This window comes from Durio zibethinus, chromosome 22 (genome assembly GCF_047325235.1).
Source record: "Durio zibethinus cultivar Kanyao isolate XHJ-2024 chromosome 22, ASM4732523v1, whole genome shotgun sequence".
In the NCBI taxonomy this organism is placed as follows: domain Eukaryota; kingdom Viridiplantae; phylum Streptophyta; class Magnoliopsida; order Malvales; family Malvaceae; genus Durio; species Durio zibethinus.
This window is the reverse complement of record NC_143183.1, coordinates 5,457,957-5,565,482: the sequence shown is the minus strand read 5'-3', so window position 1 is coordinate 5,565,482 and position 107,526 is coordinate 5,457,957. Positions and strand designations below refer to the sequence as shown.

The 107,526-nt window shown below is 29.9% G+C and overlaps 7 protein-coding genes and 2 pseudogenes across 13 annotated transcripts; 6 read left to right on the top strand and 3 right to left on the bottom strand.

Moving 5' to 3' along the window:
- Positions 1–17,891: 17,891 nt before the first annotated feature.
- LOC111307841 (uncharacterized) lies at positions 17,892–22,931 on the top strand. 2 transcript variants are annotated; one of them, XM_022906129.2, is made up of 7 exons: positions 17,892–17,926; positions 18,355–18,899; positions 19,294–19,734; positions 19,863–20,376; positions 20,838–22,012; positions 22,130–22,324; positions 22,416–22,931. In XM_022906129.2, exons 2-7 carry the CDS (start codon positions 18,368–18,370, stop codon positions 22,448–22,450), a joined length of 2,892 nt encoding a protein of 963 aa, XP_022761864.2. In that variant the 5' UTR covers positions 17,892–17,926; positions 18,355–18,367; the 3' UTR covers positions 22,451–22,931. The 2 variants fall into 2 exon arrangements, with proteins under 2 accessions (XP_022761864.2, XP_022761862.2); XM_022906127.2 differs by having other exon boundaries at positions 20,838–22,324.
- LOC149512506 (uncharacterized) lies at positions 22,463–23,877 on the top strand (annotated as a pseudogene). The gene is made up of 4 exons (XR_016331902.1): positions 22,463–22,513; positions 22,642–22,859; positions 23,305–23,380; positions 23,627–23,877. The product of XR_016331902.1 is annotated as an uncharacterized LOC149512506 (transcript).
- LOC111307840 (chaperone protein dnaJ 20, chloroplastic-like) lies at positions 23,642–29,083 on the top strand. Its single transcript, XM_022906126.2, has 3 exons — positions 23,642–23,752; positions 26,979–27,441; positions 28,695–29,083. The coding sequence occupies exons 2-3, from the start codon at positions 27,022–27,024 to the stop codon at positions 28,842–28,844; spliced, it is 570 nt and encodes a 189-aa protein (XP_022761861.2). The 5' UTR covers positions 23,642–23,752; positions 26,979–27,021; the 3' UTR covers positions 28,845–29,083.
- Positions 29,084–30,665: 1,582 nt separating this feature from the next.
- LOC111307057 (receptor-like protein 33) lies at positions 30,666–32,811 on the top strand. The gene is made up of 2 exons (XM_089751741.1): positions 30,666–32,207; positions 32,400–32,811. Exons 1-2 carry the CDS (start codon positions 30,760–30,762, stop codon positions 32,515–32,517), a joined length of 1,566 nt encoding a protein of 521 aa, XP_089607867.1. The 5' UTR covers positions 30,666–30,759; the 3' UTR covers positions 32,518–32,811.
- A 747-nt stretch (positions 32,812–33,558) lies between these two features.
- Positions 33,559–36,502, bottom strand: LOC111307285 (protein ECERIFERUM 26-like). The gene is made up of 2 exons (XM_022905303.2): positions 35,901–36,502; positions 33,559–34,622 (listed from the first exon to the last, which is right to left on the bottom strand). The coding sequence occupies exons 1-2, from the start codon at positions 36,426–36,428 to the stop codon at positions 33,726–33,728; spliced, it is 1,425 nt and encodes a 474-aa protein (XP_022761038.2). The 5' UTR covers positions 36,429–36,502; the 3' UTR covers positions 33,559–33,725.
- An 18,126-nt stretch (positions 36,503–54,628) lies between these two features.
- LOC111307839 (uncharacterized) lies at positions 54,629–64,107 on the bottom strand. Its single transcript, XM_022906124.2, has 4 exons — positions 63,790–64,107; positions 62,553–63,486; positions 55,872–56,925; positions 54,629–55,617 (listed from the first exon to the last, which is right to left on the bottom strand). Exons 2-4 carry the CDS (start codon positions 62,628–62,630, stop codon positions 55,136–55,138), a joined length of 1,614 nt encoding a protein of 537 aa, XP_022761859.1. The 5' UTR covers positions 62,631–63,486; positions 63,790–64,107; the 3' UTR covers positions 54,629–55,135.
- Positions 64,108–67,659: 3,552 nt separating this feature from the next.
- Positions 67,660–70,249, top strand: LOC111307838 (glycine-rich RNA-binding protein 2, mitochondrial-like). Of its 2 annotated transcripts, none has more exons than XM_089751765.1 (5): positions 67,660–67,798; positions 68,868–69,003; positions 69,088–69,156; positions 69,741–69,847; positions 69,925–70,249. In XM_089751765.1, exons 2-5 carry the CDS (start codon positions 68,886–68,888, stop codon positions 70,057–70,059), a joined length of 429 nt encoding a protein of 142 aa, XP_089607891.1. In that variant the 5' UTR covers positions 67,660–67,798; positions 68,868–68,885; the 3' UTR covers positions 70,060–70,249. The 2 variants fall into 2 exon arrangements, with proteins under 2 accessions (XP_089607891.1, XP_022761856.1); XM_022906121.2 differs by having other exon boundaries at positions 67,666–67,798; positions 68,874–69,003.
- Positions 70,250–71,774: 1,525 nt separating this feature from the next.
- LOC111307837 (methylenetetrahydrofolate reductase (NADH) 2-like) lies at positions 71,775–77,988 on the top strand. 3 transcript variants are annotated; one of them, XM_022906119.2, is made up of 12 exons: positions 71,775–71,809; positions 72,249–72,659; positions 72,747–72,807; positions 72,917–72,999; positions 73,111–73,284; positions 73,939–74,112; positions 74,599–74,699; positions 74,815–74,926; positions 76,351–76,431; positions 76,528–76,705; positions 77,237–77,571; positions 77,698–77,988. In XM_022906119.2, exons 2-12 carry the CDS (start codon positions 72,255–72,257, stop codon positions 77,779–77,781), a joined length of 1,788 nt encoding a protein of 595 aa, XP_022761854.2. In that variant the 5' UTR covers positions 71,775–71,809; positions 72,249–72,254; the 3' UTR covers positions 77,782–77,988. The 3 variants fall into 3 exon arrangements, with proteins under 3 accessions (XP_022761854.2, XP_022761853.2, XP_022761855.2); XM_022906118.2 differs by having other exon boundaries at positions 72,243–72,659; XM_022906120.2 differs by having other exon boundaries at positions 72,206–72,659.
- Positions 77,989–81,291: 3,303 nt separating this feature from the next.
- LOC111307836 (UDP-glucuronate 4-epimerase 6 pseudogene) lies at positions 81,292–83,281 on the bottom strand (annotated as a pseudogene). Its single transcript, XR_016331977.1, has one exon. The product of XR_016331977.1 is annotated as a UDP-glucuronate 4-epimerase 6 pseudogene (transcript).
- Positions 83,282–107,526: the final 24,245 nt, after the last annotated feature.

The window sequence follows — 107,526 nt, the reverse complement described above, 5'->3', positions numbered from 1 at the left end:
CTCTTAAAGGATTTAAAATGCTAACTTTGGAGATATATGACGGTACTTTTGATCCCTTTGATAATTTAGAACTTTATAGAACTAATATAATAATGTAGAGGCAGATAAGGCTCTAATGTGCAAAGTTCTAGCCATTACATTAAAAGGCATAGCTTGATCTTGGTACAGTAGCCTAAACTGAGGTGAGAAAAGTCCATCCCCTCTCTTCGACGATCAAGGTGAGAAGGCTCATTCCCCCTCCTCAATCGCAAAAAAGGCAAGGATTTTTACGATCTTTCCCTAAGAAGGAAACGATATAGAGCTAGAAGCCTCAGTGGAAAAAGAAGCTACACTACACCGAATACCTCTAGTGAGAGGATTTTGATGCAAATTAAAAGAAATCCTAACCTTAAATGGCCTAAGCCACTAAAACAAAACATAAGAAGGGATCTAACAAAAAAATGTGCCTTGTATAGGGACATTGGCTATAATATCGAAGATTGTGTCGATCTAAAAAATAAGATTGAAGGTCTAATAAAATGAGGTCAGTTGAAGATATTTATGGGACAGATAAGCCAAGACCAACTTAGAATAGACTACAGATAATACCACATATCATCTATCCGGGGTAGAAAGGAAAGAGCAAAGCAAGAAAAAAAAGATGCTCGAAAAGAAGAGCCGAATCAAGAAGAGGGTTGAGTTGACAATAGTAAGCCAATTGTCAGGGTGATTAACATGATTACAAGAGGTAGCTCCACCTCGATGAAAAAGAAGTTTAACTCGAGCATGGTAATGGCAGTAAGTACCTTGGTAAAAAAAAAAAACTAAAGACACGAGCCAATCCCATTTTTTTTTAAAGATCTGAAAAGAATCCAATACCCATATGACGATACCATAATGATCACAACCTTAGTGTATAATTATATGGTCAAAAGAATCTTATTTGATAATGAAAATTCGATCGACATCATTTATTACGACTATTTGAAAAAAATAAGGATTGATGAAGATTAGTTGAATTCGATCACCACTACATTAGTGGGGTTTAGGAATGAGCATGTGCTTGTAAAAAGAACTATTAAGCTTTCAATCTCTTTAAGAATTGAACCAAAGACAATTACCTTGATTATAGAATTTATAGTGGTGGATGTCCTATCTACCTATAACATGATATTAGGTTGACCTAGCCAATATGTTATATAGCTTATAGGCTAAGTTCTCCATTTGAAAGTGAAATTCCCAACACTTAGAGAGGTTGAAAAAGTTCGAGGAGATCAGTCTACGACATGACAATATTACGTCACAACAATGAAAGGTAGGATTGGGAAGCAAACAGGTAGCTTAATTGATATCGAGGTCAAAAGCAAAGAAGAACCAATATAGGGAACCGATAAGAAGTAGGAAATCACCAATAAAAGCATAAAACGTAAAACTAACTTAAGAGAAGCTTGCTCTTAAGTTGCTTTGAGCTTTTAAGCTCTGAAAAAGTTTAATTTTGTTCTATTTCTTGAATTTTTTAGACAACATTAGAAATAACCAAGCTCCTAAGCCAGTGTGAACAATTTGACATTACTTGGAAAAGGCTAACACGCGAGCAAAATACAACATGAAATGAAAAATATTCTTCACTTTTACTAATACGTTCAACAAGTTTTTTAATATACTAATCATCATGTTGGGATCTATTTTTGTAAAAAATGATCCCGATCTAATTGAACAAAAAAAGATAATTGATTAAAAATTAGACTCGAATGTAAACCAACTTGAGCCGATTGAAGACTTTATAACAATTTCATTCTAGAATAACATTCCTAAAAAATACATGCAGATCGAAGCCAAGCTTAAACATAAAGATCAATTAATTCAACTCATAAAAGATTATGCCAACTTATTTGCTTGGACACTGTTCGATATGCCTGAAATTGATATTGAAGTGATGGTCCATAGACTACACACTAATCTTGAGGTAAAATCAGTTTGATAAAAGAAAAGAATTTTTATCCCCGAAACACAACAATCCATTGAGAAAAAAGTTGACAAATTATTACAAGTTGACTTATCAAAGATATCTACTACTCTTAGTGGAAAGCCAATGTGGTCATGGTAAAAAAGCATAGCAAAAAATGAAGAATATTTGTAAACTTTACCAACCTGAATAAAGCTATAGTGTCAGTTGGGATTAGCTTGCCGAGCTTAAGAATTGAATTGGCGTTGAAAGAATAAAAATGAAGAGGCATTTAGGGCTGACGTCGACCTCGTCAAAAAATAAAAAGACATAGCCCTAACACAAATTGTAGTATACCAATAAAATGTAGCTAACTATTATAATAAGAGGGTCCGGTATAAGTGCATCAAGAAGGGTGACTTGGTACTTAAACAGGTTGAAGCTTTAGGGATAAATGATCGAGGTGACAAATTGGCTCCGACATGGGAATGATCATATATTGTTAAGGAGGTTGTTCACAATGCGACTTACAAATTACAAGATCTAAACAGAGATGTCATCCTAAAGACATGAAACGCAAACAACTTAAAGATTTATTATTAGTAGCTCAGCATAAACTAAGTTCACACCTGCATTATTTTGTGAAAGGCACTGTCATCCCAAGGATGTGAAATGCCAATCAAGTTTATTACCAGTTGATCGATTTAAATCAAGCTCTCACTTATATTATTTTGATTATAAACACATGAATTAAATTATCTTCAATGAGCTTATGTTTAAGTGATTTGAATAAATCTGACCTAAAACTTGTAATTATGTTCATCTAATCTAAGTAATTATGTAAGTTTTCAATTTAATTATCTGCTTTTAAATCGGTTAACCATTCTTAAACTCGTGCAAATAAAAAAGAAATGATGGTAAATCCAAGCTAAAACTTGAAAAAATTTTCCTTTCTATTTCATTGTAACAAAATACATCAATTAAGGTATATGAGGTCATTATAAAAAGTTAAACTCATACAAAAAATTTTTATAAAGTAAAAAATAAAAAAATTATAGAATTTATTTATCAGTAGCATAGCGGTAGGGGGAGCACTCTCATTAGTAGAAACAAGAGGGATAACCTCACATTCGATGACCTCCATAATTTCTTTTTCAATCCCTAAGGCAACCTCTAGCTCACCCTTTAAGGCTTTATCTTTATCATTTTCTTCCTCTTCCTTACCTTCTTAAGACTGATTTGGACAAGCCCTCGATATGATATTGTTGATGTTAATATTAGAGAGGTTAAAGTTAAGAGAGAAAATTTTAAATTTTACTTTATCCTTGATCAGCTAGAAAGCACTATGTATGTTTTTTCTTAAAAATTCTATCTTTACTTAAATACAATTATTAGAGGCTTTGTACTTTTCCATAACCTTTACCTTCAGCTCCTCTTCCTTTTTATCTCAAGCCTCTAGCTCGGATCTTAGCATTGTGATTTTGGCCTGAGCATCATTAAGCTTCAGCTCAGCTTATTTCTTTATAGATTTAGATAAAGCCTTGTCAATTAAGAAGGCTTCTAGCTTCGTTATTAGCTTATCCATTTTTTTCTCAAGTCGACTTCCTTCTTGTAGGATACAGTGAAGCTTGACCTAACATTACTTAATGCCTTTGAGCTCTTCTTATGCTTCCTGACAAGGATAGCCATATCTTTCTCAACCTTTAACATAAGTCCTATGGCAAGATAAGCATGGTAGAGGGCTTGACTACTGTTCTTCATAAGCTGAAATGGGAATTTCTTTTAAACTGCGTGAAAAAACCTTAAACTTAAAAAAATAAAACAATAGCAAGAAATTAAGTTGTAGTCAGGAGATACTCATCAAAAAGAGAAATTACAACCTTGTAAAACCTCCTAGCTAAGTTGAAGTTGGAGATAGGATAATCTGTTAGAGTATACTTCAATCCCATAGATATTCTCTCTGAGCTGGGCCTTAGCACCTAGCTTTAGGATTCTCAGGAACAAAGAAAGAGGTTTCACCCAAGATTTTTTGGCTAAAAAGGGTGGTGTTAGTGTCAATGTAAAGGACAAGTCTCGACCTACCCTAGCTTTCAACTTTCGACCTGCGAGAGAGTGAAGCACAGAGGTGTTGACCATTTTATCTCCATTATAAGATAAGACCCCAAGCTGGATCTTTTTTAACCCCTTTTGAGCCTTGAGGTGTGTTGGTACAACAAGATGTTAAAGTCATTGTTATCGGCCATTTTTGCAAAACTGAGCTAACAATTAGATAAAAAATTAATTTAAAATAAAATCCTATGAGGTTACCTCAAACCTACCCCAATACTTTGTCTTATTTATTACTTTTAGATAAGTCAGCTCATGAGCATCAATGATGAGCTCTCCCTAAATGTAAAATTCAAAATCTTATCTTGATTTGATAGATTAAGGATAAAAAAGGCTATTAGTACATCCACAAAAGAGTTGGGTGTACTCTTTATTTTTCAGGCCTCAACTTCAGTCTCACCATTTTTATTTGCTTTTTGCTTCTCAAGGTATAGAAATAGTAACTTTCAATTCTTTATTAAGCTCAGATAATCGATAAGAAGTCTTTTATATGGTTGAATTATGATATAAATCACATGCTAGTACTGAGATATTTTTTAAAAGAGAAAAACTCCCTAAATATATGGAAAGATGGAAGAATGTTTAATTGTTAACAAAGAATAATAAAAACGATTATTACTGAATAAAATTCGGGGTGAATTGAGTAATGGTCAAATTGTAAGAATTAAAATTTGAAATGAATAAAGAATGAAGTGAAAACTTCAAACCGACCATAAATAAATCCTAATATACATAGAGCCGATATGGCTCTAGTCTATTTATAACCTGATCTAAAGAGTTTGACGTTATTATAGTGTACCTTTATCTGAAAAAAAAAAAGAACATGATACACAGAGCACGAATGTGATGTGCCAAGCACATGTTATGACTATCTTTTGGATTTATCCTGCCCTTTAGCTTACCATCACATATTTGAAAATCATGCTAAGGTCACACAGATTATATATAAAGATTTTGATAAGTTCTTCATACACCACAAAACTCTTTCTTTCACCATCATTTTCTTTGATCAAAGTGTTCCCTTCTTCTTGCTAGGGATGGCAACAGGTCGGTTTGAGACGAGTTTTTGTTCGTCCCGAACCCGAACCCGAACCCGACCCGACTTTAAACATGCAAAACTCGAACCTGATTTGATCCAATAATTTTTTATTATTTTTAACCCACACTCGATATTGTATAAAATCGTATCCGACCCGACCCGATCCTAAATTAATAAAATATTATTTTTAATATAAATATAAAAATAAATATATAAATATATATAAATAATTATAAAATTAAATAAATAATTAAAAAAATTATTTATATATATATCGGGTCGGGTTTGCCTAAAACCTGACCCCAACCTGACCTTAATTTTTTTTATGTCACCCGACTCAACCTGATCCGATACCCAATTTTCAAAAAAAAAAAATCGACCGTAAAATGTTGGGTCGGGTCGAAACCCATTGATTTTGGGTTTTTTTACCTTTTTTACTTCTTGTTTTTTATCGAAACTTTTTTTATTAAAAGAATCTAACTTTTGAGTAGGAAACAGATCCTAAAAAAGAGTAATGAAAGAAAGCAACTCTATCTCAGAGAAAGAAAGATGAGGTAAAAATCTCTCAGAAGAAGATAAGATGTCCAAAAAAACTAATTAAAGGGGAAGAGTAAAAGTGGCAGGAGGTGGAAAAGATCAAACTTCAAAAGAGAAAACAATCGAAAAAGAAGAAAAGTCGACCATAGAAGATGAACCGACCTAAAAGATAGAAAAAAATATGTAGATGTTAAAGTTAGAAGTTGATTTAAGTACACAGCTCTTTCGTGCTCAAAACTTACTTATTTTTTGCCTGAGCATTCTCTTTATTATGTCATTACCCTTCCTCAGACATTGGGTTAAACCAATAAGCCATCTTTGCATAGTTACGGTAGGTTGTCATCTTACTACCTTCGCTGATCTCTCCTTAGCTTTACTCTATAACTCTCAGCCTCTCCAAAACTCGTACTAAAGGATATGGTTAGAAATTTTTAACCTAAATGTGTGCGAAAAAAACTTTGAAAGCTAAAAAGCTGTTGAGATAAAAAATTTTAGGTCAGATGAAGAGTAAAGAAAGCAAAAGGTAAAAAATTAAAAATTTACCAGTCCTTTATATAGACGTGTTGTAGACCAAATAGATGACATGTTCCACACCTGTGTCAAAGCATGGGTGAGAAGACGTATTTTCATCTTTTTACTTTAAATTTTTTAGTTCAACTCACTTCTCTCTTTATTTAATGTTATCAGATCGACCTAACTAGATGAATCTTAGGTCAAACCATCTAAATTGAATAATCGTTAGGGATAAATTGAGAGCCTGATTCACCTTTAAGGTCCAAAATAGGGGTTCAAATCTAAATTTTTGAAAGAAAATACAAGTTTCACCATGGTCAAATAAACTCCAGCACTAATCTAAAATCACCTCAGACAATTATCACTTCAGCAACCTTTAAATCAATTATGCACTTAATCCAGTATACATACATAATATCATATAACCGTCAGGTTAAATTGTGGCTTATAGCTAGTCATCGTCCAAAATCAATCTCCCCCTGTAACATTGGCTTTTAAGGAACTATGCAGCCAATCTGTCTCATATTAGGGACATTGATAATAAATTTGGTGATCTGATACTCAAATTGCCTGATAGAGAGATAGAGTATTAGGGGTATTTGATAGTCAAAAAGTTATAGTAATTTTTTTCTCTCTCAAAACCTTTAGTAAATAATCAAGGTTATCTTTATCATTTGTGTTGACTTGACATATGTCAGGATATTTAACTATCCTAATTATCCTCTTATGATCCCTCTTAGCTTACTAATAAATATAAAGACTTAGGTATCATGAAGGCAGGTTGATCCCATTTATTTTTCTCTCCCTTTCTTACTTTCTTATCGAGCTGATCTTTACAGATTTGCACATCAGAGTGCAAAAATAGAGAACACCTCTTGCTTTTGCCTCTAATCATCTTTTTTTTCTACATTCAAAGGAATACCTTTAGGTTAGAGCTCAACACTAACAATAGCTCTCTTATTATTTTTTATCTTTACTATTAATATAGGTAATTATTCCTACTTATTACCTATATTTATTTTTTTCTTTTGTAGGTTTACTCATGATTAATAGTTTCTATGAATACAAAGCTAAACATGTAGAGCCTAAAATTAATGGAGTGGTTAATTTTCTTACTACATGATTTAGTGAAAGTCATGTTAAAGATCTTAAATTAGTTTGCCTTATGGATTTCGATGTATCAGAAGGTTAAATTTGTAGAGTTCCTACAAATTAGAAGGAATTCATCAAATGAAACCAAATTTCTAAGACTATTTTGAATTCTAGGAAAGCAAAAATATTGTCAATATGTGTTTTGTGGATCGTTCCACCTATTAAACTATGAATTTTGGTATTAGCTTGGCTGATGTAGTGATAATGTTGTGGATACATTGTAACACTCATTGTTGCTTGAAGCACTTGTTTATTTTATGGTAATAAGAAAAACATGCTAGTTTGATTAGATTGCCTCTACTTTATTGTTGTTTGGATTCCAAGCAATCCCTATGTTATCTCTTATTTTATCATATATGTGAAATGAATGTAGCATGGGTTATTTAGGAGATGGGCATGTGTCTTAAGTCTAAAAAAAATGGAGGAAACATGTGAAGCATGGTTCTGTCTAGCATCCATCAACCATGACTCTACTGCTTTCTCAATCTCTATTTTCAACATTTTTGCAAATAAGTTAAATATCTAGTAAATACTAATATAGAGTACGTTTTATTATTTGGCCTACTTAACTGTTTTGTCTTTAGATTCTTGGTTAAGATGCAATTTTTCATTTCAGTTTTGGATGCAAGAGTTCATTTTTAGGATCAACACAATTTCATTGGTTATCTATGGGACATGATCTTTGCTTTTCAAAAGTTTCAGTTGTCTCAAATTATTCTGATTATGGTTTTGATTCATCTAGTTATGCAACTAACCAAAGTTATCACCCTTTTCAAGAATTGTAAGTTTGCAAAAGGATCCAAGAAACAAAACTATCATTAGTTGAATATCAAACTCCCATAACATAAACATAACTAGTTTTTCCCCTATAACAAGAATTCTTAGTCACATTTTTCCAATTTTACTTAAGCTAACAACATTACTTTGCTAGTCTTTCCTATGATAGTATATTCTAAATCTCATGAACATATTTCATGGGTTAAATTTTAATATGTTGTTGATGATTATGGAGGTAAGTTGATGGAGGCCTTCTTTTCAATCTTTTAGGCTTATTAAGCTTTGTTTTTATTAGTATTTTATTTATGAATTTTTAACTTTTATTTATAAATTATAATTTTTTCTTTTTTCTGAATTGTTTATTTCCATTGAGGCTTCTGTTGTCTCTATGTACATTTTGGTCTGCTTAATATATTCTTCTTTTAGAATATCGAATACTAAAATTAGTGTTTCTCTCTCTCTTTTTTCTTCCCTTTTTTTTTTCTTTTCTTCCCTTCTTGTTTTTATTTTCTTCCCATTTCTCTTGGTTTATCACTTTTATCTCTCTCCTTACACTTATTTCTTATACACATATTGGAGCAAACACTGAAAATATGGAATTACTACTTTTGGTAAATCTGAAATTTTGAGAAAAGGCTCCAAGATGTGTAACAATGCCACTTTCTTTAAGATTTTATTTGTCCCACCATATTATTTACTTAGTACGTGTGAAAAGGATTACAATCAATAAACCTTAAAGATATAATGAAGCCTAATGACTGATTGTGTTTTGCACTAGCGAAATCAATCACCGAGTAATCACTGGTGTGTCACAAGATCATTGAACTTCTATAAAGATTTTCTATGGCAAAACTTTTATAAAAAAAATTTGAAATTTGAAGAAAAAAAGAAAGTTCCAAAACTTGTTTTTGTGTATTTTTCAAAAAATCAGAGGAGCCTTTTATAAATAGATAAGTATCATTTCCTATATACATGAATATCTATTTTGAATAAAGAAAAACTATCTATTTTTAAACAATTAAAACTATTCATTTTAAACATACCTATTTATCTATTTTGATCAAACTTAACTATCTATCTTTATGATTTTTTTTCTAATGTGGGATTATTTCTTATAATTTATTTTTAAAATATCTAACAATCCCTTATCATTTTTAAAATAATCCAAATTTATGATGATCTCGAAAATTAATTGCATAAATTAAGGTATCTTTCAATTTGAACCTTCACTTAGTGAAAACAAGTTAAAGTTAATTGAAAATCATATGGTAGATTATGCTTTGAATCAGTTATTCTATTTGATTAACTGAACTTGTCTCACATAATGATTTCAACACCTAATGAATGCTTAGTATCCGATGACACATTTATGGTCATGTGTTTGCATCATCTTTTCATGAATGCTGTTAGAGCCAAGCTCTTAAGCTCCTAAAAAAGGCTACACTTCACAGTTATATAGGTAGCTCCTATCAAGAGTGTTCCTGTAACTATAATACTCTAACATATTTATGTTATAGGTTTATTAAGAGTATACTACTCATCCTTCCTTTACCATTACAGATACCTAGCACTTTACTTGGGATGGCATTAAAATAGTCACATACAGATGATATATTTTGACTTATTGAACTCAAGACTTAAGGTTATACCAAGCATGAGTCGAGTTTCCATCATGAATAACTTTACTTCATGAACTTGAGCCCTATCTCTATTGAGATTTTTTTACCAAGTCTTTAGTAAGACTTTTTGATAAAAGATCCACCAAGTTTTCACTTAACCTCACATAATTTATAGTGATCACTTCATCTGAAATTAATTATCGAACATAACTATATCTTAATCCAATATGTCTAAACTTTCCATTATATACTGTATATCTTTGCTAGAGTTGCTTCACTATCATATCGGATAGAAATTAGAAATTTTGGTTTAGGCCATAAAGGTACTTCATATAATAAATTTTTTAGCCATTTAGCTTATTTAGCTATTGCAACTAATGCAATAAACTCAACTGTCATGGTGGAATCTGTTATGTATGTTTGTTTTTTGAAACCCCAAGAAATGGCAACTTCTACCAATTACAATGATCCACCTATTTGTAGAAGCATAATCTTCTATATTAGTAATCCAACTAGCATCAGAATATCCTTATATAACTGAAAGATATTCACTGTAACACAATCCATAATTGATTATTTTCTTAAAATATCGAAGTACTCTTTTAACTGTTTGTCAATGCAAGTTACTTAGATTGCTTGTATACTTACTTAACATTTCAATAGCAAATACTATGTTTGGTTTTGTATAAGTCATTACATACATCAGATAACCAATTACTCTTGCATATTATAATTGATCAATTATTCTACCAGTATTAAATTATATTTTTAGTTGAAAATCCATAGGTGTAGACATTGGATTACAATTGAAAAGATCAAACTTTTTAAATACTTTTTCAATATAATGCGATTGTGACAAGGTTATGCCACTATCATTCTGGATTATTCTAATTTCAAGAATAACACATGTTGCACCCATATCTTTTATTGAAAAGTTATTTGATAAAAAGTTTTTTGTTTCCTTAGCTTATTCTGAATCAATGCCAAATATTAGCATATCATCTACATATAAACAAATTATGACTCCTTTGCCATTTTCAAATTTGTTATATATGCATTTATCTGACTCAGTAATCTAAAACCATTAGCAAGAAGGATTTCATCAAACTTTTGATCCATTGTTTTGATGCTTGCTTAAGTCCATACAAGGATTTTACAAGCTTATAAACTTTATGCTATTGACCTAGAACGATAAATCCTTTCGGTTGTTCTATATAAACTTTCACTTCTAATTCACCATTTAAAAATGCCATCTTTACATCCATTTGATGTATAATCAAATTATAAATCGAGGCTAGTGAAATTAGAAGCCTAATTGTAGCAATTATAGCTACTAGAGCATAAGTATCGAAGTAGTCTATCCCTTACTTTTGTGTAAAGCCCTTGGCTACCAACCTTGCTTTAAATCTATCTATGGTTCCATCCACTTTCATTTTCATTTTAAAAATCTATTTACAGCCTATTAGATTAGAACTTGGTGGAAGGTCAACCAAAATCTAAATGTTATTTTTTATTATTGAGTCTATTTCATCATTTATTTGCTTCTCTCTAAAAAGTAAAATTTTGAGACTTCATTGCCTCTTCATATGTAACAGGATCAAACTTCGCATTAAAATAATAAGGACTTTTATTGTTTATGCTTTCATTGGTCCCTTCCATAAAAAACATAAAAAAATCTGGTTCAAAATCTTTTAGCTTTTTAACCCTTTTACTTGTCCTTATTTCTTGACAAGATTCATCATTAATTTTAGTTTGTTCCAATGGATTTGGAATAATTTTTCACTTATAGGATGAATTGCTTGTAATTGTCTTGAAATATATTTAAATATATTTTCATAAAAAATTACATCTTTTGATTCAATAACAGAGTTAATTGAAATTGAATCATTTGGTTCAATTACCATGAACTTATATACTTTACTATTTTATACATATCCTATAAATATATATTCTATTCCTCTTTCACCTAACCTTTTACTTTTGAGTTTTGGAATTTTAACTACAGCTTTACATCCCCAAACTTTTAAATAATTAAGATTTGGCTTTCTTTTCTTCCATTGCTTATATGGGTTATTTTTGTTTTTTTGTTAAGAATTCTATTTAATAAGCTATTAATAAAGGTTTCACTCCAAAATCCTTATCCAAGACTAGAATATGATAACATTACATCTACCATTTCTATTAAGAACCTATTTTTCCTTTTAGCTACATCATTCTATTGTGGTGTATAAAGAGTAGTAACTTGGTAGATTATTTCGGTGGATTCAAAGTAACTTAGATTATAATATTCTCCACCCTTATCCAACATCAAGCAATTGATAAAAGATTTACTAAAGTTCAACTTTAGATTTATATAGTTTAAACTTATCAAGTACTTGATTTTTGGAATATAATAGATTAACTTAATAATATCTAGTACAATCTTCTATAAATATGACAAAATATTTCTTTTCAAATAATGTAGGGGTGCTATGCATATCACAAACATCATTGTGAATTAACTCAATTAACTGTATTTATTTTAACCTTAGGAAAATGATTTATGGTAAGCTTAGTCAACATGTATGTATTATATTTATTAATATCTTGATTAAATTCAGGAATTAACAGAAACTTACTCATATCATATAATTTTTTATAATTTAAATAACCTAATCTATAATACCATAAATATGAAGATTCAACCATGTAAGTAGAAACAATATTCTTATTTTTATTAATAATATGGAGTTTAGACATTCTCTCATACATATATCATTTCCCAACAAAAATTCAAAATAAATTTATCTGTCTCAAATACAAGTTTAAAACTAAACTTATTCAACAAACTTTTAGACACTAAGTTTTTTCTAGCTTTTAGTACATAATAAACATCATTCAAAGTTAGAGTCTTTTTCAAAAGTGAATTTAAAGTCAATAGTTCATTTGCCTTTGATTGTTGTTGTAGAAGAATTTTTCATGTAGAGGACACTTCCATATTCACTTGGTTTAAATGTTGTGAACATGCTTTTGTTCTTACACACATGTTTTGTTGCCTCATAAACTACCCATCAAGATTCATCATTTTTAAACATGTTGATATAAAAAATCATGGCAATAAAATTTTCATAAATATCTTCTTTTGAGGAATCATTTTTCTTTTATAACAACTAATATTCTTTTTTGAAATATCTTGGCTTACTACAATAGTAACCTGAGCTTTTCTTATTCTTTTTGAATTTAGGCTCATTAGTAATTTGCTTGAACTTGAACTTTTTTTTGTCAAGCTTTGTAATTTGTATTTCCTCCAAAACATGAACTTTGGCATCACCAGAACTGAAATTATGTTCTTGCTTTCTGTATTGTTTTTTAATTCGAAGATGATTAGCCAAAGCCTAAAGAGTGATTTTTTGTTTGTTTATGTTTCAAAATTCTTTTTGAAGTTTTTCCATAATGAAGGAAGTTTGCTTATTATAAAGGACACAATAATTGTTTCATGCATGCTTATATTATATTGTTTAAATTGATTAAGCATTACTTCAATTTTATGCAATCGTTTAATCATAGAACGTTTATCAACCATATGATAATTATTGAAAAGATTAACGAGAAATTTTTTACTTATTGCATTCTCAATCATATACCTAGTCTATAATTTATCCCATAGCCCTTTTATAGTAACCTCGTTTTGGTATGTATCAAACAAGTTATCGGACAGATCATTCAGAATATGACCTTTACATATGTAGTCTGTATTATCACATTTTTATCTTTCTCTTGTTGCAATAACATATTCTTCTATTTTATTTTCTTCTAGCTTGGGAGTAATCAGAACATATACAACCTTCAAGGTTGAAAGCAAAAAATGCATCTTTTTTTATTTTCTTAAAAAATTACAAACATAAAAATAATCCAATTTGACAAAACTAAACGCCAATTCCCTGAGCGTTCTTCAATAGCCATTGTTGAATCGAATAAAACATTAAAATTATTAGAGCAAACACTGAAATCTAGAATTACTGCTTCTAGTAAATCTAAAATTTTGAGGAAAGACTCTAACGCGTGTAACGGTACCACTTTCCTTATGGTTTTATTTTTTCTCACTATATTATTTACTTAGTAAGTGTACAAAAAAGTTGTAGGCAATAAACCTTAAAGATATAATGAAGCCCAATAACTGATTACATTTTGCACTGATAAAATTAGTCCACCGAGCACTCACTAGTGTATCACAAGATTGTTGAACTTTTATAAAGGTTTTTTGTAGTAAAACTTTTATAAAAGAAATCTAAAGTTTGAAGAAAGAATGAGAGTTTTAAGAATTGTTTTTGTGTATATTTTAGAAAACCAGAGGAATCTTTTATAAACAATTAAGTGTCATTTCCTATAAACATGATTGTCTCTTTTAAATAAACAAAAATTATCTTTTTTGAATAGTTAAAACTATTCATTTTGAACAAACTTATCTGTTTATTTTAAATAGACTTAGTTATCTATTTTTATTTTTTTTTTCAAATGTGGGATTATTTCTTATATTTTATTTTGAAAATTTAGAACAACACACACACACATACATACATACATACATTTATATTTCTCTATCTTAAATCATCAATTCTCCTCTTTCATGCATAAAGCATGCTATTATGTATTAACTTAATTTATGTATTACATTTTTTTGTTTAAAATTTAGATATTTTCTTTAAAATTATTTATGATGAAAACATAGCAAGTAACCTTGTGGTGATGATATGATTGCTTCTCAAATGTCGTTTTCATGTTGTAGCTTAAAGTAAGTTTGACACCATTGTATATTTATCACAAATTTAGGTGTCATTAAATTATCATTTAGAAGTCATTAGCCTATCAATTGCTATGTCTTTGAATGTAATAGTTAATATGTAGCTGATGAATGTGTTAACAATGACGTATAGTTTTTAGATTTTGATATTAAAGGTTCTAAAGCTACTGATGGATTTTGATAAGCCTTTCATCAATCTATAACTAAAGACTAAATGGCTTTTGAAATTACAAAAATTAGTAATAAATTGCAAATGTTGTAATAGGGCTTTGGAAATGTAAAAAATGTAACCATGCTAAATGTTATTTTGTGCTTAAGGATGGTATGTTTCAATGTCTTCTGAATAGAGCTTATGGTAAAAAAGAGAACTAGTTGGAGAAATTAAAAAACTTTACCAGTCATTAATATAACTATATTGAATGAGAATCTAACAAAATGATGATTAGTTATTCTTTTTAAGATATTATTATAATAATGGTTCATAATGGAAATGATAACAATAAAAAGATTGATGAAAATGATAACAGTTTACATTTTGTTATGATTTCATTTCTTTTAAAATGCGTTGATTGGGATAGACATCCCCATACATGAGAATAATAGGGTAGTTAGTGACTATAATATTTCAGACATTAGAAACGGTGATGAAATTCCTTTTGATAATGATTCTTTTGAAGTTAGAAACCATTGATTGTCGATTTTTAAAAGTGAATTTCAAATATTCTTTTTCATTAGTTTGGCTATTGAACTCACATTTGCATTAAATAAGTCATGAATTCTGAATTATCTGAGTGAGACTTTCGTTAATTGAGGGATGCCAGATACTACCACTACCATTTTGGTTCATCTTATTTATTTTACGAAGTGCTTGACAAATATGATGACAACTCACTTTCCTATAACTGCAAGTTGTATATAATTGAAGTTGCTCACAATGGTTTCTCATTAGAACTTGGATTAAGATCATATGCACTAGTGATTTCTGGATGATCACTACTAAAAATTGACCTATTTACATTTTAATATTTTAATTTTATTCCATGAGAGTTTTGTTCTGTATAACTCTTTAAAAGCCATTGAGAAATTAGTTGTTCAATGAATTGGTTCATAAGTTTAATAAATCAAGTCTTCATTGAATAAAAAGCTTTTCATGAGTGATGGGTAGATGTACCTTACCTTTTTTATTTTTATAGGTATCTTTGTTACACTTAGTTTCTGCATTCTTGTAGGCTGTTCATGTAAAACATGACAAAAAAATAAACCATCCCTCAAATGGTGTTTCAATTATGGTTGGCCTTAGAACAACTTTTACTGATGAAGAATCATATCTAAGAAGGCTATTCCATTTTGAAGATAATGATAATACACCTCAACCTCAAAACGTTTCTTATATTTACACACTAAATACATAGTCAACATAGTAGACCTCTTTATCCTTGAGTCAAATCACTATGAATGATAGGGGTTACCAAACCAAATAGGTAGTGCCAGAAATTTGTTTGTTGTTGGTGTGAAAATAAATGCATATGCATGTGTTTTCTACAACCTTTAATCAAATTTGTTGATAGTATTAGGCAAAAAATCCCAATCAATTGAATATTTACGCTAGTGGAAGCGAAATTAAAAAAATCAAATAATCACACAAGAAATAATATAACATGGTTCAGTTCAATTAGTTTACATTCACAAATGAGAAAAAAGATCTATTAGTTATAGAGAATTACAAACAAACAAATCATATCAATTCGTACTTACAATCAATACCCATATACCCTTTTTTTTTCTAGTCCTATGAAATATTCTCAATCCAAATAAACACATATCCATGTGCATCTATACTTATGTGAACCATTTCAATCTTCTCTAATTCATCTAAACAAAAATAATCATTATACTTATGTGGACCATTTCAGTTTCATTATTTTACACACAAACATTCAAATATACGTATCCATAAAGACACTCTCAATCTTCTCTACCCAATAAAACCTTATAATTCTCTTACATTTTTTTTTCATATCTAACTCTATGAGACTTTACTTATTTATAAGTATATTAATTTGTTTATTAAGAATTCTTTTTCTATAGGCTTTATTGTTCATCAAACAATATCTAATCACTCCTTTTTGAAATAAATCTCTATTCAGATCTCTAATAGGATTTAAGTCAATCCTAATAGATAGAGCTATTCTCGAAATGGGTATTTGAAGATTTAATCTCTCAACATGACTTTTATAACTTTGGTACAAACTAGAAATGATATTTCTTACATTTAAAACTTCTTCGAGCTATTTTAAGAGCTCCTTAGCTATCTTTTTGTAGCATTTGGAAGCTTGTGAATAATGAGATTTGGGGTTTCTTTTTATTTTTTTTGTCATAGCATTTAGGTCCAAGAATTAGTTCATTAGACATCATATGAAGTTGTCATAAATCTTTTTTAAATATATGTGATTCGTCATTTAAGTTAATTTATCCATTATAAAAAAATCCTAAACTTAATTAAGGATCTTTAACAGAATTAGTTCTAATAACTAAACAGAATTGGATATGAGAATTCGATTATATGTAAAAAAATATTATAGCACCAAAAAATACCCATAAATTGATACCAATTAATTTTAAATTATCTTTTTAGCCTTAATTAATATGATCATAACTTTTTTCTATTTTTTTACTTTTATTAATTAATATTTAAATATTAAAAATATTTTAAAGTTTTATCCAATATTGTGGTCAAGCTCCTCAAAATACTTCTCATCTAAAAAATATTCAAATAACATTCTTGTTTATTCGAAAAGACTACATCATTAGATTTAATAAATATTTAATGAAATTGAGTTAATTTAAATAAACAAAATAAAATACACAATCCTATTCATAAAATACAATAATCAAAATATAAAATTTACTTCATACAATCATAATTTATCCAATAATTAGTCATTCAATTAAATCACCATAATTTATTCAAATTTTATTTCTTCAAATTAAAAATGAAAAAGAATTTTTATATCAAAACTAATTTTTAAATCTTCTTACACCTTAATCGAATTTTAAAAAAAAATTCTCATTATAAATTTTTGAAAAAAATTACACACCAATAATTTTCTTAAAATTCTATTATTGAAATTTTTTTTTTATATATCTCTAATTATTTTACAAATTAAATGAATAAAAAATTTTAAAATTAAAATAAATAACTTAATTAACATAAATTAACCAAATATAATAAAGGAAAAAAAACAACTTACCAAAAATTTAAGGATAATTAAATAATTTAAACTGCACAAAAATTTGATAAAAAAAAGTAGGATATGAAGAGAAAAAAAATATAGGGTCCGAAACGAATTAAACTATTTTTCACTTAAAAAATTGTGAGTAAAATCCCGGTTTTGCCCCCCGACCCCGCCTCAAATACGTTGTTCTCCCGATTCTTACCCTATCAACCCCATCTTCGCCGTCGGATACCAAATTTACAGGTAACGCCTCTTTCCTCTTTCAACGTCCTAAATTACAAGAAAGCTTTTTAATCTACAAATCTAAACTTTTTCTTATGTTTTCTTTCCTTTTCCTTCAGTTTCTTTATAAACCAACCAAAGTCCAACGGACCCCAAATATTATCAAACTATGAAAAATAAGATTTTAAATGATGCTTAATATCTAACTTTTCTTTTTTCTTTAGTTCCGAATTTGAGGTTTTACTTTACTAATTTGTTAGGTTTTCTTTCTAGGGTTGCATTAGTTTTAGTCAATTGGAATTTGAATATTTTTTAAGTCTGGAATTTGAGCTAGGTTTATTGGAGCACATTTGATGGATGCTTTTTTTTTTAATAACTGAAATTATTATTTTTTGTTGTTAAATTTGCTTTTAGCATCTGGGTTATTGCTAATTTTTCTAGAAATTTAGGTGTTTTGATTTGATGGCGGATCGAAGCTCAACTGCTTCAAAGCCTATATGGATGAAACAGGCGGAGGAGGCCAAACTGAAAAGTGAGGCTGAAAAAGCTGCTGCTGCTAAAGCAGCTTTCGAAGCCACATTTAAGGATGTCGATAAGAACCATAACAAGGATGTGGTGGCTGCTTCATCGGATAGTGAGTCTGAGGACACCAGTGACTTGGCGGACAAGCCAATTGGTCCTGTGGATCCTGCCAAATGCATGGCTGCGGGACCAGGAATAGCGGGTGGCACTGCCTGTGCAGCCTCCACGTTTATGGTGGTAACAAAGGATGCAGATGGGAGGAAAGTACAGAGTGGGGGTGCACAGATTAAGGTGAAGGTTTCGCCAGGTGTGGGTGTTGGGGGGTCGGAACAGGAGGGCATTGTAAAGGACATGGGAGATGGGACTTACACGGTGACTTATGTGGTGCCTAAGAGAGGGAACTATATGGTTAACATTGAGTGCAATGGGAAACCCATCATGGGTAGCCCTTTCCCGGTGTTCTTTAGTGCAGGTAACGTTGTTAAAGCTACGTCTTAAATTTTAACTGCATGTTTTGTTGTCACTTGTCATGCAAAATTTTGTACTATGTTTTTTTGGCCCTATTTGATTGTCTTATGTAATATGTGAATTTTTTAATGTTCAAATCTTTGGTGTAGCTTTGGCTTTTCATATGAAACTAAATTGTATATTATTTTTCTTGTTCTATGTGAAGAAGGCTTATGACTGGGAATGAGAAAAGTTCCCGATGTAACCTACATACACATAATTTTGCTTCACTGGCCATCTAAATTGCTGTTGAATTTCTGTTCTTACTTATTGTTGGTATGTTAGGCTTCATTTTTGGGCATTGTTCTTGGCTGCAGTCTAGTGCTTATGGTGTAGATGTTGAATTTTTTGTCATGCAGGTTCTTCTACTGGAGGGCTACTAGGGGTGGCTCCTGCATCCACATATCCAAATCTAGTAAACCAGACCATGCCCAACATGCCAAACTACACAGGATCTGTTTCTGGAGCTTTCCCTGGCTTATTGGGAATGATCCCAGGCATTGTTTCCGGTGCTTCGGGTGGTGCTATTTTACCGGGAATGGGGGCATCTCTTGGGGAAGTTTGTCGAGAATACCTCAATGGCCGTTGTGCTAAAACTGATTGCAAATTGAACCATCCTCCTCACAATTTGCTGATGACTGCTTTGGCTGCAACAACCAGCATGGGTACTCTCAGTCAGGTTCCTATGGCACCTTCTGCTGCTGCGATGGCTGCAGCTCAGGCTATTGTTGCTGCTCAGGCCCTTCAAGCTCATGCTGCTCAAGTGCAAGCACAAGCTCAGTCAACCAAAGATTCAGCTGGTATTCTTTACACTATCTTGTTGTCCCCTCTCCTTTTTTCTTTAATTTATTTTCTAAGTTCTATTTATTTTATTGTTATTTCCTTTTTAGTCAAGGGCCCAACCTAACAGTTGTCTGCTTCTTGTCAGATTCTCCTGACAAAGCTGGGAAGGCTGATGCTTTGAAAAAAACCCTACAAGTTAGCAATCTTAGCCCGCTTCTCACTGCAGAGCAGTTGAAGCAGCTTTTTAGCTTCTGTGGTACAGTTGTTGAGTGTACAATCACTGATTCAAAGCATTTTGCTTACATAGAATATTCAAAACCTGAGGAAGCAACAGCTGCTTTGGCATTGAACAATATGGATATTGGTGGTCGACCATTAAATGTGGAGATGGCCAAAGCGCTTCCTCAGAAACCAGCTATTTCATCATTGACTTCTTCATCTCTGCCTATGATGATGCAGCAAGCTGTTGCCATGCAACAGATGCAATTTCAACAGGCTTTGCTTATGCAACAAACCTTGACTGCTCAGCAGGCAGCTAACCGAGCTGCAAGCATGAAGTCTGCAACAGAGTTAGCCGCAGCAAGAGCTGCAGAAATAAGTAAGAAGCTGAAAGCTGATGGACTTGTTACCGAAGAGAAGGAAACTAACAGTAAATCTAGGTATATCTCCTCATCAGGTCAAGTTAATTTCCTTTCATACATGTATTGTTTCTTAAGGCTTATTGTTAAAGAATGGACATGTGTTCTCCTTTACTTTCCCTTAAAAGCTGTTATTATTAGCCTACATATGATTTGCAAGCAGAGCTTCATGGTTTGGTATGATATGCAGAACATCTATGTTTGGTCCTTTAGATTTATGGGGATAGGATAGACTGCTGCAACATTGTTTTTCAATAGATAATGATTATGATGTGCTATTTAATCATGAGCAGAACAGTATAACAGCTATCTATTTGTAACGATTCTCTCATGTCAAATCTTGCTTTTTTCTTTCCAGATGATATTTTAACTTATTGAGAACCAATGCAGATCAAAGTGTTCCCTTGTTTGTCTGTCTGTTTGACTTCAAATTTCCTTAAAAATAAATCAGAGTTCTGCTAATTCATAACTCCTGTTTATAGGTCACCATCAACTCCTCGTGCAAGGTCAAGATCCAAATCAAAATCACCCATTAGTTATCGGAGAAGATCAAGATCAAAGTCTAGGTCACCTATCAGTTATCGGCGAAGGTCAAGGTCCAAGTCAAGGTCACCAATAAGTTATAGGCGAAGAAGGAGGTCTCGCTCTTATTCACCTCTGCCTCGTTTCCGGCGAGAGCGTAGGTCCAGGTCACCTGTGCGATCTCATCATCGTTCAAGGTATGATAGTGAACGGCGTTCATATAGAGATAGGGATGACAGTGACAGGAGTAGGAGACGAGATCTGGAGAGATCACGCGATCATCATTCATCTATTTCAAGGAGAAATAGGAGTAGGAGTGCTAGTCCTCGAACAAGAAAATCACCTGTGGATTCAGACTCCCCAAAACATAGCAGAGAAAGTTCACCAAAGGTAAGGAAATCATCCCATCCTGGTTCAAGATCACCAAGGCATCATAGAAGAAGTAGGTCATCCCCAAAGAATGGTGATGAAAGAAAATTGAAACACAGAAAACGCTCTAGGTCAAAATCTGTTGATTCTGATAACATAAAGGATGAAATCCCAGATGAAAAATCAAAGCAACGTGGCAGAAGGCGACCCAGGTCATTATCTTCAGAAGGTAAGGATCAAGTAAGAAGCAGATCTTCTGCAAGTTCAGATGAAAACAAATCAAAACATAGAAGGCAGTCCAGATCTGTTTCTGTGGAAGGCAAGGTTCACTGCAACAGTAAAATTGATGAAAGGAGAAAAGATGACTCAAGACATAGTGATAGAAGGCGGTCCCGGTCAGGATCTGCCGAAGGTAGGCATTACACCAAAGAGAAGAGTGATAGAAGTAGAGATAAGAAGTCTAAGCATCGAGATAGAAGGCGGTCAAGGTCAAGATCTGCTGATGTTAAGCATCACAGAGGAAGCAAGCTGTCCCCCAGAAATTCAGATGAAAATAGATCAAAACTCCAATGGCGCTCCAGGTCAAAGTCTACTGATGGCAAGTATCGTTCCACTGATAAAATAGATGACAGATCAAAACGTCGTGACAAAAAGCATTTATTATCTTCCGAAGGTAGGCCTCCTAGAGGAAGCAGATCTTCTCCAAGAAGTTCTGAAGACAACGATTCAAGACACAGAAGGCGTTCTAGGTCAAAGTCAACTGAAGGTAAGTGTTATTTGGATCATGACAATAAAAGTTCACCACATTTTGGCCAAAAAATAGGAAAGACTGGAGATGATAGTGGGCTGCTTACTTCCATTGTGAATGATTTAAAAAATACAGGGGATGATGGAATGTTGGTTTCAAAAGAGGAGGCTTATGACTCCAAAGTTTCAATGAATGGTGACCAGGAATTGAAGAGCAAATACTTATCAAGGTTTGGCAGTGATGAAGGACTCTCACCAAATAGCAGATTGGATGCAGATGAACAGAACAAACCTGAAAGATCAAATAGTAAGCAGTGGCTTGACAGTAATGGTAATATCGCCTATTCGTCAAAAATGAAATTATAATAATAGAATTGTACAGTTGGTTACTAATTGTAACTTCTATATGTTTTCCTTTTCAGGATCAGATCATTCCATTTCTCCTCAGCAGAAATGAGCTGTGGGCTTTATGTGGAACTGGACCTTGGGGGATTTTTGCGACCAAAAGCTGTTCCAAGCTGTCTGACTTCTGAGTCTCCAATTTAAGCTTGGTTCAGTTCAAGCTTGTTCGGATATAAACAACTTATTTAGAGTTTAATGAGCTTCTGGCTCCTAAATGAACAGCAGTTCACTTAAGAGATTGCTTAGTGTTTCTTTTGGTGTTTGGATTTTTCAGCCGTCTATTGGTTCTTCATAAATGTATGCCCTTTGTGCTCTTTTATCCTTTGCAGGCATGTGGAACAGATTGGAATTGAAGTCTCTGAGCTGACATTAACAATGGATAAAGTATTTCAAGCCATGTTCTGCTTTCTACTTCAATCAACCATGCAATGTTTGTAGCAAGCTTCTTTTACTACTTGATGTATGTTGGACCATTATCTTTATTACTGAACAGTGAATTTATCAAGTGTTTATTTGAAAGTTTGCATCCTTGTTTAGATTTATTCCCTCTACCTCTGTATTTAATTATTTATGTTTGTGTATGTACTAGCAAGAGTGTGCATCTACATTAAGTCTTAGGTCGTCCTCTCAACAGTTGATTGCAGAACTGAGACTTGTTATATTGTAGTCTAGAAAATAAAAATGCTCAAAATTGAGAAGTTAGATCTTACTGTAGTGCACTGTTTACTGAGTTTGTCTGTGATCTACCTTGTTTACTTCTGGTCTATATATTTTTCCACAGTCACCCTTGTCTTCTAGCAGTCTTGATGTCCTACAACTCTTGGCCTTTGATTGAGATGCTTGATCATAGGTTCCATTTTTATTTGCCTTTGATGGTCTGGATGGCCTGTTATATCCCACCTTATGCAGGTTATGTACTTGGTCTTCCTCTTGGAGCTGTCAGTGATCAGTTTGGAGGGTTGATTTTTACTTGATCTATGTGAAGGTATGCAGTCGGTTTGTAGCAGAGAGCTTATGCTATAAATTTTCTGTTAACATTTTTGAAATTTCTTTAGTGTTGATTGCTATAAATGTGGATGAATGCATTTCTCTGCTGCTGTCTGCAATACTTTATAACTTTTCTCCAATGTATTATAAAGCTGGTTCTTTACTCTTGTTCCATCTTTTTCACTTGCCCCGTATTGTTTTCTTTTTCTTTTTTTTTTTCTATTTGTTTTTCCCCTTTTCCAAGGAAAGTTCTTGGACAAAGCTACTTTAAGGTCCTGCATAACCAGATATCGCCAGGATGAATAGCGTCTCTATTTGAGCCCCATAGCTGATTGGTTGATCACTTAACTTAATTTCATGGTTTTCACAGGTAATCTTCCATGACACTGCTTGGCTGAGTTCTGTTTACGGTAGTAATTAGTAAGTTAGATTTGCTTGCATTTGTGCCCTAGATGTTAAATCTTTGGGTGTAGTGACTTGATTCTGGTTGATCACCAAAATTCTGTTGATCAACAGAAGCAATTGGAAACCTTTAAATTCTGCTTTGTCACGTGGTTCACTCCTGGAAAACTTCATCTAAAGATTTTCAGGTTTTCCCATTTTGGAATTTTAGACATTATTTGGTCTTTTCGTTGGGGCTAGGTTGGAGTCAAGAGTGAATTTTGTTTTAATCATTTGGAATTGGTAAGCAGTTCATTATGTGTCAACTTTGAAGACTAGATGCATTTGTTCTATTATTGATTGCATATGCATTTGCACTAGAGTAGAACTGTAACATTGTGATGTTAGTGTCTAGAACTTACTTAATTTTTTTTCCTCTTCCATCTTTTTTTTTTTTCCTCTTTTTCCAGGTCTTTTCCTTGCCCCCCCCCCCCCCCCCCCCCCTTTTTTTATTTTTTGTTTCTTTTTTAGGACGAGGAACGTATATGGTGGTGTAAGAGCTCAGCCTTGGTCTCAAACACTCTGGAAAAGTTGAGTGGCATGAAGCGGATTTCAAAATGTTCTTTCATTTACAATAATCCCCTCCCAACCCCAACCCCAATCCCACCCCATCTCTCTATCTCTCTCACTCGTTTCCCCCATTGCTGTAGTTTTGTTCTGTTTCTCTCGCAATTTTTTGCCAAATCTTCACTCCTTGGCGGCAAATAAGCTACTGGTTGCCAGGATTGACTGGTCTAACAAAGGGAATAGGTGATGAGCTAAGAACATTTTGATGTCTAGCTGTAGTTTCTTATTACTTTCTGCCACCTTCTAATTTAAATAGAAGCAGGAGTCAATATTTGCATAGAAATCCATCACCCTCTTACCCTACATTTGTCATGAAATTTATCGTCTCTATTGAATTTACCTTCAATCTCTCGGTATTTTGAAAATAAAAATATAATTGGACACGTCTTAGGACGGCAATAGTTGATACTAATGATAATTTGTGCACACACACATATATTTATATATATATGAAAATGTGAGGGATATGAGCGATTTTGGGTATCATGATATGAAAATAACAAGAATAATTTTCATGAAAAGAGATTGATAAGGATGAAGAATGAGGTCAATTATTTTATTCAATGTATTTGGTAGGATGTAGGTTTTATGAAACATTTTATAGTGAAATTCTTTGTGAAAATATGGTTTTTAATTAAAATCACGATAAAGCATGCAAAAATGCAGAAACAAAGTCCAGATTATTTCTGATGGCGTTTTCGTTGCTTCAAATGGTAGTATAATATAGTGTAATGTAGCTAAAAACGACGTCGCATGTGGTGGATTATTTAAGTAGTTAATGTTGCCTCTTGTTTTAATTTTGTATCCCACAGAAGTTTTTTTTTTTTTTTTTTGGCGGCGGATTTGCTCATTATCTTTTTGTTTTTGTTTTTTTTTGTTTTTTAATAAAAAGTTTAAGTAGGTTTTGTACGGTTAATAGATGACAATTTCATGTTGCGTAGTTCAAGATATATACTAGTTCATTTCAAGAAGCAGAGTTGGGATAAAGATAGTAAAAAATAATCCACAAAATATTTTATTTTTTGTATAACGATAATTTAAAATAAAAATAAAAAAATATGGAAGACAGTTAATTAAGAGGGTAGAATAAGTGGAAAATTTTTTATGCTCTTCAAGTAATTTCTTTGAAGCAACAATTTGTTTAATAAAATACGTCCAATACGAGTCTACAACTAATTTAAAGTATGTTTTTCATCTCTTAAATTTATTGGCGAAATAAAACCCATAAATTCTTCTTTTTCTTTTTTTTTTTTCAAGGTTGAATTTGAAACTTTCATAATAAACAAAGGTTTTTCGAAAGCACTATTAATTTTTATTTAAAAAAAAAACTTAAATAAAATATATAAACAAATATATATAGGTAAACACACATTATTATGACAATATCTTGTAAAGATATTATCCTTTTTTTCTATTATTTTAAATTTAATGATAAGAGACATGAAAAGTTTGAAAACTTGATTAATATATATAATTAAATGTTTGTTTTAAATTATGAATTAATAGAATATAAAACATTAAAATTAGTGTCCTAACTTTTCATATTTTATTTTTTTAATAATACTAATATATTAAAAAAATTGATACTTATAAATATAGAAATTAATGCAATAAAATTTTATATTTTGTTTTCTTATTTAAGCAATTTTTATGAGGAAAATAAAAATATTTATTGTGTACAAAGTACAAACCTAACTAATATAAATGCAAAATTTTCATAATTTGCCATTTTGCCTACAAGTGATAAAATATATGATATATAAATGAACATTAAATTAATAATTACAAAATATTAGAATTAATATGACAATTTTCATATATATATATTTTTAATTAATTTATTGAACACATTTAATTGATAATTCATTAAAATTTTAATATTAATACATCATTAATAAATATATTTATTATATAATATATAAATTTTAATTTTAATAAGTTAGATTTTTTTAGTTCTAACAATTCATGTTATTGTATCATGTAAAATATTATGTTCGTATTATATTTTATATAAAAATTACGTGTTATAATTTATATCGACATAAAAATATAAAATATAATTTTTAATTTTAATAAATTTATTTATAATTTTTTAAAATTTTAAATCATTATTTTTATATTTTTATTTATATTATTTTTATATTATATTATTATATCATATTTTAAATTATTAGTCGTAGATTTTTTCTTCGAAATGATGTTGATACGGTACTTAGAGCAATGATAAATTTAAATAACCATAATAATTCTAAAATAATCTATTCAACATTTTTTGTGGTTATTATGAAGGGTCATTATCATTATATTATTATTATATATATTATTTATATATAGAAATGTATACTATTTTCAATATTTTTTAAAATCATTTTTACTAATTTTAAAATTTCATGTTCATAACCTTAAATAAAAAATAAAAAAATATAAATACTTGTCCTCAATCCCTCCAAACCTGTCCTTTTCCTTTCTCCCCCATAGCCCACACGTATCACTTTCCCTTCCCAATCTTCTTTTTCAATCCTTTCTACCCCTAACCACATGCCCAAAGAACCATTGAGCTGATGAATAAATATTAGTAATTGTTGCAGCGTATTGAAGATTTATTCTTGGCAAAAGAAAGGGATTATTAAGATGCGCTGCGGTTATGGATTGGCGACGGTACCGGGAAGCGACGCCCGCTTCTTTACACTGGACACTTCCTTCCTCCGGTTACGAAGAACCGTCAACCCGACCCGGATCCAATTCGGGTCTTTCAAAATCAAGGCCAAAATCGATGAAGCAAGGAAGGAGATGAGTTTCTATGAGTTGTTGGGGATACCTGAAACGGGTACTTTGCCGGAGATAAAGCAGGCGTATAAGCAGCTGGCGAGGAAGTACCACCCGGACGTGTCGCCCCCGGATCGGGTGGAGGAATATACGGAGTGGTTTATACGGGTCCAGGAGGCTTATGAGACTTTGTCTGATCCGAGGACGAGGGCGTTGTATGATAAGGACTTGGCTTTGGGGATTCATCTTGCTTTCTCTACTAGACGACGTTACCAATACGATGAGGTATACTGCTTTTCTTCGTAATTTTCATTTTTTTTTGGTAAGATTTAGCTTGTGTTTTTGGGATTATTTGGCATCTGGGTTATTTTGTTTTGGTTAATTGTTTTTCTTTTTACTTTTTTTATTTGGGAATTTTTGTACATATGAAGTGAAGATTCATTAACCCCTTTCTTCCCATTCCATAAATCAAATTTTAATCATTTGGATGTCTATGTGGGCGGCTGGATTCATGATTTTGGTAATTGGGAGAGTTCCCTAAGCCATGTAGAGTTGGGATTTGGTGGAAGTTTAGTTTTGTTTTGACTGTTGAAGAAAGCAAAAGTCAAAAACTGAAAAGGAAGTTCACATCTGTTTTCTTTTCTCTTTACTTGTGTTGGCTAAGTTCAGTGATGTACATGAAAAAACTTACTTCCATTCCTAGCAATCTGTTTGCCATGAGAGAAGGTTGCTCCTATGAAAATAATTAAATTAAGAAGAAAAAAAGGAAGGAAAAAATTGTGTCAACGAAGTTTCAAGTATATGTAAGAGAAGACAGAGTATCTCATCTTCTGTGATTTACTATGCTCTTTACTCTATAATCTTTTGATGGGTATATTTTATCTTAGAGTTTAAGACAGGTATGAGTAGCTTGCTGTCAGTGCAAGTTCTGTTTCCTTCTTGAATCCGTATTGATTAAGTTCCTAGTTCTAATCTGGAGTTTTTGTTTGCCCTTCAATATAGTGAAACTGGCTTTTGCTAGGCTTCGTTTCTTTGCGATGATAACAATGGCTAATTTGTCATGTTCAAACATTTCGTTACTTTGATGAAACTTCTTTGTAGTCATTGGTAATCAACTTTTTGTAGCTCCTCCCATACTTAATGAAATTGCCTGTGGTTATTAGGGGAAGAAAAAGACCTTGTTTGTTGCTTTCCCTTATAAATAGGATTGACCTGTTCTGATTTTATAATGCTAATAATGAAATCACTGGGTTTTATCTGGTCCCTTAATTATAACATGATAGTTCACTGATCTTAGCTTTTATCATGATCTTCTGAACTTTCTTCTACTTTTGGTTTGTTTTCTTTTTCCCATGAGAGTTACATCTCCTTTCAGTTTTCTGCCTCTAAAGATTTGACCTATAATGATAATAGTTTGTTTTGGGACTGTCAAATATGCATATTCTGTTTCGACATTCTTTTCTTTCTTTTATGGTTACTGGCTGGTTGATAGGATCAGTTTCGTTTGCTTTAAATTCTTACATTCTCTTTGCTACCAGGAACTAGAAGAGCGGAGCGAGTGGAGAAATCGATGGCAATCTCAGCTATCAGAACTGAAGAGAAGAAGCATGAACAGGGATGCTGGAGGAAATATGTCATGGGGGGCTCGAATGCGCAGGCAAAGGGATGAGTTTTCTAAAGAACAATAAGCCTCCCCCTCTTCCTCTGTGCATATGGTCTTTTGGCTAAGTTTTGGTTTTATCTTTTGTATGTATACATAATTCTGCCCCTTCATAGATGGCAATTGGGTTAGCATTGCTCAAAACAGAGTACTTTCAATGCTAATTCTAAAATCAAATGCCTCTACTCCACTGTCATTCATCCATATCAATCAAACTAACACTCGATATGTACATAAATTTGTTAGAATTTAACTTGCTTAAGTTAATTTTGCTTTGTTTTCATGAATTCTGTTCTTAAGGCGCTTGAATCTAGATCGTTAGGTATACTGGTAGGAAAAAGATGATCAATTTTGTTGCTGAACTAACCATTGTATCAATTAAGTTATAAATATTTTAATTTTGTATCAGTTGTTAGAACCTTTTGTCAACCATAGCCCCGATGATCATATACCCCATCACAAGGCAGATTGGCCTGGAAACAAGTCCTCGGTTCTCCATGCCAGGTATGGACTATGGATTTAGATCCACTCAAAAAGTAGAACAGAAGGGGAAAACCTATATACTACATTAGAGTATTGAAGAAAAAAAGAAGTGTTAATCGATGTTATTGCCAGTGATGCATAAAAACTCCTTTTCTCTACTCTTTTCATCACTGGCAATGGACGACTGGTGATTAAGAGTTCATTTGGGAAAGGGCTCTTTTCATAACTTTTGGTTGGATCCTGTAATTATGTGGTTGTGGTTGCTACTTCGTTTTCCTTTGTGCCGAAATGACATGGAGAGAAATGTATCTACTTCCAAAAAAAAAAATGGTAAAATCTGATAGAACTGCACTCATCTACAAAAACATTTGGTTCTTTGAAATCTTGTATAATTCCATAGCTTCGCTGCCTCTTTGATTGAATTGTAAGAAAAGATTGTGCTTTATCATTTTAAAGTTTGCTAAAAAAGTCAGTTTTCAATGTCTCTTGCTTCATTTAAAAAAAAATTCGGTGAAATTTTCACAATTGGCCTCCAATTTTGGTTTACACATAACAGTGGGTATAAGTCGGTTAGAATCAAATTGATTGATCGAAATGGATTGAATTTGATCCAAACGATAGAAATGAATTGCATTTGGTTCAAATGGCTTAATTTATTCATTACCGGCAAATATATTATAAATATAAATATATAAAAAATATTTTTATTTATATATTTTTAAAAGTAATAAATATAATATTAGTGATAAAATTATTAAGGGAATTTTATTGACAAAAATTATTACAAAATTATTATTTTAAAATTAATAATAATAAATGGTAAAAATTGTAATTTTTCAATTGAATGATGATTTTTTCGATTCAATTGTTTTTTATTTTTAAAAATAAGTAAATTGATTTGATTATTTTTGTAAACATAATCAATTAAATTGGTTTTTTATTTTTTTTTTAAAATCGAACATATCGACTGCTCTATCCTATCTATTATTGTTCGGAAATTATTTAGATGAAATTTTTTAAGTGATATTACGAAATTTTTAACTAAAACTATTAAATAAAAATTAAAAATAAAAGCTTAAATCAATAAATTAAAAAATCTCATCACATATATAAAATATTTAAAATCTGAAAAAATTTTAATAAATATTTTTAGATATATATTTTTAATAAAAATGTTGACAGAATTTTTATTATTAACTAAATGTCGATTATTTGACCAAATTGAGTGGTGTCATCAAGTCAAATATGCTCTTGAAGCTCAAAAATCTTGATGAGCTAGATCTTTCAAATAATAGTTTACTATCATTAAGCACTAGTGGCAATGATGTTAACTACTCCTCTCAGCTGGGTGTGGTGTTATTTTCTTCTTGTGGCATAACACAGTTCCCAAATTTCTTTCGAACATCAAAGTTGAAGGCTTTAGATCTTTCCAATAACAAGATTTCTGGTGGAATTTCCAAATGGGAAGCGGAAGGTGGGAACAATTGCTCATTTTGAACCTTTCTTACAACATTCTGACCACTTTGGAGCAATTTCCAGGAAAGAATCTTCAAGTTCTTGACCTTCATTCCAACTTGCTTCAAGGGCCAATTCTCTCAACTTGCTTGAATCCTCAAATTCCAAATCCACCACAATTTCCGGAATTATTCTTAATTTCAGAGAATAAATTTACTGGAAACATCCCTTCTTTGATTTGCAATTGGAGTTCGCTTATAGTTCTCGACTTGTCTAAAAATAGCTTGAGTGGAACTATTCCAGAATGTCTTGGAAATTTCAGCGGTTCTCTCAAGTTTATGAATTTGCAGATGAATAACTTCTATGGAAAAATCCCTGACACTTTTATGTATTATAATCAGTTGAGAAATCTTTTTCTCAATGACAATCAATTGGAAGGATCACTGCCGCGATCTTTGGCTAATTATAGTTCCTTGGAAGTTATAAATTTAGGGAACAACAAGTTGACTGATGCTTTTCCCCATTGGCTAGCTTCACTTACAAGGCTACAAGTTCTTATCCTGCGATTTAATGGATTGCATGGTTCGATGCCCAATTCCATAGCTTCATGTAACTTCTCTGCATTGCGGATAATTGATCTCTTCAGAAATGAGCTCACTGGCCCCTTGCCTACCAAATTATTCCAAAATTTGAGAGCAATGAGAGATGTACCAGAAGAGACATATACGGGGTCAAAATTTTTCTGGACTGGAAGAGATAGCTTTAGTTATGATGAGGACCCAACTTATGTGAATGTAACAACGAAAAGATCGGAGCTTAAGTTGGTGAAAACCTGGGCCATTTTCACAGCCATGGATTTTTCAAACAACCTATTCTGTGGACATATTCCTGAAGAACTTGGAGAACTTATTTCACTGCAAGTGCTTAACTTCTCCCACAATAACTTCACTGGTCCTATCCCACCATCTTTTGGAAATTTGGTAGCAATTGAATCATTAGATCTCTCATCAAACAAGCTCGGTGGTAGAATTCCTTCTCAGTTGATGACATTCCTGGAAGTGTTAGATCTTTCGGAAAACGATCTTGTCGGGCCAATCCCCAATGGGAAGCAATTTGATACATTTGAGAATGATTCTTATAGTGGTAACTTGGGATTGTGTGGCTTCCCACTGTCAAAGCAATGCGACAACCAGGAGGGACCAAAGCCACCGGGACCTATGTTTGTGACACATGAAGGTACTTCTGCAATACCCTTTATTTGGAAAGTTGCAATGATGGGCTATGGGTGTGGAGTGGTGTTAGGATTGAGCATAGGATACATTGTTTTCACAACCGGAAGACCCTGGTGGATTGTTAGAAAGATCGAGAGAGACTGGCGAAAGAATGTCACCAAGTGGATTCGTAGGAATGGAAAAAGAAAAGACGTGCACTACAACCAGCTGATCATGCCTAGGTGAGTATTTTTCTGATTCCCAAAAACAGATTCAATCTCCACTCAAAATGTAAGGGACACATACTTCAATCACTTACTCAAATGTTCGAGTACAATATATAAATTTTTTTTTCTTTTTGCAAGAGTAGCTAGAATTGTTCTCATTGCTGTTGTAATCCACAACTGATTCTTTTTTCTTGCCCTTCTTGTCAGACTGGTGCTTAAACTTAATCCAATGCACCATATTTCCATTAAGATCTGGGTACAGAAAAGCATGTATGTTCAGTTGGGTTCAACTTTCATGGAAGTGGTTCCAATTCTGAATGGTTGAACAACTTAAGGTAAGTATGATTCAGGGTGTTATCAGTTAGTGGATACCTTGCTTATATATTTACTTGTTTGAGCTCTGATAATAAGCGTCTTCATTTGTAAATTTCTGCATTTATGGGATTTTGTTATTATTATTGGAATAATTATTGAGTTAATTTCATGAAGTTCATTTTGTGTGAAAGGACGTCCAAAAAGTATTTCTTTCTGATACTATGTTATGATCTCGCTTTAGAAGAAGATGCACACGCTTACCTTTGTTAGTAGATTAAAGATAGGTTGATGGTAGTGATAGGTTTTGTCTGACGTGTTTTAAGGAGAAATTGCAAACATCTTCTAGCTTTGAAGGTTCTTGTAATTATGGTAGAATTTGAAAATTTGAGTTCAAAATAGGGGTGTTAATGGTATTTGGCATTTGTCCAGCAGTCTAATCTATGTCTATGCCATCTTATTTACTATGGATTCAACTTATTGATATCGCCGATGATGAATGCTATAGTGCCAAATTTTTAATTTTTGTAATTAAATTTAAATTTTAATAGTTTAAAACAAAAGCTTCAGTTTTTTTTTTTTTTTATTTTCCTGTTACTTAGAGTAAATTTAATTTAACAATTGTTAAATTTTTATTAAGAAAAAATATCAAATTTTAATTGAAGTATTTTATATAATTTTAATTATATAAAATATTTTATAGAATTTTTTTTATTATATAAAACATATTTTATTTATTATGAAATAAGATTTAATATCAAATATACGAGATAACTCTTATGAAATCAAGTTTGTAAGAACAGAACTTGCAATGTATATGCAATTAATATGTTAATTTTAAAATGATCAAGAGATAATCAAATTCATTAAAATCAAATTTGGAATGTTAAATCAAATTAATTTCATAATAATGATTATTACATTAATTTTAAATTAATTTTTTAAAAAATTTAAGTTAATAAGCAATATAAGATTACATAAGAATACATAGATATCATTTTATATTTTTATTTAAGGAATCCAAATCAATAAAATTATTTATTATTTATTTTTTGTAAATTTTAAACAACATTAACAATAGATACAAGCCAAGCTAATTAAAAAAAAAAAAAACTCGCACGCACACAAATACACAAAACAAAGTGCTAATACTTGCAGAAAATGTATAACTAACACATGCTAAAGTGTTAATAATTGCAGAAAATGTACAAATTTCTGCACTCATTCAAGTTCAGTTGGAAGTAAACCACTCCTTTGTAACTCAGTCTTGAGCTTCAATACTTGATCCTCTGGCAAAGTTATGGTGACCAGTTTGCCTTCATTCTCAGTGTTAGAACCTTTTGGGGGCCCTGGAAGAAATAAAACTGCTCCTTCATCACCAACACCTTGGATTGAATAATATGCAAACTTTGGTTTTTGTCCTTTTAATTCCAATTCATATAAATTGGCATCTTCCAGGTTCACAAATGTTAAATTTGTCCCATACATAATGTAATCTGTCACCCCATCATCTTTCTCCACAGCTGCTTCAATCTTGTTTCTTTCATCCAGGCCCTGATCATCAGCCATCAACAATGCTAACTTCTTCAAATCTGCTTCCATTACAGAGAAATCTGCCTTGATTGCACTTATAATTTGACTGTTGCTAAGAACATTATTGTCATAGTTGGGATATTTTCTACAAACTGTCACAATTTGTGGTTCAAATCCTTCTCTTACTTTGGCTATACATTGCCAAATAACAGCACAAACAGAGCTGAAAGGCGAAATTCGTTTGCGTCCATCTTCACCTAATATCTTTTCTTGTAAGCTCGATAGATGTAGTGTGCTCAAGTAGAAGGAAAAAGTTTCCATTTTGCAGTTATTGGCAGCTATCCACAGGTCTCCAACAGGGTTGACCTGCTTTGCAGAAAGTGGTTCTTTGACAAATTGGTTAGGGTCATGAGGTTTTTCAATCTTATTATCAAGTGACTTAGGGAGGGTGAGAGGCCCATTGGACTTAAGCCTAGCCATGTATCGGCCCCAATTGTTGATGAACTCAGAGGCTGAAAATGCATCTCCAAGGATATGAGCCCAACTCATCCCCAGTGAAATTCCTCCACATTTGAACCGAGTAACCTGCACCAGCAAAGCTCTAAAATTACTACCAAAGAAGGACAATAATAAGACAAACTAGAGTTTACAAGAACCAACTTGTCCTTACAATAGTGTGTAAACCGTTCGTAAATTTGTTTATTAATTTTAACAAATAATTATAAATAATATTTTAAAATTCGTTAATTAAATTAATAAATGAAAAATATAATAATATTAATTCATTTTCGATTAGTTTACATTCCTGTAAAGGAGCAGGGCACTCTTGTAGTGTCCCAAAAAGTAAATTATTGCAAAGATATTATCAGTCATTATCTTTACTACACTAGCCAGTTGACCTTTCCTCTTTCGGCTACTGGACAGTATAGGCGTTGACAAGTGGCATGCAAATAACAAGATTTTTACCATCTCGTTTTAACTTTTACCCGTACTTTTCAAGCCCACGGCCATTGGAAACTTGTAGTTGGTACATAAAGTTTACCTAGAAAGTGTACCAGAAAACTATTAGTGTTCAACAATAAATACCACTCAGATCGTACAATAATTTGTTCACCTATTAGTAAATTAGCTACAGTACGTACATAAATTGAATATGACTAAATTTTATTTTATTTGTGGTTTGTTTGAACACTAAAATATTACTCGAAATTATTTATTAAATTTAACAAATAGAAATCAATTTTGTTCATAAATTATTTATTAAATGTTTTATTTATTTACACTTTGAGTGTAAATTAATAATCTAATATTAATAAATTTTGTTTTGTTTTTAATTTATTCATTTAATTAATAAATATTAAAATGTTTTTCATGATTGCTTTTAAACTTTATAAACGAACAGAAATTAAGCTTATTCAAAAACTCTTTGCTAAATATTCTGTTAATTTACGTCTTTAACTATTGGTAATGCAAATAGGCACCTTGTCTTCGTGACAAAGACTAACCACAATGCTCCTTCTAGAGCTTAGACCATATCATTAATTTTGCATAAATAAATTTATTATTATTTATTTTTAAAAATTTTAAAAATTTAAATTTTATTTATTAATGAGATATTATATTATTTTTTACTGACAGTATAAAAAAGTGAAATTCTGTCGATATATGAAATATTAATGCTTGATATTAATTTGATACGGCCATTTATAGCATCATCACTGTCATACACATGCATCTCTTTGTCATTGTGAATCAGAGAACGAATTTTGCATTGTACTTTTTTTAAGCCATGCAAAGAGAAAAAAAAGGTAAAAAAAAAACCGAACCTTGAAGATTGGGCGACAGAAGAGAATATTGTATTACCTGTAAGTAGACTGAAGGAGAAAATGATAACTCTGGACCAATGGCACGATGGTAAACAAGTAGGTTGTGAAGAGAATCATCTCCAAGCTCTAGCCATTCATCGATTGTCTTATCGCAAACTCCTTCGACAAACCTTATCCCACAATCGTTGCACTTAATATAGGGCCGGCCTGACTCAGTTCTCCTGATCCGCCCACAAGTGATGTAATAGTCGTTGAGCCAGTAGAACATGGTTTCCTTCATTTGCCTGATGGTTAGCCCTTCCACTGCCTGGTCGGTAAAGAAGTAAACCCCTTTGAGGTAATGAAGTTTCATGGCTATGTCAAGGCCGCTAAGGTCATGAACCACATCTGAGCCAGTTACGCGGCCCGGGCCAACGGATGAGAGCCTGATGTTATAGACAAGATGTTCTTGTTCTGGTAAAACCATGCTTTGATGATTGAAAGTAGCAGAGTAAGAGATCATAAATGGGAAGAAATGAGCTAAAATTTTGTGAAAGGATTTGGATACATTGGTACTTTTGGACATGCTCTAAGGGGGGCCATATAAATTGGTTATAAAAGCAAAACCGGTGGGTGATTTAATGGGAACATTTATTTTAGTTCTTTTTTCATTGGTTTGTTGGATGTCAAGCGGTTGGCCACTTTGGCATTGCATTAAAAGTTCACCGCTTCGAAATGGATATGAACACCGCTTTGATGCACCAAATTAAGAGGTTTATTAAGGTTAGCCTTTGTCAAGATAAGGTGTTCATTTTCATATGCAAAGGGAGGTCCACGTCAATGGGTAGGGGACGGGAAATTCCATGTGCTGGGTTTCAGCACTTGCAAAAATACATCTCTTAAAAAGTTGGATAAATCATTTGAATTCAATTTTAAAATCAAAGTCAGACAATACCGTGACAATTATGATGGGTAAATAATTTTTATCATTTAAGTAAAAATATTTATTTTTGTTTTATATTCAAAAAAATATTAATAGTATGTGTAATAAATATATAATTTAAAAATATTTATCAAAGGCTATAATATAAGCTGATATGGTTAGAATTATTAGAGTTTGAGTTGATATGATACATAATTTAAAAAATTACTGTATAAATTGTATATTATTTAAAAGTTAAGAGTACAAAATATATATTTTATTTATTTAAGTATTAATTTATACATTTTTTCAAAATATAAGTATCAAAAGTACAATCAACACTTTGCAAAATTAATTAGTTATGGATTACGTTGAATATTTAATTCAATTACAGATGCATGTATTGATCCTTAAAATTTACTTAAATTAGAATTTTTAAAATTAAGAGATCATTTCAATTATATATATATATATATATTAAAAGAATAATTCATTTGATCGACTGCCAGTCGGCCTGTTTGAGGAATGTCCGCATCAATTTAATGTTATTATGACGTTCGACTTATAAGAAATTTTATAAAATAAAGTTTAAAAGAAATAAATAAAATTATTTAATATATGTAATTAACTAATGATGAGCACATATATCCTTTATTCAAAAACTTAAGGGATTAAGGTCAAATTCACTATTATATTATGATTCAATATTAAATTTTGTCATTAAATTTTAATTTATGGGGTTTTTTTCACTATACTAGTAATTTTGTTAATTTTTAACAAAATTATAAAGTTGTAATATTTCACGAAATGTTCCATTGATAAAAGTTATCGTTATAATTATAATTTTATTAATTTTTTTTATCAAAAATTAAAAATTTTAACGAAATGTTTCAACAACGCAAATCATAAATTTTTATCATTATACTTTTAATTTATTAATTTTAGAACAAAATATAACAAAATTAAAATATTTTATGAGTCACATCCAATTACTAGAAATGGCAAATTTTCATCAATTTTAATTATTTTATGTCAAAAATCAACAAAATTAAAAGTACAATGATAAACTTCAATCAGACTAAAATATGATGACAATAACGAATTTGATATTAATCCCAAACATTAAAGTTAATCAATTTCTTATTCAATTGAATTAATTATTAAAGGAACATTCAAAACACTTACACTAGCCATGAAAATATATTTATTGCTTGGTCAACTTCAAATTATCATTCATCAATGCACAACTTCCCAACTAGATACCAAACACCAATAATATCCAAACAATCAGACCCCCAAAAATAAGAACCGATAGAAACATGAAGTTTTTGGAGTAAAAAAGTGGCAAAATGAAGGGGGCCTTTGTCCCACTAAGCTAATTATGAAACTTTTTTTTTTTATTGGTTGAGGGAAACTTAATGAAACATTTGTTAGTTTTCAAACTTTATGAATGGTATATACTTGAAACTTAGATATAATTAAATAGTGTTTCTAGTCTTTTAAAAAATTTATAAATATGGTCCTTTATCAAAATTTTTAATTGGACACCCTTAATAGATGGCATCCAATTGATTTGGTATTCAATTCCAATACTTGCTATTTCTTCTTTTATCCTCATATTAAGACTTTCTTTATATAGAAAAAAATTAACTGATTTTTTTTAATTCAATATAATTAGCCTCATTTTTAAATTTGATATAAGTTTGAAATTTAAATTATAATACTTATAACTTTTTTTATTCTCAAATTGTGGCTATACCAAAAAATATCATCAAATACACATTAATTAGCATAATTATTTACTTTTACTAACCTAAAGTGCAAAGTGATTATTATTAGTATAATGAAATTTCCTATTCGATTTGAAACAAAAAAGTACATTATGTAACAATTTTTTAGTTTGATGTTGATAAATTATACAATAATTCAATTAAAATCTATTTTTGAAATTTAATATTTTTATTGTATATTTATTATATAAGATAATAATTTACATAAATAAACTAATTAATTAAAAAGTTTGGAAATTCAAATAAAATTAAAGAATTGGGGGCATGGTCCTCCCTACCACCCCGCCTTATCTTTTCTATGTCCAGCTGTGCACACATGTCTTTGCTTTTAACTCGAGTACAAGCATAAATGGTAGAGTTTTGGACTAAATATTTTTTATTTCTATAAAATATTTACAAACTCTCAAAGCATTGAAGAGGTAGGAAGATAAGATATGGTTAAGATATGATAGACCATATTGGAGAAGATTTTAGTAATTCATTTATTGCAATTTATTGTTCTATTTATTTTTTTTATTTGTAGCTTCAATATATCTATTTCATTTTAGAATTTTTATTTTTAAGATATGTTTTTATTTTTAATTTTTTTTATAGATAAGTACATAAACTTAGATTTTTTTTTCCAAACTTATATATATCTTTAGCATCTCATTAAAAGATGCATTTAACCATAAATATTGTGTTTGGAGAAAAATATAATAATGCTAAACAAATAGAAAATAGCAATAAAAAATCCAATTAAAGTGGCTTGTTTTGAAAGAAATAAGTTCTATGCTTTAAAATTTGAATCGAATCGGTTCATGAACCAATTAATTGATCCAAAAAGAGTATTGAATCAATTAGCTTTGGACTAATTAATCGATCTTTAATTACTTATATTAATAACAAAATAAGTTTTTTATCTTAGAACTCAATTGTATAAAAAACCAAAAAAAGGAAAAACATTAGGTCGTACTTTTAAATCTTCTTACGCTAATTATTTTTATCAAAAGCAATATTTTTATCTACTTCTTTAACTCTCATATTATTTTTTATTACTTGTATCTACGTCTTTCATGGTCTACTTCTAAAAGTTTTGGTCTCTCATAAATCCAAAATTTTATTTCTGCTAACTAGTGTATAAAGATGCCTACATTTCATATGTTCAAACCATCTCAAACAGCTTTCTCTCATTTTTTTCCTCAACTTGGATGACTCGTAATATTTTTTGAATATTTTTATTTCTACTTTTATCTCTTCTAGTCTTACCACATATCCATCTAAACTTCTTCATCTCAGCTACGCTCATTTTTTCTAATCTTACCACACATCCATCTAAGCATCCTTATCTTAGTTACGCTCATTTTCTTTCCATGTTATTTTTTAGTGACCCGACACCCATTCCCATATAACAATGTAAGTTTTACAGTTGTTTTAAATAACTTTGCCTTTAACTTTAAAGGCATGTTACAATCATACAACATGCTCAACGCATTTTATTACCTCACCATTCTGGTTGAATCTTATGATTTATATCTTTTTCTTAATATCACTCTGAATAATTAATCCCATCATTTTCTTTTCATGTTGTTTTTTAATGACTTGACACCCAGTTCCATATAACAATATAGATTTTATAGTTGTTTTAAACAACCTTGCTTTTAGTTTTAAAGGCATGTTATGATCACACTACACACTTGATGCATTTGTCACCTCACCATTCTAGTTGAATCCTATGATTTGCATTCTTTTCTTAATATCACTCTGAATAATTGATTCCAAATATCAAAAATGACTATTCTTTGGTACCTCTTCACCATCCAACTTAATCATACTAGCACTTACTTCCCTATGACCATTAAACTTACATTCCATATATTTAGTTTTAGATATTCTCAATTTAAAGTCTTTGGATTCTAATGTATGCCTCAATAATTCTAATTTTACATTAAAATCATCATTAGTTTCAACAACTAAGACTATATCATTGGCAATAACATACACAATGACACCTTATCTTAGATATGTCTAGTGAGCTCATCCATAACTAATGCAAAAAGAAATGGACTTAGCACTGAGCTTTGATGTAATCTTAAGGTCATGGAAAAGCTATTAGTCAAGCCCCCAAACATCCTCACATTTGTTATAACTCTTTATACATATCTTTAACTATGTTAATGTATTTTAAAAAGAACTCATTTTTTCATTAAGGCCCATAAAGCATTTATCGGAGAACTCTATCGTATGTTTTCTCCAAGTTGATAAATACTATATGTAGATATTTTTTTTTTCACTCAAAAACCTTACAACAAAAGCTTTAATAGTTGAATTGCCTCTGTTGTGGAGTGTCCTAGCATAAATCCAAATTGATTTTCAGAAATAGTGACCTCATATTGCAATTTACATTCAATTACTCTCTCCCAAAGTTTCATAGTATGACTCATAAGTTTTATTCCTTAATAGTTCAAACAATTTTATATATCACATCTATTCCTGTATAAAGGCATTATAGTACTTTTCCTCTATTCTTTTGATATCTTTTGAATATGTCAAATTTTGTTAAAAAGATCTATCGACCATCATATCTTTTATTTCATCCAAGCATTTTTAAACTTCAATCGAGATTCCATTTGGTCTTATAGCTTTCTTTGCTTTTATCCTTCTCAAAGGCTCTCTAACCTCATACCTTTTAATATTATATTTAAACACATAATTTATATCTGTAAAAGGTATATTAAACTTACATATATCATGCTTAAAATTGTCATTAAAGAGATTATCAAAATAATCTCTCTATTACTTTTTAATCTTTTTATCCTTTACTAAGACTTTTTCATCACAATTTTTTATACATCTTACGCCATTGAGATCCTTACTCTTCTTATCCCTCATTTTAGCAATTTTAAACAATTTTTTCTCCATTTTTTGTCACTAATTTTCTATATAATTCTTCATAAATTTTAGTATTTGAATCTCGAATAGCCTTTTTAGATTCATTTTTTGCTATCTTATATTTTACATAACTCGCCTTATCCTTATTGTTCCTTAAATTTTTATAGCACTCTTATTTAGCTTTAATTATCATTTTCACATCCTCATTCCAACACCAAGATTCTTTTTTTAATGATTTATGACCCCTAGAATAGCCAAGTTGGAATTTTGATAGAAATTTTTTTTCACATTACTTTTACATCCTCATCAAGCTTTTAATCAACCTTTTTTTTTCTAGTCTATCCCTTAAGCTAATATGTTGTCCATTTTCAAGTTTCACCACTTAATACGTGATTCATGATCTTGATGTATTCTCTTTGACCTTGAAGATGAAAGATATTTAGACTAGCAGTCTATGTTATGTTGTCACTCTCTCACTTAATATAACCTTGTAATCCTTACATCTAGCTACTTTTATCATTTTTTTTTTGTAAAAAATAAATCAATTTAACTAATGTTTGATCCACTCCTAAAAGTTACCAAATGTGATTCTCTTTTCTTAAAACACATGTTTAATATAGTAAAGTTAAATGCAGTAGCAAGCTCTAAAATGTTATCCTCGATATCATTTCTTTCTCCAAAGACATATCCTCTATAAACATTCTCAAAATCATTACAATCCTTGCCTATGTGACCATTCATGTCTCCTCCAATAAATAATTTTTCTCTGTTTAGTATGGCTCGCATTATCTCATTTAAATCTTTTCAAAATTTTTACTTACTCGCTTGATCCAAATCTATTTTGTAAGGTGTAAGCACTAATGATATTAATAGTTTCCTTTCCTAATATAAGTTTAACATGTGAAATTTTATCCCTATTTTCTTTTAACCTCAACCATATCATCTTTCAAATTCTATCTACTATTATTCCCACTCCATTTTTACTTTTATCTTTACTTGTGTACCAAAGCTTAGAGTCTTATGTTTCTACCTCTCTAGTCTTTTCCTCTACCCATGTAGTTTCTTGGAGAAATATAATATTAATTCATCTCCTAATCATGATCTCTTCTATCTTTACTAGCTTACTAGTTAGCGATCCCAAATTCAAAGTAGCTAAGCATAACTTACCCTTATGGACTAGTTTATTTACTCATGTCATCTATTAAAATACAAAAACCCTTGCCTATTTGACATCATACCCAAGCAGAATAGCAACGTTTGCCTATTTAACACTACACCCATGTTCGAATGTAGTGTAACATTATGAGGGGACGATCCAATGAAAATTCTTGTTTTGATCTCTTACTATGGTTTGATTATGTTTTACATTGGCCATCATCCTATTACAACCTCCTTACTTTATTCAAGTTTGGGACTAGCAGTGTACTAATATATAGACAAAGTTAAATAAGTAATTTTACTATTCATTTTAAATGCCAAATCAATATATAATTAGACACTACATTGCCATATTAGTTTTACTAAATAGCCACCCCAATCTAGCACCATAGTCTTTTTTCACCACTATTGACCTCCCATAATCATCAAGTAAAACCATCAAGGCAAACACCACACCCCAACTTGTTTCATTCCCACTATTCTTTTCCTTTTTTCATAGATTTAAAGCAAGCCCAAAAATTAAAAACTAAACCTACTCAAATCAAAGTCAATAGCAACATCTTAAGATCAAATACATAAAACATACAAAAAAACCAAAATAAAAAAAAAAGGATTGATAATTTAATGTTTAGAGTTTTTGATAGTTTTAGAAGTTTTGTTAGAAGGGGAGAAGCTACAAGTGAAGATAAAAAGGAAAAAGTGGAGAGGAGAACCACAATAAATGATAGTAATAATGGCAGTGGATGGGGTCGAGAGATTTTTTAAAAAATCTAAATAGTAGAAAAAAAATCAAGAAAAGGGAAAAAACATACTTTGATTTCAGCCTATTTAGCTGCCATTTGGATTCCACGACACCTTTGGTGCGATACGATTAAGCTCACTACACCTTTAATTGAATTCAAATGCCAAGTCCAATGAAATTAAATCAGTATAAATTTCTCATTAAATTTTTTTTCAATCGCAACTATAGTAACTTTTTTTTTCAATCGCAGCTATAATAACTTTTTTTTAATCTTAGTCGTAGTAACTTTTATTACTATTTTTAATCTCGTAGCTAATTTCACCACCCATCCAAATGGAACCTTGATGACAACAAAAGGGTTTTCAATGGTTTGAAGTTTTGGATTAGAGTTTTAGATCTAGCAAAATATAAGGGCTTTTAGGAAAATCCAATTCTATAGAAATGTTTAGGAAGAAAAGAGGAATTTTAAAAGCCAATCGACACTGACAACTAGTGTGGTAAGTGGTTAGTCGGATTTTGAATTTCTTGGAAATTACAATTTCAGTTGAGAAGGTGAGAGAGAGAAAAGGTAATTTAAAAAGAGAAAATTATGGAAATGAAGAGAAGATAGCTTTAGGTCTTTTATGAGTTAACCAAAATGATGTAATTTTGATAAAAAAAATTAAAAATAATTAAAAATAATAATAAAAAAGAAGGGGTTGTTGGTTCAAACTTGAGGAGGTCTCAATAGTTTTAGGTTACTGTATTTTAGACCTGGCTTATAAACTATTCGAATTTTAAAGAAAAAATATATTTGCATGTAATGTTAAAGGAAGAGAATATTTACTTTATTCCCAAGATAATCTTAGCCCATTCCAAGATCAGACTAAAGTCTATTAACTTTGAACTATTTGCTTGAATTGGATTTAGTCAAAGCAATAATAAAACTTTTTTTTAAGTTTTTTATTTAAAACTATATTTTTTAAAAATATTTATTATTTTATTTTATTTTAAATATGTATCAATAAGGTTCGCAGCCCATTCCACGTTCAGTGGGTTTCGACCTGACCCGACCTCATAGAGTCAATTTTTTTTTTTAAATCAAGTTTCGAGTCATGTCAGGTAATACTAAGAAAAAATCGAGATCGAATCGGATCGTGTTTGAGTTTTAAGCAAACCCGATTCAACCTAATATTATATAAAAATTATTGTTTTAATTCTTTATTTATATATAATTATATAATTATATACTTATATTTTTAAAAAATACCATTTTATATTTAAAAATAATATTTTATTAATTTTAGATCTAGTCGGGTGAGGTGCGATTTATACAATATCAAATTAGATCGGATCGGATTTGGGTATGAAAAAAATAAAAAAAATATTTCGAATTAGGTCGAATTGAATTCAGATTTTATAAAAATAAAATCGGATCGAGTTCGAGACAAACAAAAATCAACCTCGATCCGATTCGTTACCAACTTTAGTATCAATGTATATGTTCTAAATTTAGTAGAATTAAAGTAAATAGAAATAAAAAGTTATTAAAAATTTTAATTGAAGATATTTTAAAAAATAAATATGACCCCATTCGAAGCTAGGCAATTTCTAATTAAAAAAAAAATTAAAAGCCCACACGCGCTGCAGACGTGGGATTCGTATTTTATTTCACATGCTTCTTCTTCAATGCATTTTAACTATTCAAACTCTTCTTTAAACATTACATGCAATTATATTTTTCCTCCTTAAATTCAATAGCAGTCTATGTTGGTTGGATTTGGCCATACCTACCTTTATTTCTCCAAAGACATTATCAGAAGCAGATACAAAATAGAGTAATACGGTGTCCATAAATATTTTCAAAGATTAAAAATTAAAAAAAATTCTTTAAATACCCTAAAAACTTTATAATAAATATTTTTTTATTGATAAAATTAATAAATTCAAGGACGGTGAGGTTGCAGGTAACCATCAGCTTGTCAGGCCGTACCAATGATTAGTCACCTCCTGCTTCCCTCCTGCTTCCTCCATGCAAAAGAAGACACTGAAATCAAACCCCAAACCCCATGTGCTGCATAAGTTGTAATTAATTAATCTGGCCCTTTACCATTAATTCGTGCCCTCTTATTAAAACCAAAACTTAAAAAGTTAAGGGATATTTACCTTTGCTTGAATTTTTTTTTTTTCCGCAATCAAACTTAAAAGTTAATTCTCTCATGTCAACTTGATATATTTAAAATTTTATTGTAGAAATATTTCTCAAGAATCGAATATTCATTTACAATAGAAAAAAAAATCTACTAAACTAACCCTTATTTTGAATTTATTTTTTTTATGTTTTAATAACAATCACATTGTAATTTTTTGTGTATGATTCATTGCTAATTTGAGTTGGAGTTGAAAGTTATTCTCAAACTAGAGATCTCTATACGTATCAATCTCAAGGTCATATTGGTGAATTGGCTAACTTGATATAAGAGTCATTGTTTCTTTTTTTTTTTTAACGAAATTATGCTGGTGGCTATGAGTAGGTTGTACAACAATTGAGACTCAATCTTATGTCTTAACCAACAATTAATTAATTGGGAATTATGATACTCTACCTTAGCTTGCCTTAAATGGAAATCAAGAAATTTGATGACTATCATTGTAGCTAATTAAGGCCTTGGACATCTTGTTGGAGAGTAATGCAATGTCCCATACCTCAAAAAGTAATTTCTAGGATACATATTCCATTTGATTGTTATATTTTTATTTTTTTTCTTATTTGTTTTTGTCTTTAAAACTAATATTTAATACGTTATTAGGATATATATTATCAGCAAATTATATAATGACACATCATCAAATAAATTAATTTTAAATATATTTTTAAATTTTTAAAATTAATTTTTCAATGAGATATCATTGTATAATTCACTGATAATATATAATATTTATTAACTAATAATGTATCAAATATAAATTTTTATTTTTATTAATTTTTTATTTTTTTGGTTTTTTTATTAAAGTACAAATTATTCCTCTGAACTTACATAATCAGTCCAAATTATTGGTTCAATTAGTGCAATTTAAATATTATACTTTTAATTTTGGAGTAAATTAATCATCATATTTCAAAATTTTGAGCAATTAAAATATATTTAGTAAAAAAATCTGTTAAAAACTGTTCTATGATTAAAAAATCTGAAAAAAAAAAAAAAAAAAAAAAACCATGAAAGGGGAAAAAGGTCAAAATCAATTGAAAAACTATGATCTGTATATGTACTAGATAATGTCACGATGAAATAAGGAAAAAAATGGATTATGTGTCATTATATTTAATAGAAAATACTATGATAAGAGAAAAAAATAAAATAAATTTGGATTTTAGCTTCATGGTTGTTTTTTCTATTGCATATTATTTTCAAAATTATTTTTTAAACTGTAAAATAGTTTCTAACATAAATTTCTACTACATATTCTTTATCACTTCACAATTGGAAGTATGGTGATGAATTTATTCCAACATTAAAAGTATAGTAATAAAATTACACCAATTAAAAAAATTATGGTAAATTTGAATCATTCACATGATATCATTAAATTTACATCTTATCCCTATTATTTTTATTTTAGAAAAAATAAATAAGAAAGCTATCAACTAAACTAAACAAAGTGACCTTTAGACTGTTGCTTTTTTGCTTGGCTTATATAATACATATGATCTCTTCCAAATAATGGATGTGTAGAGAGCAATGGGATCTAATTGTTAAACCAAAACGCAGTTCTAACAAGATTAACTATATAAAATTTTGGGTTAATGTTATAAATGGTTCTTGAATTATAATAAAATATTTAATATGATATTTGAATTTTAAAAATCTTTAATGTGATATTTGAACTATAAAATTATTAACCAATATGATACTCACCTCTAACGTGATTAATTACAAATAATGAAACGTGATGTAAAAACAATTATTCAATTACCACATTAGCTAACAAATTTATAGTTTAGGTATTATAATAGAAATTTTAAAATATAAATATCACATTAAATATTTCATTTAATAATTCAAAACCATTCTTAATATTATCCCTAAAATTTTTAAATTTCAAAAATAGCTAAACATGATTAACCATTTATTCATAATGAAGTGCTTATTTGTTAATACTATAGATTAACTTTTCAGCAGCAATTTTATTTTTTATTTTTTGTAATTAGAACTCATCTCCTCAAACATGTTACTCTTATTAATTATTTGATGCTATAACAAGCAATATAAAGGCAAATGATACATGAAGAGTCTGATTATATATAGTTCATATATATAGGCTTCAATCTATAACAGGTTAGTTTAATTATTTGTCAAAATCTTAACAATAAAAAATCATCCAAGAATTCGAGATTTAATCCAATTAATTTATGTAACATTTTTAAGAGAGAATATTTAGTAAATCTAAGATTTAAATTCTAGCGTCCACAACTCCTTCTAACCCTTAAACTACGATCCTTTTATATAAAAAAAATCAACTAAGATTGTCATTAAATGAAATGCTCATTCTCTTTTTCATTATAAATGGTATTAGATCACACAATAAGTTAGTCCTCTCTTGTATCATAAATCCCATCTCTTTCTATAGTTGAGTTCATTATGCAAACTCAAAATATTCAAATTTTAGTTTCAAATTTTAATTATAATTGTTAGGGGTATATTTAGGTCATAAGGGTATAATTATCTTTTATCTTAAAAGAGTAGTTCATAATTGGACTAGGGGTATTTTGGTCATAGTCTGAGCTAACTTATATAAATACCCCCACTCCCTCTAAGTAAAAGAGGGGTAATTATTTTTTCAACTCTTTCATACTTTCCTTTGAGCTCTTGTCCTCAATTTTGTCATTCTTTTTTTTGAGCTCTTTTTTCGATTCGAACTTAGCACAAACAAAAGGCACGCCAAGTAGGCATTTTTTTCAGCTAAGTTCAGAATGACACCATGAAAAGGTAAAAGAGTTCGAGCTTAACTTAACTTAGCTAAAAAGCTCAAACTCAATTTGGCCAAAGAGCTTAGACCAAGCTTAGCCAACGAGCTCAAATTTTCATAACTTCATAAAGGTCTCATCTTGACAAAATAACTTGACATAAGAGCTCGAACTTAGCTTGGTCAAAAGAGCTCAAATCTATAAAAATAATTTTGTAAAGGTCTAATTCAACAAAATAGCTTAGTTTAAAAGATCAAACTCAACTCAGTCAAAAGAGTTCGAATCTATAAATATCTTTATAAAGTCCAATTCAACAAAATAGCTCAGCCTAAAAGTTTGAATTTAGCTCAGCCAAAAGAGCTCGGATCTATAAAATACCTTCATAAAGGTCCAACTCAACAAAATAACTTAACCTAAGAGCTCGGACTCATAGCGGCCTAAGAGTTTGGATCTATAAAATGCCTTTATAAAGGCCCAATTTGATAAAACAGCTTAGCTAAAGAGCTCAAACTCAGCTTAGCTAAAAAGCTCAAACTCAACTTAATCAAAAGAGTTCACCTCGACCAAAAAAGTTTACCTCAGTAAATTACCTTCACAAAGGCTTAGCTCGACCACTTTAGATAAAGAACTCATCTTGGTAAATTATCTTCATAAAAGCTTAGCTGGGTCGCTTAGGCCAATGTAATCAGCTTGGCCAAAAAAGCTCAACTCGATCAAAAAAGCTTACTCAACCAAAAGAGCTCATATTAGTCATAAAAGCTTATCTCAGCCACCTCGATCAAAAAGCTCATCTCAATAAATTGCTCTCATAAAGACTTAGTTCAACAACCTCAGTTAAAGAGCTTATCTCGATAAATTGATTACATAAAGGCTTAGTTGGGTCACCTTTGTCAAAAGAGCTCAACACGACCGAATTTTCTTAGGAAAGGATTCTAAAAGCCTTAATGATTAGCTTAGCCAAAAGAGCTTATGATAGTTAAAAAAGCTCAGTTCGACCAAATTTTTTCAATAAAATATTAACTCCACTAAATTTCTTTCATAAAGGATTAGTTCAAATAAAAAAGCTTAGCTCAGCTAAATTTCATTAATAAAATATTAGTTTTGCCAAGTCGATCAAAAATACTCAGCTTAGCTAAAAGAGATTAGCTCGATTAAAAGAAATTAGCTTAACCAAAAGAGCTCAGTTTAGCCAAAATTTATTGATAAAGTAGCAGTTTTGTCACATTTTCTTATCTTAACAAAAAATTAGCTTAACCAAAAAGCTCAAGTCGACTAAAAAATTTTAGCTTAACTTAATTGCTTAACTTAATAAAAGAGTTCACTATAACAAAATTTGCCTCCAAAAAAGCTCACTTTAGTAAATTTTCTTTCATTAAAGCTTCGTTCAGCAAATTATCTTTGCAAGTGTTCAAATTCACCAAATTTACCTCAGTGAAAATCATCTCGGTACAAATTCACATTGGTAAAAATCACTTTGACACAGATTTACCTCGATGTAAATCACCTTGGTACAAATTCACCAAAGTATAAATTTTCTCAACATAAATAAATTTAGAATCACATTGTAAAATCAATCAAGTGTCATGTCGATTATTGTGTAACTAACTTAGACTACCTAAATACCTCTATATCAGTCGTAGATTAACCTCGGCCAAAATAAATAGTTAGCAAACAAAGTCAAATAACTATTGAGATTCTAATAGTCATCAACGTTAGATAAATCATAAAATAACATCTCATCATATCTATACTTCAAACCTCTTGTGTTATTAAAAGGTTGGACAACAAAATCGACATTCAAAGTTTGAACTCGAATGTATCCTTAATTTCAACAAATCGACTAAACCCAAAGTAGGTCGGACATATTGGCTTAACCTTCATCTAAAACTTCATACTGTTTTTTAGAGATATAATGTTAGGGACATTTTTGGGTCATAAGGGTCTAATTTTCTTTTACCCTAAAAGAGTAGCTCACAATTGGATTAGGTATATTTTGGTCATATTGTCTGAGCTAATTTGTATAAATACCTATACTCCGTTTAAGTAAAATGAAGGTCAATTCTTCTTTTAACTCTTTCATATTTTCTTTTGAGCTCTTCTCTTCAACTCTCTTTTTTCTTATCTCTGAGTTTATCTTTAAGCTCTTCATCCAGTCTGAACTTAATACAAACAATAATGTCAAACTTAATACAAACAATAATAGTCAAGAATTATGTGATTTATTGTCTGAACTTAATACAAACAATAATAGTCAAGAATTATGTGATTTATTGTTAGAATGTTAAATTCTTAATTTCTATAATCACAATTTAATATATGATAATCTCAAAAATAAAAAATAACATTAACTGTTACGATCTCTTGTTACAATACATGCATAAAACTATCTAACTCAATGGGACGTATAATTGTCTATGCCTCATTTTCTAAAAAAAAAAATGTGTATGTAACTAGCTTATGTTAGAAAATTAAAATTTTGATATCACAAAATCATATAAATGAGGAATCTCAAACTTAAAGATATATGGAGGGATCTTTATGTAACCAGTATTCAACTCACATATAGGATTTTATTCCGTTGGGATCGAATTGAGTGAAGGATTGGCACATAGGGGAGAGGTAGAAATTTAGAGAGAATTATTGAATTAAATGATATATGCATGGCTTGACTTAAAATTAAAGTAATTTTTTTTTACACTACAATAAATGAATCAATCAATAACGGTCACATTGACTAATTATAAGCTTATCTTGCCAACTCATTCAACTTAATTGGCTTCTAATTAATTCAAAGAGTTCAGGAAGGAGTTAAACTTGGGAAAGAAATTAGGTAAAGTTTTTTAAGTGAAGTTCATGAAATTTTTTTATAAAAAATATTTTTAATAAAAATTAAAATCAATATATTGAAAGTTTTTATAGATCAAGAGTGTAAATTTTGAACAAAAATTAATAAAATTAGATATATTTTTTAGATAAATATTTTTAATAAAAATTTTAACAGAATATTTACCGTTGAATAAATATTCATCAAATTTAAATTATAAACAATATTTTTAATTTTTTTTTTACATATTATTGATTTTTTCATTAAATTTTATTAATACACCAATTTTAATTTTTTATTTTAATTTTTATTACCTTTTTTTAAGTAAAAAATTTCACAAATTTCACTTAAGAAACTTCATATAAATCTTTTTTCTTGAACTTACCCTTTCTCCATATATATATATATGGTCTCACATTGTTGCTTTATTATTATTATTATTATTATTATTATTATTATTATTATTATTATTATTATTATTATTATTTGATATATTGATAAGATGATATTATGAATATGATTAAATTAAATAATATCATTTTATTTTGTGTTTAATATATAAAAAGGTTATAATATGATAATTTATTTATTTGTCAAAATTATCTTTTTCTCAAAATTTATATAATTTAAATTATTGATGTAATTTTTAAGGGTATAATTAGACATGTAAATTTAATCTCATGAATTAAAAATAATCATCTCCACTTAAAGAAAATTAAATAATCCTATGCTACAAGGATAATAATCTTTTTTGCAATCCATATTCCTCTATTTAGATATAAATTAAACATAGTGTAGAATGATTATTATCTTATCTTATCAATAATCTTATATATTAAATATGACCAAACAATTTTTAATTTTACAAACAAGGTTAAAAGATTAACACATATCACATTTTTAATTAAATTTTTTTATTTTTTATATATTCTAATGATATTACATGTCACCTTCCTAACTTGTGAAATATAAAAATTCCACTGCCAGTATACATTTAATAATTTTTCTTATATTGTTATAATTAATATTATTAATAGACAAAAAGTAGTTCGAAATTAAGGATTAAGCCTTTGAAAGGTTGGAAGAGATATTAATTAGATGGTTAAAATATTAAAAGAAACCTTTATACTTGTAACAAAAAAAAGTCTTTGCAATTTTTCAAAATTTTTAGATAAGACTTTGTTTTTTTATTGTATCCAATTAAATTTTTAAAATATTATTTTTTAATTACCTTTTTTAAATATTATTTTTATTTTATTAAATTCTCTAAATACTATTTTTATTTAAATTTACAAAAAAAAAAAATGATAAGAACCAGAGAAAAGAAGATGCTCCATTGATTCTCAACGTCGAATGATGTAACGTTTTCCTACAATAAAGACAACAAGACCTTTCTTTAATTCTTGTACCTTTCCAACTCCACTATTGTCTTTTCACAAATGTTCAATCACACAATAAAACCCACCCAGATCTTGATTTGCTTTTACCAAACGCACGTTTAGGACAATGGTAAATTTCATTTCGATGAGGTTAAAAAAAATAATACTAGTAAGATAAATTATTATATTAATGAAATTGGTTATTATAAAAATAAAAATAAAATTAATGATAAAATATGTATTTAGATTAAAAATAATAATAATTGTAAAATAAATTGTAGTGAAAAAAATATCATTAAAAATATTAAATTAAAATTTATGTATTTGTTTACTTTATTATTTATGTAATTATTTAACTATAAAAATGTTTGTTTATTAATTTATTATAAAAAAATTATTGGAGCATTTTTGTGCTCACACTATATACTCAAAGCCAAATAAGAAAAATAAAGAAAAACATATGGATAAAATTGGAAAATTTTGCGGCGGTGGAAAAATTAATTTCAACTGCACCTACAAGATTTAATGTTTTTCTATAGATTGCATCAAGAATGCCCTTTTTACCCACTTTCTGCCTCTCCTTGGGATACAAATTTGAAATTTCCAAGTGAAAAACGTGAGGCAAGATTTTGGATATGGTGCGGCGATGAAGAAAACAATAACAAATTAAATTGAGTGTTCCCTTAAAATCACCGGTCTAGATTTTGGATATTTGATTGTTCCCTCGGCACTTTCCCTTGATTGATTAACTTTGCAATCAGTTTTGTTCCTTCAAAATCCTAGCTAGGGAGAAGGAAAAAAAAATAAAAAAATTAAAAATCGATTTTAAAATTAAAATATTTGATTCAATTCAAATTAATTTTTTTATTCAGTTTAAATTAAATTTAAATATTAAATATATATTCAGTTTAAGTTAAATTTTAAATTAAAAAATAAAAAATAAACTAAATAAGATTATATATTTTTATTAATTTTATATATCTTTATAAAATTATATTTATTTTTAAATAATATAATCAATTGATTTATTTTTAAATAATAAAAGCACTTAATATATCTAGTAATTTGTATAATATCTTTATAAAATTATTTTTATCAATTATAAGATTATTTGAACGTAACTTTATTTATTGATACAAATTAATTAATTAATTATATAAAACTTTTTATAATAAATTTACTTGAACTGATTCGAAAAAAAAAATATTAAACAAAATTCAAAAATCTTTTTCTTTAAATCAAAAAAATTATGATTAGTTTATATATTTATAATATGTTATTAACACTACAAATACACAATGTTATAACACATTTTTATATTTGAATTTTGCATTTATTGTTTTTTTAATAGATTATTATTGGAGTTTTTTAATTTTATAAGTAGGATTAATTTAATAATACATGTTTCATATTTTAATTAGTTTTTTTTTAAATATATTTTAAGACATATATTATCTTATTAATCTCATTTATAAAATTAAAAAATTACACTCATAATAAATTTAATAAATTTTCTAAATTAAAATAATAAAAAAAGGTCCAACTTTATCACTTAATTGTCTCCAACGGTTTTCTACAAACCACTTGCTACTTAGTATTAAATATGACAAGATTTTTGTTATTGTAATTAAAAATTTTGATTTGAAAAGTCCCGACAAAAAACTTAAAACATGTGAACATAATAAAAAATACAGGCAATAAAAGAATAAGATAAATATAAAAGAAATACAGCGGAAGAAAATGCAAATGAAGAAATGTTATTGTCCATTTCATTTATATAGTTTAAATTGACAAGTGATGGAGAGTGAGGTTTGATGGTAGTTTCCAGGTGGGTTGAGTAATGATCAAATCCAAGAACGTAATGTTAATCTTAAAACAACATGCCAACACTGTAAAAACTACATAAAATGAATATCAAAGATATTAATATGTTGAAAAAGCTAGTAGATCACTAGTACAACTTATTTTTCAAGTGTATAAATAAACATTGGGTTGGTCACCGGGATCTGGTGATGTTCTTACAAGAATTCAGGCAGTTTAACAGGTGGGTTTAACAGGTTGTTTAAGACAGTAGGATGGGTTTGGTTAATTCAACGACCAAGGCAAACCTTTACTGAAGAAACATAGAAAAGAGGACAAGGTACATGTACAGGAGTTGTGAATAAATGAATGCGATTACTTTCTTTTCCCTCTATCTTACATTTCTTGTAAATAAGAGTTGTATGTTACAAATCAAAATTGCAGTGGAATTGCAAAGACCACAGCTAGTTTCTCTTACATTCTCAATTAGAAAGAGCTTCTCAGCTTTAAGCAATTAAAATAAGAATTGCACAATCTCGTACATCGCCCTTTTTCAGGGCGCCGTCATTCGGTTGTCTTCATGGCGTCCTGTGTTTTGAATGAACTAGTAGCTTGGTACCAGGAGGCAAATACCCCACCCTCCGCTTCCAGCAGTGGAATGACATGATAGAGCATGTGATCGTCGGCGTGACAGATCAATCCCTTCAACAAAGTTTGGGAGTCAGTCATGCAAAAACATTCACTGCAACACCGGAGTTTGACAACAAAAGAATGCTTAACAGAAATCAAAGAATCAACCCAAAGGGCCAAATCCTGCTGCAGTGTAGGAGGGTTAACCATGTGCCCGCTAATAAAGACAAAATCAGTACGGAATAACATAAGGGAGAGCACAAACATCAGCTGACTGTATCCGCAGCGCCTCTGCCCACACTTGGGACTCATCAATCTCAGAAAATCCCACCTTGAGTTTTTTTGATTGAGATTCATTACTGTGAAATAACCATGATTGGTCATCAAAATCAGACCATTCTTCCATTTTGGGCACCGAAAGTACTTGGCTCAAAAACTTTAAATCTGGATGGGGTGGTTTTATAGACACTTCATCAATTTGAGTAGCTTGTGGACTTGCTGATAAATGCTTTGTTGGAGAGACAGATAACAGCTTAGCTTCAATGATACCATTCACCTTGCGATCTTTATTATTCACTTTATGACTGTTTCCTGCCCCCTGGCTGTCTGAAGTAAGTGGATTGGGAGCTTGGCAAGTTTCCAATGTCCTTCCATTGTCCGTCAATGGATGAGAGGAAGAAATTCTTGGCAACTTATTGGGTTTAATGTCATCAACTGTAAGAAAAATAAAAAAAGAAAGCAGAACTTGTTACCAAGATGGTTGTAGAGCTTTAGAACTTTAGTCCCTGCTAAGAAAAATGGATAAATTATTGCCATGAAAGCAATTGCACAATGTTATGCACAGGTTTACTGCAGGTTTTCTAACAGATAAACGGCACCAAAGTTTCAAGTGATCACCCACCTAAACTAACAAAAAAGTTTCAAGCGATCAGCGGGATTGATACATACAATCATGGTATAAAACTCACCATGAAAAAATCCATTTGTTTCCAAGTCCTTCCGCTTGTGGAGATTTTCCTCAGCAAGAGCACCCTTGTTGCCCTCCCTGAAAGGACGTGACGTTTTCAGATCAAGGATACCCACAGGGTCATCTTTGTTGCTTGCTTTTAAGTTATCCTGCTCCAAATGCCTATGTTCATCCTTCGCCTTTGCCTTCTCCTCCTTCTCTTTGTCCCTATCCTTATGTTTCCCATGACTTTTTTTATCTCTGTGTCTATCTTTGCGCTTATCCTTGATTTTATCATCACTTTCCTTTTCTTCGGTTTTTTCTTTCCCTTCCCCCTGCCTCTTAATATTATTCTCCACTTTTCTGGGAATCCTTTCAACTCTAGCTTTAACTGCTCCAGCAAGGTTCTGAACCATAGCATTTCCACCAGATTTTGTCTCCTCCCTGATTCCTTGCACATCCATCTTCCTATCATCACTTCTCTTGTTCTTTTCCTTCTGTTCAGCCAATGTGTTGGCAGTGTTCCCCACCAATCTGACCATTCCCTCATCTCTTTTCCAGTCTGTACCCATAAACTTATCCGCCAATTGTTTTCCAGCTCCTGCACCTTCATCTCTAACCCTCCTTCCCAACTCCTGAACAAATTTAGAATCCCTGAAATCTTCAGGGAGATGGCTATTCTGGCCATTCTTCTCCCCATTATAACCAGAAAATTGCCCTGCAAGTTTCTTCTCACCTGAGAAACTGCTTCGATCTTTGTCCCTACCCTTCTCTTTCTGAATAAACTTCTCCCCACTCTGACCTTCAGATTTTCCTGGAAGTTTCTTCTCATCTGAGGTTTGCTCCCCATTTTGACCATCAGGATGAGCAGGAAATTTCTTCTCTGAGTTATTACTTCTATCTTTTTCTTTTTCTTTATCTCTATCCTTTTCCTTCTTATTGTCTTTGTGTTTTTCCTTTTTGTCTTTCTTATCCTTATGCTTTCCATCACTTCTATCTTTCTCTTTTTTTTCTTTGTTTTCTCTCTTCTCCTTGTCCTTCTTCTCCTTCTTATGCTTCTTCTCTTTTTGCTTCTCCTGAAAATCTAGAATGATGTTAGAAAAACATAGATTTACAAATCAAAAGCAAAAGAATATTTACGTAACTAGGAAACAACCAAAAAATTCTTCAGTAACCCCCAAATGTTGAAAGTAATACTAAAAGATCCATTCTGCGCCAAGTTACAATTAATACAGATATTAAGCATACCTACTGAGTAAATACCTTGGTCAACAAATTACACACCAATCATCCATTAAGAAATTTTCCACAGGATTACTTAAAGTTGATCACAGAAGATAATTCTCTGATAATTCCCTTTGTATTCTGTCGTGAAAAGTTATGACAAGGAATTAAATGGAATCAGATAAAACATGTATAGCCAACCAATGGCAAGATCCAAAAGTTAATCTAAAAAAAAGGAAAAAAAACCAACAACAACACACCACAAACACAAAATACAACAAGAATGCAACTCGTTAATGGCAGACAAGGTTGAACCACCATCATTCACCAATACAACCACTAAGCAAACAGGCAAAATTATGGATAGCTGGAATAGAACCTTAGTTTCCATGCACCTTTACCATAAAATGTTGTATGCTATAAGAATCACAAAATACCAAGCTTTAAATCTCAGACAAAAATAACTTTCATATAACATGCTACATACCAAATCAACAAGCAAAAACTCCAATTATGTTTACCAAAGAGCTTAACCATGCAAAAAGAACAAGGAAGAGCACAGCAACTTCTATTAGTTCAAGAGAATATGGAAAATTATACTCGAATCTATGAAGTACTGCCTTTACACCAAAATGTTCTGAAAATCTCTACTAGATTTTGGCTGCATAGGTGAAGTGGCACTTCTCAACCTTAATTTTTAGGTATACATGCCATAGAACAAGGCTCTTAAGAAATAGGAATGCAGTTAATACCGCAGCCTTCATGGCATAATCCGCAAATAAATGATAGAAAAGAGATAAGCAGACCACCAGCAGGTCCACTACCCAACCAAAGGAAGGTGAATTTCAATGACATGGAAAAGCAACCTACTAATAAAGTCGTTGAGAACAAGACATGGAGATTTGCATTACCATCCCTGCCACTTTGCATTACCAAATGAGAACAGGGTAGTAAGGTACTAGAAAATATCTATTCACATGAAATCTAATCCTTTAAACAAGAAATTCGTGAGGCATATGTACCAAGTCATGTGCATTGTCCCATTCAACTTTCAAATACATGCATAAAACATTAACAAAGCTGACATACATATTGTGTTGTACTTGAATAAGGAAGGCTTAGATGAATAGAATCTCCTTATGTTAATAAAAAAAGAGCTTCTTAATGCATTCAGCCATTTCCACAGAATAAGGATATATAGTCTACCTACTCCATTCTCTCAACACCAGCTTACAATAACCCAAGCTAGATCAATAAGATAAAGAAAATTATGAATGGGCTCAAAACAGACTCAACTACTTGTGTGTTAAATCATGAGAAATAAAAAAAATGAAAGCCATCTCCAACAAACTTCATTTTCCTTACTGCAAATTCACTTGCAATTCTAGACAGCTTTTATCGATGTATTTAATGCCAAAGGTGAAACTACCCTTGTCCTCCCAAATATTATGCAGTAAAGAGACAAACAATCATGCTAGATGTGCAAGCAGTAACCTTAAATAATCACTTCTCCAAAAAGATTCATTCTCAAGGCAGTAATTCAGGCACTTTCTGCCTTCATCTTTTTGTTTTCTTTAGTGAAATTGGCGCCTTTCAGAAAGACATGAGGAAGGGAATCTTTCATGACAGAATGGTTATCGTATCAGTTTAGCACCCTGTTTTCTCCAAAATCAACTCAGTCAGGAAAAAGAAAGTTGGGACTTTATAGAATACATTTGAATAAAGGATTTGTAAAGAAGAGACTAGTATCATATGTTGCAGCCACATTCTCTGTAAGTCATAAAAGCATCCACGTTCCTACTCTTCCTACAAAAAGCACCAAGACTCTTGTCCAAAATCAAGTTGACTTAAAGAACTTTAAGGTGTAACATGGTCAGTTAGAGCAAACACCAACTACGATGAAATCTAGGCCAAGGTGACTGTCATACCTGGTTGAAAATTATGACCTAGTTGAAACCATATATCTGTTTTATGCCATGACAGACAAGTCACTTCATGTACAACAAAAAATGACATGGCACTGATCCCATCACCAACAAATCACGATGAAAACACACATTCTCTCCTTGATAACTCTCAAATAAACCATACTCCACCAAAAATGTCCTCAATCATGGCAAAGGATGTTTGGGGCATTCCTTCAGCAAAGTCCAAACTGTTCTGTTCATATCAAACTCACGGAACCTCTATAACAAACAATACAAGAGCTTTTCTCCTATAGTGATCAACCAACTTAATGACAGCATAACAATGGATTCCCATAAAAAGAAATCTATTCATGATGCTTTCATCCCACATAAACCCTCCACAAATTACTGAGATCCTTTCATATCAACATATCAACGAACCAAAAACTAATACTTCTAAATGTTAGTTGGTTCGCTTAAATATTAGAATCTAAGAGTTCTAAGTACATATCTGTACCTTTAACTAGCATATCAACACCCAACCAGAAAGCTTTTGCATTAACAGCTAAAAACTCCATAGTCATCGACTTTTAGACATCCAAGCATCTTAGATAGAAAGCGTAACCAGCTTAACAATGTTTCAAGCAATAGGAACTAAATTCTATATCAATTTTCAACCACAAGGCCAATGGAACTTTTTTTTTTCTTACCCATCTAGAGAAATTTCTTCCATCTCATATCCTTAGAGACCTTCTTAGTTCACTCTCAATCTGGCAGGCAAAGCTGCAAAAATCTAACTCCATTACTGCCAGTTAAAAGCACTTGATCTGAACAGTTCAAACTCCAAAATTCCCAGTTCCTTTAGTGCACCTTCATTCATTTGTCATAGCTATGTTTCTTGTAAAGAAAAATAAAAATTTTCGATCAAACAAGGGTACACAGCTTATTCCACTGTTTTAAAAGAGATTTAAAATGTTGAAACTTGGGAAGAAACTGATTCTCCAAGATATAGTAAAAACAGACACCAAAGTTAACGAATCTATTCTAAACAAAATAATAATTTTAAATTCAAACCAACAGGACAAGCCTGTTTGCACATACAACTTCATCACTTATCACAGGCTGGAAACAAGAATATCACCCTTTGTAATAGCAGAAGGGAAACAGTAACAAATTAAGAGAGAATAATGCTTGAAAAATAATAAATTAAACAATCCAACAGGGATTTAAATAGCGGTCGCAATTGCTTTTTCGGTCGCATCATGTTTATTGCTGTTGTGGCTATAATGGATAAAACAGCAGTAGTCGCACTTATTGCGATCGTGAATTTTTTTCTATTTCGCATTTATTGCAGTTACAGCTATAACGGATAACATAGCAATAATCGCACTCATCGCGGTCGTGAATTTTTTTCTATTTTGCACAACTTATCATAAAATGAAGTAAATAATAATTGTAATCATAACAACCCTTATGATATTTAAGGTAATTTTTTATAATTTAATTCTTTCATTTATATGTTAAAATAAATTTTCTAGTTATGACTCATAAATCAATGTGAATATCTAACATGTTGTTTATTAATATATTCATGAATTTAATCAACATAAATGCTATAAATACATAATTTTAATCTAATGAGGAAGAGTAATGATGAAAATTTAAATCTTTCATAAAATATGATTATTGGGATAAAGGGATTAAAATCTAATTCCTTGAGTATAAGTATTAGTATTTTATCATTAAATCAAAGTGCAACATTTTAAATAATTAATTAACAAAAATAATGTAATAGTTAGTAACATATACATAATCAAACTCTAAAAAAATTCAATTAATAATAACATTAATAATATCATTATTTCAAAAAAAATTAATTAATTTCAAAATTATATATAAAATTAATTCTAAATTAAATAATTGTACTTGCATTAAATTATAAAAAATTAAATTCATTAATTAAGAGCTAACATTCCTCTTAAATTTTTATCTAAATCACTAAAATTTTTTCTCAAATAGTCCATTTCCCACCAATATTTATCTTTCCCACAAAAAAATTCACCTAAACAAAAAGAAACAAAACCAATTTTGAGTTTTAAAGGCTATATGACATCAGCCTCACGTGCTTAATGAATTTTGAATTCCTTTCATTTGGGTTTCCTTCCATTACCGTCAATACCAAATTCTGTTTAAATTCTATAATTAAACCATTTTCTTCTCTTCTCTTCCTGTTCAAAAATCAACTCACCAGTCTTCAGCCTTCCAGATTGCCCTCTATTTCTCATCCCTCCTCTGTCTCCACTTTTCTTTTCCATCTCACAACAAAACATAACCAACCACCCTCATGTTTTGCCAAAATTGTCACGGCCTCTCCCAAATGATGTCTCATCTATCTTTCCTTCTCAAGAATCCAAATTGGAGGAGATAACGCAGAGCACACACCTTGAAGCCAACAGGGATGAAGGTTATATCAGAGCTCTCACTCCAAACCATCCACTACTAGGATTTTAAAAAATGGGTATTTGTTTCTTTCCATGAATAAATTACGTTTTTATTTTGATTGAGACTTAAATTTGTTGGATTTTGACTTAATTTATTGAAGTTGAAGAGGCTTTTTATTCTTTGTTTTCATTCGGTTTATTGTTTGATTTGATTACAAATATAAATAGCGGTTTTAACATGCCATTACGACCCACTATTGGCAGTTACACCACTATTTGCAGTCACAAAGAGCTGCAACGATTGTGAATGCCATTCACACCACTGTTGCGGGTGCATAACGGTGGTGGAAGACACCATTACTGCTAAATAGCGACCACTACCCTGTAGCGCCGGTACTATTTGAAACCCAGTAATCCAATAAATCTTGAGGAAAAAACATGAATATTCTTTCTCATGTGATCCTTAGGTCAAGTTCAACATCATTTATTAGAAGCTTTTCTTTAATGAGGGGAAAAAATGAGAGATGGTAACCCAACTTAGTCTTTCATTCAACAGGATATAGGCAAAATTTAGGGCAAGGTATCTTTAGAAGTTATAAGCTCCTCAACTCATTGTTCTATGAACAAAAGTATCATTAGGAAATAGAATAAAAGAAAACATGAGATCTATTCATATATAAGATTATCAAACCACCTTGTGATGTTCATTCAATCATAAATATAAAAAATAGTGCCTAAAGGTGAGTATATAAATTAGTAACAGAAATACTGGTCTACCATTTCAAATAAGCTTCCAGTGCAACTATGTACTCCTATATAATTAAGTTCTTATCTGTTCAGAATATACAGCCTATCAACATAATCCATGACATTATAGACATGCTTCATTCAGCAAGGCATGGCATTGTTGAATCCTTAGTAAAAGCAGTCACAGAATACGAGTATTATGTATAGATAATATTCATTGAGACGACAGCCGAAACTTTATAAAGAATTTAATATCGCATGGAAATAAAAACAGAAAAGCACCAAATCAAATCAAATGCAAATATCACAGAATTAGTTCTCATAATCCTAATGAATGCTAATTTTATCATAAAATGTTACAGAATATAAGTAAATGGTGTTAACCTTTTTTAGTAAGTTCACATCATCAGTCCTAGCCTTCTTTTCATATCCTGGTGGTGGGAAAGGAAAGCAACGCGACATTTCACAGGAGTTCAGAACACGAAACACGAATGCCTTCCAAAAGCAAAAACACTTGGATTATCTTCCAGTAGCAATGTTCCGGAAAGGGAACAACCAATAACTATGCTCCTGTCCATGCACCATATCCCTCCATACATTTCCAGTTTCAATGTTCCCCCATTTACTCCTTTCACTCTTAACAGCTCAAAAAGTTCCTAAACCCAACAAGCCCTCTAATCTCCGTAGCCTCAAAAGTAACCCCAAGTCAACTATCTATCACTAAACAAATTATTTCAAATGCGAAAATTACCACAGCAAGCCAGAAATCACTTACTAAACCTACTGTTGTCTTCCACCAATCTAATTCAACAATGCCCCAAATAGAAGGACAACTTAAAAAAATGCTCTTTTGTTCAAGAATTCTAGCTCAAAAACTATGTTAAACCAAACGGTTTTCTAAGAAACAAAAATGGTCCAGTACAATCTGACCTTCTACGTTGCCTACGGGGACAATAAAGAATCATCACCTCTTCTTTCCAATAATAACCCAGTACCAAAACCATTCCCAAATTGAGATCAAACACATAAAAATTACTAAAAACTCAGATACCCTTTTCTCTGAAACAACTATATCTTCAAGCTTTTTTTTTATCACTATCTACACAATTCAATATGAAAGCAATCTTCTTCCATTCCCAAAAGCTTAGCAATCAACATTTCTCTTAAGCAATCTGTTTAAAAACTAAAGCTTGAGACAAATAGCTCTTCAATCTGATACTCCAAAAACAAGAGCTTGAGCCCATTTATACTCGATCAGAACCATAATCAGTTACCAATTTGGGAAATTTCACCCAATTTGTTGATCCGGATGAAAACCCTAGAAAAAAAAAATCCATCAAACAAAAACTTTAACTGAGCAAATATTAAGTACCCATTAATAAAAAGAAAAAAAAAAAGAAAACCCTAATTTTATCCAACAACAATTAAATGCAAAAACGTCTAAAAAAAAGGAAAGTTAAAAAAAACACACTTTTTCCGAGTTCCTTAGAGTAAATGGGAATCGATCAAAAGCCAAAAGGAAAGATATGATTCAAAGCATAAATGTCAAAAAAATAAAAAGACAAATCCGCTTTGAAAAAAAAAATGCAATTTGAAGGTGATAGGAAGATTAGATTATTACCTTGCCCAATACAAAGTGGGCATTGTAGGAAGAAACAAGATTGTTTTTTCTTTTTCTTTTTTTTTTTTTTGTGCTCTCAGATTAATAAAAATTCGATTATAAAATATAAATTAAGGAGATAAGTAGAAGATGAAGTAAGCAAGTTTAATCTCAGTGTCTTCTCTCTTTTCTTCCTGTTATCTGATTTTTTTCCCTGGTTTTTTTTTTTTTTTTTTTTGGATTTTTTTTATCGTAGGTGACCGAGTGTTTGAGAGAAAAAGGAGAGAGAAAGAGAGAGGTCTTCCTTGCTAGAAGGCCTTCTGATTTTGTTCCGAAATTGCACGCGATACAGAGTTATAAAAAAACCCAAACCAAACAAACACACGGACACCAAAAAAAAAAAAAATGGACGGCCGAAGAAAGGCCCAAATCAATTCTGAGACGTATCCACATTTTCCACGTCAGAATTAGATTAGATGGATATATAACCACGACGTGTATTTGTAACGTATATTAATAATTTTTATATAAAAATTATGAATTACATAAAAAAATGAAATTTATTTTTTATTTTATTAAATTTATCTATAATTTTTGTTAAATTTAAAATCAAGTTATTTTTTTATTATTTTTGATCTCATGTTTTACATTATTACATCTAATTTTTTACTTTTAAAAAAAATTTAGCTCCTTGATATATTTGTAAAATACTAAATTTTTAATTATTATATTTTAAATTTTAATAATTTTAAATATAAAAATATCTCAATTTAAAAATTAAAAAAATATCAATATTAAAATTTAAATTATAATTTTACTTATTATTATTTTTCTATACGTGCTTAAAGTCTTTGCTTTTTTAAACTCTTAATCACATTAAAAAATTAATTTTATATATTTGTGATATATCAATAAAATTTAATATTAAACCAATATATGTAATAATTACTCAGAATTTTACATTTCAGAGAATCGCTAATGAAAGATAAACGTTGGAATATACGAAGAATAAATTACATTGAGATAAATAAATTTACTAATTAAATTTTTTTCATTATGCTTTCAATTTCATTTTTTTAAATAATGCAAATAATAAATTTTGCTACCATACTTTATATTTCATTGATTTTATGATAAAAATAATAATGGTATTAAAATTTTTCACATGAAATTTTATTAATCAATTTTATTAATTTTTTATTCAAAAATGCAAATTTTACCCTTTAAATAAAAAATTATTCCAATTAATACTTTCTTAACGAGTTCAACATTTCTCAAACAAGAAATTGAAGCCTACTTGCATGAGAAGGATCTGCACGCGTCTGTGAGGAGCGTGAAAAGAGAAGCTAGTCTGATAGGAGAAGTCTATAAGTAACAGCGGGAAGCATTTGGGGGAAGCACATGTGGGTAGGTTTCCTCTTTGCCTGTTAACCATTTTCTCAACTAGTACAGAATCACCACGTGGCAATACCCTAGCCTATCGGAACAATTATCTGTCCATACACCTGTAACCCCATCACTTCGCCTTTAAAAAAGATGAAGAATGAAATATGTCGATGACTGACTCTCCCCATGTGACCCTGTTTTTGCCTTTGCCTCAGTGGCCAAAGGAGGCCTTGCTTTGGCCTTTGCCTAGGGTTGGGTAGTGGTGTTTTTTCCCATGTTTTGCAAAGATGGGCAAAGTCCACATCCGCCATTTCTTTTGAACCTAACAATTATTGCCCCTTGGCCTTGAACGAAAAAAACAAACAAAATTCTTGCCTCATTGCATCACAATAATTGGGGTCTTGTTTGGGATATTTTGGAAGGAAAACTTTTTTGTCTCGGCTACATGGAACTTAGCTTTGTTCATATATTTATGTATATATTAGAAATATGTCCACACAACGTGACGGATTTAGATCATTTTCACAGCAACCTATACAATATTTGATACTATCATGCAATTTTCTTCATAATTATATTAGAAAATAATATGTTCATCATGTAATGATACGTGCAAAGCTTGTTATGCATCGTTAAAAGGCTACATAATCCCACTCATAAAAAAAAATAGTTGCATATGTACACACAAAAATTGAGCACATATGGTATTTTTAAATGAATGTTGCATAAGCTTGTTGTCCATCTTTCATACCTAATAAACAGAAGTAGCTAATGAGAAATGACTAAAGGATCTCCAAATTTTTTTTGTTTATGAGTCCGACGGAGTCTTCACATTTGAAACATACTAAAAATCAACAAATCTATGGTTGTTTCTCTAAAATTTCCATAAAAGTCAAGGCTTTGTTTGCTTTAATTCAGTTGCTTCATATCAACATTGTCCATTCATAATAGACAAAAATATGGGATCTATTCATTTTTTTTAATGCATGTATAAAAATCATACTTATGAATGATGATTAAAATTATATTAAAAACTAATAGACAAAAAAATAATGGGAGAGAACCAAACCTAAAAGTATCACCAAAGCATTTAATAAGCTTGGAAACAATTATAATTTGTGTAATGAAAAACTTAAATAAAAAATTAAACATGGTAATAAAACTATAACATAAAAAGAGTAAAATTGAAAATTATTTTCAGTAAATTTTCTCACATATAAGTAGTTACGATCATGTTTCTTTTATTTTTATATCTTTTACGAAGTAAGATAAATTAAGACAGATCCTAAGATAATTCAAATATCAAATAAACATGATATATCATGCAAGTGTCACATGTTTTAGTTTTGAGCCTAGCAATTGTGCGATCTTAGATCGGAAACTTACGTTCAAATATGTCTAAGCCAACCTTTAATAAAGCTGAGTGAGTATGGACACAAAAAAAATAATTGAAAAAAGAATACAAAATCTTTTATTGTTAAAAAAATATGATTTTCTACTGATATACTTGAATATTTTGAGTGGCTTACAATATTATTAACTCTTATTATCCATGCAACCCTGTACCAGTTATTATAGTGGATCATGACAGTATGCACAATTTCCCATGTAGTTCCACCCACTATAAGATAGTAACAAAGTAAGAGGCAAGAAAGTAACTTCATAGGCTTTTAGATTTAAACATAGAAAAGTTATATGCTATTGAAATACTTTCTTGGATCAAATGTTGAATTGGTATCAAATGGATATATAAATCTTTCAAAGTCAGATGTTTAAAACAAAGGAAAAGTAATAGGTATGTTAATGAGCGTCTCATTAAATAATTAAGTTAAGTTTCATTTTTTAAATAAATTATATATAAATTAGAGTTATTGACTCAAATGTAGATTAAATAATTTTAAATACAATATAAAAAAATAAGAATAAAATATGAAATCAATATGATTTAAAATTTTAATAAAAATCATATATGTATCTAATAAAAATAATAAAAATATCTTATATTTATCATCATGATATAAATTATGATATAATAATTTTATATTTTATATTTATTTAATATAAAATAATTATAATATAATTAAACGAATTACCTAATATACTCCAACGTGGTTGAAAAATGCATGCGTTTCTACGATAAAAATGGGTTTAGAATATCTCCTTTTTAAAGAAAAGAAGTTCTTATATTTGGGCTTACCTTCCGCCAAATTAAAATCCAAAACTTATTTAAAAGAGCCCAAATCGAGGCCCAACTTAAACTGTTCTTATTTTTTGCAGATTTTTTGCTGACGTGGACTCTGCCAGCTTTATTTTATACAATACACCGTCGACTGATATTAAGTCAAAAAGCCTCACTAATGTACGGTCTTGTCTGTACGGTTCCTAAATTTTACGCATCTAAGGGTGCACTTTTTGTCATTCAAAATTAGCCTTTGACCTAATCGCTGCGGACGTACAACTAGATACAGCAAAAATTTAGAAAGATTAGAATAGACCTGCGCCGTAGCTGAATAAAACTCCTTAAACCTTCCCTCTATTAAAGTCAGAAGATATTTGCCCTTTTCTTCCTCGGAACTCTTAAACCCTAGCCGTTTGTTGATTTCTGTCTCTAACACAAATTTCATTGCTTTTTTTCTTCTTAAAGGTAAAGATTACCGCGTTTGCCTGTACGAGTTTGATTCTTTGTATTCATTTATTGGATTTTTCTTGAGAAATTTATGTTTTTTAACGTTTAGACTGTGATGCCCTTTGGATTTATGATTTTGATTTGTTTTGATCTGTTGGTTTTTTGAGTTAATCTGTTAATTTATTGATTTTTGTTATGGGTTTTTCTTTTATTTTTTTTTTGTTTGTAAATTTCAAGTTTCATGTCTCTTTGGCCATGGAGAAATTATAACATAAATGCTATAGTATTGCTGGGGAGCGTTTCAGTTATTCTAAGCATAGCCTAGCCTGGAGTGCCTTGGTGTATTAACTGTGGAGAGTGGGAAATAACAGGATCCATGTCTTGCTGCTAATTTCAGTTCGACTATTTTTTTACACCATAAGACTGCGTCTTTATGGCCTGAAAGATGTTTGCCTATGATTCTGTAAATAGGGAGCATAGTACTTCGTTTTTGTGGGGGCTAAATGCTCAATGTTTGATTGCTTTTAATGAACTGTGTCTGCAGTCGTAACTTTGTAGCAGTTTTTCCTGCTTTTGTTTTGGTAATACAAATTTTTGCGTATCCAAAAAAAAAAAAAAGAAAATGAGAAATTACACTATAAATGATTTCTATCAAGTGAGTTATATATCCAACAAATTAGATAGCAACATGTCATTAAAACTTGTAATGTTATTATGAATGGGTTTCTACACTTTTTTGGAATAATATATCTTGTTTATGTGGGATATATGTAACAAGTTTTTACATTGTCCTTGGTTGTTAAAGAGAGGGGAGAGTTGATTGAAGAAAAATGGGAGCTGGGAAGTTAACCATTTTTTCTTAATAGTAATATACTTGACAAGTTAAAATTTTTTATGAGATTTTAAACCCTTTCAGCTAGAATTTAATAGGATTTGTTCTTGGGTTTGCTAATGGTTTCATATTGTTATGTTTTTTTTCCATGTGTATGCTTTGTTTTGGTTAGTAATTGGGATATCTAGCTTTCAACTAACTTGCCATTTTGTTTTTGTTTGTGTGGCTTGGTGATGCTTTTGCCAAAAAAAAAAGGTACAGTCAAGCATTATAATGGCATTTTCTAGCAAACTTGGAAGCCTTTTGAGGCAAAATGGGCAAATCCCGATGACATCCTTTCTTAACTCTATTCGCTGCATGTCAACATCAGGCAAAAAGCTTTTTATTGGAGGTATTAATACAGATTGGATTGTTGGTCGAAGATTAGACTTGGATGTCAATTATTGTATACTTGACTTGAATCTATGGTTCTTAGGTCTTTCATATGGAACTGATGATCAGTCTCTCAAGGAAGCATTTTCTGGATTTGGCGATGTCACTGAAGGTGAGTTGCATTGGTAAAGCAAAAGATACTATTAAGCTTTTGACATTTTTATTAAGTTGACTATTTTAGTCATGAATATTAAATAGGATCTTGCATTTCTTGTCAAGCAGATGAATTGAGGTTTTTTTTTGGTCCAACACGTTAAGTAGTACCTAGCAGAAATGTATTTTCTTTATTCCGTCTTTCATCAGCTGCTAGTTACTTATAATAACGAACAATGAGTGATTGGCATCGATAATGTGCTTGATAGGTGTTTGCTGTTGTTCATTTATTGGGTGTCTTGGATACGGAACACATAGTTAGGCATATCTGGGCTCTATGCTATATATGTTGTTAATTTATCTTGTAGATTGTTGTATGGTATATCTCTATCTTTCTTGGAGTTTTCTCATAGAAGTTGAATAATGATGAGCGCAAGTGAGCTGTTGCATTGTGTTTTAATTGACATTATGACAAGTTGGACTTGTCTTGCCTGATTAGTTATTTTGGCCCATGAACTTTGTGTTTTTTATGGCATTGAGGATGTTATCTATTATAGTACTTGCTTCTGTTCATGTTCTCATTCTCTGATTTATGTTGATCAGCTAAGATCATCACCGATAGAGACACTGGGAGATCTAGGGGCTTCGGTTTTGTTAACTTTGCTGATGATGAATCTGCCAGCAATGCCTTGTCAGCCATGGATGGTCAGGTGAGGAAAAAAATTACTGATACGTGGAACATGTTTCTGGTGAATTACTTATTGACTATTTTGTACTGAAATTGCAGGAACTCAATGGGAGAAATATTCGGGTAAGTTATGCCACTGAAAGACCGAGTGGCCCTAGATCTTTTGGTGGCAATGGTGGTTTCCGTGGTGATGGAGGCTTTGGAGGTGGATTTAGAGGGGACTCTGGTTACTAGGCTCTTGCATCAGAATCTATCCCTGGGCGTAATTCTATAGCTAGTTTAGATTTGATTGTCTTTATTTATTTTCAAGGTTTGCTGAACTTAAGCAACTACTTTATGCTATTGGGTCAAATTTTACCCATAGTTGCATGTTATTACTAAATATGTATTGGCAAGGTAAACTTTTGACTTTGCTTTGTGCGAATCCAATGTGCATGTCATTGCATTACATGTATTGTGGTTGAAGTATCTTAACTCTTGCTTGTTGCAGGGGAATTTTGTGGTGTCTGCTTGCATTAAGGTTAATCCGACCTTAATTACAGGTAGGCTCACAGGCCACAGCCTAGTTTAAGGGTGCAAAATATGATGATTTATAATCATCCATTAGCATCAATGGAGAGCTCTGTATCTCTCATTTGAGTTTTATACTCTGTTGGTTTTGACACTTGAGTTGGGGGGTGGGGGGTGGGGGACGGATAACCCAATTGAATGTGGGGTTCTTTTCCTTGGATTAATTGTTTATGATTGAAGGGGGGAAGAAATAAAAGAGAAAGCTCAACTTTTTGTGAGATGTGAAGTTCTTGTTCTACTAGATATTGCACTTTCTCTTTTGAGTTTGTATGTGTAATTCCAATTTGCAATGATAAATTACACTTCCCTTTCTTTTTCCCTTATTAACATAATGTTATCTCCCTCAATCATTCGATGTTAAAGCATTTGTCCTTTTAAGACATCTGTCTTGCAGTGTTCTGGAGGCAACATTACCTTATCCCTTAGGCCTTCAAGGGTAGCCGAATAAAATATGCGTCTTATTTGATTTAGAGCAAGTCAACAACTTGGGTATGCCAAATTGTTAGATTCAAGCACTACCAACGTGGTGCGGGATGGGCATTTTCCATTAGAAAAAGCGCCATGAAAATAGTGAAATGTAATTAATTATAATTTAATATTATATAAGATTTATAAAAAAAATTATTATATAAAGTTTATATTTTTAAATGGTAGAGTTTTACATAATTCTTTGAAATTACAGTAAAAAAAAATATTTATGTAAAATAATCTCACAAAATGGGAACAAGAACAACAAATCCATTTTAAAATATTAAAGATTTTTATGAATTCATAATAAATACATTTTGGACAAGGAATTCATTTTATAAAATTAAATTAATATTAAAGTTTACTACATAGTAATTAAAATAAAATGAGTAAATCTTTATTTAATTATTGATGGATACACAATTATATTTTTATAATTTATCAAGCTGACTAAATTTATTACAATCTTCATATAATTATTTGTAAATTTTTATTATAATCAGATAAAATATCACTTACTGTTGTAATTATGAAATCTCATCAAAATAAAAACTGGCTTGAGAAATGGAGACAAAGTTAAAATCTGATTATGTATAACAGGATGAAATCAAATAAAACTACCTCTATTAATCTTTATTAGTTCTTGTCAGGAATTTCACTTTCAAAAGCTGATTTCAACACGTCGCTGTTTTTTGGTTGGTAAATTATAGAGAGGATTGAAGCTACCGGATCGTATCGTTTCGTATGTAAGGAAATAAAAATTAAAAAAAAAATGCTTCAGTCTCGGAAGTTGGTGCGGGGTGGCTAATGTATGTATATAGGGTTGTTGAGTGGCAACTCTGTCATTTCAGCCACACCAACCCCCACCCGCTTCTCTCTCAAATACTGTCAGCTCAACTTTCCACGATCTCGCACCTCCATCTCTCTCCCCATCTCAAACCCAATTGTGAGTTTCATTTCTTTTTCATATTTTCTGGGAATTGTTGTTTGACATGTATGTTGTAGTTTTGTTCCATGAATTTGGGACAATGTACTACAACAAACCTCGGATATTAGATTTGAAATATTCTGTCTATATTTGGTGGCTTTTGGATTCTTGGCAACGTATAACTTATATTATATCATTTATGTTTTAGCTGATCTGATTTGCTTGAAAAGGGTTGATATTAATTTTCATTTTTATCTTCTTCTGTGTTCTTTTTCAAAGTTAAAGTTTGGATTTTTGCTCTGAATTATCAGTTTTTCTTTCAGATTCGGGTTTGGGTTTGTTTGGTTTCTTTTGCCTTTTTGTTCCTTTCTTGTTTGTTTATTCAAACATCTGAGTTTCATATTCAATTCTTAGTTTAACTTGAAGCTGATGTTGACACCGACTGTCCCAGATCCAGTTTAAGATGAAGGTGATAGAGAAGATCCAGTCTTTGCTAGAGGACCAAGGGAAAGTGGTGTTTTCCTTTGAGTTCTTCCCTCCAAAGACTGAGGATGGAGTAGACAACATGTTTGAGAGGATGGATCGAATGGTTGCTCATAATCCATCATTCTGTGACATTACTTGGGGTGCAGGTGGTTCCACTGCAGATCTCACCCTTGACATTGCTAACAAGATGCAGAATATCATCTGTGTGGAGACCATGATGCACCTCACTTGCACTAACATGCCTGTAGAGAAGATCGACCATGCTCTTCAGACCATCAAGTCTAATGGCATTCAGAATGTTCTTGCCCTCCGAGGTGACCCTCCTCATGGCCAGGACAAGTTCGTCCAGGTTGAAGGTGGCTTCGCCTGTGCCCTTGATCTGGTAAAGCCTTGTTCTTTCTGTTTCTTTTTTCATTTTGTTTTCATTTTTTTAATAAATATGTTACTAACTTTTTTTTCTAAATATTAGGTAAAACATATTAGAGCCAAATATGGTGACTACTTTGGCATAACAGTTGCTGGTTATCCAGGTGCTTTTCATCTTCTTTTATTTATGTCATATTTTGTTGGATTAATTGTATGCTAACAAGACGTTGTTCTTGTGGCTTGTCATTATTAATGGTTTACTTTTTTGCTCAGAGGCACATCCTGATGCTATTGGAAGTGAAGGTGTGGCTACACCTGAAGCTTATCAGAATGATCTTGCTTACTTGAAGAGAAAGGTTTTACTTTAACTCATTAATTAATTGGAAATATTGTTCTAATTTTTAATGTTTCCATTTTTATTTCCATGTATTAGTTAATTTTTGTGCTAAAACCTCTTTAATCTGTAGGTTGATGCGGGAGCTGATCTAATCGTCACTCAACTGTTTTATGATACTGATATCTTTCTCAAATTTGTCAATGACTGTCGCCAAATTGGAATTACATGTCCTATCGTGCCGGGTATTATGCCCATTAATAACTATAAGGGTTTCTTGCGTATGACTGGCTTTTGCAAAACTAAGGTATGTGGCGTAACCTGTTTCACTTTTGTATAACAAACATTGCGATTTTTATCATGCATTTGACCTTCATTTCCATATAGTCTGAGAAAATTATGCTCAGGTATTTTTGAGCCTTTCAACAGGTATCCATTGGTAACTTTTTGAAAAGGTTTATGTAATAGTTGGATATTCTACTTTCCATAATTCATTTTTGAAAAAGGTACTAGCCAGTTTTTCAAATAATTCCATAAGCAGCATCCTCTGCCTCTTGGCCTAGTGGCCATGGAAGCTGTAAAGAGGACATGGGGTCCTGGTTTCGAGTCAGGACCTCCTCCCCTTTCCCCCTAAGGGTTATGCACTCCTGTAGACTAAAAAAATTTCCGTAAGCAGTGGAGATGTGCACATTGAGGTACACCCATGCTTATAGAAGAACGTGGTGCATTGTTTGCAGAAAGGAAATGAATACAGTATCAGTCTTCTCAAAGGCTAAAAGTTCTAAGATTTTGGAGGTCCCTAATTTGGATGGGTATCCCATGTCATCACAATGCACTGTCTGGGCTGTTTTTTCGCAACTATTTATTTAATATGTTGATTATGATTACTTAGAAGAGTGGAGATGGAAGGCTATTGTTAATATTTTTGAATGTAACATCTGCATCTAATGGCTCATTGTAGATACCAGATGAGATTACTGCTGCCTTAGAACCTATCAAGGACAATGAAGAAGCTGTCAAATCCTATGGGATTCACCTTGGAACAGAAATGTGCCGCAAGATTTTAGCTCATGGGATTAAGACATTGCACCTCTATACGTTAAACATGGAGAAATCTGCATTAGCTATTCTAATGGTTGGTTCTTATTATCCTATATTTCATCATATCTTTGGCATGTCGAAGATGTTATTATGGAATATCATCTGATTTCTTGAACTTTGAAATTTAAAAAGAAAATCTTAAATAAATATGTAGTTCAAAATTTCTTTCTTCCTCAAATTGAACAAATTCAAGGCCAATGAAAACTCTTGAACTATATGTTTTTGCTAATTTAAGAAAAACCTTAAAACAATCTATTGGTTTGTGTCTTACTTTCTCATAGATTATTTTCAAATAATCAAGTGAATATCAGTTGAAATAATGAAGAAAAGTAAAGACATGCAAGCACAGAATAAGATTGGGATTTACTTGCAAATTTCATTTAAGTGATTTATTATTGTTCAATCAATTTAAGATAAGGAAATTTCTTTTCCTCAATTGGAAGTAATTGAGAGATGAACATTGAAAATAGCTTTGGCTATATTCATTTGCCCATGCTGAATCATAGGTTTATGTTGGCAGAACCTTGGATTGATTGAAGAGTCCAAAATTTCTAGGTTTTTACCTTGGAGACGCCCTGCAAATGTTTTTCGAGTTAAAGAAGATGTTCGCCCAATATTTTGGTATGTGGTAAATGTTGAACTTCCCTGTTATTGGCTAGCTGGAAGCAGTTTACTGGATTGTACAATAATGGTTGAATTTTCCTGGATATCTGATCTTTCTGGCTAATTATGGCAGGGCTAACCGTCCGAAGAGTTACATATCCAGGACTATTGGTTGGGACCAGTACCCACATGGTCGATGGGGTGATTCTCGAAATCCATCATATGGTGCACTATCCGACTATCAGGTATGCAAAATGGTGAACTTTGCACTTTCTTTGTTTCTTATCAATGATACTCAAAATATCTTCGATCCATTCAATTTCTGTTGGAGAAAGTGTAACTACTATTTGTTTATTCGTCAATCTTGGTTTGCACAATAACAAGTTGATGCTCATATCCTTCAATCTCTTGAACTATTTCATCTGTTATGGGTGCATAAAATTAACATGTTTATTTGATGGTAGATTGTATGGCTATGAACTTTGTGTTAATAGTTTCCTTTAGAGCTTAAATGATAATAGCAGACTTGTACCTACATGCTAGATCTTATTATAAGTTATTGGATGCTTATGAGATCTTATTTCAGTAACAAGCACATTAGAAAAGTAGGATTTGGTGGAGGGTTTAATCAACTGGGGGGTTGTTTGATAGGCAGGCTATTACAAAGATCAGCTTTTAGTAGAATTTGGAGAAATTTTTTGATTGGATTCTGAAGGGCTGGTCCTTGAGTGCTGAAACATGAAGAAAAAGTGTAGAAAATAAAAAGGAGAACGGATAGTGTCCCTGTATCAGTTCATGTAGGCTCCTAGGGATCCCACCTCTTATTTATAGGATGTATCACTAATCTCACCATACTGAGGAACCAAAAACAAAAAATGAGTTGTATACTCCATTCACAAGTTTTTCTTGAAAATGGAAGGAATGAAATATGAGTTGGTACTTAATGAATGATGACTTTCATTTTATTTTCATAGTGCCTGATCTTTGCATCACATTGGACAATTGAATGAAGCAAAATCTTTAACGCTTATTGACAAAATTGTATTTTTTGAGATTATTAATTACTATATATTACATTGGGTCTTCTTTGTTTTATTTATATATTGATTATTTGTTTGAAATGATCACCTTACTTCAGTTGGTGAGCTCTGTTTTTATGCTTTGTGCCTTGACCGATGTAAGGGAGTTACTAGAGTGCACCTTGCACCTTTGACAACAACAAATCGAATGTGTTGGTTGTACAATTATGACTTAAAAACTAACTGGGTTAACTTGTTACCAAGTACATTTGGGAATCTGGCCAACAAATGAAAACCTGTCAAGGAGTTCGTGGTGTGAATTTATTGTTCCTTGTTTGTGTGGATTTGGAATGGAGACCCTATAGATCATAATGGAACCTCCGTTGTATGGTAAATACTAATTGTTCATATGAATATAATAAATAGTTAAATATTTGATTTTTCTATGTATTAAATTTTCCAATTCATGAACATTTGTTTTCATGTAAGAAGTACCCTTTTTATTTTTTTTATGATATCCCTTTATGCTGAAGTGGTGATATGTTGAGTAATGAGAACTATTGTTTAGTTGAGAAAATGTCCTTATTTCTTTTTTTTTTTTTTGATGGTGTTACCTGTGTATGACCAAAATTGATCTAATTTCTCAATAGTTTATGAGGCCTCGTGCACGTGACAAGAAACTTTATCAAGAATGGGCTACCCCATTAAAATGTATTGATGATATTCAAGAGGTAGAACTTTTAGCTTGGTGTCTATTTAGTCTTTTCTCTTTTTAAGTCTACCGGATATAATTATGATATTGTTTCTCTGGAACTGGTGTTTATCAGAAATTTAAAAATTATTGTCTGGGTAAGTTGAGAAGTAGTCCTTGGTCAGAGTTGGATGGGCTTCAGCCAGAGACAAAGGTTATACATGAACAGCTAGGAAGGATCAATTTGAAGGGTTTCCTTACCATCAATAGCCAGCCAGCTGTCAATGGGGAATGCTCTGATTCTCCATCTGTTGGTAAGTACTAGTATCTGACTTGCTTTTTCTTATGTATCCTCTAATTTGGTCGAACAGAATGATTCTGTTGCCCCACCCCCTCCAAAAAAAAAAAAAAATACTGCAATCCGGTTTTGTCTTATATTTGAGTTAATTGAATGCGATATATGTTTTATTGGATAAGTTAAAAGGAACTGGTTTTTGAATTTAATTTAGCACAGAGTCATCAGATATTATGGAAAAACAGGCAGATGTGTTGGTAAAGAATTAAGAGCCTTTGATTTCTCAGTTTTATTTCTCCATTTGTACCAAGTGTTGGATTTTTGTTCCTTTGTTCATATATATAAATAAATAAATAAATAAATAAATATACATATATATATGTAGGCGCAGGATAGTAGTTTGCCTGAGTATGCAGTTGGTTGAGAACTCCTTGATGTGCTTCGGGCAGGACAACTCCTTGCGCTCTTGTCCCCTTCCCTTAGCTTCCACTTCTCATTGTAAAGCTGGTGCTATGTCTGGTCTAACTTTTTTTCGTTCAACTGCTTGCAGGTTGGGGTGGCCCTGGAGGGTATGTTTACCAGAAGGCTTATCTTGAGTTTTTCTGCTCAATGGAAAAATTAGATGCACTTGTCAACAAATGCAAGACCTTCTCATCTGTTACTTACTTTGCCGTCAACAAAAAAGGGAATTTGTTATCAAACATTGGCCTGACAGATGTTAATGCAGTAACTTGGGGAGTCTTCCCTGCTAAAGAAATAATCCAGCCAACTGTGGTGGATCCTGCCAGCTTCATGGTGTGGAAGGATGAAGCATTCGAAATCTGGTCAAGATCATGGGCTGCCTTGTACCCGGACGGTGATCCATCTAAAAAATTCCTCGAAGAGGTTAACTAATGAACCTATGCAATCTCGACAGTTATTGGTCACTTTCACGCTCACTCAAGCAACTTCATTTCTCTCAGGATTGAGCACTATAATCATAATACAATGCTTTCCTTTCCATTTTTGCAGATTCAAAGCAGCTACTATTTAGTCAGCTTGGTAGATAACGATTACATGAGTGGTGATATTTTTGCTGTTTTTGAAGATCTTTGAAGATTACACGCTCTGCTATGCTCAACTCATCATATCTCGTAAGCCCCTTTTATGGCTGTCTTTCTCCATATATTATTTATAGGTTTTTTTTGCCTTTGGTGTTTGAATTGTAACCTTATTTGTAATAATGACATTATCAAACACGAAAAGAAAAAAAAATTGTAATAATAACTCAATTGGAATTTGACACATTTCCTTCTTCATTCATGATGCAAATTGTAATCTCTGAAGTCATGATTATTATTTTGTTATCACATGGCAACGTAAAAAAGCTTATTTTAAGTGACCTTTCTAAAGGATTATCTGTCCAGTTCTTAAATCTACCAGTGATCTCACTATTAGTTTATTGAATTAGAATTTAAAAAATAAATGAATTTTTAAAAAATAATTAAAAATTTAAAAAATTATTAATAGATTGTGCTTGATCTAGCACGAAAAATAATATTATGTTTGGCATCGTACAATTTATGAATATTATGTATCATATATTATACTGTATCTTATCTTTAATTTTTATGAATCGTACTAATATATTATAATATGTTAAAAATTAATATTACACTAACACAAAAATTAATAATTAAATGGATTATACAGACCTAGCTCAATCCATTTGACACCCCTAATTGTATCGAGGTTGGGAGCCAGGACGCTATTTATGTATCTCATTCATTATTTTTGTGTCTACCTTTTTCGGAGGCTGTGATTACCGATCAGTGAGGGAAATTGTAACATGGAATTAATGGCTGCCGTTTATGCGAAAAGTAAAGATGAGCCCAAGATACAATGAAAATGAAAAAAAGAGAAATTTTTTTTGTTAATTTTTCATGCTATGTTATGTATAATTATTTCATATATTTTGACAAAAATTATTAAAATTAATATATAGTATTTCATATACTTGCAATTACATTTTTGTTAATTTTTTGTTACATTATGCGCGTTGTATTTTTTATTAATCATTTGATTAATTTATTATAATATATAGATTTTTTAAAAAATATTTAAAATAGAAAATAACTTAATTTTAATTTTTTGTTTTTTTTATATATTTTTTTATTTAATTATGGATAAAAATTTATAAAATTCAAAACTCATAAACTTTCACTTATTCAATTCAACATCAACTCAACGTGTCTTAATCCAATCAAAGTCCAATATACTATTACCTACCAAATGTAATAATTTATTTCTGTTCTTTATCTACCAATAATTATTTGACAATAAAAAAGTAATTTGATAACTCACAATTCAATTGAAAATTATTATCTTATTTATTAATTTATGAGCGAAAAAGGTATTAACAACTTAAAAATGTCCATCCAAAGACATTATTGAATAATTTTATATTATTTTAAAAGGTTTTAGCTAAATTGTATTTTATTTTTAATTAAACTTTATTATTTAAAATTTTAAAAAAATTTTAAAATTTCTCCAATATTATGATAAAATTTTCAGAAAATTTTTCCATTTGTTTTTTTATTTTTTATTTTGAAGAGGTTTAAAAAAGTTTATTTATTTTTATTTTGATTTTACCAACATTTATTTTTTACTAAATAATTTATTAAAAATAAATAAAAATTTATATTGAAATATTTTCAAAATCTTTCCAGCACTTTTTGTAACAATTTTGTTTTAATTTTATTATTGGAATAATTTTATTTATCTTAAAAAATTTATAAAATTTACATGATACAAATAATTAAAAATAATTATAAAAAATTATATAGTTATTTGTCTAATCCATATTTTTAGTTTTTTTTTTTATATTTTCAAATAATTAAATTATGTTCTTAATATAAAATTTAAAATATTTATATAAATAAAAAATCAACAAATAACAAAAAATTAAAACTAAAAAGAAAATGTAAGTAAGGGATAGTTTTAATTGTTTGTATCCTATAACATTGAATGCATCTGAACATGTTTTATATTAGGCTTTAAAACAACTCATGTGAGAGGTCCAGAAAGGTTGCTTCAAGTTTAATTATTGTCTCTTAAAGGAAAATCTTACTTATTTTTGCTATGAATTAATTTTAGCTTTATTTTTTATTTTTTACTTTTTATTTTCCAAAAAAGATTCATATATTTTCAAAAAACGTGAGTTCTAAGAAACTTGGTAGGGAATTTCGGCACTAGAAATTTCAGAAAGTCAACTGAAATCAACCAATGCTCTTAAACGAATACTTTCATTGACTACAAATTATCTTTTTTTTTTTTATATATGTTAAATACTAAATCTTTTTTTTTTAATTTTTTTAGTTTGGCATGAATATCCTATTTCTAATTATTAGTCATAATTTTTTTGATAAATTATTAGTTATAATTAATTAGGCATATATATAATTTAATAATGAAAAACCAATTGTTTCGTCGGAAGTTTTCATGATCTTTTAACAAATATTTATGCAGCACTTGTCTGTCTGTCTGTCTGTCTGTCTGTCTATTAGAATACAAATTTATGAACCCTAAGCCAAACCAAACTTTATTTGTCGTTTGATCTTTGATCTTAAAAAATATTGGTGTTAAGTTTTTAGCACAAAATAAAAATTACGAGGGATAGACATTCATCATTGATCATTTACTAATAATCCTGAGTTAAGTTTTAATCATAAGTCGAAAATTTATTACAATTAAATACAAATAAAATATTACAATTATTATATTATAATTCATATCAATACATAATAAATATAAAATATATTTTTATTTTTATTTTTATTAAATTTATATAATTTTTATTAAAATTTTAAACCGTTTAACTTAAAATTATTTGGTTTTTCATGCTATAAAGCTACAGCTTCATCTCAAACATAAAAAAGTAACATGTTTCTTAAGATCAATCTGTAATATTCTTCAATTTCAAAATGATATTTATTAAAATAAAATCAATTGTTTTTATTAATGAAAAAAGTTCAGGATTTGAACCAACTCTGCTTAATAACAACAATGGATTTTCATTGTGAAAATCATTTGTTAGGATTATCTTAAATATACGATCTGTAATTACTTATTTTAAATTATTAGATATGATATATTTTTATTTTATGGGATTGAACAATTTATTTACTTCGAATTTTTTTTTTACAAAAAAAAATGAATTTCCAGTTTTTTTTTTTTAAATCAAAGTAATTATCCTTAAATCAGAGAATCCCACCCATTTTCATTCATATCAAAGCTTCACTAATGCAAATAATGAAATTTACACCTCATCTCATCCCCCTCTTGCATTCCTTAAATGCAAAATTAATTATGACCAAAACAATGATCAAAACAGGATAACAACACTCACAAACTTTAATTAATCTAATCGATAAGGAAAATAATTTTATTTTTTTTGTCAAGTTCAATATTTGTCAATTTCAATCATTATGAGAAATCAAAATATTCTGCAAAATATAAAATCATTTTAAAAAATTAAATTCAAATAAAATCGAAGAATATGAGGATGATATTTAAAAATAATAATAACATACATAATAACTAAAAAATAATAAAAAGAAAAATAAATGCATAAACAAATTGCTGTCATCATTTTTTTTTCTTTTTATATGAAAATCAACGGTCAAGATCTGCATTCTTTCCAGCAGACCCTACCACATTATTACACTTCATCTCCACAGATCTACACCTTTCTCTCCCTTTCTTAATTATCTCTTCTTTTTTTTTCACATTTATCATTTTCTATAACATCAAATCTATATCTATATGCTACATGAAAAACAAGCTGCAACAATTTGATCCTTTTTACATCAGTAGGACCACAACAATAACTCTAAAAAAGAAAAAGAAGAAAATTCATGACGAAAAGGGAAAATAAGAAGAAATTAAAGGGGTGGAAAGAAAAAAAAAAGGGGGGGGGGGGCTAACCATGTGAATGATGATGAAGATCAATGTTCTTAGCCGGATTCTTTGGTATTTTGAGTTTCCTTTTTTACCCTCGGCTGAATTCCAAAATAACTAACGTACCATTTGACAAATTTCCTCAACCCGGTGGCCAAATCTGTGGTGGGTTTGTATCCAAAATCCTTATAGGCTAAGGTCACATTGGCATGTGTGAAGGGCACATCCCCATTTCGTGGCATCGTGATCACATGTTTTTTGGCCTTTGTGTTTAGCAATCCTTCCAAGATTGAAACCAATCTCCCAACAGGGACTGGAGAGGTATTCCCCAAATTGTATACTCTTAATTGAGCTGGACCTTTCTTCTTGCCACCACTTCCGGTGCTCTTTTCAGCCGTGTCTAATGCCCCTAAACACCCTTTCACGACGTCGTCAATGTACGTGAAGTCACGCGCCACCTCTTTCTGATCCTGTGTCTGGTAAATGTCAATGGGCTTACCTTGTAGAATATCTTTAGTGAAGAAGAAATAAGCCATGTCGGGTCTTCCCCAGGGCCCATAAACCGTGAAGAATCGCAGTCCCGTAAGGGCAAGACCGTAAATATGGTTGTAAGTGTGGGCAATTTCTTCCCCAGCTTTCTTGGTAGCAGCGTAAAGACTAGCTGGTTGGTCGGTCCTGTCTCGTTCGGAGAATGGGTTTTCAGTGTTGAGGCCATAAACAGAGCTTGAAGAAGCCCAAACAACGGATGGCTGAGGATTGGCTGTTTTGGCTACCTCAAGTAGGTTAACAAAACCTGCAATGTTCGAGCTCACATACGATTGTGGGTTTTGCATGGCGTAACGTACACCGGCCTGAGCTGCTAAGTGAAGTATATGAGTGAAAGGGACGACATCAAAGAGCTTGGTTAACAACGGTGCATCGTTCAAATCACCTTCGACAATGAAAATTTGGTGCTTGGTTAAAAGGTTTTGCCTGGCTCTTTTCAAAGTAGGATCGTAGTAGTCATTAAAGTTGTCTAAACCAAGAACCCCATCACCTCGTTTTTTCAAAGCGAGGCAACAGTGGGAACCAATGAACCCGGCGGCGCCCGTGACTAAAACAGAAAACCCATTGGGTCTACGTGGGGTGGAAGAGTGACGGACTTGTTTTTCCCAGGGGGCGCCGCCGGGAGAGGTGGCTGAAAAAAGAGAAGTAGAGAGGAAACTGTGGTGGTGGCGGTGATGAGGAGGAACATGGTGGGGATTGTCAGAAAGAGGAGGGTAATTGATGGTAAAAAAGAGGATTAAAACTAAAGCAATGAGAAGGGTTACTCGGAAGAGAAGTTTAGAAGAAGCATTTAGCGTTTTTGTGCTGTGAAGTTTTCGGAGATAGCTATTGTATCTCTCTAGTTTCACGGTTTTGCTTGTGTCTGGTGGTGTAGGCATTATTTCTCAAGATTTCTCTGGTTTTGTTTTCAATTGAAGTCTTTTTTGCTGTTTGGGAAGAGAAAAAGGAAATGAGAGAAAAGGGCTCAATGTACTAAAAAAGAGAGCTTGATTTTTGAGGTTGAGCCCTGAATTCGTGAGAGTGTAGGTGGAAGATTATAAAGAGACAGAGAGGGAGAGGAAAGAGGGGCAGGGGCTGGCGTTGGTGTTGGTTGGAGACCACTTCCTTTGTCCGGGTAGTTTTAACCTAGCTTAGATTGCTTCACTATAGATTACAGATGGAAAGTGGGCAATAAATGGGATGACCAAATGGCCCTTGTTTTCATTGATAATTACAATGTGAATCAAATCAATGATCATTGTTATTATTATGCAAATGGGAGGAGATTGAGAATTTTGGCAGCTATCTTCTTCTGTAGGGAAAAACCCATCCCCCCATGTGCTCCTCACGTGATGCAATGTCAACACTAAGACTTTCCATTCAACTTCCAAACTCTCCATATCCCTGTTCCATACCCATGGCAACGTGCACAATTACTAAAAATAGCATCGTTCAATTTGTAAACAAATTGAATTTCATACTCAAAAAATGCTAAATTGGTAATTACTTATTTGACACTCATTTCTAAATTTAGTATACTATAATAATAAAGCAACAAAATATAATTCAGTTAATTTATATAATATTTTTTAAAAAATAATATTTCATATGTTTGAAATTTAAATTTTAATATTTTAATATTTTTTATTTTTACATAATGATTTTTTATGTAAAAATAATATAATAATATACTAATTGGGAAAAAAAAAGTTAGATCATGAGGTAGCATCACTCATTCTAAATAATTTTGATTGGAATCCTTTGGAGTATAAAAAAAATTGGATTGAAGCTATTCTATCTATATTTTGTCCATTTATTCTCTCTTTTATTGTTTTATTAAGATTTTATTAATTTTTTATTTTAATAAATAATTGTTAATCCTATTTTGATATCAATTTCTAATGGCAAGAGCTCCATTTTTTTTTTTTTTTCATTATCCAATAAAAAAAATGGACCGATCCTCTGGGAAACTTGTGGGCAGTTCAATGTAAAATCATGTGGCCGTGAATCATGACTTCTTTTAAACCTAGGTCAACCAGTAATAAAAACTTTGTGCTTTTTTTTGTTTTATTTTTAAAATTTTCAGCGTATATTTATGAATTTTTGTTACCGACAAAGAATTTAAGGTTTCGATTCATCTTCTGAATTTTTTTTTTCCAAAATTCAAATTATGCCATTTTTACAGAGTTTAAGGTACAGTTAATTATTATTATTAGGTTCTGTTTCTGCAAGTCGAGTAACTTGCCGCGTAGGTGGTCTTAATCATTTTTTTTTTCTTATTGTTGAGCTCAGAACAATTTATTTTTTTGGAAAATAATTTTATATTTTCATTTGAAAAAATTTATAAAAATTTATATTATATAAAAATTTTTAATTTGATATTTTTATTTAAAGTAAAATATATAATGTGACATATTTATTATTATTTTATCAATTAATTTAATATTTGAGATGTTAGATGAAATGAATGATATGATTATCATCCAATCATATAATATCCGTGACATATTTTGTTATGATATTTAATTATATCATCCTTCAAAATCACATTCAAATAATTTTATTTTTAAAAATAAAAACTCAAAAATTACCGGATTTCTAAACGATGAGAGTAGATAGAGAAATAGGTGAGGAAAGAAGAAATAATTTTATATATTTTTATAATTTTTTTTAAATGTTCAATAATATAGTTTAAAATAAAAATATTTTTAAAGACACGTGACATATAGCTGTGATGCCACATGTTCATGCCAGGTTGACATTTTAATGAGCTTTCAATGCCGACATGATACGATGATGTAGTATTGCTGGCCACTTGTTCTTGCGACTAGGCATGTCAGCTGATTTTATTATCGGTGTTAATTTCGGGTCCCAAATTATCATACCAAATGGTAGTACATATTTCACATTCCGCATTTCTAAAATATATGTACTATATTGAAAATTTTGTAAAGTTTAAGGGCTAAATGAGACATTATCCCATTTATGAATTATATTAATGACACCGACCAAAAAAAAAATTATAATGACTCTGAGAAAACGTGTTTGGCAGGGTCCATTTCTTTTATAATGTAGTTTTGTTGGTAATTAATTTTCCATTGTGCTGAAAAGTAAATCTTGACCCATTGATTGATTCCATTTATCACTCAAAACAACTTGAAGACTAACATTAGTAAATCGAAAATAATTTAAGGAGAAACAATTTATGTTTCTATTAAGTAATGGAATGTGACTTTGGAAACCCTGAATTTATTTTTTGGCTATTTTTCTTTCATAAATCAATCATGATCTAGATTCAATGTAATAATTTTTGTAAATTATTAAATTAGACTTTGATTTGATAAAGAGTCTTATCTTATAATTCACAACTTAATCAATGTTTTAAATCTAATTCTAAATTAATTATTAATAAATCTCTTTAATAATTATTTTTAAGTTACATTGGTAATTAAATACGAGTTTATATTTGATACACTGTTAATGTATAGATTTTATATATTGTTAATAAATAAAATAATGTCACATTATGAATAAATATCAATCCTTAAAATAAATATATAAAAATTAATATTTTTTTAAAAAATTACTCATTAATGAGATAGTATTATTTGATTCACTTCATTAATAAGATGATATCATCTTATTCACTAACAGTATATAGAATTTATATACTAACAATATATTAAATATAAATCCATTAAATATTACATATGTATAATTAACTATTATAATATAATTAAGTTCTAATCATTGAATAATCAAATAATAAATTATGATATAACTAAATAATTAAATTTACACAATAAATCTTAAACTTAAAACATCAAAATCTAAGATCTTTTTACTATTAAGCCAAGACTTCATTGACTTTTTTAATAATTATTAAGTCTTCCCATTTGGGGAATAAAAATGAAAAAGGATATATTGAAATAAAGTGAGAAAAGTATTTCTCTCGTAGAAAAATTAAGATTATTCTATTTCATGTATAGAATTTGTAAAAATATAATAATATAAAATTTAATTTTAATTTAATTAATTTATGTAATTATTTTTAAAAGATAATATTTAATATCTCTTAAATAATGTTTATAAATATCTGCTAATGGGTCCTTTTATAAATAATGAATTAAAGAATATTTTAGCCTATCTTTTTCGATAACCACCAATCGATTTCATAAATTTTATTTCTCATAAGGTTGCTATTGTAGTTAATAAGAAATGCAAGGGCAGTTTCCGTGAAGGTCGTTTCCATTACAACCTTTTTCAGTGCATGAAACTATAGATCTATCCTTGTTTGGAGTGGGAAAATAATAAAAATAAATAAGAAAATTTATTTAAGATCTTGGACAACTCAATTGATCTATTCATAGTAAAAAATAGTAAATGTGAAAGTTGTACAACCCACAAGGTTTGACGTAGGACATGGGTCCTACAAGTTGGATCCATAAATGTCCTTATCCTACCGGTGGAAGATGCTAGATGGGAAATATAAGGGAAGGTTCCAAACTCCAAAGGCCACATTAAATCTTTTTGGGGTCATCCCTTACCTATCGTTCCGTGTGAGACGAAGTCTCTTTATCACATGGGAAGATATAAATGTAAGAAAAATACATATAATAATTAGATTTTTTGAACATAACTATAGAAAATGATGCCAAAACCCCAAATTTTAAATACAAAATATATGGGGTGACTAAGATAGTAATCTACACTTCCAACTTTTGTACTTTTGACTTTAAATTGGCATTCATATTCTTCTATATAGACTTTGAGTCATGGTTGATTAGTGCAAATAGATTTACGTTTAACAACTATATGCCATACTAAGTTCATAGCAACTTTTTACACTTGAAAGTTTGTTTAGACTTAATTTTGTGTTAAACGATTAGTGTCAGTGATTATGATTTAAAGTTTGTATTTAAAATAATTAAAAAAATGATATCCAATAAGTTTAAAATTTAAAATTTAATATTTATAAATCTTTTTATAATCTCTTTTGTACAAAAAAAAATGTTTATTATAGTTACAAAATTAAATAAAAACTTTCAATTAAAAATAAATTCATTATAAGTTTATAATCATAATCTTATAGGCGTATGATTTATTAGTAGAATGTTTTAATTATAAATTCTAATTATCAGAATTCAATTGTTGTCATTTTTTTTTTTTGAAGTTATCGTTGATAATTTTAAATGAAAACAATCGAAATCTTAATTATAAATTTCAAAATTTTTTATATGTTTACGATCAAACCCAAGTCGAATCCTAATGCATTAAGTTTGGTTTTTTTTTGGTAGTATATGAAAAGTATTAGTATAGTTTGAAATTGATGTACCAAACTATCATTGAAAAAAAAGGAGAATTTCTACGCGTTTTTAGGTTGTTTGGCACAGCATGGGAAGTATTATAATAACAAAAATTAGACATTTATAAACATGGTTGAATCAAGTTGGAAAGTTGTAGTATAATTAGTTGAAATTGGTTTTGAAGAACTTGGAACAAACGTAAAAAACAAAATCTTTCGATTGTAAAAATTATATTAGCAATGGAGATGTGGGTCATGGCACTTCTCATGATTTCTTCAATGGATAAGAATGTTAGACCATATCCAAATAGGATTCTCTGTGAAATTGTCGGGTGCAATATATAGCAAACTATTGTTTTTCTATTTTACTTCATCATCAATATAATATATTATTTCATAATATGTAATAATTTTAAAAAATAATATTTAATAATTTTAAATTTTAACATTTATAATTTTTTTTAATTTAAAAAATTACGACATTCTTTATATAAGAAAAAGAATAGAAACAATGATTGCGAAATCTGTTCCAAAGCCTATGCATAGCTCTTAATTGTTCATAGAAGTAGTTGGATTTTGGAACTTTAGGACTCAATTTCTTTTTGAAATTATGTGGTGCCTTTTGTTTTTTCGTTTTTTTATCTTTTCTGGAACACTAAACCTAGAAAAAATCTTAGGTTATTCAATCTATCTGACAAGGGCATGACATACCTTACCCTATAGGAGTCCAAGTACTCAAATTTAAAGGCAAACAACAAGACTTGAATCAAGAGCATTTATTGTTGAGATGTCCTTAATTATTTATTTTATAAAATATTGTATGATTTTTTCTATGAAATTGCTCCAACTTTTACCATTATTATAGAGTATCACTAAGACCTTTTTTTTTCAGAACTAATTTAAACATTTATTTTTTAAAAAAATTAAGTTAACATGGCATTTTAAAAAATAATTGTAGAAAATGGATTGATTTAAAAAAAAAAAATGGATTGGTTTTTTTTTAAAAAAAAAAACAACTGGGGACACATGAACAAAAATGGAGGAATTACTTTGTCATTTCCTGAAGAGACAAGGATGGTAGGTTGATTGACTTTATCTAGCTATAGTATTTTTAAAGCACATTCTAAAACAAAGTGTGGGTTTTTTTTTTTCTTTTTAACTGTAAGCGATGGGATAATGTGTACGTTTATGGAATGGTGGATTTGGTGAAAAAGAGACTTCAATGAATAATTTGAAAATGCTTTTTGGAAAAGCAAATAAAGAAAATGGTGTAAGTGGAGCCAGGATTTTGACCAATTTTGCCATTTATGAAAGTAATGGGTGGGACTTCTTATATTTTAGTGATAATTCCAAATCCTTTTTGCTATTGGGTATAGCTTGCTGTCATGCTTTTAACCCAATTGTCTTCTTTTTATTATTATTATTTTTTTTAAAAAAGGGAAAACTAGTTTCGTATCACATTAAAAATGGTTATTTTTTTGGTTGAAACCAACAAAGTTTGGTTGTCTAGGGAGCTAGCTTTCTTGAGTTTCATAAGTTACATGAGGAAGATAACTCCACATGGTTAAGCATGAGTTCTTATGAGTGCTTCTTGTGAATATACGAATAGGTTTTTTTTTTTTTTTTTTAATCAAGAAAGTCAAGATTTAAAAGTACTTGAGGAAGAAGATTTTACAGGCGCTGAGATTGAATTTAGTCTAATAGAAATCTAATTTTTAAAAAAAAAATGAAAAAATTATTTGAGTTAAATTTTAGATTTAATAAATAATTAACTATAAACTAATCATTTCTTGTTTTTATCTTAAAAATCAATTTAAGGGAAGTTTTTTTTTTTTTTTCTTTTGTTGAGTTAGGAATCTAATTTTGTATTTGGTGTAGATAAAAAAAGCATCCTATGTTATACTATTCAACCATCGATGAATCGATTTGATAGCTTAAATATCGTTATCCATAATATTGATCAAATTAGATGTCATTGAAATACAAGTTATCGCATTAAATTTACAAACGACAAATTTATCGTCTTTATGGAATTAAGTCCGGAGTTATAGCAAAGTAAAAAATAAATAAATTTACTCATTGGCTTTGGAATAAAACTTACATGAAATTTTTTAAATGAAGTTTGTGAAGTTTTTTCTTAAAAATGATAATTAAAACTTTAATAAAAATTCAAAACAATAAATTGGTAGAGTTTAATGTGAAAATAAAAAATATGTAAAAAAATTATTAAAAAAATTATTCATAATTCAAATTTGATCAATATTTATTCAACGGTAAAAATTTCATAAAAGTATATATCTACAAAAATATATATAAATTTTTTCAAATTTTATACACTTAATTTATGTAACGAGATCTTTTAATCTGTTGATTTTGATTTTTGATATTTTTATTTAATCATTTATAGCAAAAAATTTCTCGAACTTTATTTAAAAAACTTCATTTAAGTCTTTCCCTTGACTTAGGCCTCAAGCTACACAAAGACAATAGTCTCTCTCATTCGAAGTCTCCAACTCCATATTTCATAAGATTCAAACTTGAGAAGGTGAATTCAAATCTAAACGTTAGAATTTTGTTAGAAGAAGATAAACAAATACAAATATAGCAAAATTCGAAAGCACATTTAGGGTCAATTTCATATTACTATTGTGGTTGAAATAAGTTTCAATCGAAAAAAATATGTTTGAAAAATGTGATTACTAATTTTAAGTGTTTAGTATTTGTACGAAAAAGCGTTGTAAGTGATTTAAATATCTAAAAAAAAAATGTATAAAATAAAAAAATATATATTATAAATATAGGAAAATTATAGTGATTTTATATTCCAAAGTTCCTTGTTACCAAAAATGCACTTTTTAAGTAACTTTTTTATTTTGGTTGTAAATCCAAGTTTTTAAATAAAAAAATCAATTTTTTAGTATTGAAATTGAATAAAAACAAGTTTTGAACACAAAAACTTCCTTTAATAGCAAAGTTAAACTAGGTTTTGGAGTTGAAGTTTTTAATTAACCAACAATTTCCATTTCAAGAAGTAGATTAAAGAGAAAGGAACCATTTTTTTTCCCTTTATTTCTGTTGACAAGATCACCTACCTAATTTCAAATTGTGTTTTCTTTGATAAAGAACAAGATAAAATCACATGAAATTCCAATCCATAACTATCATCAATAATAAGATAGGTTCACATGATCATATTCCTATTTATATCTATGATTCATATTTCACTAAATTGATGCTCAAATATGATTCATTGCTAGATAAAGAATTAGTGACTATTAGCATTAGGTGAAATATCAAAGCCAACAGTCATATGGTCAATCTGTCGGTATAGTGCTTAATTGTTTTTAATTTTAATAACTTGAAATATATAAATAATAGAGATCACCATCTATTTAACACCTCTAGGTTACAAATTTAAACTTGATTAAGCAGCTATATTGACTTAGGGTAACTAGTTAAAACCTAGGGATGTCGATATGAAGTCCATCTTGTCGGGTCTTACCCTAATCTCACCTCAATTAGATAGGATCAATGATTTAAGTTAAAACAAAGGATAAATAAATAATTAATAATATGATACTAAAAAATAAAAAATTATATAAAATGATTACTTCATATTAATAAATTAATATCACTTCGTCAAATTGGACACATTAGTTAGAAAACAATATAATGCATGTGATATTATCCCATACTTAATCCTTATCTATATTTCACTATCTCGATCAGCTCTTGGTCCCTCTAATTTAGTATGGAACACTAGAAATGAAGATCTTTTCCTCATAATCAAAATAATTAATAAAAAAAAGAATAGAATTTGAGAAAGCTCTTTATTACCAACCAATCATGATAACTTTGCTTCAAATTCAATTACATAAAAAGATTTTGGAAAAGAAGAAAAATAATAGAGTTGATGTCACACTTATTTTTGTAGTAATAAAGACAACTATCTTTCAAAGAAACATTAGTTTTAGAGGACCTGTTTAGTGGGCTCACCCTCTCTCTTATCTATCCATAAAAACCTCTTTCACAGAGTAAAATCAAGCTAAGAACATTTTTGATGTCTTTGTTACTCATCAAAACTCTTTAAAATAACAATTTGAAGGTGGGTTTTTTTTTTTTTTGAAAACAATTAAAGATAAATCATTAGAATAAGAAATTTTTTTACAAAAGTTGTTGGGATTTGGAGATAAAAATGATCACAGGTATTTAAATTTGAACTCTAAAACATAAACTAATATGTATTATAAAATTGTATTTTAAAGTTAGTTAAAATATGATTGTATGAAATGTTGAAAGTGACAGTTAATAATATGAATTTTAATGCATTAAAAAATTAAAAATTTTAATATAGTGACTTTAAGAATTCCCTCAAAGATACTTGTAATTAACAAAAATTTTAAAATAATTACTTGCAAAAAAAAAAAAAAAGAAGAAGAAGAAAACCACACCATTTTATGATGAAAATTAACATGAATTGATGACGTAAAAATGTAGGGTTCCATGGTTGATAGTATTTAATTTGCAACATCAAAAGAAACTGATTAGCAAATGGATACAGTTGGAAATGTCATTTTCCAATTGTAAAGTGGCCAAGCAGAGTGTGGAAAATGGAAAGAGACATCTCTTTCTTGCTTTCTCTCCCTCCATACAAATTGTCGGCAGAGTAGTGTTTTCCAGAACCCTTCCTTATTTTATGTTTTGGCAACTCAACTACGCATAAAGACGAAAAGGGAAAAAAAAATCATGCACGTAAATTAATTTGTTATTTTCATATTTATAGAAATAAATATTCCACAAAATCACAAATAATTTGTGCATTTTACTCTGAAGTCTTATATGACTTTTAAGTATATATATATAATAAAAAAAATTTATATCAATAAAATTGGAAAAAAAAAAAAACGTAAAGATCATGGATGATGAAGTAGGTTGACATTTAAATTTCAAAGCAAGACCAAAATTATAGGTGAACAAATGGGAGTAACATACACACTTAGCACATCACGGGCGATTCAAACTAGCAATAAAGCTTAATTATATTTTATTTTATTTTTTAGAATTAAAAAAAAAACCTTTATATATTTTTATAAATCATGAGACCAACTTGTGATCATTTTCGTTAATTTCTTAATTAGATTTTTTTTTGGCTTTTTCTAGCCTTTTAGTAACTAAAATGTTGGTCCAATTTAAAGTATTAAGAATTTTCATTTTTTTTTCTTAAAGGAAGATGTCAATATGTGCCAAATTTTCAAACAACTAGAAGTCATGATTTATTTATAGTTTCATATATATTTTAATTCCTATACTCTTTTTTTTGTAGTCATATTTATTTGACTATAGAGACTAGGAATGCAAGAATTGGTGTTTGCCTACCGCATCACTGGCATTTGCCTAGGCCAATTCCTCTGTGAGGATTGTGCTAGGCATGTCTTTGTTATCAAAACTTTTAAATATATCTATCATTATCGTCCAATATACACATGGAATTTAATTACGTATCATATATACAAAAAGTAATTGAGAGTTGAATCCAGAATTTAAATTCAAAATTTAACATTTATAATTTTTTTTTTCATATTGTAAAATTTTTTATAAAAAATAATTAAAATTTGTCGTACTTGTCACAGGTTTTACTTGCCAGAATGTTTAAAGATCATGATCATACTCATGGTACGCGAAATTATGCCTAATTAACATAGTAATAATGTCTTTTGAGGAATGGCATGGATCATATCAATTAATAGTTTAGGAAAGTAGTATTTCTGAACTTCCAATCTAATTTTCATATAAATATAATGTGAGTACCTATTAAATCTTACATCAACAACAAACGACAATGTATTATCTTGAAAGTTACTGCAATAGAATCCAACCCTCATATGGTGTAAACATGGACCGATTTTATATGTTCATAGATTTTCATTTGAATAATGTAATTTTGGGTTTTTCTATCTTTTGATTTTTTTTTTTTTTTGTTTTTATCCTAAAAGCAGAGGTCAGTATCAAGGAATGAAATTAAGGCTTATTCTGCAGGTGTATTTTTTAAAATGGAATGAAAGCTATGGTTAATGCACACGGAATCTTGGTAAGAGAAACTCATTTGTGATGGAGTAGAATCCATGGGAGACTGTGGGGGCTGCAATACATGACATGCCATGGTCAGCTGATTAGTGCATTGTCATGGAAAGTTTGCTCTGGTTTCATGTCAGCTCGGTATTGTTTGTATGGCATTGGCTGTCTTTTTACTCAAAAGATTGAAATTTTATTTGTTTGTTTAAATTTTCTTTTTGATAATTTAAAATTTAATTCAATTAATTTATATAATTATTTTTAAAAGATAATTTTTAATAAATTTAAAATTTAAATTCCAACATAATCTGTAACTTTTTTTGATCCTCAAATTATGACCTCTATTAAAAAAAAATTTCTTCAACTCTTTGTGTATGACAAGGCTAAATATCCCAAGAGTTTAGGTCATGTATTTTCTTATTACTATGTAGTAGTATATACCATTATATGGTCAAAGACAGGCCAAATTTGAGTGAAGTGAATTATTCGAACTCGAAATAATTCGAACATAGAGTAATTTAATTAATCTAAGCTTAATTTATTTAATTGTCACCCTATTAAAACTTTTTTTTTTAATTTTTTAGTGATTCAAAATTCGAATATATATTGAGTCGGTGTATTTAAAATGGGTTTCACTTCCAAGCCTTGTGAGATAGTGCTTTTCTGGACCATAGGAAAGCAAAAAACCAAGATTTTACATTTGATTTGGAAGAAAATCAATCAAATATAAATAGGTAAAATTAAAATAAAATGTGGCAAACGTGCATTTGGGTGAAAGAAGTTTGTCCTTTAATTGGCATTTTTTTTGGAGCAACAAATTGGTGCCCACAATCGCATGAAATAAATAATATTTCTCAGTTTCTTTTTTCACATGGATCCCATAACTGAAGCATTTCTTGATTATACGAAACATTGAAACATTTAAAAAATAATAATAATTTCAAATCCTACTCAAAAGAGTAGGAAATCAAGCATAATCAATCTTTGAAATGAAATAGTAACATACTCGAATGCCAATGAAGAGTATATTATGTTGGACTTAAAGCAGCAAATAAAATAACATGGAAGCAATATATTATAATAAATTTATAGTAAACAGACAATAATTAATAAGTAACAATGTAAAAAAAATAAAATATATTAAAATTTATATGAAAAACCTTCCATTATAGAAGAAAAAAAAACTATGGACAATTAAAAAAAAATTTATTCTTAAATAATGGATATAAAAAAAAATTTTCTAATTAAAATTAGAGCTAAACAATAATTAGAGAGATAATTGGAGAAATTTTACTAAATAGGTGAATCATTAAATACACTTTGGGTTTGTTTTTAGAAAGTTTCAAACCCAACCTCCATCATTTATAATGTAGAACACTGAGTGATGAACGTGCTGACAAAATTTCAACTCAATCAACCATGTCTCGACCTTTATTCAATCTTTTGATCAACTGGTAGCTTTCCCTTCTCTTTTTCTTATTTCTTTCTTTACGCTATATAGTTTCTCTCTTTATTTTTTCAAGCAGTTTACCCTTTCACGCCTTTAAAAAAATGTAACCCTAACCTTTCTTTTAAAAAGAGCTTATTATGATAAAAAAAACAAAGGCCATGGCCTTTAATTCATCAACAATGAATGAGGCTAGACCCCACATCATAACAATCTCCCTCTCCAGCCCCATCAGGAGGAGATTTATCATCATTGTAGTTTTATTTGAAACTTATTTTAGCAAAAAAATTTATTTCAGCCAAGTTACTGCAAAACTCAAGCTTTTTCATGAAAAGTGTTTTAGTCAATATATCAACTAAATTCTCATCAGTACGAACTTTCTTTAACTATATTTGTTGCATCTTAATCAATGAACATAGCTAGTGATATCTAACATTAATGTTCTTCATTTTAGCATGATATATGGTATTCTTACTTAAATCTAAAACACTCTGACTATCACAAAAATATCATATACTATTTTTAATTTAACCTCAATTCAAGAAGAAAATATTTTATCCAAAGTATTTCTTTACCTGTTTTAGTTTTTGCAATGTACTCGACCTTTAAAATTGACAGGAAAACACACTTCTTCAACTTAGACTATCAAGATATAACTCTTATTACAAAGTGAACAAATACCATTAAGTAGATTTCTTATCATTAAGATGCTATGTTAGCATTAGTAAACTTTTCTAGAACTGGTTATATAGTTTAATAACTTAAGGACATTTTTTTGGTGCCCTTTAAATATTTGAAGATCCATTTCACTACTTTTCAGTTAATTTTTCTTAGATTAGAAAGAAATCTGTTCACTATACCAACTGCATGAGTAATATTAAGTGATGTACAAACTATAATATACATTAAAGAACTGATAATAGAGAAATAATGAATACTAGACATAATTAATTGCTCTTACTTATTCATCAGGTATGATTTTTTACTCAATTGAAAATGATTAGCAAGTGCTATGCTAAACGATTCAGTATGCTACATGTTGAATCTACTATGCACCTATTCAACATACTTTTTTTATGATAACCATAGCTTCCAAGCTTTTCTATCTCGGATAATATTCATACCAAGAATTTACTTTGTTGAACCTAAATCCTTTATGTCAAATGACTTAGGCAATTATTCTTTCAATTTGTGAACCATATTGACATCTTGTCTTGTAATCAACTAATCATCAACATATACAAGAACAATAAAGTTACTATAAAGAAAATTTCTAATATACACATAATAATCCGCTGTCATTCTTTTATAGTTGTAACTCACCATAAAAGAATCAAACTTCTTACACCACTATGCGGAGTTTGTTTCAAGCCATACAAGTTTTTCTTCAATTTGCAAACTAAGTGCTCTTTTCTTTTCACTTCAAAACCTTCAAGTTAATCCATATAAATCTCTTCCTACAAGTTACCATGTAAGAATACAATCTTGACATCAAATTGCTCAAGCTTAAGACTCAAACTAGCTACTAATCCCAGTACCACTCACATAAAACTTATCTTTACAACTGTAGTGAAGATCTCATCAAAATCGATGTCAGGTTTTTGAGAAAACCTTTTGCCATCAGTCAAGCTTTATACATCACTAGCTTGTTACCATCATTTCCCAGTTTGAACACCTATTTATCCTTCAATGGCTTTTTTCATTTTGAAAGTTTAACAATAACATATGTATCATTTTTTCATAATGACTTTATTTTTTTCATTGCTTTTAACTAGTGCTCTTTATTCATAATAGTCTGCACATCTTGAAAGCCATCTGGCTCTTTCTTATTAGTAACAAAAATAAAATATGAACTTGGATACTTGATGGATGGTTGATGCTCTCTGATAAATTTTTTAGACTAAAACTTTAAACTACTTTGTGTCAAAAGCAGCTCCATTTGCTTAACATTTTCTAATAGAGATGATTGCTCACCCTGCTCAACATTTTCTAATAGAGAAGACTATTTCCTTTACTTAAAATTGATTATATCTGGTTCATTACTAACTATGATTAGCTCATTCATATCCTTAAGTTATGTCTCTTACTCATTTTCACCATTTGTGGCTCTTTTAGGTAGAGCACTTGTAAATATTGAACCATCATACTCAATAGTAACTTGTGTAGTCTTTTTACTATTCCCAATGTCTACTATGGTTTTTTTTCTTTTTATAAAAAATTACATATTTAATTCTGATTATCTTTTTCTTCACTAGATCCCATAACCTATAGCCAAATTCTTCATCATCATATCCAACAAATACACACTATGGGCTTTAATGTCAAGTTTTGACCTTTACTTTTTCGGTTTATGCATGAATGCATACACTTAAAAACTTTTAAGTGAGAGCATAAAGCATTTTTTTCTGTCTATACCTTTTTTGGAATGTCAAAATCGATCGAAATTGATGGAGATCTATTAATCAAATAATAAGTTATGTTGACTGCTTCACCCAAAAATAGCTTTGGTAATTTTACCATCTTCAACATACATCTAACTTTTTTTTCATTGTTGTAGTTTATCATTTCAATTACCATTATGCTACAATATTTCAGGTTCTGTCATCTTATGTCTGATCCCATGCTTTGAATAGTATTTTTTAGTCTTTGGATATGTATCTCTACCATTATCAGTTCGAATACACTTTAAGGGCAATCATGTTATCCTTTCTGTTTTGGCTTAAAATTTTTGAAAATATTATAATACCTAGCTTTTATTTTTTAATATATACACTTATGTCCTACATGAAGCACTATCAATAAAAGTAACAAATTATCTGCTATCACTTAATGACACAACCTCAACATTTTTTTCTTTCCTTTGAGAACATTTACGAAAAGAAACTCTACGATACTTGCCATGCAAACAATGATCATATGAATCGAGAAACAAACCTTTGATCAAGAAAATCAAAGACCACCTCACCAAAATCTATAACCCATTTTTGCTTATATATGTCAACCTTTTATGCCATGAGTTTGTCGAAGCATCATTCTCAATGACATTTATCTTATTGCTACTTAATTTCGTTTATATCTTGTATATTGATACCGAGAATTGATGTTTAAGACGTAAAAATTAACTGCAAATAGAAAACTCACAAAAAAAAAAAACTCATAAGGATTTGAATAATGACAGAATATGATTCTTGAATTAAAATTGATAAAAGTTTACCACCAAGACTAAAAACTAGGGGATACAAAAAGACTACCCTAAGAATTCTAATCAAGGATACAAAATAACAGAAGTTCACCATTTTAGAAAATCTACCTAAGAGATACAAAATTTGTAGAACAATCTAAAAGATTGCTTAATGATAAAGAAAACTTTATTCCCCTTTTACCAAAGAATAATAAAAAATATATAGACTAAGAATATCCCTCCAAGCATGAAAACTTTTAAATTGCATTGCTGGAATCATGCCTAAAATCATGAGATTTACATGTGAATATAATATGCCCATTTATTTCTACAAATTACATGATAATGAACCTAACCACAATCTCATTCATATTTATGTTCTTATTTTTTAGCTAGTGTGAACGCAATCTTTCTATTTCAGCTCACCTTATTTATGTATTTATTTAATAGATTTAGACCAAGGATAAGCTCATCTTATTTTTAAATAAGTTGCCTTAGTCTCAGCCCAAGTTGTATGATGTATAAATACTCTAGTGTCAATCTCTTCTAGTTAGAAAAGACTTATCTTCAAGTCTGAACTAGTATTCTCGCCATGGTAGGGTGACAAATCAGCAATATTGAACATGAAAAATGCTTTATAAGTGTCAAAAAACTTTATCTTGTAGGCATTATCCCCAATACATTGGAAAACTCTAAATGGACCATCTGCTTTAGGTTGTAATTTACCAAACTTTTTTAAATGATATCTCTCTTTCTGTAAGTTAATCCATACTAAATCATGTTATTTAAACTTCACATGTCTTTGATGCATGATTATTACCTTTTTATATTTTTCATTTTTTTACAAAATTCTAATTCTGACTTGTTCATGCAATCATTTGATAGAAAAGAAACTAAATCTAAAAGACTGATTGGATTCTTACCATATACCACCTCAAAAAGGCTACAACTAGTGGTTTGATTTTGTGAGCGGTTGTAGGTAAATTTTATTTGAGGTAAAATAAAATCTGACTGCTTGATATTATTTCTTATGGAAAAAAGATTCAAACACCTCTTGTTAACCTTAATTTCATTCTCTTTTTATAGCTAAGATAGCTTATATGGTTGGGAGTGATCCACTACTTTAGGGCCTAATTTTTACACCATAAAAGTAAAAATAACATTTTTAAAACTTTCACTATCAATCATAACATCACATACCTTATCATGAGAATTACTTTTAATGTGAAATTTATTCTTGTGAACCAGTCTCCTTTCTCTACATTCACATCACTCAATCTGTATTATATAACAAGTGAGGATTCAAGATCACCATACGTCTCTTTACAATCTTTTTCAAGATTCTGAGGTACTTTAATAAGTTTTTCTTTAGCATTTTTAAGATCTTCATCTTTAACCAACGTATCTATCTTGAAATTTGGACACTTAAAATTTATATGCCCAACTCTTTGGCACTTGAAATCTCTTTAGGTTTGAGTGTTAACAGTACTAAATTATGGTTTGTTAAAAATGATTTTTTTTTTTTAGGTGTAGATTTAAAGAGGTTTGGTAAAAACACTGGTCTTGGACATGCTTTCCTTGTTAATGTATTCTTCCATCGAAAAATCTCTTTGTTTTAAGTTATAAAGCCTAAAGAAGACATCTTATCGAAAGTTGTTTAAGAGATACTTTCTCTTTAACTCTTTTTTCACTTTTTCCCAAGTTGTAATTTTTTCCTACCTTCTTTTTCCTTTTGCTTCTTCAGATTTTCCACTAAAAAGGTGCATACTTTCTAAGTTTGACGGTCACTAACTTCACCTTATGATGTTCATGGGTATCATGGTATTTAAATATGTGTTCCATCATGTGTAGCAAATTTAAGAATTCTTCAGGTTGTATCTTCCTCTCGAACTCAGGAATCTTTATCTTTAAATTGACTATGCTAGGTTAAAGTTAGTTTCTGGGTAGATAGTCTCTGATTTACCATAGGTGAGATAAGGTGCTATCATTAAAATCATTATTGTTTTCATAGTATGGATTGGTTTCTCTTTCGTTACTTTTTTATCTCTTATTTTTTTTGTATATGTAACTGATGTTATAGTTGAAAGATCTGTTATAGCATTTTCTTTATGAAGGCATCTCTTAGGTCAACATTAGTAGTTACTGCAACGTCGGTGTTGGCTTCAACCTCTTCTATTAGTGTTAGATAATGACAACCTACCATAGCTCTTATACTAATTTGATGCCAAAAATTAATGTTTGTGATGTGAAAATTAACTGTAAATAAAAAAACTCATTAAAAAAAAACTCATAAGAATTTGAATAATGATAGAATATGATTATTGGATTAAAATTGATAAAAGTTTACCACTAAGACTAAAAACTAAGGGATACAGAAATATCACCCTAAGAATTTTAATTAAGGATACAGAACAATAGAAGTTCACCCCTCTAAAAAATTCACCTAAGAGATATAGAACTTGTAGAACAATCTAAAAGATTGTTTAATGATAAAGAAAACTTTATTCTTTTTCTACCAAAGAATAATAAAAAAATATATAGGTTACGAACATCCCTTAAAGTATGAAAACTTTCAAATCGCATTACTAGAATAGTGCCTAAAATCATGAGATTTGCATTTGAATATAATATGTTCATTTACTCTTGCAGATTACATGAAAATGAACCTGACCATAATCTCATCCATATTCATGTTCTTCTTTTTTAGCTAGTTTAAACATAATATTCTATTCTAGCTCACCTTATTTATGTATTTATTTAGTGAATTTGGACCAAGGATAAGTCCATCTTATTTTTGGACAAGTCTGCCTCAGTCTTGACCCAAGTTGTATGATGTATAAACACTCAAGTGTCATATATTATGTAGTTTAGTTTTCCTCTTGCAACTATCATAAATCTTTTAAAAAGCTTTTACTATCCATTCTTTTGCTGACTCTCATATCTTTTCTTATTAAGGATATTAATCATAACAAGTTCATTATCATATCTGAAATATGTCTAACATTTATCAAAGTCAATGTGTAGCTCGTACTTATTTGTACAACAATATCACTAATTCTAATAATTTATAACATACTTTTATTTTTCATCTTGATGCAACCAAAGTGATTTACTTTGTAAGTTGTAAACAACTCATTCTTAAGAACACAATGATATGCCACTCTTGTGTCAACTATCTATTCAATGCCTAGATCACTAACATGATTACAATCATCATATGCATAAATTAAAGTAATAAAATCATTATCTGAATTACTACAGCAACATTGGCATCATCTAAACTTTTACCTTTCTTATCTTTTTTCTCTTACTTTAAGATTTTGTAGTTTCTATTTATGTGATCGAGTTTACCACAATGGTAGCACTTTACTTTACCTCTAGACTTGGATCTATGCCTAAATTTACTATGACTTTTTAAGTTTTGACCTGTGTTGATGTTTTTACCTCTGTTCTTTGTGACAAGAGGTTGATTCTCAGAATCTAACTCTTGTCATCTTACTTCTTCATTAAGCATACTGCATTTAATATCTCTAAAGTCATTTTATAGTTAGGAGTTAAATTAAGAATAATCATAACTAGAGTATTCTAGCTATTTGGCAATGAACCTAGAAAAGATAATGCCATTATTTCATCATCTATTTTAAGCTCTATAGCAATCATTTGATTAAATATATCTTAAAAATCAGTTAAGTGCTTTGTAATCGGTTATCTATCCCTATACTGTAAATTTGTAAATTTTTTAATAAGTATAATTTTATTCATGCATGTTTTATTTTCATACAGTACTACTAATCTTAAATAGTGTATGCATCTATCTCCTACACTACATGATAGAATACGTTGACATCAACTTATTTTTTAATTGTTGTTAGCGTTTTTCTACCCAATTTCTTTCAGCTTTCATTTTTCATATTTGCTGATTTAGCCAAATTATCCAATACTAGCTTATACAAATCTTTATAATATATATAAATTATCCTTCATCATTGACTTTCAAATTGAATAATTTGATACTGTTAATTTTATCATGGAACCTATGTTATCCTTTATGATCTCAAACGAAATTTATTAGTTGCTATAGTAACTCTATCATGGTTTGCTATAGTATCGACATCTCAAAAATAACTCTAGCTCTAATACCACTTATTGAGCCTGAATTGACAAACAAAATAATGTGGAAGTAATATATCACAATAAACACATAACAAACTAACAACAGTCAATAATCGATAAAGTACAAAAAATAAAACAAACCAAGATTTACGTAAAAAAATTTTAAGTGTAAAGGAAAAAAATAATGAACCATCAAAAAAATCTTCAATATCAAATAATGAATATACAAAATTCTCCTCTAACTAAAACTAGAACTAACAATAAATAAAGAGATAACTGCAAAAATTTTATCAAATAAGTGACTTAACAAATACATTTTAAATTTGTTCCTAGAGAGTTTTAACCCCAATCTCCACTGTTCAAAATGTAAAATACTAAGTTATGAACGTGCTAACAAAATTTTAGCTCAATCAGATCATTGATTGACCTTCGTTTAACCTTTTGACCAAATTAGCAACTCTCTTTTCTTTTTTTCCTTTTTTTTTCTTACGCTTTTTGGTTTTTCTCTTTTTTTATCAAGTGGCACACCCTTTCACTCCTTTTAAAAATGCAACCTTAATCTTTCTTTTAAATAAAGCTTATTAGGTTAAAAACAAATGCCCATGGCCTTTAATTGGTCAACAATAAATGAGGCTAAACCTCATATCATAACATATTAATATGGTGATGATAAATTTCTTATCAATTAAATTTGAGAAATTTTTAGTTAAATGTTCATCCTCATCAATTATCAATCATTACTTGTGAGTAATTATATAAGAACAATGTTTTTTTCACCTATTGTTAATTTAATTTATGTTGGGCATCACTTTACTCTTAATATTTAACTAAATTAAGATGAAAAACAACCACACTAGAGAAATAACTCTGTTTTAGTGAAGTGTAATACTTTAAATATTAAATTTGCAACTTCATTTTGAGTGGTTTTTTTATTCGAACCATGAAATAATTGCTATAAAATTTATGAGATAAAATTATTTTCTCATTATACTAGGTTAAATAAATGACTTTGCCCCTTTTTTTTTAGTTTAAGTTAGTATTAGTTGTTTGAATAAATGTTAAATCTAAAATATAGTTATATTTGAGAATTAAACATGCATAAAGAAATAAAGATTTAAGTAAGAAAGTTCATGATGAGTAAAAAAAAAAAAGAATTTGGAATTGTTTGTATAAGAAAGTTACCATTCCAATTCCTCTAAGAAAGTATTAACATTTAACCTTTATTTGGTACATTTCAACTATGTGAATTGAAATATAAACAGTAATGTTGTATAAACAAAATGATATTTTAGTTGCAGTTTTGAACACTTTTATTTCATAGAATAAGAAATGTAAAAATAAATGGAATGGCCTTTTCTAAGGGAAAAAAAAAGGGCAACAAAAGTATAAACACATAATCTAATATTCCAAACCGCTAAATTGAAAAGCAATAGAGTAAAAGAACTATTTGAATACACCCTATGGCAATCAACTACTCTGTTGATACAAGCCTACTAGATCAGAGGTAAAATTGGTTACTTTTCTAAATAAGTTGACTTTCTTTCTTCTTTTAACTTTTTGGAAATAGAAAATACAAATGAGGAGTCAACTAGCCTCTTAAAGCAGTCAGTTGCGTTAAGTGAAAAACCACCATTTCCTAAAAACCATGAAAAGTAATTTCTTTTAGAATGATAAGATTAACTATTCAAATGAATCACTTATAATTACTCAAAAAGGTATTTTTTTAATAAAAAAAAGTAATCTTTAATTGAAATGACACAATCAAAGAGTCACAACCTTAAGATTTAATCTCTGTAAATCACTTTATCTTTAATTAAAAAAACATTTTTTTATCAAAAAAAGTAATCTATAATTGAAATAACACAATCAAAGAGTCACAACCTTAGGATTTAATCTCTATAAATTAAAATTATAAGTGTTCATTAGATGTGATTCATAAAATTAAGTAATTCAGAAATCATTTTCTCTTTTCCTCTTATTCTTTCATAAAATAAAGGCTAGTTACTTTGACATTATTTTTGTAGAAATCAATGTTTGAAGTTAGATATTTTTCTTCTCTCACAAAAGATGTTTAATGGTTTAATAATACAAGTGCAATGTGACATAAAAAAAGGCTTCATTGTATCTCGAAGGCATTTCAGTTATATCTTGTATACCATAACTAATAGATATGAAATAAGCCTTAAAGAATGTGGCATTTACAGCACGACTTGAAGCCATATTCTTTGTTTTTTGAAGGTTTCATTTTAGGTTTACATAAGACTTGGAAGGAAAGACTATAACCAAAATTGTAAGTGGAAGAACATTATCAACAGCATACTCATGCTTTGTATTCTAGAAGTTAGTAAAAAAACATGTCTAAGATGTAACAAAAATAAGAAAAGGAAATGTTAGAGTGATTCACATTTAGACTTGTGACTAAATGCAAAAATAGTCCTCATTTGTTTTGGCACAATATGATTCATAGTACTTTTCCAAGTTTTCCCACATAATTCAAGGGGGCTACCTAAATAGCTAGCTAAGCCAGGCAAACCAATTTAGCTTATGAAGCTTTTAACGTTCTACCAATTCCATCGTATTCCATATTAAAATGCATATAAGTAAGGATTGAGCTATAATTTTTGTAAATAAATGTTACTTTTTTTCATCGAGAAGCAAGCAAAATTATAAGGGCATGTTTTTGGCTATTAGGGAATAAAATATAATGAATGCAATTTAACAATTCTTACATCATTAATATTGATTAATTGTATCAATAACGATGTTGTCAACTTATACATGTTTGAAAAGGTGTGAATCTTGCTAAACCAAATAATCTTGTAAATCTTGGTTGGCCATTAACTCTAAATCTTTAGAGATGTAATAATTGCTCAAATAAGTTATAATTTCAACTGTGACCAAGTCAAGAACATAATAATTAATTAAATCCACACTTTCATTGTAGTAAGTAACAATCATACTTTTATTTTAGATAGAGAAGGTTCAAGTAATTGCACTAGAAATCATCATACACTGCAAACTCCATGCTGCCAATTGGATCATCATTGCAACAAACTAATTAATCCCATGAGATTTTTATCCATGTTGCTTCATTTTCATTTTCACGCATTGTACACTCTATTTTTTCATCACCTATTTTCAACAACCATCAAGTAAATTTTGCAATTTTAGCTCTAGTTTCCTCATCTAAGTTTTTTCTATAAAGCCTTATATTTATTTTCAAATGAAATATCTTACAATTAGCCCACAGTTTGGATTTATTGATTGAAGCATCTAAAATATTAGTCTTTGTTCTTGTTTGAACAATAGGCGACACTTATCTAAAATTTACTCTCAAAACAATAGTTGTACCTCCAATGATTTTCTCTTTGGAATAGAAATGTTCTCCGTGAGTACATCATTTAATGACTTGTTCGAAGCCTTAAAGCAATTCCAATGAACCATAAGAACTTTATCTTAAAGTATTAAATTTGTGTTATGAATCAGCCAAGCAAGTTGATTTACCTTTTCCATTTGACATGTTGGGTATTTATTAAAATTTAAAGGAATCCTAAACCAAGAATGGATTGTTATGCCTCCTGAAAATAGCAAAGAAGCAATACCAGATGAGCCACAACAAGAATAATTTTTCTTGTTGATCTTATTCCTAAAATAAGGGTATTCCACAAATATGTTTTCTCTATTCCTCCATGAATACAAATAAAAAATATTTACCCTTGATTGTAATCATTGATAATTTAACAAACTGATAAACCTTCATTTGCTCTTCATTCAGGGTTGATGATAGCTGCATATGCTAGCATTAAATCTTAGCCAACTTGTAACTTAACTCCTCATGAATAAATCTATCATTCATCACATATAAACTTTGTTCACTTGGTATGGGTACCTTGTACTTAGACAAAGAACTACAATTTTTATTGAAAATTTGCTCCAAAGTAATTAAGACATATTTTTTAATTCATCATTTGGGATAGGATAATGTAATGATCCAAATGCAAGCTTCAGCTTATGTTCAATATCTTCAACCATAAACCTCCAATTCTACTCCAAAAAAGCAATAAAATCTCTAACTTGACAAAACATAACAATGGTAACAAAAAGTTGCCTAACTTTTTCACTCAAAAACTTAGAGCAAAGTATAATTCCATTCTCAATCGTCACTCAATAAACCTAATGCACGACATGCACTTTGAAATGTGGGATAAATGACCCTACCACTTGTCTTAATTTCTTCATAATTCCTTGCTATTTTAACATTGTTCAGTTGCATCTTCAAAAAATACAACTCACCAGAGGCAGAATGCTCATATTTAATTTTGCCAATGGATTTTCCTTGCTACCTAGACTACCATTCTTTTATCTTACCATTTCAAACCTATTTTGTAGGAAAATCTACATATAACAAAAGCCTATTCTCTTTATAAACCTAATTTGTATATATCCATTAAATCATCATTATTTTTTTAACATATGGCCTTCAAATAACACAGGACAAATGTGCTTTATCATTGAAATATATATTCTTCTCAATTGGTAGATACATAGGCAACCTTTACATAGCTAGTTTTCTTTGATGTATTCCAAAAGCAAAAACCTCTAATAGGTTTCATAAGCTAAAAAGTATCTATAGTCAAGATAATTTTTAACATCATCAACTTTGGTAGGATATTGTTAGTTGGCTTGATTTTCAAATGATTAAGCATTCTCTAAAACATCTTAAGATTGATCAAGTCTTTTATTTTGTACTTAAATAAATATTTGATTACCCTAGTTTTATTGCAAATATTCACATTAACATCAACTTCATATTTGATAACTAAATCCACATTGAGTGGAACAATGAATCTATTATCCAACTCAACCCCATTCTTAAATGCAACATTTTCTTTAACCATTGTTTCCCTTTTTCCATATAGTGGGAATTTATCTTTATTGATTGTTTTTTCAGATGAAAACTTCTTGTTTAAAAATTCAGAATATCGACCATTGAACATGATTAGCACTTAAGGAAATGCATCACCACATGGCTGATGGATAATAAAATTTATAATAGCTTCGTATCCCACAAGTTCAGATTTCTTATTAAGTATTTCAATGGATATAACCTTATCAATTTTACTAGAAAGATTTTTTTGTTGTTTGGATGTAACCAAAGAAGAACATACATATAAGGTAGCTTACGCTTTTGAAATTTAATGATATAAGTCATTGAATAAAATACAAAAAATAAAACTAAAATTAATTAACAGGTTCTTT

Coding starts and splice junctions, on each gene's coding strand:
- LOC111307839 (XM_022906124.2), bottom strand. CDS start 62,630: ATGTCGCGTTGCTTTCCTTTCCCACCACCAGGATATGAAAAGAAGGCT. Junction 56,926..62,552: donor ATGTGAACTTACTAAAAAAG/GTTAACACCATT, acceptor CTAGATTTTCAG/GAGAAGCAAAAAGAGAAGAA. Junction 55,618..55,871: donor AACAAATGGATTTTTTCATG/GTGAGTTTTATA, acceptor TTTTTCTTACAG/TTGATGACATTAAACCCAAT.
- LOC111307057 (XM_089751741.1), top strand. CDS start 30,760: ATGGGAAGCGGAAGGTGGGAACAATTGCTCATTTTGAACCTTTCTTAC. Junction 32,208..32,399: donor AACCAGCTGATCATGCCTAG/GTGAGTATTTTT, acceptor CCTTCTTGTCAG/ACTGGTGCTTAAACTTAATC.
- LOC111307285 (XM_022905303.2), bottom strand. CDS start 36,428: ATGTCCAAAAGTACCAATGTATCCAAATCCTTTCACAAAATTTTAGCT. Junction 34,623..35,900: donor CTCCTTCAGTCTACTTACAG/GTAATACAATAT, acceptor TTGCTGGTGCAG/GTTACTCGGTTCAAATGTGG.
- LOC111307838 (XM_089751765.1), top strand. CDS start 68,886: ATGGCATTTTCTAGCAAACTTGGAAGCCTTTTGAGGCAAAATGGGCAA. Junction 69,157..69,740: donor ATTTGGCGATGTCACTGAAG/GTGAGTTGCATT, acceptor TATGTTGATCAG/CTAAGATCATCACCGATAGA. Junction 69,848..69,924: donor TGTCAGCCATGGATGGTCAG/GTGAGGAAAAAA, acceptor CTGAAATTGCAG/GAACTCAATGGGAGAAATAT.
- LOC111307837 (XM_022906119.2), top strand. CDS start 72,255: ATGAAGGTGATAGAGAAGATCCAGTCTTTGCTAGAGGACCAAGGGAAA. Junction 74,927..76,350: donor GTGCACTATCCGACTATCAG/GTATGCAAAATG, acceptor ATTTCTCAATAG/TTTATGAGGCCTCGTGCACG. Junction 77,572..77,697: donor CTAAAAAATTCCTCGAAGAG/GTTAACTAATGA, acceptor CCATTTTTGCAG/ATTCAAAGCAGCTACTATTT.
- LOC111307841 (XM_022906127.2), top strand. CDS start 18,368: ATGGCGGATCGAAGCTCAACTGCTTCAAAGCCTATATGGATGAAACAG. Junction 18,900..19,293: donor CCCGGTGTTCTTTAGTGCAG/GTAACGTTGTTA, acceptor TTTGTCATGCAG/GTTCTTCTACTGGAGGGCTA. Junction 22,325..22,415: donor GCAGTGGCTTGACAGTAATG/GTAATATCGCCT, acceptor TTTCCTTTTCAG/GATCAGATCATTCCATTTCT.
- LOC111307840 (XM_022906126.2), top strand. CDS start 27,022: ATGCGCTGCGGTTATGGATTGGCGACGGTACCGGGAAGCGACGCCCGC. Junction 27,442..28,694: donor GACGTTACCAATACGATGAG/GTATACTGCTTT, acceptor CTTTGCTACCAG/GAACTAGAAGAGCGGAGCGA.